Consider the following 143,111-nt stretch of genomic DNA (forward strand, 5'->3'; position numbering starts at 1 on the left):
TTTCCTGCACTGATATTCTACTTCAGAATATGTTTAAAGTTTAAAGTTATTCTTCTGAGCAATTTGATTTTAGGTTCTTGCCTTTGAAAAGTGGTCTAGAAATATTTCAATATTTCAATAAAAATACAAGCAGCTAGTAGAACTTTGTTAAATGCAGGCGCTATTTTGAAAGCACTAAGAGTAAGAATCATTACACCTTGTAAACTGACTCAATCCAATTTATGAATTAAAAGGCATTCTGTACTGGGTCATTTATCTCTTTCCTTTAGCACCCCTTGGGAAACATGAGTAGTTTATTGAGTTGCTTAATTACATAATTGAGTTGCTTAATTACAAGTTACATAGCTGTGTTCTCAGTAAAGGATGCTCAAATTATTTTGGAGCGCAGGTTGGCTTTGAAGCTATCCTATTACTCTTTGCTATTGGCAGGTATAATTCTGGGAGAAACTCTAGCTCATTACTTTGGCATTTGCCACTTTCGTAGGTCATCATTCATTCATTCATTCATTCATTCATTCATTCAATTTGTATACTGCTCCATCTCCAGGAAGTGGTGTGGTGAACAGTGAAGAAGGATCTTGCAGGTCTGTCCTACTGCCCTAGCTAATAGGGGTGGGTAGTGAAGTGGCCCAGTTTGCTGATTACATTAAACTTTATAGGATGGTTAAAACCAAGAGAGATTGTGAGGTGCCCCAGAAGGATCTCTCCAAACTGGGAGAACGGGCATCAAAGGGGCAAATGCATTTCAACGTAGGTAAGCGGAGCCGGCTGAGCCGGGGGTCAGACTAGATGGCCCAGGAGACCCTTCTGACTCGCTCTGTTTTCTATGTTTCTAATGCATTTTGGGACAAAAATTCCAACTTCAAGTATGTACTGATGGGATCTGAACTAGCAGTGACTGAGCAAGAAAGGGATTTCGGGGTAGTAGTGGGTAGCTGGATGAAAACATTGGCTCAGTGCTCAGCTGCTGTGAGGGAGGGAAACTCCATGTTAGGCATTGATTATCATATATAGTGACGTATAAGAGGACCCTTGAAACTGAAAATTGCAAAGCAAAAATCAGGGGGTTGTCTTACACATCCTGCGGAAAAAATTCCCTTACCATAGTTTGTCTTCTGTGTTGGGTCACAGGCCTTGCTTGTGGCCACACACCCCGACCGAAGGCTGGTGTCAGCTCTTGCTGCTACATACTGCAGTTTTCAGAGGAACTGGCACAAAAATAGTAATTTTAAGCATCTGCTGCCCAATTAATTGGGAACAGTTTTAGTTGAAAGCATTTTTTGATAGCTTACCGTATATACAAGATACCCTGTGAAAAATTGGGGGGTTAATATGCCTGACATATGATAAGCACCAGGAGACAACCCAAAATATTAACCTTATCTTATATTCAAGCCACCTTATACACAGGTATGTATGATAGGAATGGAAAACAGAACTGCCAAAATCTTCCTTTCCTAGTACAGATCTTTGACGTGACCACACTTGGAATATTGTGTTCTGTTCTGGCCACCTTATCTGAAAAAGGAGGTTATTGAGTTGGAAAAGGCAACAAAAATGATCAGGGTGCTGGAGCAGTTCCCCTGTGAGGAGGAGCTACAACAATGGGGAGTTTTAGAAAAAAACAAACACTTAGAAAAAGGGTGTTTAAGGGGAGAGTTGTTTAAAATTACGCAGGGTGCAAAGCAGAGAGGGAGGCATTTTACTCCCTCCCTGGGTCATCACTCAGACCTGGGGTCATTCCCTGAAGTAGATCGGTGGGAGGTTTAGGAAAGGTAAAAGGAAGGGCTTCTTCACACAGTGTATAGTTATAGAATTCATTGCTACAGGAAGTGGTGATGGCTGCCGATCTCGGTAGCTCTAAGATTGGATTCATGAGGTAGGAGCTATCATGGTTTGCCGCCGTGTGTACAGAGTGGAGGACAGATGGAACTTGAGTCTGATCCAGCATGACTTTTCTTATGTTCTTAAAAATATCCAAGAGTTGCAATCAAAACAGAGGAAGTTACGATTAAAGACAAATGTTTCCTACTGAGCTGTTTGCAGTTCAAAGTTGGACACAATCTGCAGGAAGGAAAATCATCTTCCACAAACAAGTCCCTTGTTCACAGCCAACCGTTTGCTCTGCAGCAGGCTTTTCTAGAGCTGTTGCAGGCCATTTAAATGGCATGTTAGATCCTAAAAGCATTCTCACAGCTTTTACATTGCCTTTGAGTGTTCAGAAGTAAGCCAACTACCCATCAGTAGAGTCTCGTGGTGACTTAAAGATGAACAAAGTGTGCCTTGCAAACTAGATGGTTTTTCTAGTCTAGAGCCTTCAGTCTAACTGAATTGGTTTTGCAGGCTGTTCATTATGAAGGAGTTTCTCACTGGCATTTGGTTGGTTTCTATGGCCTAAATAAATAAATTCTGGACTAGATGTACTGTGTTTCATTACAGAGTGCATTTTCTGTGCCTTGAGGCTTTTTCCTGTCTTACTTGGCCCTTCAACAACATCAAAATGCCATGGTGTGACAGAGAAAAGGGTTACCTTTAAAGTAATTTGGTCTGTATTTTAGGGGCACAATCCTATACATATTTCTTCAGAAGAAAACCAGTTGTGTTTAGCACTGTAGCCTGTTAGTATTCTTTACTAATAGAAGTTTGTGCAATGATTGTGCACAGGGAGTTGGTGAACCACCCAAACAGTAGCAGCTATTAAAATACATTTTTATTGGATACTTTGATTTCCACAGTACAGGCAAGTCATCTGATTTTATCTGATATATTCAGGACAGCCCAAGACACTGATGTTTGCTCTGGAAAGCCCATCTTCCCAACAAGTTCATGTTAGAGCCATGCTTAAAGAGATGAAACAGGAACAGATTTAAGAATGAAAAAAAATGATAACAGGCTAAGTTGACAGTCATCATTAGGCATGAGGTCAATAATAAGGTGGTTGAAAATGGCAACAATAACAAATCCATTTTGGTTTGTAATGGGACAGGAAATATATAGAAGTATTTTGAGTGTTTATTATGACCAAAACAAATTTAATTACATGACTATATACTGCAAACTATAAGCTGTTAGGGTAGAAGATGATCTTTAATTCTCAGATTCATATGGAACAGTGATCAGGAAGCCTCAAGGAATGTCTGTTGGTATTTTCAGTAATTCATCGACTTCTTCTTGCAAAGCTTCAGCCTTTTCAGCCAGGAGCATCTGTACCCATACACACACATTTTGAAATCAAATTACCAAGAAATTAGAAATATATATATTAATGGTAACGAGACAGTTGAGGGTTCCAAAAATGATTTTTCATCCTGCTCTAGCAAGAACATATACAGAGGCTAGTCTGATCTATCTAATCATATACACATCCGGCAGTTTCCATCCATTTGACACTTTCTAGTGAAGCAAGAAACAGAACCTAGCAAGGGGCAATGCAGATGAGAGGGGGAGGCTGGATTATATTTAGCTCTCACCTTTGCCTCCAGCTTTCTATTTTCTCCCATTCAGCCATGCAATCCTGTGCAAAACACGAAAGGCTGCACCTTAAGGATACACTTGCAATGGAAGTAAAATCTGCCATCCATTTCGCCCTTGTTACCAGGAGACTTGCAAAACAGTGCAAGAGGTCCCTGCATACCGATGGCACAAACGGACCCTGAAGGCCCAGGGACCCTTTCAGTATATAAGCCTGCCTCTCCACAGTGGTCAGTCATTACAAGGAGAGGCTTTTGCTAGATGCTTAATACCTCAGTTCATCACATTCTCCCCAAAGAGCAATTGTCAGCAACCCACTGCTCGGTGCCTCTTTGGCAGTCAGAAGGCAGCATCAAACGCAGGGCTCGTCTGCTGCAGGTAGTTATGCAAACTCTACGATCAGCACGGCCACATTTCAAAAGGTATGAGACTCTCAGTTGCTCTTGTTATCCCTCCAGCATTACTTAAGATGGTTCCTTTCTTTGGGGCGTTCCATAGCAGTTTTACTCACCTTTGCAGATGAAACAATCTGTTTGGCCTGACGTCTGGACAAATGCTCAATAGTCTTCACCAGCACTTCTGCATCTGCATTAGCCAAGTGTGCTAAAGTTTTGTATCCTGCATTGTATAATTGTTTAGCTCGAGCCTGTGAAAGAAAACACCCTTCAAGAAGACAGCTAAAGAAGAACAGTTGTGTGTCATCACCATGCTTCTATTAGACCTAGGGCCAAATCCAACCTGCTGCATTTTCCCAGATGACCGTGCCACCTTCCTCTGGCCACAGCTTCTGCTAACTGTTTGGTGATTTGCTGACTTTTGTGCAGCATTATTCTATTTTATCCAATGTTCAAAAGTTGAAGTGCCTCTACTAAAGTGTAGCTACTAGCAAGAAGAACTTTAAACTAAACTATGCAGGTATTTTGGCCCACCCCTTTTGCCATCTTCCTTGGGCCCTGCCCACCGCTGGAATACACTGATTTGAAGCTTCTCCTGATTGGAATTCAGTGCTTTGGTTGAAAGCCACTCTTGCTCTTTACTAACCTCTCCTAATTCTAAGCTACCTTTTCTGATAACTAAATCTTTCCTCATTATTTTCATGTTTTAGCTTGCTGTAGCATTCCAGTTCTTGGCAGAGAGATACGTCATCTTCACTGTCATAATTTTTTCAGCTCAACTTTCATTCACCTGATTAAGATTTGTTGGACGCATTGATCTGGTTCACCTGTATTTTCAACTCACAGACCGTCTAGCCTGGCCGTGAGCAAGGGTGTGTGCCCACTGTCTCGTGCGTGCTCATTGCCACCACTCTCTATCAGCATTAGCCAAAAAATCATGGGGTTATTTGATGTGAGGTCTACATCTAGAACTCTGGTTCGCTGAGGCACAGACAACACAGAATTTTAACCCAACAACAAACCATGGGACGACTTAATTTAACTGTAAACAACCCAGTGTTTGAAGTTTAGTTATTGCATTTATTAATGCAGAAATAGAGTACTTTCGTGCCGTTGATTAGTGTACATTCAAAAACATAAGTGGCAAGAACATGGTAGTCAGTGGATTCATTTTTTCACTCACAGCCACAACAACCTATGGTTTAAACAAGCAAAGGTGTGTCATTACATGGTAACCAGACCACTGTAATACAAAATGGGCATATTACTTCTAAAGTAACCTTCGGAAACAACTATTAGTCTAATATTCAGAACTCTTGTACATCTTTATTATGTTATTTCCATGAATTAATATTTATGGTTCACATTATAAGATTATAGACACACATGTAGTAATATATATAAAATATTATTTTATCAAATGATGACTATGCTTTTAACTTGTCTTTGCTGATCACTTTATGTGAATTTTAAAAACTACTGTTGCATAAAGTGGGTAAAGCAGACCTTTATAATTGTAGAACTGATGGAAGAAAAGTTCAGTTTTACAAATTTCACTGCAGAATCATCTCCAACTTGTCTGGTCCATTCCCATAAAAACTAAAACATCTTTAAAAATGGCACCATAAGGCTTTTCTTAACTGGCTTACTGTTTTGGCTGCTTGGCAACAAGTACTACAAAGTCCTACTGCAGCAGCATACACTCCATAATTCTATCACACTTTATTTAAGGCATTTTTCTAGCACCCTTCATAATATTTATTTGATAAGAGAAGTTATACAACTACAACTGGTGGAACACAAAATACTTTTAAAAGATTATTTAAAAAGAGAACAGGAAAAATTAGAAGGACCTCCTCAGTCCATCCTACTGCAAACCCACCATGGTTCTCCTTCAAAGTTCATATAGAAACAAGGATCCCTATATATTAATATGCAGAAAAGGAACATGATCTCAAACAGATAACTTGGCAAAGAAAGACTTTCTGGACCAATAAAAATGTGCAAGACCACAAAACAAGAAGTTCTAAATACTGCTGCAGGAATTGCATTTTTGAGTGCTGTGGTATGTGCCATGCCTTTGCCTGGCATTGGAACACTGCCAATTTTAGAAGCCATTCTAACTGGATTTTTGAAAAACCTAATCAGGTTTTCTTAACAAAGAACTCAGAATGCATTGAAATATTTGGAGATGGATTTTCACAATGAATTATTTTACTAACCTCTAAAACCCCTGACACCTCCATAAGAGGAACAAGCTCTGCCTTAACGCAATAGGTCAGTCTCTTGGTGAGTTCTGTCAAGAGAGCTTTATAAACCCAAAATTCATTCAGCTCCTGTAAAAATAAATTTAAAATGACATGTTAACAAAACTCTTCTTTGTTGATTCCATCTGGAAAATTGCCTAGCAAACCCTGCCATATTTCTAGATGATAAGATGTTTTGCATCAGCTGTTGCAATTCTTCACCTGCAGTTAATTCAGTGTTCAACAGTGGGAAGACATAGGGTGATAGTCCAAGATTACAAAACAGATGATCTACTTGGCCACCATCTGTAATGCAAAGATTAAATAGCAATAGAAGCAGCCAACAAGTTATCAGTTAATTAGCTGCTACTAGTTAACTGTCAAAACAGTTCTTTTAAAATGGGATTTAATTTGGGATATACAAATCTAAAACTTCTATGAGTCTGTTATTTTTCTGTTTCAGAATTTTGTATGGCCCAGTCTGCACACTGTAACAACCCTCATCGTTTCGAACTGGATTCTTCCTCCTTCCAGCAACCCAGGGTTCCAGATTCAGACATCACAGAAAAGCCCCACTACAGCAGCAGGAGTGGGTAGGTGTACAGGGCCAGGTGTACAGGGCCCGCCACGCATGATCACTTCTGCTTGTCTTCTCAACAACTCATGATTTGCTAATTGTGCTCTGTTACGATATCTAACCTAGGCCAATATGTGAGTGAAGTAAAAGCGAACATGGTGAATGTGGGCTACTTTTTATGCAGCATTGCTTTGTTCACAGTTTACAGATCAAAGAGGGAAACAACATGAGACAATATGGAAAATTTCATTTGTGATGTTTGTGTACCACTAATGAGGCCTTTGGCATCCATTACCTCGCAGAAATGCAGCACTGAGGAGGAGAATGAAGCAGCTGAATTGAGAAGGGTTTGAACAAATCCTTGCGATGTGTTAAATTTTTCTGCCACGTTCCACACATTGGTCTCTTTTAGCAAGGCATGAAGAATGAAGGACAAGTACAGTCTGCCCACAGCACTAGTCTCCACATCCTACAAGAATGTCAAACTTATTTAGAAACTAAAGGCATAATTTAAAGGAGAAAAGTATTTTGTATATTTCAAGTTCTCCTACTGATGGAATAGACAGCTATAGTCCTACACGTATAAATTCCCAGAGGAATCTAAGAGGATAACTTACAGGCAACATGTTAACACACATTTCCAGCAAAGATATCGGGCACTTCCTCCTCCCCTGCAGCCTTGATGAAGAATTCTAGAGAGCTGCACAGTAGTTTGTGGTATTTTGGTTAGCTTAATAAAAGTATGGTCCTAATATAGATTTTGGATTTGTTGCTTCCTATTTCCCACACAGCTACTTTTTGTTTTTTGTATGACCTCGGGAATACCCAAATTAGCAGAATTCTAAGTGGAGGAAGAAGATTCCATGTTACCTGAACAGCCTCTGTTCCCTTCAACTACTAAGCAAAGCTACCCAATTTGGTTTTTACTGACTTTTTAAAAATTAATACACCACATAGAATTATCTCCAACTTTTTAAAAATAGAAAGACTGCTTTGTTACTTTCTGTTTTGGTTTTTTTTTAAACCTACCAGAGAACCTGAATGTTTCATGTAAGGGTAGTCACAGAATTGGGTATAGCTGGGTTTTATATTTACAAAATTGGGGGAGGGGGTCAATTCTTGTAGGTTTCTACAAGAGCTGCAACTGGAAGTCTGCACACCGTCTGCAAAACAGGCATGTACAATATTTTTGGTCCAAGAGCTGCAGGTGGAATATGCTGGAAAGAGGACAAACACAAGCACATACAGAGATGCTATCATTCCCATTCTGAACATTTCCCCACCATGCATTCAAAGCACAGCTAAACTCTCTGCATGTCTACTCAGAAGCAGATATGGGAGTCAAACAGGGCCAAGTTATATTTATCATTTGTGGGGATATTTCAGTAGTCCTTATACTATTTTTTAAGCCATCAATAGAATTTCTAAGTTAAGCTACTATCACACACATGTTTTTTCCAATGCTATTTTTAGGCACCTCTTCTATTATATCTTCCTCTTACCTTTTTGATGGCTTGTCCAGATGCCTTTTTGGTAATAAAACTCTCTGGCACTCCGACAATGTTAGCTACCTGTTGTTCTACTGGACTTAGCTGACTGTACTGAAAAAAACAGAATTAGATCTATAGCTAAACACTCTCTCTCATTCTCTCTCTTCATATGAATATATGGAATGCAAACAGAAAAGAACAGGGCACAACCCATCTCTTATAGAAACATGATATGGGACTGGCAGTGGGCCTAATGATGCTAAGGCCCCCCCTCCCCCTCACACTGATGTGAGTTTATAGGTCCATGGTAACTTAGCCCAGGGAGTTGCTTGGAACATGAAGCTCATACAGGCACACAAAGCCTCTAATGCCATCCAGCACCCCCCCATCCCCTGCTTGGGTATAAGCTGTTTAAACAGTGCATGTGCTGAGGTTAGGGCTGTACAGAACTGTCTGAGGTTCTATATCTTTCAAACTTTTTGAAGGACACTTTTTTTCTGTTCCATTTCCAGATCAGTTTGTGAATTTTTTGGTAAAATGTCAGCACAAAAAATAATACACCCTTCATACTTTTTCTAACTCAATTCAGAGAAATGCCTAGGGATACTTTCCCTAATACAATAGGAAAAACTGCACAAGCAAATGCATAAATCGGTGTACAAATGTGCACATATATTTGCATATTTCACCTCCTGCTATGAAACTCAGAGGATGGAAAACACAAGAATATACTCCTTTTTTTGGTGGGGGGGGTGAGGAGGAATTACCTGTCTAAAATAGATCATCCAATTGGGGCTGCACTGAGGAATCATATCATACGGTGTTGTCAGGTAGAGCAAGTGAAGGCAGCTTTCCAGGATCAGCCCCTGAAGCCCTTTCTTCAGGTCGGCATACAGTGTGTTGCAATGTGCCAGATCGACAGACCCTAAGATGCATATAATGGTAAACATCAATGACTGCCCCAAACTTTCTTCTGATGGCGATCAGATATTAATTGATGTGACTTTTTAGTATGTCAGCATGATGGGAGACACCCAAATCTTCACCACTCAAACATTTATGTCCAGGTCATCGAAACACGGCTTCTCTTAGAAGTGCGCACTGCCAAGCGCCCTACTTTATATCCACAGGCCAGTGACAACTCAGCCCTTTATGATTCGGGGGAGTAACTTCTATCAAACTTGGGACTCTTTTTATCATTGGCTAGAGAAACGGGACTTCGCACAGATTTAAATATGTTTTTAAGTTATCATAACTGGAAAAAGAAGGGTGTGGGGGCTGACCCAGCGGGCCCGATGTTTTTGATGATGGATGTTGTTTTAAGGTTTTTTTAGGATTATAATTTCAAATAAAACTTATTCAAAAAAAATGATTCGAGGGAACAGAAACTGCAGACCATCTGGCCTTTTCTTATGTGAATAACATTCCACTGAGATTCACCATCATAATGGACTCGCTAAGTAAGCATTATCATTATGAGCGACTTACTTTAGTGCTTTGAATATGACTATGTTTTGAAGTACTCCAACAGCACCTTTGAGTGGCTACCCATGGTTCAAAACCACATTTTGTAGTGCACACATGTGCTGGTCAAAATATGGGCAGCCTTGTCTGGCCAATGAGCAGCAGGTATCAACCATGAACAATGATTCAGAGTGGCTTCAATAAAGGGTTTTTCACACTGTTTTCTTTTGACATCAAAGGAAAGCAAAGGCATGAGGCGCTTTGCTTCTGAAAGGGGGTGGTCAGATTTATATTCCTTTTGCAGTAAGATTCTTATGTTTTTCCTTTTTCCTGACTGTGCTCAGGATCTTGAGCATTTTGCACTTTTCTCCAAGACTCTGTTTGGGAAAGTACAAAAGTGCAACATGCCCCATTTTTGATAGCTAGCTGTCAAAACTCTGGGTATCTTTAAAAGGGCATGGGTGTTTCTTAACAGGGAAATATGGCTGTGCATATGCCTGTCAAAAACAGCCATAGCCCTCTCAAGACCTTGCTTTAAAAAGGACCCAGAATTTTGCCAGGGTAGCATGAATGCAAATGTCCCTTCTAAAAAAAAGGTGAAATCCTGCCAACCTCTCCTCTCTTAAAGAGGCAGAGTTTTAACAGCTTTCACACAAACACAAAGCAAAAATAAAGGTCTTGAAAGCAACCCAGTGTGGCTTACTGAAAGTGGCAGATTAGTGTGCGATGTGTGAATGTGCCTGTATACCCAATCCTGCTGCTGTGATCAGTAGGATTTCTCCCTGCTTTGTACTCCTGGAAAAGTCCTGGGAGAAGGGAGGCGACTTACTTTACAGAACACAAAATGCCTCTGCATTTGGAAATGCACAAGTGATAAAGAAAGGAGGGCCTTCTACTTTGCCTCAGTTGCACACAAATATATATTTTAGCAGAAAGATCTTTTACCTTTGTAAGCGGCTTGGCCCAATGGAGTGATCTCTAGCTTACAGTGAACATTTTGCTCAGTGTCTGAGCTTGCTCTCTCTTTTATGAGCCCGCTTTGTTTCACCCATTGTAACACTTCCATGGTTACATCCCGGAGGCTTTTTCCTTCAGGCAAAAGTTGTGGCTGGATGCTGAACAGGGTAGTACACATGAACTGATAAATCTCTTCAGAACTGGTTGCTATCTGGAACAGAATAAACAGGACAAATACTGCACTAAAACACTTTGGAGTGACATGTAATGTCATGAAACAATGAAGACTGGCTATCTGACCCCACATCTGAAACTTTCTTTCTATCAATTTCTTTCATGTGTTCTTCCACTAGCTGACTTTATTAATATTGCAGGATTACCTTTAATCCAACCAATGATAAAAGAAGGCTTCGGATACCCTTATTCCACTCAAGCAGGAGGTTACTGCAGCAGCTTTCTATGGGGCTGGACACCAGGTTTTGAACCTTAAAAAATATTTACGTGTATCAGTGAAACATCATAACTAAGGGAAAGAAAAGGTTGTGAAAGACAAATCAGTATCCAAGTTTCCCAAAAGAAGCTCTTGCCTGTGTTATTTCTCTTCACATTCTCCCTGATCTTACCTAAACATATCATCTATGCATCATTACCATATATTGCCTTAATGCAAGTCAGGAGTAGCTTTTCTGAGAAGGCCAAGGGCTTATGGAAGGACCTCCCCAAGAGTGTGATTTCTCCGGGCTTTGAGTGGTAGAAACTGTACACTTAAAACTGCTTTTCAGTTTTTCTCCTTTAGGATACCCTGGCCTGCTTTTTGCTGTAGAATTTGTTCAGGAAAAAATGTGTTGTTGCATCAATTCTATTTTTAAATGCTGTCTGTAAACTGTTTTGCATTCTTTTAGAAAAGCAAGGAATAAAAGTTGCAAATAAAAACAAGAGAACGCACAAAAGAGCTCCTCTTGGAGGATGTTTCCCAGTTCTGCTTCCCAATTCCTCTCCAAGTTTATTCAAACCTGAGTCTTTTTTTCAGGGTGACTTAAGACAATTTTAGTTAGGCATATTTTTTATTGAATAGAGTAGAATAAAATAATTTAGTAGAATACACCATTTAAAATGAATGCATAAGAAGTTTCCTCTTTTAAATATAAGGACATATAATCAGTATGCTATGGTTTCTTTATTACATTATTCCCAGTGGATGGTACCCCACCTTAAGCCCATGTAAATTGGACAGGACATCAACCACAAAAATAATATCCTGAATTTACAAAATATTTTATGTGGTAATGTGTTTTACCAATGAAACTCCACTGGTTTTCAAAGAGAGGAAACAGACCTTGGTGCCCTTACAATCAAAGAAAAAGGAGTCTTAAATATACTTACTAAAAGGAGAATCAAACTATTTCAGAGCAAGCTTGTTTAAAACATTTGAGCTCCTCCCTATACTACATAATCGCCTTATCCTGATGACTCAGAAGCCTCAAAATCGCCATTCTTTTCACTTATGTTACCAGTTGTCTGTCCTTCTCTTGCACTATAAGAATGCTTTCACCAGCTTCATCAATACCAGCACGACCAGCTCTGCCAATCATCTGCTTATACTGGTTCTTCTTCAAGAATTCTGTACCAACATATGGAGCTCTTAAAATAACCCTAAGGAAACAATGAAAATTTATTTTATTTAAATTATACCTGCACATATCAGAAAATTTGAAAACTATTTTCTTCCCAAGATGAAAAACAAATTGAAGATACCAGTAAGCCTTTCACATGCATGTCATGTAAAGAGTGTTTAACTTGACATGCTTGTGTCATGTATAAAGGATGCATTTTTTAAAATCTTTTAATTACTGGAATGTAGAAAATAAAATGCATCCAATGGTTAGGAACCAATGGTCTTTGAAGTTATTAAAGCGCTTTGTTGTTGTTAGTCGCGAAGTCATGTCCGATCCATTGCCACCCCATGGACAACACTCCTCCAAGCCTTCCTGTCCTCCACCATCCCCCGGAGTCCACTCAAGCTCATGCCGACTGCTTCAGTGACTCCATCCAGCCACCTCATTCTCTGCCGTCCCCTTCTTCTTTTGCCATCTATTGTTCCCAGCATTAGGCTCTTCTCCAGGGAGTCCTTCTTTCTCATTAGGTGGCCAAAGTATTTGAGTTTCATCTTCAGGATCTGGCCTTCTAAAGAGCAGTCAGGGTTGATCCCGTCTTAAGACTGACTGGTTTGATCTCCTTGTGGTCCAAGGGACTTGCACGAGTCTCCTCCAGCACCACAATTCAAAGGCCTCAATCCTTTGGCACTCAGCCTTCCTCAGCTTTCACAGCCATACATTGCAACTGGGAAAACCATAGCCTTGGCTATACGCACTTTTGTTGGCAGGGTGATGTCTGCTTTTTAGTATGCTGTTTAGATTTGCCATAGCTCTCCTCCCCAGGAGCAAGCATCTTTTAATTTCTTGGCTGCAGTCCCCATCTGCGGTGATCTTGGAGCCCAGGAAAATAAACTCTGTCACTACCTCCATTTTTTCCCAGAGGCCCGGATGCCATGATCTTAGTTTTCTTAATGTTGAGTTTCAAGCCAACTTTTGCGCTCTCCTCCTTCACCCGCATCAAGAGGCTCTTTAGTTCCTCTTCAATTTCTGCCATTATTATACCACTTAATATATCATAAATAATTTGTTAATGTGTAATGCTGAGCTATCCAAAGATTAATTCAAAACAATCTTTGACTTGAGTGCACCATTTATTTCAGAAATGACTTCATAAGCTGCCTAGTGTGGTGGCTGATAGCGTGGGAGCAGCGTTCCTGACAGCCCAATTCAGGTCTCCCACTGTTATCGTTGTTTGTCACAGGGCCAAGAGGTAAGTATGCTTCACCCGTGTCATTACATGGCAGGCAGGGAATGTGAAAGGAATGAGTGGACAGCAGGTGAGCAACAATGCTTCTTGCACTGCTTGAATGCAGGTGAGCAGAAATGCTTGAATGCTTCTTCCAAGGATACCAGCATCCTTAACCAATTCTGCATGGTTCTTTTTTCACTTCTATGTCATGGCTGCCAAATATACAGTAAAGGAAGAAGCATTAAGCATCTTGATATCTTTAGCACTGACCATATCTGAGCCAAGAAAGAGAATTTCTTCAGCCCAGGAGCAGAGAGGCTGAACTGAAACCTAATATTTACTCATGTGGAAAGCAGTTTCTTGGCCTTAATGCTTCAGACTCCTGGTGGGGACACACATGACTGAATGTACCACTATGCAAAAATAATTCCCTGCATAGAGAAAACTAACATGCTAGGGGAAAGTATGGTGCTCAAGCTCTATTTTTGTGCATTTAGGAATTTGTCTTAAGACCAGGAACATTCAACCATATGAAACCCAACCTGCAGTCTGAACTGTTGCTTGTGAGCTGGACCTAGTCTGCCTCTGGCGTTTTCAGAAATCTAGCTTGCTGTTGGACCCTTCCTATAGAGTCATATAACTGAGTAAGAGAAATGTTAGAATTCTACTTCATGATTAAAAATGATTTTTTCCTGACCAATATAGGCTTTAACAATACCCAGTTTAAGCTGTTTGAAAACTAACCTTCGAGCTGGCAAGTTTACTCCAGCAGCAAGAGTAGATGTGCAGGTTAGGAGACAGAGGACGCCAGAAGAATACGCTTCTTCTATTTGTTTTCTTTCATCACTGGTAAGACCACTATGGTGATAAGCAATTCCAAAGGGAATGGTTCGCTTCAGTATTGGACAAAGTCTTCCATTGGAGATATTTGTCAAGACTATAATGAGATCCATTTTTTCTTTCTCCTTGTGCTTTCTATAGTCTCTAGGAAAGAAAAGTACAATTAGACAGTGATTGTATATCAACTAGCTTAGACCTGTGTAAGAGAAGCTTGTTTCAGGCTTTTCACATCTCTAGGTGGTCTTGTTCATCTAAGATAAACAAGGAACAGTCAACTACACAATCAATGCACACGTAGATATAATGCTTCCCATGCTCTAGCTGTCGTTAAAGGACTGGGAATGGACTACTGCTACAGCACCACAAACCCTTCCCCACAAATCATTACTTCCTTGGGGACAAGTTTGCCCATCCTTAATTATGGTGTGATGGTTAATTTGTTCTGATAGTTCTACTACCAACTGGGATTAATTAGTGTTAATTTTTATGTATTTATTACATTTTATACAGAGCAATAAGCAAAGCTCTCTGGGCCATTTAACAAAATGATTAATTCTTAAAAATGCAACATAAAGCATAATATAAAAGCAATTTATATTAAAACCAGTTTAAAACCATCAGCAATAAAAAAATTGCAAGACCAGTTAAAATCTTATGCTGTCAAAAGCTTGGAAACAGAGGAAAGATCTTAATCTGTGACAAAAGGGATGGCTGGTGCCAGGCAGACCTCAATGAGAAGAGTTCCATAATTAAGTGCCATCACTGAAAAGACCTTCCCCCTTGTTGCTCTTCTCCAAACCTTCCTCAGAGAAGGTATCTGGAGGTTGGATTCAGATTATAACAACATATGGGTAGCTTCATACCAGGAAAGGGCCTCAATCTGTTATTTTGGTCCTGAGCCATGTCCACGCAGACATAAACACTGGATAAGAGTAGCAGAAGAAGAGTGAGGAAAGTCCATTATGTTGCTGCTGAGGCTAAAAGGAGGTGAGGTAATCAGCTTATGGCAGCCAAAAAGGACCTTCCCCTTATTAAGAGTTGTTCATGGCTAGCGGTCAAAATTACACCTCCTATAAAAAGGGGTTTTCTAACAGGGATTCACATGTTGTTTTCACTGGGAGATATGTAGGTTTGAACACATCTATCTCCCTGCAAAAAAAAAACATGGAGTCCTGTCAGACCACCACCACCACCGATTTTAAAAGGAACCAGAATTTGACAATCAGCTGTCAAAATTCCAGTACCTTAGGGGGTTACCTTATAGTAATCACATCAAGGATACATACCTCTTCAAATGCTTGCATATCATTTCTGCTACATTTTCACAGTTCTTTTTAGTAGGACAGAAAACAAGACAGGAATACTTTGGAATAACTTCTGCCACCAGAGCTATAAGGTGGTCAGGGTCCGTCTTCTGCAGATTGCTAGAATACTAAAATATAACACAACTTCGTTTCTACAGTGAATTAAGTTTCGTGCCTCCATTTGTCCAAATATTCATTGAAAGCTTCAAAATATTTAAATTGTTCTGATGAAGGCAATTTATAAGCCTGTTCATAGTTGTGCAAGGGGTTTAAGCCCAGTAGAGTACAATCCTAGAATACACATTTAACAGAAAAAGTCCAACTCCCAGCATTCTTCAGCCAGCCATGTACAGTAGCACCCCTTAGACAGCAGTCCAATAGTCCTCAGGCAAGTATCCCAGGAACTCTAGGATAACTCAGAAAATCTCTTCCGAGGTTGGAGACAACATTCAGACCTTTTCACAGAACAGTGCTGGATGTCTCTCCAAGGTCAGAACGTTAACCTTGCGGAGATGAGAAAAAAGTGGGCATTCTGGTGGGCAGGGAGAGGAGGCGGCAGACGAGGCTAGGATGCACTCTGTCTCGAGCCTCCTGCATCAAAGTTCCCTTGCTAGATGAGCCAAAAGGCTGAGAAAGTCTGTCCAGCAAAACATAGGAGACTGGTAGTCAGGGAGGTAAAGAACACTTCCACTGTTTCACTCTTGGCTTCAGGGCAGAAAAATTTCCAAATGTGTGGGCTTCAAAGCAGTGAAGGACCAGTCCATAGGGTTGTGCCCTTAAGTAGTAGTAGTAATAAGGAATAGAAAATGGACACATGATTCTTTGTCACATTAGCATCTCTGACCCAAGTGTAATAGAATCAGGGCCATATACCCTTTCCTCGTAAAACATGCACATCGAGCAAAGCAAATCATCCCAGAAAATAAGCTATTTTTTTTAAACCCAAATGTTAAAAGCTAAATATATACTGATTTATGCATGGTGTTTTAGAGCAGTGGTTTTCAAACTTTCCACAGCTGGGGACTGGTGAAAACAGGAAAACCACTTTGGGGACCACTGACGCAACAAAAAGCACCATACACATAATACAGTACTCTGTGTATTAGTTTCCAAGCACAATACCAAAAAAATGAAAATTCTCCAAAGCAACCAGATACCAAACAACAAGAAATGCCAACAAAAGAACAAAATACCAAAATCGGCACAGCCTGGCTCCCAGCTGGCTTCCACTGAGCTGTCTCTCCCCTCTCCACACACCCTGGCAGCACCAGCACACCCCCAGCAAACGCAATGTCAACCAAGGAAGAGGTGGGGGAGCACAGCCAGCCCCCGTGAGGGTCTATGGCAAGTGGGATACAGCCCCCACCCCCATGGACTGGCAGGAAATCTCCTGTGGATCAGCACCGGACTGCGGACTGGCAGTTGAAAACTACACTTTTAGAGCAAGTGTTTTCTGCCTGATCCATAGAAGATACTATTGGAAAATATTACTATACAGGCTATTACAGTGTGGAATTATGCAGAGGGTAAAAAGAATAAAGCTTTGCATAATTATCTGCCTTACCTTGAAGTTAAGACGACGTGAAAATGTAAAGCCATTTTCTGCTTTGCTATCAATCTCATAGATGCTGTCTTGCATTTTAACATATTCTTTCAATTCTACCTGGATTTTGAAAAAATATGTATAATACTCAGCTTATTTTCATTATTAGACGTATATCCCACATTTTTCCAATGAACTCAAAGTGGTATACATATATCTCCTTCTACTGCTGCTCTCAAACTTATCCCCACAACAACAACTCTATGAGGTAAGTTGGGCTGGGAGTCTGTGACCTACCCAAAGTCATTCAGCTGGGTCCACATCTCAGTAGAACCCAGACTGCCTTAGTCCCAGGACCACACTCTTAACCATTAAACATTACATACTGGCTCACAAGCTTATGACATGTATGGATACAAAGTCTGAACTGGAGAAAGGCAGGGAAGAATGAGAGAAGAGTAAGAGTATAATGATAAAATCAGTCACATTCAATAACTGTTTTTCTCTTAATTATATAAATAGTTCTTGTTTACTTCTTTAAAAATGGGAGCTAGATTGGGATATTTCTTAAATGATGGTGCTGTTTTTACATTTTTATACTCGTCTCCTTATACCTTGCTTTACTAAGAAAAAATTAATAAAGACTTCTCTCTTTACCTCAACGTTGAATAGAAGGTAACCTCAGTTTAGCATCTTTAGCTAGGTAATGCTAAACATCTGAAATATTAATAACAGGTGGTATCTTCATTTTCAAGTAATAAATATCTTCATTTTTTGCAAAAGAGATAATCACTGTATTACACCAGTGATTAGCCAAGAATCTCCAAGAGAAAAATGTGTTCTGATTCCCCATAGGGTCAGCTACTTCAACACACAACATTTACTTCTCATACTGTTCTGCTCATTGTCTCTAGTTAAATACATACTGGTCTGAAATTACTTGTGTAGTATTCTGCTTTCAGGAACTGCTGCAAGTCTTCAACGTTGCTTAAAGTTGCACTCATTCCAATGATTTGAGTAGTTTCTGTAAAAAACATAAGATAATGATAGATATTTAGCATGTCAAACTAAGAATGATGGTGAAACAGTAGAGTATCAAATATCAAACAAAAACTGTGAAGGAAAGTCATGGTATCTCATAATGTATATAAAACAATATAACTACTTTCTTCAGTAGATTAATACCAAGTGCATAGTATCAAGAGCATCAGCCATCTCCGAATCAGTCTCACACAATGTTTCACCAACTGTAGTGAATATTGCTTAGACTGAAGCAAGACAAAATATGGTCCTGAAAGACCTTACACTGAGGTAGAAAGAGTTCTATGCAGACACAGCTCCTAGCCCTACTAAATAAAAGGCATTGTACAGTTACTCTGCCTTTATTTCCTTAATGGATTTTTTTCTGGAAATAAAAAGAAGCAATGGGAAAACATAGAAAGAGTACCAAAGGCTACTTGCAGGATTCCAGTAAAATTCTATGAATGAGGCATGCACAAATCAAGGCTTGTCTGGAAGAACCCATTTTTTAAAATGCACATGACAAAAACCATTGTATATCCGAGGCTGCAATCCTATGTACACTTCTTATCGGGGATTAAGTTCTCTTCAAATCAGTGAGACTAACTTTCAAGTAAACAGAAGTAGGATTAAGTGAGAGCGAGAGCTCTAAAATAAACTCACCATTTCTGTTTCTCTCCCCCAACAGAGCCACCACAAAGCTATGTAAGCTCTCTTTGCCCACCGACAATCCTCTCTTCCTTTTCATTCCCAGCTCCTCCTGTCTAGCAAGGCAACTGTGCTCTTGCCTCCCATGCCCCCCACACCTAAGAGTACAGCTTGTAAAGAAGATGGGGAACAAAACAAATCTCAATGTGCACAAACATACTAGCTGATTAACTAGCTGGTCTGAGTATCAGAGCAGACCAAGGCAGGGGAGTCATGAAGCTTGCTGGATGATCTTAGGATAGTCACTGTCTCTCAGTCTATCAACAGGGTTATTGTGAGGATGAAGTGGAGATGGCTGTAAAAAACCTGCCTGACTTCTTTGGAAGAAAGGACGGATATATATGTAGTAAGTTTTTTTAATCCCCTTTATTTTCTAGCTATAATTCTAAATTACATACAGTTGTGAAGCCAGAGTATGGCCAATTTTCTTTTTACAAGACTTTACACAATCATTATACTATTAATAATATTTTAAAGACTTTAGAACTGCTGAACTTGCATTCGCCATTTTGTATGAGCACTAGACATTATGCAGAAATTACTTACTGCTTGCATAGAGAATCTTTGTGAGTGTCATTTCTAGAACAGCTCCACGACTTCCTTCTCCAAGCATGTGCAACTTTGAATTAGAAAAAAAGTGAGAAGAAATTAGGAGAGTGAGAAACATCAGAATGAATCTTCAAGAACTTCCCAGGGTCTCATCCATTATGAAATCACAGATAGGGGAGGTGTTGTTTTGGACTGATTTGACATTCAAAGGCAGCATCTAGAGATCTGAAGGCAGGCTGACAGGCCAACCACCAGACCTGTAGATGCGAAGAAGACCAGAATGCAGCACCACTGCTAAACTGGCTGCGCCATGTTCTCCTTACCAACTCTGTATCTCCCTCCACCTGATACCTTAACATGAATATATTTTTCTGAAAGCTATGGCACCTTAACTCATGCTGACATTAATTAGCACCCAACAAGAGTCTTACAGTACAGTGCAACTTTTGAAAGAAGCATGCATGAAAAAATGTAAAACATTTTAGAAAGGAAACACATGTTCTGCAACAAACCTCATCGACTACAACTAGACCCAGGTTGCTGATTCGTCCTGTTTCTATCAATGAATTCACCAGGCTGTGTCCTTTCTCAATAGTTGCAATGTAAAGGGATTTCTTCAGCCTTCTTTTGATTGGAGGAAATCTTCCTTTACTTCCTGCATATTCTTCAACAAGAAATCCTAGCTGCATTCCAAAATTTGACAAACCCCCAACCTATAATATAATAAATGAAAAGCAATATTTTTACAGGCCATGTTTAACTGCAATGATAATAAATAGTTTATAGCAAAAGACACTTCCTGTATATTAACTGGATTTCAGAGCTAAACTCAAAGAAACTCATGGATGTTTGTCAATCCAATATAGTACAAGGGCACTGAATTTTAAAACAACGTTCTTATAATGAACAGCTCAGTACTGTACTTGCTCACAAAATCTTAAGTTCCACAGAGTCCAATGGTATTTATTCCTTATTTAATCTTAACAAAACCGTGATGTGTTTACATTGGTAACCCATGGGAAAAAGGTTCCAATAAAATACAAGGATACTTATGGATATAAAACTGCATTGTCTTCATACCTTCTCCTGAACTATAGCCACATAAGGAAGGATCATTAAAACATCCATTTGCTTGCAGAGTAATTCTTGAAGAATTAAAATTTCAGCAACAAGTGTTTTTCCACCACTGGTTGGCAAGCAGTATATTAAATTCTTTCTTTGTTGCAGTGATTCTAATGTCAAGCAAGCATGCTGCCAGTCTGTCAAGTTAAAGAAAAGATATTACTTGCATACTTCCACTTCTCATGTATCCTTTACAGTACTTCAAGATCAAAATAAAGTTTCCTTTTAGAGTTCTACAAAGCTTGATAAGAAATGGAATGTGACACTTAAGGAAAACATACTTTAAAGCTATATAATTAAACTTTAAAGCTGTAACAATGAAAAGACAATTTGTACAATCTCTGCCTGACATTCCAGACATTATCTTAGTAAAACTGAATATCATGCAACATTTCCCATTTGTTCTTCATCCTACAAGAAAATTATTCATTTTTGTCTTGCATTTATCACAAATAAATATAACTCCACTTCAACAGTATGTACAAACACACAAAACAATTCGGTTTCACAGAGGTATGAAACACAAAAGCAGTAGTGAAGGAGAACCTGAGTGCAAAATTTAGCAATACAATAAAAATATGCTAGCATTACCATAAAGTTTCTCAATTCCTCTGAACTGTAGTAGCAGCTCCTTGACTTTAGTGGGTAAGCCATAAAAAGGACCAATATCCACAATTGAGGTTTGGCAGTTTTTCTCAGCGACACTAGCCTCTTCAGAGACAACAGCTTCTTTGAGCTGTTTACTTTTAGACATCAGTGGAGTTGAAGTTCTGGCATTTTCCGTCATTGCACTTTTGAGATGATCTTTGAGACTCTTTCTCCTACTTGGTTCAGACAATGCACCTGCAGCTTGTTTGCTATGGTCAATAGCATACTCTGTATCATGGCAATAAGGTAGATCAGATACCTTATCGGTACTCAGATTCATGCAAGAGGCTCTTTCTTTCACATTTTCTGCTTTGTTAGGACAAACTAAACATTCGTCTAATTTTTCAAGACATAAAAGTTGTGATGATGGCAAGTTTTCTAGACTATCCTCTTGAGGGCTCAGGCTGCTATTCTGCTGTCCTTTCTTAGTCCTTGAGGAATCACTTTCTCCTCCGTTGGAAGCTGAAAATGTCTGTATCTTATTCTTGGCATTCTGTAGCTGAACATCTAGGTTTTTAGATTCCAGACCATCATCAATGGACTGCATGCATTTTTGCTCTATATCATTTACTTCATCTAGCAACATGTTGCCAAGAATGCTATCGTAGTCCCCAAACATGTCATTTTCACTATCAATGTCCTGGAAAAGAAAAGAATCTACGTTACTTTTTTATACAGAACTTTCAAGAGTTCAAAGCAACTGAAAGTGCAATCTTATGTCTGTTTAGGCAGAAAAAGGGCCTACAACTTCCAGCATTCCTCAGCTAGCTATGCTGCAAATTGTATGTCTTTTTTTCTTTCTAAAGAGGCATAGGAATGTACACTAAAACGATTAAGGGAATGGAACAATTCCACCATGAATAAAGTTACATCGGCTAGGATTGCTTAGAAAAAAGATGAGTAAGGGGAGAGATGATAAAAATGTACAAAACGAAGCATGATATTGAAGAAGCACATAGAGTGGCATCTTCCTCCGTCTTTCCTAATACGAGAACCCAAAGGAGTTCATCCCATTAGGGGGACGTCCCAGCCAAGACAGATCAAAGGAAGGACTTCATCCAGCACACAGATACACTTCGCATTTCACAAGAGATCGTGATGACTACCAGTCTGGATGAATGCATGAGGGGACTGGACAAATTCCTGGAGACGGCTAACCAGGCCACTGGTCCTTGTGGTTACATGCTACTTCCAGCATCAAAGGCAGAATGCCTATATGCACCAGTTGCTGGGGAACATGGGTCAGAGGATGCTGTTGTACTCATGTCCTGCTTGTGGCATCCTGCGGGCATCTGGCTGGCCAATATGGGAGCAGAATGCTAGTCGAGATGGATTTCAGTCCGGCCAGCACGGCTTTTCTCACGTCCTAAGGGGCTGGGCGGAGCAGGCCGCCAGCCAGAGCTCCATGTCAGTACCTCAGCCACCGGTCCCTCCTGAACGCCCCCATCTCCGCCGGAGCTCAGTTTCTTGCGGGCGGGCGGCGACCGGGAGCAGGCCCGGTCGCGGCTCCTTTTGCCAAACGAACAGGACCGTCGTCGTGGCCGCCGCTCCCGCGTCCTCCGCACAGCGATCCCATCGCCTTCCATGAGGCAGCAGCATAGCCTGCGCCTGGCTCCCGTCAGGGCCTGCCAATTCTGCGCCGGCCGCAAAGGCAGCAGAGGAAGCTTCTTCTCAGGAAAAGCAGCGGAGGAGCCGGTCCCCCATCCCTATATAATGGAACCGCCCAGCTCTCGTCAAGGTAGCACTCTAGCCCGTGCGAGGACTGTACCAACTACAAGAAAAGAGGAAGCGAAAAGATTATAGTTAAATCCCGCCCCCTTCTCTGAACAGTCATCCTATAACGTGAGCATTGATGCATGACGTCATTTCCCGTTCTCGGACAAGGAGAAAAGCGGGAAAACGAAACAGAGAGAGCGAGAGCAAGAAAAACGAATAAAGCACGTGACCTCCCGATAAACTGATAGGTGGGGCCAGAAAGAGAACTTTGTGCGGTGATTGGATATTGGAGTTTGTTGACAGTACGAGCGGAATTTCCGCGCCTCCCTCCTTTAGTCGAGCACGGCGCCTGCGCTAAACTTTGTCACCGAACGGAAATATTGCGAGGGGGAATTGATTGGGTGTTACTCCGCCACTCTTCGGTAGCGGAAGTTCGAAAGGCGGAAAACATGGCCGGCATGGCTTGTCTGATAGCCCCTTCCAGGGGCTCGGGGAGGCTTTGCTATATCCTTTCCGGTGTAAGGAAGGCTGCTCGTACTTCTGGTACAGGTACAAGAAAAGAGATCCTACCCAGATCGGGGAGAGAACTGATCTTCATCCCTTTAACTTGGGCGGTCATCTTCTGTGGACTGCGAGAGGCATGCCTTGGAGATAAAAGTTCGAAAGCGCAGTAATATGAGAAGCTTCATTTTTTTGTTTAAGGAAATGCCTTTTTCTGTAGCTGCTAAAGTTAGGGAGCCTTTGCCTATTATCTGAAAAGTGGCAGCACTAGTTGAGATGGCTATGGATTTTCCGCATGACCTTTCGTAGAGCGGAAAACAGCAAATATATGCGCATACAGAAAGGGAAATGGGGTATTCAGAGCACTATTGTGGATTTTGTAGAAATTAAAGATAGTTCTTGTGTAGTCTTGATGTCGTGGTACCCACCAACCGAAGCCCACAGAAATTAGGAGTTTACAGTTGTTTCAGCTTTGTTTTCTTATCAATCCTGATTTGCATGTGCAGCCTGGCATTAGTGCACAGTACCAAATACAATGCTGTCAAATCCTCGGTGTTTAACAATGGCCATGCAGGTAGTAATAGATTACACAAACAGCATGAATGCAAATAAACCATGGAAAATCTAGCCAATAATGTGTACACCTGGATAATAGACAGCAATTGCTGAGACATTCCTGGGTATGTATTATCCTGTTAGAGCTCACTCCTCCCCTCCTCAACTTCTGGATAGCCCTGACCCCAGCACTGGCTCTGAAGTTGTTCTTGGGAGTTTGGAGTTGCAGTTGGTGTTGAAGGAGCTGGAGGGAAGGCATTCCAAAGCCGCTCCAAAGGCACCTTGCCATTGGAATGTGTTTCTACTCTGATTTTTCCTATAGCTGTCTAGCAGCCATAAGATTGTGTCCTAAAGAAATGAAATATTTAAGAGTAATTATACCAGTTGACCTGTTGAGTGATAAATTGAATTAGCAAACAGTGATCAAAAGTATGGGAAAAAATGGTACACATTGAACTTTAAATGATTGAGAAAGAAATTGTGATTAAAATTCAAAATTCACAAAAATTCAACAGCAAAATGAACGTATTTATTTCATATATTACCTCTGAGTGATCAAAAAGCTTAGTTGCTTAAGCTAATTTATGTGTACTTTTACATGATTTTGTGTGTATTTTCTTTTCAGCTACATCATGGACACGGGAATGTAGTTCACACACTGATCAGGTGTCCAGTAAGACAGATATGGTAAGAGATTTTGTGCTTGGTAACTTGTATGTTTGTACAAAGCTTATGAGTTTAAATGTAGGATTAAAACAAAATACCTGTGTTTGAATGGCACCTTATCCGGTCCTAAAACTGCATATGAGCGAAGAAGTGCAGTCCTACGGAGGTAAACATAAGCTGCCATAGTGCACTGGAACCCTGGAGCCAGAGGTAATGGAGAGCTAGTGAAAACCAAATGCTTACACAAGCAAAGGTGAGAAACTGGGAAAGCATAGCAGGACCAGAGGCAGAAGTGGTGTCAGAAACAGGCAAGAGTCTTCTCACTGTGCAGGCCTGGTCTGAGGTGCCCTATTTTAGCTTTGAGGATACTTGGGAAGATACATAACCACTGTGTAAAATATGGTGTATAGCTTATTAATACAATAATAGAATAGAGATGCAGAAGATCAATAAATAAGTAAAGAAAGCTTACACTCCCTTTATCTGGCTTATTGGTTCCCTGAATAGGCCAGGGCTGCTCATGTGGCTCTCCAAGGTACTTTTGTGGAACGGGCCTTTTTTGCTCATCAAAATAGCTGCTTCTGCGGCTCCTTCTGCTCTGTGTTGGATGACTGTAAGCCTCTGAATTGGTGGTTTATGGCTATTACCATAGGATTGTGCCCTAATTAAAACAAGAAGAGTACTTCCTGACAGCTAGGACCTCTAGGGTATGGAATGGGCTCCCATGGGCGGTGGTTGAAGCCCCATCGGTGAGGGTGTTCAAGGACAAGCTGGACATGTACATGGTAGGCATGCCATGCGTGGAGCTGGCTGGAGCCAGGGTCAGACTAGATGGTCCAGGAGGTCCCTTCTGACTCGCTCTGTTTCTCTGTTTCTGCTTTACTTTTATGACTGTTGTTGTTAGGGTGGACCAGCTCCTAATTGGAAGCCACAGTTGGTGGTTGCTTCATCTGCCAGGTGCTTACAACAATATCTTGTATACTTGTAGTACAGAGTCTGATCTGGCCCAGGTTTTGATGCTACATATTGCAAGCAGCTTGCCCTGTGCAGGATGGTGGTTTTGTGCTTGTATAAACAGCACATAAACAAGGCAGGATGAAAGGACTACCTCTAAGACTGTTTCTGTTTCAGCCTGTACCAATGGAAAATCCCTATAAGGAGCCTCCTAAAAGGTGTATCTTGTGTGGGATAACTGTTGACTACAAGAATATTCAGGTAAATTCCTTTATATTTTGTGTGCTGTTGAGTTATATTAAACAGAGTAAAACTACCCTTAAAGAGTCATCAGGGTAAATACCATGAAAGTTCATTTGTCTGCTCTCTTGCTAGTTACCATAAATAGGCACCTGCTCCATTCATATGTCTTCATTCATCTCCTAGGAATGCTGGAAAGAATACTAGTTTCATTCCCAGAAAAGATATATCAGAAATACACCTATGAGACACTTCCACAGACCAGCATTTTATAATGCAGCAGAAAGGCCAATTCACAGGATTGGAAATGTAAAGTGCGCATTGGACATGCACCAGATTCCCATGGCCTTTCATTTAAAATTGGATGGGTTCAGGATTGCAGGAATCCAGCATATTTTACATGCGCTTGAATATTGCCTGTGCACCACACAAGTTATGTTGATAGGGCCAGAGCCACTGTCATCTCTCAAGTACAAAGAGTTGCATCCATTTCCATATTTCACTATGTAAACTCTTTCAAGTGTAGGTGAAATGAAGACAGGTAGAAGCAGCAGTGCATTCTGAAAGCAAGGTGCTTCTCGGTGCTCCACTCCACATTGCAATGACCTGGGCTGCATGATGCAGCCTTCTAATGAGTGAATTTACCTGTGGGGGCTGTCACATTGTGCCAGGCACCTGAGGACACCAGTTTTGCATGGTGTCCATCTTGCACTGTTGTGTTGCAGGTGGTAGAAGCTGTTTGAGGGCTAGGCACCTCTCAGATAATATGATTATTTAATGGTTGCCTAATGCTCAGAACAGTTCAATACAAGGAAACTGAGTACCTGTGGGTGCCATAGAATAATGGCTTCTGTGAGCATCTGGCATGATGCAACAGCCCCATGGATAAATTAAGCCATGTAGGCTGTTGTAACATGTGAACAGCCTTATTGCTCTATTTCCCAACCATGAGCAGAAGTTTCTTGCAGGCTTATTTGCTGATTGTCCTTTTGCATGCAGTGTCCCTGCCCGTTGCAGAATAATGCCTGCCCAAGTCTTTTTTCTAACCATGATTAGCTCAGAGTACAGGTTGGGCATCCACTTCTAACGAGCCAATGTGGTGTAGTTGTTAGTGTTGGACTGGGACATAAGAGTTCTGAGCCTCTCAACTTAACCTCATAGGTATGTTGCTGTGAGGATAAAATGGAAAGAACCTTGCAAGCTGCAAGAGGAAGAAAGTAGGGTATACATTTAATGTAACATTAAATCATGGCTGCAAACAGTGGAGTGTATTTACTATAATATTCTACTTATTATATTTCTGTACTGCCCAATAGCCAAAGCTTTCTGGCTGGTTTTCAAAAATTTACAAAGATAGTCAAATATGCCACCATATGTAGAAAGCTGCAAAACAAGGATGGTGGAATTTGTATCCAAGTAGTGGTGAGTCAGCTCATGAGGGTACTCGCAATAGTTGACTCTAAAAAAGAAGTATCTGCAGTGGGCCTTTAATTCAGTACCTCCTACAACCAAATCTCCCCCACCCACTCAGCTCAAGCTGATTTATTAGATCTTATTTCTGTCTTATTTTCTCCCAGAAAATATCTGGATTTTAAACTCTTGTATTAGTTGGTAATACTATTTTGCTTTAAAGAATAAACACTTAAATCTGATTGATTGAACTGCAAGAGATGTTACAGACTTAGGACATGTAGAAGGTATCCAATGTATTTTGTTTAATAAAGATCTACGTACTTTTCTCCCACAGCTTTTGTCGCAGTTTATCTCACCATACACTGGTCGCATCTTTGGTATGCATATCACAGGTATGTAACAAAAAATAAACTTTCCACTCAATGCTAATTTTTCACCACTTTTAATTTAAAACTATTAAATTTGCTGGCGACTCATGAGGTGTGGCATTCTAAGCTATGTTGACTCAGAGGCACACCTTCAAACTGAAATGGAAATACAATTTTTATTTAGGGTATCCTTTTATGGCCTGTTGATGTCATCTGGGTCAGTGCAGGCAAATAGGATTCTTTGAAGTCCTTGCTCTGAGATCCTGAAGTCCTGCAGCTGGGACTCTGAAGGGCAAGCCCCTACCCTGCCACCCTTGCAGCTGGCACAGAACGAAGCATGCTGGCTGCCACCCTAGCAAGGTTACAACTGAGATTTGGAGGGGAGAAAAGGGTGTGCAGGGGAAAGAAAGGAAACAGGCCACAGGCTCAAGCAGTTTCTACTGGCATCCCAGCTCCCTCCCGCCCCATCCCAGCACTTTACTTAAATGGTCAGAAAGAGCCGTCTGCCCATTGCAATGTGTGGCATCCATGGCTGCTGTCTTTTCTTCCAGGCATAGGACGGATCCTTTTAAAGTATAATCCCTTACTTTTTAAAAACCCCCTTAGGGTCCACTGATACATATGTTTAACAGAAAAAGTCCTACATGCTGTGGAGAATGCTGAGAGTTGTCTTTTCTGTCTCATCATTTCACCCTTAGTTGCTTAATTTGGGTTCAAGTAGGCATTGAACATTTACTATTGCCAGAATACCTTTCAGAAGGACTGTTCGATTTCATAGGTTTATGTGAGAAGAAACAGAAGGAAATTGGAAAAGCTATTAAAAGAGCCCGATTTGCAGGTATGTACCTTTCAAAATACAAATATCAAGGATATTTTTAAGGCTTTATTTTTTTAACATTTTAATTGTTATGTTGCAGGATTCATGTCGGTTACATATAAGGACCCAACCTTCCTCAGTGACCCTAAAATATGTAATATAAAATATCCAGATCGTCTTGATTAAACTATGTTCATAAAGTTGTTTTTATAATTGGCCTGTGCTCATTACTAGTAGAACCTTAATAAAGAAGTCACTTGACACAACAATAAGCCTGCTGCTATTTCCTGTTGTCTAGCGTACAGAAATTGTTCAGGATACAAGCCCTGTTAAGGAGCATACATTATCACATGAATGACAAAATGCTGCACCAGGTGTTAGGAAAATGCTGCTGTTTCATATGTAGGATACATCACATGCTATTATACCTGGTTGTAGATCGTATCTTTATGGGAGTAAGGTTCACTTTGCATAGTGGGACTTACTCACAGAGTTAAGTTCAGGTTTAGCTGCAAATCTTGGATCCCGTTTACTACTTTAATAATAAACACTGGTGTGAACAACTGAACTATTAGAACACAATCTAAAGTGAAATTGTGATTGGAATCTTTATAATAAGTTTTGGTCTTTTTCCTTGTCAGCTGCCTCAGAACAGAATTTGGTCTTCAGTGTAACTCCTTCAGCTTTAGTACAGCAAGTTGCTTAAAAGACAAGACATCCTGTTGTGTTTTGAGTCCAATATTTATAGAAAACAAATATGCACAATATGTTTGGTGCTGCCTTCCTGTTAGTGATAAGCCAAGGATGGGGAATTTTTGATTTGCAGGCGTTTCCTTCACAGACCCGCTCTTCTTCTGGTAGAGAAGGGCAGCTTTGCTCTAGTGTGAGGAGTCCGTTTCTCAATGCAAAGAGAACTATGGAGCAACTGCTCTCTTTCTGCGGGACCATCTATGCCTCCATAGAATAAGAAAATAGACCCCTATGAGGTGGCAGGGGAGTTCATAAGGGAAGGGAATGTTTCATTGCCTCATCCCACTCTAGGGGTGGCTGAGAAAAAGATCCAGTCTCTGGGGTCAGAACAATTCCCCGCTGTTGGGATAAGCAATGCATAATTTACTGAGAAGGAGCTATCTGGACAAGTTTGTTTCCCCTGAATTTGTAGGCATAGCACTTGTTTAAACTTTTAATGGCTAAATTGCCACATTTTAAGGATTTGTTCAAATACCATGAATGAATGGGGAAGGATAATTATGTACGAAACAGCTGATGGGGAAGGATGGCAGAAAAAATCCTCATCTTGAAGGATTAGATAGCTGGAGATAATGCAGGTTCATCTGGCTCTTTTGTTATATCCTCATCTGCATCTGTGTTAGCATTTCTTTCTTGGTCGCTGTTATCTTGGTCTTCTTGAAATAGCTTTCTACGAAGATGGAATGAACGAAGCCTTTTGAATGGCTTTGGTCCGCTTGTACCCACAGTAGGTTTGCGCTTAATTACCTGCCTCGTTTCAGCTTCGGGAAAATTACTTTCTTTGAGCATTAAGGTCAGCTGATCCATTACTTTGATGTTATGGTCAATGTTGCAGCAGTACTTAGATACCTGTCTTCCTTTTAAAGTAACAATGCTTGTTTGCAGCCCAGAATTTGGAAAAAGGGTTTGCAAAGCTTGACAAAGGAAAATATTCTCTTTGGGTTCATCTTCATGGCTTTTATTCTTTCCTGAAATTGATAGAAAAAACTGAGAGAAAGCTTCAGGATATTTTCCTAAGATATGGCAACTGTTACAGACTAAAAACTTCAACTGTATAGAAAGTCAACTGCTTGTCCTAGAAAACTTTACTGTTTATTTCCTACTAAAATGATAAATCAAAAGCACTAGATAATTGAACAAGGTTTTTTTTTATAGAACACAGCTTTCTTATCTTCTCACTTACTTGACTTGGCAGGGGAAACTGGAGGCATGGATACCTCTGCATATTTACATGCTCTGTACTCACTGATGGTTCTGCCTTTTTTGTGGAAACAAGTGTAGAGTCACTGGAAAATAACCTTACCTGTCAAATAATCTAGAACTGAATTTATGCATTTTACAATATTAATTAGCCTTTTACAGAGTTTCTACATTGCAACATCTGTTCACTGAAACTTAAACTTGCCACCTCATTGTCCTTTTAATGCAAAAAGCACATTAAGGATACAGTCCTATGGTCTGTGCTCTCAACACATGGGAGGGAGGGGAGGGCTCTAAAATCCAGAACCCTGTTGGCAAGACACAGGCAGGGCAGGAGAAATGACACACAATTTTGTTCCCTGCTCCTCTTTAAAAGGAGCAATTTAGCTTGACAGACCTCCAAGCCCATCTAACTACTCAGCAGTGGTGGATGATTATGGAAATGGAGAAGCTACAGGATCCTGCAAATCTAGGCCTCTTCCCTCCCAGAACCCTGCCCCTTTCTGCCCTCCCCAAACAGCAGTTTCTCTGGTGCTTTCCATGTTAAAGGGGGCTGGGAATGGTCTTGGCTTTCCTGTCCTGTGTTTGTAGCAGAGTTTATGGCCTCAAGGGTGGGAATCCCCATATCTTATAGTCTCTGGGATGACTGCTACTATTTTAGGGTGCCAGAGGGCCTTTGGTTGCTTTCTTCCAGTGAGCTGGAAGTAAAATGAAGGTTATGTAACCTTACCTGCAGTTTGCATCTGCTCTCTTTTCCTTCTTACTGTTTGTTTTAGTTGATCTACTTCTGTCAGCAGATTCTCTACTGATCTTTCACTATCTACTACTTTACTGCACAAATTCTAGAAGAGAAGAAAATCTGTGAAATACTGGATCCTTGCCAGTACCTGCATTTTTTTATATAATAAGCTTTGCATTCATCATTTGAAAGCGCTTTTCAGATCAGCTACAGAACTGGTATACAATCATAAGCAAAAAGCTACATTACTAAGACTGGCTAACTGTCCTGTACTCCATATCTGACTATTGGATGAGCGGAACTTTATGGAAAAGCCTTTAGAAAAGCAAAATGTCTGGCCCTGTACTCCATAACGGACGACTGGATTTTCATTTGGATAAAAGAAAATGCAGAAACTGACTCTTATATTGTGAACCTTACACTTGGCATGTCCACCCAGTGCTCACAACAGCAGGAATACTGGAAATACACACGTTCCCTTTCTTCTCTTTTGGCCTAGGAATATTCCTGTATTGAGAGCACTTAGCCATTCACGGAGATCTCACAGTCCATACGAATCCCACAGTTGTCTTTCTGTCTTATTTATTGTATTTATATCCTGCCTTTTCTTCCTTTCAAGGAACTCAAGGCAGCTTGCATAATTTTCCTCCTCCTCTAAATTTTATCCTCACAACAGCAGCCCTGTGAGGTATGTTGGACTGAGAGTCTGTGACTGGCCCAGTCATCCATTGAGCTCCATAGCTGGGTGGGAACTAGAACTTGGATCTCCCAGGTTCCCAGTCCCGCACTCTTAACCACTACAGTGGCGAGCAGCCAAGGTGAACCATGCTCAAGTCACTGCGGGCTTAGGATTAGCCTGGGGCTCCTGCTGTGCCTGACAAACATTCAGGCACAATGGGGGACCTCCTTTCCCGCTCTTTCCACTGGTAGCCCAGGAGACACTACAGGAGCACAAAGAGGAGTGAAGCAGAGATGACAGCCACTCAAAAATGTCATGGTGTCTTAGTGTGTAACCATTGAGATGAGATGTGCTGATAAGGTGCATTTCATCATCTGCATGGATGTGCTTGACAGAAATTGGAAAATTTGCCTACAGATGATTTCAAGAGTGCCTATCCTGACATAAGTGATAATCGTACTTATTTCTGAAATGCATAATGTACCATGTGAATGGGGTCCTAGTTAATGGGGCTAGGTCTTTTCTAATTTATCACATCCAACTTCAGGATGCTTTCCCTAAACATTTCTTTATTCTGGGATTTGGCACAGTTATTTTGCATTGCTGGATAAACCTCCAAGACACAGGGTTTCTAAAAAATGTATAACTTACCTTCAGTTCCTCCTGCAAAGTAGCATACATTTCATTAATCTTATGAACCTCTTTTAGAGACCCATCTTCATTAAAAAATGCTGACCTTTTGATACAAAAAGAAACCTAGAATGTACTATTTGCATCTGACATTTTTAATAAAGTGGATTTTGAAATATCTACATTTCAGTATATTAAATAAGGACACTGTAATACAACCTTAACTGACACAAAACTATAAAAACAAATGGTAGACCTCAAGTGCTGAAACACTACACTGGATGAAGATGGCTCTCCTTAAAATATTAGGTAAGATTATTTCAAATCATGTTAGAAGCAAATGGCAGTGTAGTTACTAGAGCTTATAGCTGTTTAAAAGTGTGCAAGTGTATAAATTCCCTTGGAAAGATTACACAGCCTCTGTCTTTCTGTGCTAAAGCCTTTCTGTGTTCTGTACTTGTGCCTTCCAACTGTGAACTTGGAGTCCTACAATGAAGCTAAATTGAGAAATAAAAGGGAGTTACCAGCACATTCAGGAGAGCCCTGATGTTAAAAAAATATAAACACAAAACCAAGAAGCAGCAACACCTCACCCTGGGGTGGACAGGACCAGACCAGTGAGGACTGAGCCCTGGAATGCTGATTGTCAACAGGGGGAAAAATAAAATGAATAGCGGGGGGTAGATTGGCTTGCTTGAGTTCCTAATTGAAGAATAGAAAACTTGCAGTCCTTCAGATGTTTGGGCCTACAGCTCCCACCAACAGCCAGTTGGGATGGGTACTGCAAGCTGTAACCTTTAGAACTAATCTGAAGGACTAATGTTGCCATCCCTGCCCTGACAATCTGTAATATTCTGTAGGAAGGCATAGCTAGAATCCTAAGCAGCAGCAGTTGTTAACGGGTGGGGGTGCGTAACCACATGTTGTCAAGTCCTATTTGTGATTCTGGATGAACTATAAAGGGATGCTTCATTTCTACTAGTTGGGGAACATTTGAAGTCTGCACAAAGTGTTACTGGAGATGTCATACAAGAATGCTCTTTTCCTACCTGTGTTTTGCAATTGTTCTACGAAAGCCAGAAGAAATACAAGAGCCAGACACAGTTCGGTAACCTTGCTGTTCAGCCATTCCCAGATTGGCAACGATAAGTGGAACTTTCTGGAAAAGCCTTTAGAAAAGCAAAAAGATTAATATTATAACAAGTTCTATGAAATGCTTTTGTCAATGCATAAGATCAAGACCATTCCCTGATTAAGTTTTAATGCAACTAAGAAGCCATATGAGGGCCATCCTTGGGACTGCAGTGTTTCGCAGATCTCCCTCTCCACCCATGGAGAAGGGATACTGCCCTCAGGACCCTCTTTGCAGTAGTCATGGAAAACAATCCTCCTGCTCTGCAGCAGCAAATGCAAAAATTCCTAGACCACCAGAACAAAAGATGGGTGGGGAGAAGTCAGCTGACAGGTATCCTCACTTCTGCTTCCAGTTGGGACCATTGCGAATGATTATTAAATTGTAAGAGACAGAATGACCAAATTAGGGTTGGGGGGGAAATGTTACGCTGTCTGTTCTATTAGCACAGCCCCATCAAGGTTTCGATTTAGTATAACCCTGCCATGGGTTCTTTTTGCCCCACTGAACTGCCCTCCAGCTCTCTAAAGTTCAACACTGCTCATCCAGAAATAAGAGATCTTAAGCCTTTTAGATATATCTTATTTCTATAAGAAAATATGGCAGAAACCAGAAATGCAATGCTACATACATCACCTTATTAAAAACTCCCTTCAAATACCTCTGATACTAGCCATGTAACTATGGCTTGGCAACCTACAAACTAGCACCAACTTTTATAGTTCTAGACAGTGGTGCATAATTGTGTCCAGTCTCTGGTGTTAAGAATATAATGACAATCTAAAACATGGCAAAGAAGGTAGATCCATTCCAACAGTCTTGTTGGATCTCCAGATTTGAAGAGTCAGAGTTGCTTTCAAGGTTTATCAGTGCTTATTCTGTGCTAGCAGGAGAAGGCTCAGCATATATCTGATGTCCCACCAGTGCATTCACAGAAACCTCCTCCGTCCCCTGCCAGCCTCCATGTCTCTCACAATTTCATTTTAGAAAATCAAGTATACAAGGAGTCTAAGGAAATGAAAACGGTAAGTGGCTACAGCCAGTATTCGTCTTGAAACATGGTCACAAAGGTAAACAAGCAGGGTGGGGTTGGGGGACAACAACCAGAAGAGCTAGATGGGTGTTTAGCCTTTCTGTGCTGCCTTTTTCGGTCGGCTTGGATTTAGAGGTGGGGCCGTTAACTGGTTTGTTTTGGTGTAGTGTATGCTTTTGCCTGGTGTGTGTAGTTTGCCAGTTTGTAGGTGTGCAATGTTTTGTCAATATGTTTTTCTGAGCATCACCAGTCTGTCTGCTGTGAAATGAGAAGTTGTGGGAGGGGGGTTGTTTTTGCTTTATGGAACAAATATATGATTAAACAGACACCATCTCTGTTTTCTGTTCAGTGTCTTGGAGAAATTACTTCTCTTAGAGCCTCACCAGACCATCCTAAGTGAAATGGGCGTTCAATCAGATAACAGGTTACACAAGACTGGGTTTGTGTTTTGGACCCAAGGCTCCACATATACCTCACAGTTATGTCCTTTTCTTCATTTACTTTTGCTATATTCTCACTACTGTTCCTTCTGGGAAATGGGTATGTTGTGATTGGCCAAGCCCAACATGGTAAAATTTTTGTGAGAATACTGATAACACACTCAAATTTAAAAATGTGCTCACCAGTCTGAAAAGATTGAGACTCCCAATATTTATCATCTAGTAGCTTAAGCACCTGAGTTATGGCAACTTACATGATCTGGACTATGTTTTGAAGCAGGAAGGATGACATAGGGTCACAGCTGAGATCTGTGAAACCAGCTTACATGATGTGTCATTCATGCAAATATAGAGGCCAGAAAGCCTTCCATCATTTCAGAACATTATGTGCAAACCAACAATCCTAAGCAGGACTTCTAAAGGACCGTAATAAGCCTAATTATGGCCAGTTATAGCCTGAGATGGCAAAAGCACGAAAGTGAAACTTTAGCTGCACAAAGCCAATTTCCATTACAAAACTCCCCCTGACAGGAGTATATAACTTGGAAGGCAACACCACCTCTTGCACTTTCTCCTGAAAACCGGAAATTCTGTCCACAGCACTCACATTCTGTAATTATCACCCCGGGGGGGGGGGGTGCTATTTCATCACTGACAAAGGCAGATGATGATGTGATTGACAGAAAGGAAAAAATATTCATCCATCTGCATTTTGCCAGTTGCTTTACTTATATGCACATGCTTTGATGGAAGGGCAACCTATTTAATTATGAACTTCATGGCACAAGGATGCAGAATGTAGAACCCTTCAGATGTTACTGGACTGCAACTCAATCAGTCCCAGCCAGCACCATCAATGGTTAAGGATGATGGGGCCTGCAGTCCAGCAACATATAGAAGGGCACACATCCCCTATCCCTGCCTTATAGCCAGAATTGCTATTGCTATGGAAGTAAACAGATAAGTTCACTGGAGTTACTTACCCCTCTTGTGGTTTATACAAGGCATATTCAAGTTTGTAAGTGGATGAACTTGCAGAAGTGACACTGGAAGTTAGTAACAGAAAAACAAGGCCCTGATTCGACAAGTATGTCTGTAAATGCTTATGAAGGAGTCGCTCCCTGAATGTCATGGACTGGTCAGTGTTACGCCTGAGTTTGTACCAGCCTACCACAGTCTGGAAAAGAAACAGCAATCTGAAAATTAGATATAGCTTCCTGATTAGAAAAATTGGCTGCAAAGAAAAATAAATCACAAGGGCCTTAATTACTGATAGGTGCTCTTTCACCAGCATCTGGTATCTAACCCGGTCTTGCAAAAAAGGCCACAAAAGTTAGTAGCTCTTAAACATATTTGCTGCCCCGTGTGCCTATACATATTTTTGCCTCTCATTCAGTTTCAGAACTAGTTTACTGTGTGGGTTACAGTGTGGGGAACCGCTCAAGCAAAAATAAGTCTGAAGTGCTCTTGGGTTCAAACAACTAACTTCATAAGTTCTTTGGATGCTGGCTTTTAAACACTGCTCTGATTCCTAAATTTAGAACTATAGTTTTAATTTATGTGGGACAAAAATGCAGGGCAAGAAAGTAGGGTGGAGAGGGGAAAAGTAATGAAGTTATGATGCTTTTTAAACTGGACATGGATTGATTCAGACCATGTACTTTTCACTCTAAAATTTCAAGAGCTGTTAAATATGCTCCATTACATAATCAACATAAAAAAGCACTAGTAACTGGGGTAAACTTTCATTTATTTCAAATAAGCTTGTGCAAGAAGAGTTTCTGGGCCATTAATGTGAAAGGTTTTCATACACTGAGAAGGCAGTGACTGCAAATGCAGTCATTGCATTTATAGGCGGCCTATAAATACATGTAAATAAATAAAATTCCCAGGCATGTTAATTCAGGAGTAAGTTCCACAGCACTCAACTGAACTTCCTTGTATATTAGCATGTACTGACTACAGTTGAAGTCTGCAAAATTTACTGGAACTTTTAGGTAAACATGGCTAGACTTACTTATAGGATTAACATGAATCAGGCTAAGGGAACTGATATAGGTCTTTAAATAAAATTATTGCTTATTATATCCATACATTTCCTTGAATCAATTCCAGTGAAGAGGTTAATGCTCAACACAAAGTACCTTTTTACATCCTGATAATAGTTTCTTCAGCATTGGCTCATTCAATTCTCCAATTGAGTTGTAAAAGCTGGAAAAGATGAATAAGAGGGCAATACTGAGTCAAATTGCTTTTACCCAGCTAAATGGTCATTTTCTAGAGTATTACTGGAACGAACAGCAAATCAATCACAAAAGGACGGTGATGGTGATGATGATGCCTGAAAAATAATGTATAACCCCAATCTTTGAACCTGGGGGTGGGCAAGTAGAAGGAATCAAAGGAAAAAAACATGTACCCCATCCTACCCAGAAATGATCACCACTGTGTTTGAGTCAGTGGGTCTTCATCTATATGCAGCTCTGTAAGGGGTTAAGTGGCAACATTTTAGTTCAGTCAGGTGTGTGGTGTGGCAGGCCAGTTTGCATATGTTTCATGGAATTCAAAGCAAGCTATTTGCATCCCGCTTGCATCTCAAAGGGTTTTACTGCATCCACAAATATACCTCTTGCCATGCTGTATTAGACAGATGACAAAATAAGTTTTAAAGCTTACGTTTGAGATCCTCTTAAAATGTGCATGGAATCCACTGTGCAATCCTATACATGGTGACTCAGAAATAAGTACAGCTCAGTTCATTGGGGCTGTTTCTAAAGAGGTGGACATAGACCTGGGAATAACACAGAACTCAGTGGGGTTTAGTTCTGAACAGAAATGCATACAGCCATTCTTTTAAGGTTCCGTTTGTGACAAGACATATTCTGTTGTTGTAATGCAAGGCTTGGAGTGGCTCCAGTGCGCACAGCTCTCCATACGTTGCCATTCGTTTTAGCATTAAATATGTGAAGTAGCCCTGCTTGCATGTGTCACCCAAACAGTATAATCACAGTGAGTATTGCCAGTTTTAAAGAACTGATATCTTCCATAATCAATTATTTCATATTCTTATAAAGGCAGATGCAACAAAATCCAAGCTTATGTTTAAAAGTAGGTGTAATATTTACTAACCTGAAGGGATGGTAACATGGAATGTGTTTTTGTATATCTGAAACAAAAGAACATTCTATTTGTCTTGAAAGTTTGGTACAGACATCTGCTACTTCTTTCATTTAAAATATTTAAAATGGATATTTAAAAACCAAGGATTCACAGAAAACTTGTAAATTATTATACATCACAACTTCATTTACTATAATCATGTCAGAAATGTCTGTTGTTCTATTATTTAATTTTTTGCAAGGTTGGATTTAGTGTTCAGTCATAACTTTGCATGAAATGTTCTATTTTAACCCTAAAATCATGGACAAGCAAAATCTGATAATATTGAAGACCTCGAAATACACAGGTCTAGTTCTAGTTATACTCAGAACTATATATAATAAACCTTGCAGACCGACCAACTGACTGATCTACTTTTCTGGGAGACAGGGTAATATCAAAGATATGGACATTTTTTTCTTCTGTGGAAACCAGTGGTGGGCGACTTTCTCTCCTGTATTTGTTAGAATTGTAGTGAGATGAAGGTTAAAGATCATTATCAGCAGTGGGAAAACCAAGGTCTTTATCAGGACCACTGGGAGGAGGCTTTAACTACACTCCCCATTGCAGTCATCTTGATCAACACTGCCTGAGGAAAAATATAGCAATCAGTTCCCAGTCATCCAGCTGATTGCCCTTACATCACAGGGCCACAGCTGTACCTTCCCTGTCTGCTGATTTGAAGAGAAAGGAAAGCAGGGGACCATTGTGAGGATCTTTAACTGCTTTAAAAGGACAGACTCATGGAGGAGAAGGCTATCCTTGGCTGCTAGTCCTGAAGGTTATATGCTACCCAGTTGCACAGAACTTGGGCAGGATGATGCTATTGCACGCACAGACTGCTTGTGCAATCCTGTGAGCAGCTGTGAACTGAATGGTGGACAAGATGGCCCACTGGTCTGATCTAGCACATCTCCCCAGAAACGATATATTCATAAACCTTTTGAGAAGGCTCATTCCACTGACTTACCAATTGTATAAATAACTTCGACATCATCCATTTGAGAGTCAGTAATGCTGTTCTTAGCTTCACCCTTCACATCTCCAAGGAGGAAGCCTTCCTTTGTAAGCAGAGAAGGAAGACACATCAAAACAACATAGGTGCAGGGGGATGGCCAATGCAATTCAAATTTAAACCTACTTTCTGCAAAATGATGAGAAGACCCTTTAAAATGAACACAATTCTGTTATAGCAATATAAGTGCTAGCTTGCAGATAGGGGACTCTGCATTTTCTAAACAAAACAAATACATTGCTCTGTCCCTATCTTAACATGAGTGCACAGCAATTTGCTTTAAATGTTTTGGAATAGTACTGAGTAATAATGTTCTATGTCTGTCTTTTTATTGCAGCCCCCAGTGAAGAAAAGTATAATTTCTGAAATGCACTAGGCAATAATAAAAGGCTTTCCACAACTACCAGAGACTTTTAACTCTCTCCCATTGATTCTTGTTCCAGACACACAGGGTACAGCTGAGGATGAGATTTCATTATTAGTGGAATGTAATGAGAGGAAGAATTTGTTTTAAAAAGCACAATCTTCAATAAGGTAAAACAAAGGGATGATGACTGCTCGATCTATATCTTAAAAAAATAATTCAAAACCTTCAATAATTTCCAATCACCTAATAAAAATTGCCATCACAACCCCTACCTATTCAGATACATGAAAATTTCTCATTTGAATTTCCACATAGGAACATTTTTCACAGGTAATCCTCTGCTTATTTTCAGGAGTTTATTCTGCCTTACATGATTGTAAGGGCAGCACATGGCAGATTGTAATGATAAAGACATTCACACATGTACCAGCTGCCCTTGTTCCGTAGGCCAATAGTGTACTCATATTTCCACAGTGCAGTTCACAGAGCAGCTAGTTTTTCTGGCAGGAAACATGTGGTCCTCCCATGGCCACAGCAGCCATGACACCATGTTCTTTCGGGATAGTAATGGCTACAGCCTCCCAGAAGTCTTTGGACCCAAGTGTGATTCTTCTTCACTTCTCCAGTGACACATATGGTAGGACCAGTCTTAGGGGTTTCTAGGGCCAGAGAGGAGTGTTTGGCTTCCAACAGAGACATGGGGAATGTATTACTTTTCAACATCAACATCAGTATCAATAGCTGAGTTCCACATGAGTTCACAATACTGAATGAAACATTCAACATACATCAGTGCCAGCAAAAGACCTACAGCTGATAACCATTTAATAAGTCTGTCGAGATTGGATCAAAACAGGTGAAAACAGTCTGTATCCAGGCAATCTTCCTTAATTATACTTGAGACTGAATTCACACATACTCTGTGGCAAGACAGGAGCCAATTTGTTTAGGTGTGTTAAACTTTAGGAGATGGGCATAGGGATAGGTACAGTCTTGACATAACAAAAGGATCTGAATTGCAATGCTTTGCTTGCACATGGTGTTTAAAGATAGTGAAGCTTTATATGGTTAGATGTTGATGCCGCTGCTTTTTTTCTAAGGAGGGGGAAAAGGTGAAGTACTTAGAGGGCTTGCAAGATAAGCCTCCAAAGGAAAGTTGTGAACAAGCAGCAAAAAATCCAGTGTGTGTATTAAATGGCAGTACTGGGTGGGTAATAGTATAATTTGTTTCTAGTCTAAATATGCATAAAATTGCACTCTAAGTGTGAGTTTACACATACATGCATGCTAGGTCAGAAATTTCAAAATGGAGATTTTCTCCAAAGTGCAAGGAAACATATGTATCCTTCTAGTTCTGTATGCTAACTGAATGGTTTGCACAGTTTAATTGTGTTTATTCTGTTATAGGTTACTTTGGGATCCATCTGGAACAAGTGATGGGAACCATGTTCAGGGAGCTTTCAGATAGGGGACAGAGGTTCTTGTCACTACTGATCCATATATATATTGCAGCAATTATGTCTTTTCTTTCTTAATAACCCAATCTTCCCTCCCCCAAGGTGGGAAATAAGAAACGGGAGTTCAGGGGAGAATTACAAACTGAAGACCCGTATGTCCAGACCGCTATAGAATTCTATGAATGAGAAAGCAATTGCCCAATAAAAATCTTGTCAGTGAGCAAGGAATTGAGTAAGAAGGGCTCTTCAGTCTGTGCAGCATAGCTCCACAAGCTGAGGAGGGAAATTTGAAATAAACCTCCAATGCAGACAGATACAGTGGAGACGCAAGCCAGCAGCGGTGCAAAATCTTTGCTCAGGCAGGGAGTGCAAGATAATTTTAAGCATAGCTTTTAACATGAAATCGGAAAGTATAGTCTCTTTCACGCACATGCGCGCACAAAGTCACTTCCTACCACCACACAAGCTTGCACTTGCTTCTAGAGAAGTGATTCACACGCTAAACGTGTGTGCCCGTGCCTTCCTGCTATCAGTTTATCGCTGTATGCAATGGGACGCCCATATGTGCGCGCGCGCACATTCGAGGATAAGACGAAACTGAAATTAAGGCAGTAGGTGGCAGCCAGGACAGGAGATGTGCACCCTTTCTATTTACTATTGCTTAGGTCTTCCCGCAGGAGAGGAAAGGGGTCTCTGCACATGCTCAGGTGCTCCCTTTCCATGTCTCGACGGCTTATTGAAAACACGTCCGAGGGCTTCAGCAGGGGATGAAAGAACCCCCCGGAGAGAGGGAAAGAGACACGCATCCTCTTTTCAGGTCCAGCTCGGCACCTCCGCTGGACTTGTGAAACTGAAGCGGCGCTTCACGCCGCGGCAGTGCACGTGTGCACGGGCGCATCCGTGTCCACCCATCCACGCATCTCTGCGATTCCCCCCTCCAGAAGTAGCAGCGAAGCGACCGCCGCGGGGCTCCTGACGTACCGTGTCCGAGTCCGTGCTGAGGTGGTGGAAGGCGAGGGCGCCGAAGACGAAGCCCGGCAGGAGGGCCGTGGTGCTCTCCCCTTCCATGCCCCGCGCGGCGCCCAACTGTCGCGGGCCTGGCGGTCGGGCAGGCGAGGGAGCGAGGGCCGGCCGCGGCGCGATTCCCAGCGGGGAAGGAGCGGGGCGGTGCGGCCTTGAGGCCCGCCCTGGCGGAGGAGGCGGGGCCGGGGCCTCGCCGCGCTCGGAGGCAGCGCTGAGGTGCTTCCGCCGGCCGGCCGGCCTTGGGCACGGCGGGCGGGCGAGGCGGCGCTGGCGACCGGCCGCCCACGAGGCCCGGAGGCCGCGGCTGTGGGAGTCACTGGGCTTCTTCTGGGGAAGGGATCATAGCTATACCTTATTATTGTTGATGAGATGCATTGTGTTATATTGTACTATGTATTGATACTGGACATTGCATTATGTATTGTGCAATTGTACTAAGGTCTATTTTGATTCTGAATTGCTTACACTTAAATATTGTTTTGCTTAATTGTATTGCTCTAATGTATTATTGCATTTGTTTGGAATATGTTTTTGTTGTATTGTAAGCCACCCAGAGAGCCCTATGGGCTATGGGGCGGCTTACGAATGTAATAATAAATGAAAGGAAATGGAGGCCATCTGCCCCAGCACCCTGCAGCGCATGGGCGCTTGCCGAACCAAAGGGCCTGGGTGGTCTCCGCTGCATCGGGTCCCCCGGAGGAGCCAGCCTTTGGCCCCCATGTGCTTCACTTCCTCCTGCCCCCTCAGACCTTTCTCGTATCAGATGCGCTCTCTCCCATCCGCGCACCCCTTTTAACAAAGAAGGGAGGCCTCAGGGTTATGGGGCTACCCTCTAAGGATTGGCATCCCAAAACCTAGAGGCTACCTTCTCCCAGAACTAGCATAAACTACCTAAATTTCAAACTGAGGTTGACCTTTGTGTAGTTCCTGGGATTGCCGAGTCAGTATTTATTCCTCCTGTTGTCATGGTAAGCAAAGCACAACTGAGGAGAATTGCTGTTTCTTTTTCAGTTTATGTAGCAATTCCAGCTCCAAATTAGGAAGCGTACTTTTTAAAGCAATATTCTTACACTATTCTCTCTTACCTCATAAAGAGACACAGTCACAAAAGAAACATTCTGAGCAAACTAGTGAAACCAGTTTATCATTTGCATAATCTAAACTGAGCAACATTTTTTAGGATCTTTGATCTAATCTTTTTAGCAGCTACTGTAAATCTGCTTGATTAGTTACATAAGGATTCCTTTCAACAAAGGTGATAGAAATCTTTACCAGTTCACAGAAAAATATATAATGACAATAACCTGTATTTCTGGAATTATACATATATAAGGTCGTGGAAATACGGGAAAATCTATATACCTTCCCTTCACATGCATAAAGCATAGTCTGAGAGCCTAATTCTGTAAATGCCCTCCTTAGCTCTGAGTGAGTCAAGAAATTAAGAGAATAAGATCACACATCCTTAATTTGTGATGAATATAGCCCAGACGCTCAGGGATAGGTAGCAACAATTCTCACATCAAGAACACTCTCCGTCTTTCGTTCTATAAAACATTAATGCAATGTGAGCCAGTTGGAGGTTGATTTCAACTAATACTAATTAACTGATACCCTCCACTTCCCAGTAACTGAAATCCTGAAAACCAAACCCTTAAGACAGTTCATGACTTCTTAGAGCAATATGCTTGGAACGTCACACTGCTCGTTCTTGGTCTCTCTCTAATGGATTTCTTACCCTTGGATCTCTGCCATGCTTCCAGCTCCTCTTCAGAAAGGCTCTGTCTTCCCATGGTTTCAGGAATTGCACAACTCTTTCCTCTTCCCATATCTCTATTCTTCTCTGTTTTGCTCTGCAATCTCTTCAGTCGAGTTCTCCCCCTTTCTTTTCATTTGGATCAGAATCTACTCCCATGTCCTTTTGAAGTCCTTCTGCACAACTCAGGATCCGATCTCTAGCCTCCCATCCTAAAGTGCCTAATTTTTCTTCACACATTTTAGACCAGCCTTATCTAGCTCAGCATCCTTCAGGTGTATTGGACTACAGTTCCCATTATCCCTTGCCATCACAGGCACGCTGGCAGGGAATGATAGGAGTTGCAACTGAAAGCATCTGGTGGCCATCGCATTGGGGAATCAGATCAAATGTAAGATATACTTAACCTTAGAATTATTTAATAGGATTTAATAATATCCATTTAAACATAAAACTGATTAAAAAGCTAGGCAAAATAACTAAAAAAATCATATCATAGGATAAACCAATCATTTTTCTTAATAGTAGGTTTCCTTTTCATGAATTAGCATAAATTATAAATATATATAAAATGGAAGCAATAAATAAAATGTGTTATTCACAAAGGATGCAAGATACTAATTATATCTATAAAAAATCATGCTTTGGGCTGAGAGAGGCTTTGTTGAAACAGCATGTTTCTCACACAACAAACCATCTGTAAGTAGCTGAAATTGGAACTTTCCCATGTGGTGATTCACTGAATTGCAGGAGGCAGCCTTCGTAGAAGAACCTTCAAGATCCACGTTGCCCATCCAAGCTGAGCATTGGAACCTTCTGGGCAGAAAGGCGTTGGAAGAACTTCTTGCTTATCCTTGCTTGAGCCAACAAAGCTCTGGTATATCTTGGATTTCTGGGTTTGCTCTTGTTTTGGGTACTGGTTAGTCAATTCCTGGCTTGATCTTCAGTTCTGTTCTTGATTTGCCCTCCAAATGCTGACTCCCCTCTGGCTCTACTCTGGGTCCACTTGCTAGGGCCCTGATTGCTCTTTGGTCCTGTCTGTGGTTTCTGACTCTGTCCTTGGCCGAGTCCTGACACCATAATTGATTGGTTGGAAATGTGTCGTGTGCCCTTGGGCTCTCTTCCTGTTCCCTTTCCTCTTTGCCTCCTGCACCAGGCTTAACACAGAGCTTCCTGGTTAGTCAGTCTACACTTTGCTGTGACTTTCTGAGAAACTGTGGTTTGAACACTCTATAGAAAGCAGGATTGTAAACCAGGAACCAACTGTAGTTTGTTTAATCTGGTCTGCAGGGACCCCTCAAATCATAGCTTCCCATTTCGATGCCATGGCAAACTGTGTTCTAACTAGGATGTTTTTTGTTAGACCAGGTGCATAAGGAAAGGATAAAAAAACAAAAACATGTTTTGCTCATCTGGAATGTGATATCTAAACTGGCTTCAGAAGCAATGTTATTGTGAGATTAATTCAACTGCAGTTCACATCTACACAACTAAAAGCTTCCCAGTGGGCCATATTCCCTTTGGGAATTGATGCATGTGCAGAAAAACTCAAATTCTTCAAAATGACACTAAACATACAACTAAATCTATTCACACTCGACAAATGGAGCCTTCATCCTGCAACCTGGGGATAACTGACTTCCCCTGATCTTATATTCTGTACTGTAATTTACACATAAGTCCTATGAACTAGTCACAAAGTGCCTAGTTTTAAGAAAGTCCTCAAATTTTAGCCTCCTGTCTTTTATGTTTTTTCCCTGTAAGCCAAAACATGAATCTGCTAGCCATTTTCCTCTGTTGGCTGGCAAAGGTGTATATGTCACACAGCTCTCCTGAACTCCCCAAAGTAGCATACTGCCCTCAGGTGTGATGAAATTAATTTCCATTTAGAAGTTAAAATATAACTGTTAGTCCAGTTGGTTGCTGTGCTTGGAATTGAGGAGGGGGCATCTTGTCCTTCACCTCAGAGGAAAGTGTGTGCTGTAATTATTCTAGAAAATAAGATGAAGAAGTTCTTCATACTCTAAATGTGGTAGGAAACCCAAGGTTTAGCTTGCCCGTCTATAGACAGGTCAGTCAGTCATGGTACATATTTACTTTAAAAACAAATACATATCATTTTTTCTGCATAAAGTGTGTCAAGCAGTGTGTATTTTAAAAAATGAAAACACAGAATATTTAATATCACTGAGGAAAATATTTTCAACATCGCCAGCCCAATGATAAAACTCGCACAACCAACCATAGAGCATAGTATATTGCATATTTACAGGGAAAACAAGCAACCAGGAGCTCCTGCCATTCCCCATGGTTTAGGAAACAAAATGTGAAAAATCTGGTGGAATGAGAACATTTTAACAAGCTGTACCAATGGGGTGAAGTAAGGAAGGAAGGAGTGAATTTTGACTAGTGTGTATTGCTGGCTCTAAACCGGTGAGGCCTTCTCTCTATCCGTGCCAGTCCTTGGCATCATCTCCTGTGTGGCAAAAAGACCAGGTGGGCCGTGACCACACATTGATATTCCCTGTGGAGGGGGCAGGAGTGAAGCAGAGTCCTCTGAGAAATGTAGATGTATTACTGGACGGCATTTATTTATTAAGAGCCTCTTTATCCTACTCCTCAGCCAAAAAGTCTTCCAGAGTAGCTTGCAAATAGTAAGAAAAGGCAGTCACATCCCATAGGCCTACACTGCAAAACTATGTAACACATAAGGAAAAAAGAATAGGGAGGGAAAAGGGGAAGGTATTAAATGGAACCATCCTGCTTCCTTGTCTCATCTCTCTCGGTGCAGCCAACTGGAATGGCTGCCAGAGGTCAGTTAAGGCCGTCTAAATCTTTTTCCTCCCCTCGTGAGGAAGAGAGGCTGGGGGACTGCCAGGATTCCTTGGAGGATGGCCATGCCTTGCTCCTGCCTGCAATGCCATCTCCACGTCAGTTCCAAAGATGATCTTCCGTCTTCAGAGGCCAGCTGGTGTGGAAAGAATTACGCAGCTGCAAGAATGGAGTTCTACTATCAAAATCCTGCTGTGACCTCAGGAGTGTTTTTTCCAAAGTTACAGCTGGGCTTTGATGTAACCTACAGCTCTAAGTTTCTCACTGGAGCTGCCTACCTCACATATAAACCCCCCCCCCCATGCTGAAAACTCTAAACTGACTGCCGATGAGCTTCCAAGCCATGTTCAAGGTTGCTTTATAAGCTTTAAATGAGCCCAGGAGCAGATTATTTAAGGCATCACCTTCCGTACAGGTGACCCTGATCTTTACAGTCTGAAGGTGAAGCCAGAATAAGAATTGAATTCTGTTTGGTTTTTAATCTGAATTTGCACTGTCCACAACTCCAAACGCAAATGGGAGCATTTTCCAAAAACACACATGGCACAGAGCAGGGCAGGAGTGGGGACTGCTGTGCAGTGCAACTCTAGAGGTGGTCTAGTCAGTAAGTGGTTACCTTGCTAAGCAAGCAGCTGGCTGAGGCCACACCAGGGAAGAGTGTGGCCAAGCAGGGGAGAGGCAGGTGACCCCAGACCACATGGTGTGGCTTAGTGTCATGTGTGAATGCAGCATGTGAATTTTTTTAAAAGTAACTGACACTTAAGTTTCCTTCATGTTACATCTTATAATTCAGGGATGGAGGACTGAAGAGACAAAAAAGTCACAGAAGCTGCACAGTGGAGATACAGTAGGATAACAGTAGGGAAACCTCTGCACTCTGGTGGATTGCCAAGTTATCGAAATTGAACATTGCCCACTAGAAAGTTGGAGTGGATCCTGCAAAAAGAACTGGATTAGACAAGAATCCCTTGCTTTGAAGCCTGCTGCTTTCTGCCTGAATGAGTTGCTGCGACCTTTCACTTTTGAACAATCTTTTCCTCTCTGAGGTGTAAAGTTACACCAACAGGTGATGCAGGAGAGGCCTAGCAGCACAGCCAACCTCACTTGTCGCTTGCGAGGTGCCACTCGTGAGCGTTCATTCTGAGGACTGCGCCCCTGGACAGATGGTGCAGAGGATCCCATGAGCAACTTTTAGAATCAGACATCTTGGCTAGTCCAGCACATCTGTTTGGGATAGCAAAATGCCTTAGCACAGTGATGGCGAACCTTTTAGAGACCAAGTGCCCAAACTACAACCCAAAACCCACTTATTTATCGCAAAGTGCGAACACTACAAAAAAATCTGAAAGCTGAAGTTCAGTTTGGAAAAAATACCTCACAACCCATCCGAGAAAAAAAGAAAAAAAAGCCTTGGCAGCATCCTGACTAGCCATGCGAAAGCTCGGATGAATGGCGGCTAAAGAGTCGCAGCTCGTGACATCATTGCCTGGATCCGCTACTCCTTTCCGAGCATGCGCATGGCCCCTGTGTGTGCTGTTATCCAATGCTCGGCTGCTGGGCGATGCGGGGGTGACTTGTCTCGTGTGCCGACAGAGAGGGCTGTGTGTGCCCGCTGTGGCACGCCTGCCATAGCCAGTGTGGTGTAGTGGTTAAGAGCATGGGACTGGGACAGGCGATCTGGGTACTAGTCCCTGCTCAGCCATGGAGCCAACTGGGTGACTTTGGGCCAGGCACGGACTCTCAGCCCAACCTATCTCACAGGGTTGTTGTTGTGGGAATAAGATGGAGGAGGACAATGATGTAAGCTGCCTTGAGCCCTTTGTAGGAAAAAGGCAGGATATAAATCAATCAATCAATCAATCAATCAATCAATGTTCGCCACCACTGCCTTAGCTGCTGAAAAGGGAGAAATAAGCTTCTTACGTATATTGCTAGCTGATGGAATCTTATGGGTTGAGTCTGAGTCTGGCTTTCTTCTGATCAACTGTATCTCCTTGTCTCCTTTTTCATCATGTTTGTTTCCTGTAAACCCATTTTGAAGAGCCATTGAGGTGCGGTGGTGAGAATGTTGGACTGGAACTTGGGAAAATCAGGGCATAACCATGAAACTTACAGGGTAACTTAGGCCCAGTCTCTCTCTCTTCTCTTAACCTGCCTCACAGGGTGTTGTGTGGGTAAACTAGAAAGTAGGATTATGTAAGCTGCCTAGAGTGCCTTACAGAAAAGGGCGGGGGGGGGGCAGACTAGATGGCCCGGGGGACCCCTTCTGACTCGCTCTGTTTCTATGTTTCTATTATTACATATAACTATAATAAATAAATAAAATCATCCAGCCCATGGCTGAACTCAGGCAATGTTCAAAGGTTTTGACTGCTTCTTTGCTATTAGATGACAAAGAACAACAGAACTGGGTGTCATCAGCATGGCATGCTGTTAGCACTTTACTCCCAATGTTCTGAATGACCCCTATTAACAGTTTCTCGTAAATATTAAACACTACTGGGCACAAGATAAAGCCCTCTGAAACACCACAGGCCAAAGGCCATGGATTCGCGCAGTAATCTCCATGCATTGACCGTTTTATCTTTCAGAGTTTCTGTAAGGATTAAAACTAGAAAATGCAGGTGAAGTACTTTGAACTTTTCGAGAACACTGAACTATGGAGAGTGCTATTCTTATCAATGTGGTAATAATGTGCCTGATGCTCCAGCCATTAGGGGGAGCTGAAGGGCCATGGAACTCAACGATAAGAGAAGCCCTGTTGTGAGGGAATCACTTACAGAAAATACTCGGGAGCTCTCGTTGGTTGCCTAAAACAAAAAGCAGTTACAGCCTATGGAAATGTGAATGGAATGTTTGGAGCTTTTGTTTTTTTTAATAGTGACAATGCTTTCCCTTTAAGACTGAAAGACAATTAGTGTCAGGAACTTAATTCTGTGCAAAGGGCCAGATTTTAGTTTGCTCATTCTGCACAAATTGACTGTTTCCCACACGCAGTCTGTGGCATGGCTGTACTTCTTTGTCCATTTAGGACAAAGAAGTTAAGAGTAAGAGTTAAACTAAGAGTTAAACTAAACTAAACTAAACTAAAGAGTTAAACTAAAACTTAAGAGTTAAACTGTAAGAGTTAAACTAAAACTAGTGACTTCCTGATATGTTACCTTGAGAATGATGCACAAAATGAACAGGAATATAGACCACATCTTTGGAAATGCCAGATGACTTATTTCCATTGTGGGGAAAAAGAATAAAATAAGGATGTTTATAAAGGGGATCTTTGGGTACATTATATGTTTAAGTTCTACTAAACTAAACTTTGGGGTGCATTATATGTTTAGTTTTACTGTTGTTCATGTATATCAAAGAGAACATTAGAGAAAAACTGTTTAGAAGTTGCAAGTTATGTGGTATCTGTTGCTCAAGTTATGATATATCAAATACAAGAAACAACCCAAAACACTCATTTAGAAAAATGCAATTACTTGGTAATGGTAAATTCATGAATTATGTAAGACTTAGAGAAAGGCATTGAAAAAGAGATCTGCTCATAAATAAATGGCAACCTCACAGACAACTTTGCAAACAGAATAAATTATATCCAAGTTTGCAGCACTCTCATTGGGTGCTTTATACAGATGATTTCTAGTGCAACCAATCAGTAGACAATGCCCAGCAATTCAGTTTTTTCCTCTTTAGGACAGAATCCAATTAGGATGCCTGCAACTCTCCAAACATGGAAGATGTATGAGCATTCTCTGCAGGGTGGAAAGAGTGCTGAGGTGAAAGTTGCCTTTGTGCCCCCACTCCTGGAAACCTTAGATAGCAGATTTCAACCATCCAAATGTAGCACTTGGGTGAAGGAGGCCGAAGTGCTTCCAGGATGTTTGCATTATAGTGGTGACTGCCTCTTTCGCTGCCTAGCCCTGGAATACCCACCAACCTCCTGCTCCTGGGTTGTGAACTCCTAGGTTTGCAACCTTGGAGAAACAGCTGGGGTGGTTCTTTCCCTGCAGGCTACAGTAGACACTCCCTGCTTACAGTAGACACTCCAAAATAGCCCATGGTTTAGCAGCCATTGCTTGTGCTGGGATAAGAAGGAAGAGGACATAGAGGCAAAACAAAGGAGGGTTACAAGAAGATAGCTATCACTGTTCCCCTCACAATAAGATTCTGTGAACACGGTGGTGGTGAGGGGTTTGCACAACAATAACTATATTACAGAGAAGGTAACTTTGTATTTCTTTTTATCATAAATGGAATCTCCAAGCCAGAAAATATGTGCAAGGATAACTTTGGAAATCAAATAATACTTGAATTATTTAATATGGATTGTTTTTTGTGGTCCATTTTCTTTACACACACCCACCTGTGTCTGTGTGTGAGCACACATATTATACACATTGGCATATGTACCTGCAAGTCCATTTTAAAGATTTTGTGACTGTTAGTATGCTTATCACAGATATAGAAGTGTTTTCACCCCACATAAATCCTGATCTTATACATGCTGACTTAACATTTAGTCCTAATGTATTCAGTGAGGCCTCCTTTCAAGTAAACATTCAGACTTAGGATACAATCCGGTGTGAGTTTAGATAGAAAAGAGTCCCGCAGCTCCCAGTTTTCCTCAGCCATCAATGCTGGCTGTGGAATGCCTAGAACTGTCGTTATTAATTAATGAATATCCATTATTATTAGTAATAATATTAAATAGCCTTTTTGGGTTGAAATTTGCATAAGACTGCGCCTTTAGTCATTTTTAGAGCAGACCTACTGAAGGCCATGCAGCTTAAGTTAGTTGTGCCTAGCAAGTCCCGTTGATTTCAAAAATCTACTCCTAAGAGTCTGAATCTAATCCCTGTTCCACTACAAGTTCATTGCTGATGGTTAAATCAGAGGGGTAAGAAAATCCGCATTTCTTTCAAGGAAGTCCAAGGAAGTCGAAGTCCAAAAAAGTCAGCATTTTTGTTGTGTGCTAGTTTAATAGTCAGCAATTCTTTAATAAGGCAGTCGATGTGCAAACAATGTACTTTAGCATCTTTTATGACACCGCTTTATCAACAGCTGTGACATTTAAAGATAGACACATTTTGGATTACATGCATGATTAGGCTAGGGGCTTCCTCTTTTTATCTATACTGCCTTTTTACCTGGTAGAACTGTCCAGACCAGTTTATCATGAAATCTTGTGCATGCTTACTTAAGTCCTATTTTGTTAAGTGCAGCTTACTCCAAAGTTAATATACACAGAAGCATAAACAAATGAAAATTCGTTGGCAGATTTCTTTAAATCTTACATAAGAAAACTGTAATATTTTACTTTATTTTCCCCTTTTTACTGTAGTTAAGGTTTTTTTCCTTTAACACACAATACAAAAGGAATTAAAATGCACAGGCTTTGCACTTTAGCAATGTAAGAAATACTTGAAATCACTGTAACAAAATACAGTAAGAATCATTAACAAACTGTAATGGCTTGTTCTTTGCCAAATGTTCACTGCCTCGGGAAAGGCACTCATTAAACCAGAGCTGGGTTACAAGCTGGGCACAATGATCTTATTGGTTGAAGTATAGTGTGTGCCCTTAATCTTCTGGTTTAGCTACTAGATGATTTGGGACCCAGCTTACCTGATGGGCAGTATCCAAGTGGGGATGTTCTGTAGAATTATGGGATGGTCATGCCATGGCATGTGCTATTTGCCTGTCATCCGTACCCCTCCCCGCCCCATTCCCCTGTTACTTGGGAGTGCCTCTGGCAAGCCAGCCCCCAAGTTGGATTCAGTTCTGTGGACTTGCCCCCAGAGGCCCCTGCTCCTGTTAGGGAGGGGGCATGTGCCCTACTTCCCTTTTCTTTGGATCCAGCCCTATGCTGTTCACCTTGAAGTTGTGAAATTACTGCCTGGCAAATAACTTCACACAAACTTATATTGCTGTGGGAAAGGCAAACCACTCTGCAAAATAAGACAAATGGCCTTTCCAGATGTGCACAGCAGTAAAGGAGGACTGGAGCAAGATTGCCACAGCTCTGCATATGGGTTATGGAAAGCCAGCATAGCCTTTTTATTTACAGGCAAATACCTTTTTCTTCTTCCAAGCTTTTTAGTCTTTCAGGTGTGTGTGTGTGTATGTGTGTTTAATGTGCTATTGTGCTTTTACATCTGTACATGGGGCTGCTGGGTGAAGTTTGGTTTTTACTCTGGTTTTATTCTGCTCTTTTAAACCCTTACAGGATTTTATATTATGTTTTATTCTGTTGTGCATTTTATGGCTTTCAGTTTTGCAAACTGCCCAGAGAGTTTCAGCTCTTGGGAAGTACAGAACTGTAATAAAGAAAGAAAATTGTTCCTAGATGCTTGGGCAAGAGAGGCTTCAGCCTTCTACCCTTTTCTGTTTAGGGTTTCTTCTGGAGCAGGTATTTCATTTTGTAGCATGCCAGCCTTCCAGTGGGGAAAAACTTTTTTCCAGTTAAACTAGCTTAAAAGAACCAAAACCAGGAGGAACAGGGAGCCCAACAAGTGCCCAGAGAGGGCGGGTGGAAGACCCCACCAGTACAGGATCCATTCTTCATTAAACAGCTACTTCCTTAGTATTCTGCAATAAACTCAGATGTAATAAATCTTGATATAATAACTGACTGTGTTCATCTTGTACACAGTGATGTAGTGGGTTAGATGGTCTCCCGAGATGTGAAAGTTGCTGCAATATTTATCTCAACAACCTTTGCAACAACTAGGCACGTTGCCCAGATATCAGAAGGGACTCCTGAACTCTTGGCAGGGAAGGTAGTCACCCATCTGAGTTCTTTCTTTCGACTCCCCAAGGTTCATCATAACCTTCCAGCTAGGGAATAGATTTTGTGGAGCTCAGCAGCCTTCCTCAGTGAGCTTTGGGCGGGGAGAAAGGGGGGAAGTCAATTTAGCACAGCCTTGTGTGTACATGGACATGGCTGGCTTGTTTCTAATTGCTGTACATGGCCAAGGAAATATTTTCAGATAGCAGAAAAGGAACAATGGGCAAGAAAGGGATACAGCGCAAGACTGAAATGCTATTGTACGACATGATATAAATTTGCCACGGTTGCACAAGTTTGATTGCTATGGATTAATTGAAACTACTCACTTCAAAGTTGACTACTATGCCATTGCTGGATGTATCTTGCACCACTGCAAGAAACACCCTACCATAACATCCTTGATAAAGGTAAAGGTAAAGGTTTCCCCCTGACATTAAGTCCAGTCATGCCTGACTCTAGGGGGTGGTGCTCATCTCCGTTTCCTGGCCGAGGGAGCCAGCGTTTGTCCGCAGACGGTCTCCGTGGTCATGTGGCCGGCATGACTAAACACCGAAGTGCACGGAATGCTGTTATCTGCCCACCAAAGTGGTACCTTTTCATCTACTTGCATTTGCATGCTTTCGAACTGCAAGGTTGGCAGGAGCTGGGACAGAGCAACGGAAACTCACCCCGTTGTGCAGATTCAAACCGGGGACCTTTCGATCAACCAGCCCAGCAGCACAGCAGTTTAAACCACTGCGCCACCTGCATCCCAACATCCTTGATAGGTGCCTATTAAGTCCCTGTTTAAAAACTTCTAAAAAGGGAAACACACCTTCCAAGGCAGTCTCTCCCACATTTAAAACAGCCTGTTCCATCAGGAAGTTCTTTCTAATGATCAATGGAAATCTTTTTTCTTATAAGGTGACTTGAATGGTTAGGTTCTACCCTAGATCAACAGAAAGCAAATGTGCTCCATCATCTAAATGACAGCCCTTCAAACATTTGAAGATGACTATTGTATTATCACATCGCCAGGTTAAACAGAAGTAGGATTCAGCTCACACCCTTCATGGTAGACAGAATGCATTTGACACTTGAACAATCAGAAAGTCAACCCTTAAAGAAATAGTGCTCTGCAGAAAATCTCTTCCATATTTTCAATCATTCTCACTCTGTTTTGGAAAGAAATTGTTAGCAAAGTTCTCATGGGTTGGGTTCAGAGTTCTTGTGTTTACTTTGGCAATAAGATGGCTGCAGAAGTGTCCTGTCTTTCATTGTAGTATGACCATCTCTCCAGCAGCATGTTGTCTCCTCAGCTTCCTGGACTTCAGTTAAAGCAAAGAGGAAGATATCATGAGATACTTTTTCCCACAGAGCTTTTTCAGATCAGGAGCAGTGCTTCACTGTAGAGCAATAGGGAGATGTATTGCAGAAATAAAGAAAAACATACAGCATCCTCAGCTGCCTTGCAGCCGTTAGGCAAACTTACCAACACCACCAAAATGCATTCAGAATAATGCCTTGAGAATGAGAAGACTCCTTTAAGGGTGGAGAAAAGTTTCAGGAAATTGGAGGACTGATTTGGCACAGCAGTGGCTGCATCTCTTGCCTGCAGCAAGACACACCACCACCCACTCACACCTGCCACAGGGCTTTCAGGAAAGTAGCTGCTTTAGGGGCATCTGCATCAGGGACAAGGTGTATCCACAGGCATGCCCCATAAATTTAGCATTTGGAAGATCCTGACCCGTGACAACTGGAACAGAACCAACAAAACAAAACAAAACCCTTTTCCAAGAAATGGTCTGAGATCTCTTTAAAAACCTCTCTAGAGATAAAAGACCAATTGACAGAATTGTCTCCAAACTATCCTATTTGGGAGGAGGAGTGGGATGGCCACCTTCCCTTCCCTTCCCTTCCCCCCCATTCCACAGTGCCCCAGAATACTAGGTGTGGGGCACGGTGAAGGATGCTGCTGCTGCTTGTAACAACCACAATAATCCTCAAACCAAAAACCGGCATTTTAACTGTTAACATTATTGGTTTTATCTGGCCAGGGCGGCTTATTTTATACTGTACTGTTGTATTTTAATTTTATATTTATATTTTAATTTATATTATAATTATTTTAATTTATTGATGTGAGCTGCCCCGAGGCTTTGGCGAATGGGGCGGCATAAAAATGTTTTAATAAAAAAAAAACCCTTAAGAAAAAAGAATGAAGCTACACTACAGCCCTATGGTACAAACAGCCATAAGATGATGTTCAAGAAATTTCCCCCACTGAAGAGAAAGGTGTCAGTGTGTCCCCAGCCCAACAGTAATCACCCCACCACACTGGCTTTCTATTGCAAAAACAACCAAACTGCACTATTAGAGAATAGAATTAAGAAACTGCAATTTTTGAATGAAATCCAACAAGACACATAGTTACATATGTAGCTCATATCACTGTATCTAGCAGAACATAGTACCATTATTTAAAATAATTACAGCTATACTTCAACAAAAGCCCCCAGATATCCACATACTGATTCATTTGGAAATTATCCTGTGAGCTAGGCTAGTCTTTGAGTGACTTGCCCCAAGTCACCAGTGAGCTTCATGGCCAAGAGGGGACGAAGCCGGACCTCCAGAGTCCCCAGACCAGCCCTATAAATACCATAGCCCACTGGCTCTCACTTACATGGGAGCCAGTCGAGTTGAACAAATGGAAATTACTTCTCAATACACATGTAACTCAACCTTCTGTACTTAAATACCATTGCTAGTTCATCTTAAATTGGGCTTCTTTAAAGTCAAGCATATTAAGAAAACTCTTTTGTTTTCAAAATGCTTCCAGAAATGTACCTGAGGTGTTGAATCAGGAATGCCAGAAACTGAACCTGTGACTTTTTGGACGGCATGTGTTCCAGCACCCAGCTATGGCCCCTTTCCAGGGTGGCTGACTTCTTGCTGCTGGGAATGCTGTGCAGAATGTGCTTGCATGACTGTCATGCGCTCCTGTTTGAGATTGTTTGTGATGCCATCAGTGATGCAACGGCTCCTCCCTGGATTTGGTCTGCTTTCAAAAGGCACGCACAAAAACCACAGGGGTTTGTTTGTTTTCTTTCCCTTATCTGGAAGTTATAAAGCCCCACTGATACTGAATGAGTAAGGAGAAATTGGCTTTGTATAGACCTGCCTGGCAGCTGAGCTCACACAGGAAGCCCTTCTTCGGGTGTTCCAGACCTCCCAGGCTGCATCCGATTGGAGAAGCTCCCTGCTGTGGGAAAGTTACTGAACGACTTCTTTTAAGGAGTCAGGCAAAGCCTGTCCTGCTCAGGCAAGCTTTCCTTTTATCTTCTACAAGTGTGGATGTTATTGTGGTTGCATTCACAGAATCACAGTAGAGTTGCAAGGGGCCCGTAAGGGCATCAGGTCCAGCCTCCTGCTCAGGTTAAAGCATCTTGAACAGATGGCGGTCTTGGATGTCTGTCTCTTGAATGTCTCCAGTGTGGAATCTAATAAATAGATTATTCTGTATGTAATCTTACCTCCTTACTTGCACTGTAAGGCCCGCTGAACTCAGTGGGACTTACTTCTGAGTAGACATGACCATGACAATGTACGCCATGCTCAATCAGGCCAAAGGTCTATCTAGTGCAGCACTCCATACACACAGTGGCAAACCAGCTGCCCACGGGATTCCTCAGGCTGGGTGGGTGCAAGGCCTCCTGTCTGGGCTCCCCAGCAACTGGGGTATGCAAGTCAAGGAAGTAGCACACAGCCAGCAAGGCTAGTAGCCATTGGTAGCCTCTTCCCTCATGAATCTGTCCAGTCCCCTTTTCAAGCCATCCAAACTGGTGGCCATCACCACTTCCTGTGGCACTGAATTCCATAGTTTAACTACATGCTGTGTGAAAAGCTGCTTCCTTCATCCAAGTCTCCCACCAGTCAGCTTAATGGGATGGCCCTGGGTTCGACGGTTGTGCGAGAGGGAGGAGCATGTCTCCCCCTTTACATTCTCTACACTGTGCATTAAATACCTCTGTTATGTCTCCCCTTTCTCCTAAGCTGAACAGTCCCAGTTGTTGCTGCTTCTCATAGGGGAGCTGCTTCAGTCCCCTGATCATTTTTGTTGCTCTTCTCTGTACTTTTTCAAACTCAGTAATGTCCGTTTTCAGGTAAGGTGACCAGAACCGAACACAACATTCCAAGTGTGGTTGCACCAAAGTTTTTTTTTTTTTTTTTTAATGGGGAAGTACATTTTTGGCAGTTCTATTCCTAATTATGCCTAGTTTGGATTTTGCCTCCTTCCCAGAAGCTGAGCACTGGGCTGACATTTTCATGAAGCCCAAGATCAGCCCTAACCACTACCCCAAGTTCCTTTTCATGCTTAGTCACTGCTAGCTCAGATCCCATCAGCAGATACGTGAAAATGGAATCTTTTGCCTCTACATACATCACTCTACACTTGCTTATACGGACTGCCTTTGCCATTTCGATGTGCTTTCTCCCAGCTTGGAGGGATCCCTCTGGGACTCCTCACAACCCCTTTTGGTGTTAACTGCTCTAAAACACTTAGTGTCATTAGGAAACCTGTCCAGTGCTCCACCCACTTCCAGGCCATTTATAAGTTGAAAAGCATTGGTCCCATTAGAGAAATCTGTGGGACTCCACTGGCGACATTTCTCCATTGGAAAATTGCTGTTTATTCCAACTCTGTCTTCTGTTTATAAGAGGACCCCCCCCCCTTTATTCCATGTCTGCTTAGTTTGCTCAGGAGCCTTGAGTGAGGGACTTTGTCAAAAGCTTGAACTTGGAAGTTCAAGTAAGCAATGTCTACTAGATTGCCCCATCCATGTGCTTCCTGACACTCCCAAGGTTAGTGGGGCAAAGCATTCCCTTTTGGAAGCCATGCTGATTTTTTTCCCCTGCAGGGCTTGTCCCTCTGTGTGCTTACTTGATTCTGTCTCTAATAATGCTTTCAAATGGTTTACCCAGAACAGATGTTAAACTAACTGGCCTTTAATTTCTCAAATTCCTCCCAAACCCCATTTTAAAAATTGGTGTTACATTGGCCATTTTCCAATCCTCTGGCACAAGGGTTAAATTTAGAGTTAATGTATGTGGGTTGTACTCTTGGGCCACAAACCTAAACACATTTACTGTTACATTGGATACACTGGGTCTTACTTCTGAATAAACACACACCGAATTGCACTATTATTTTACAGTGTTTTTATTTTTACTCTGTGACAACTTATCAGACCTTGTTTTCAGCAGCTCTCTTTTGATATACTTACAACAGCTTTCTTAACATAGTATTTGCAAGGTAGGGGAGATTTATGTTCCTAATGATGTCTGATTCAGTTACCATAAATTTTGCTTTGCAGTAGGAGTACAGAACATACACTACATAAATATGATTTGTGATTCTTTGGTCTCATTTCATTTCGCAGAAACTGTGGACCTCTCACCTGGAGCCAAGCTGTAACAACATCCTACCAACTCTTCTACTGTTGTGTTGTTCATTCCCTGTCATTTGAAAGGACCCAGGAAAATGGGAGCAAAGGCAAGACAGTGGCCAAAGAGCCAGGCAGACAAATGTGACTGGGCACCAGAAACACAGACCCAGTTAGGGGTGTTGGAGAGAGTAGCACAGCAGAAGCCCTAACCTGCAAGGGTGGTGCCTTCAGCGGTAGTACAGGATGCGGCCCATTGCTAGCATCAACACATGCCCCTTAGAAAAAGTCTCATCTTGTCCTCCGTCGTAGGCAGTAGAATGTCTTGGGCCAGCCAGCTCTTCCAACCTGACGCCCCCCAGATGTCTTAGGACTACAATGCCCAGCTTGCAGCAGCCAGCGAGGCATGCCGGGAGCTGCAGTCCCAGCACATCTGGCGGACCGGGGGCGATGAAGACTGGGTCTAGACGCGTACAGCGGGAGATCACAATGCCGTCCTGAGCGAATAATGCAAGCGGCGAGCAGACGCGCTTCATCGGCGCGCCCAGAGGAGCCTTTGTAAGGGGACCCGCCCCCCCCGCGCCCGGCGGGGAGGAGAAGCCGCTGCGCGCCTGCGGGAAACCGCCGCCTCCGCCCGGGCGGGCCGGGAGCGAGCGAGCGAGCGGCCAGCCGGGCGGAGACAGGAGCTGCGGCAGCGCCCTCGCCTGCACAGGATGCGCCTGTGGGACACAAGGAGTTAACGGGGTGGAGCGGCAGGCGAAGAAAGGAGGGCAAGAAAGAGGCTGCGTCCGAGCGCGCCCAGCACACAGCGAGCCCGCGGCCGCAGCTGCCGGCGAGCGAGCGCGGAGGCGCTTTCCCCTGCCCCGGGAGGAGAGCCGGAGCCGCCGCCGCCGCCGCCGCCGCCAGCGCTGCCGAGACGCGTCGCGCGGCGCTCCGGCGCGCCGCTCCGGCCCCTGCGCCAGCATGGAAGAGCTGCTGGCCCTGGCGCTGCAGGTGCTGAGCCTCTGGTTCTCGATGGCGTTGCTGCTGATCGTGCTGCCGTCCGTCTTCGGCGTCTCCTTGGGTATCTCGGAGCTGTACCTCAAGGTGCTGATGAAGACGCTGGAGGTGAGCCGGGCATGTGCGCAGCGCGCACGGGGCAGCGCCGGGGGCGGGGGGGCAGCGCCGGGGGGGGGGCAGCGCCGCGCTCCCAGGGCCGGCGCAGAAAGGGCGTCTCTCCCGGCCCCGCCGCTCCCCGCCGCCCTCTGCCGCTCCCCGCGCCGGTGCCAAAGGTTTGGCTTGCGGGCGCGTCGTTGGTGCGGAGCCCTTTGCCGCCGTCAGCTGCTGACCTTCCTTGCATGATTCAGCGGCCTCTTACGCGGAGGAGGGCGTGCGCCGCCGCTCGCCCTCTCCCGCTCGGCGCTGGCGGTTTGGTTTCTGGAGGGAAGAGGAGGGGGCTCTGCGAAGGTTTGGGCGAGCGGACAATGGTGCTCCTCTAGCGAGCCGCCTTTCCCTCCCCCTGAGATCCGAGGGATTCAGTTCGGCCGGGGAGCGAGGCTGCGCAGCCCAGCCTTCTTTCTTTGTGGCAGCTGTCATTCATTTCCAAAAACCTGCTCTGGCACAGAGTGTAGAGTCTGGCAAAAATTCAGAAGGTGCCTGGTTTTTTCCGCTATCTTCCGCGGAACTGTTAGTTTGTTTAACATCGCTGCCCTGCAGAATCCTGTAATTACTGGATTATTAAAAATGCATCTCGCAGATGGTTTCCTTTGAAGGGGAAGCCTGAAGGGCCTTCATGCCAAAAAGGCCTACTTCTCTTAGGATGATGGCTGTAGGGTTAGGGACTGCTCAATGGTGGCCCCAAATTTAAAGGATCACCCCCTCGGAGGCCTTTGTTCTTATTAGATTTTTCTTTCGCTCTGCTTTTACTTAAGATGTTGCGCTGCACATTCATCCTTTAAATGTCTGAACAGTTATTTATTTAGCGCTTTTATAAACCTTCTCATAGCCACGTGGGTCTCTTGATGGTTTACATAATAAAAAAAAACCAACAGCATAAATCTGATAAATAACACAAACACAATTTAGACAGTCAAAAGAACAATATCGATATTAACATAACATCCTAGCAGGAACACCAAATAATAGCTATGAAGTTATGTTTCAGCATTATAGGAGTCTCTGTACTTGGTTTATCACATTTTGAGGCTCTGTTACAGTTGTGTAATTGTACTTAGATAAATTTATTTCTATGTTTCTAGTTAGGAATTTGAGCTGCTTTGGGAAGGCTTTGACCTGGAAAGTGGCATTAGAAATACTGGAAAGACATAATGAAACCCATATATTATTTATACAGGGCATCCCTGTCTTTAGAGCCTGTATCTCTCTTTTTGTGAAATTCTGTCTCTTGCTTTTCTAAGGATTGCATTCTCTCCACATCTGTGCCGTACTAGAGCCAGAATATTATTTAAGGGGAAATACTTGACAAATAATTTGTGCTTATAATTGGGGCTGAAGAACGAAGAAGCAGCTTCATCTAGCGCTGTATTAAAACAGAGCAGATTAAGTTTTAAGTGAACCCAAATTAAGAAATTATGTTTGGAGATACAGTGCTTTCTTGTGCTATTGCAAATGAAGGCTTGTGGAAACATCTGCAGATAACTGGAATATTATGTAGGTGAGTACATAGAATTCCACAGAGATGATTGTGTACATTTCCAGAGTAGGGATAGGAATGCTGTAAGTCCGCTGCCAACACTTTCCTGTTTGTCCAAGCCTTTGGGCCTTCCTTTGCCAGCCCTGGCAGAATATTAATTTCTTTTTGGAGGCTAATAACTTTTGTGAGCTTATTTATAAGGCTGTGCAATTTAGAATTGGTGGAGGGTAGTGCCTAAAATTGTTGAAAGACCAGAATTCAGTGGCTGAGTATTTTGCCTTGCAGTCAGAAGGCCCCAAGTTCAATTCCTTGCAATTCCAGTTAAAAAATAAGAGACAGACTTGATAGCAGGTGATGAAAACAATTTCCTGCTTGAGATCCAGGAGAACCTGCTGCCAGTCAGTATACATCAGGGTAGGCAACCTGGTGTGGGCAGCAGTGTATGTGCAGGTACCTCACTGCATGCTCATTGCTATGGGTACCCATGGCAGCCATTTTATAGTTGCTCCTAGAACAGGCTGTCAAATTTCCAAATGTGCTCATGGGTCCCAAAAAGTTGTTTACTCCTAGAACCATATAATCTTGGGCTAGTTGGACTAGATTTCTAACCTGTTATGAAGCTGATTCTTGTGCTTTTGTTCTGTGCTGCGAAGTCTCCAGTGAAAACTTCTCCCCTTTGCCATGCACTCACTCTGTGGGTTCTGGCAAGCTGTGCAGTCATGCAGAGTTCATGGTGCTTTGCCTTACAAGACCCTTGAAAGGATTGCACAGATGATGCATGCTGCTTTGGGTGCCATAAAAGTTTTGTTTATGCTGATAATGAGGAGCAGAGCCAAACCGAAAGGAGAGAACAGGATTACATTGAAATAGTTCAGGTAGCTGATAATGAAAGCCTTGCCAAAGAAAGAGTGCTAGCAATTACATGAGAAATCTAAACTCTTCCATTAGAGTGGCTTTCTTTTCCCCTGACAAAACACATGACAGTGTTTGGATTCAGTTGCTGGACTCATGTCAAGCCCACATAATCTATTGTCAGCATTTTCCAAGTCAGTTGCCATCCACCGCATGGAATATTGGTGGTCTCCTAAGACCTTGAAACCGGATATTCCAGCTCAGATTCATTCAAGGGCGATATCTATGCCCTCCTAAATCATCCTGCTTACATTTCAGTGTTGGGAGAGTAGATATGGTGTCTAGGTTTTTTTTAAAGTTGCAACTGGCTATCAGTGAATCTTACTTTTGAGTTGGCAAAAATAGGTGCACAAACTCTCAAAAGTAGACTCCAGTCTGATGCTGCTTTAAGAAAGGCGATGATCATAGTCATCTTCTGAATTCCAATTACTGCCTTATGGAATAGCAAAAATACTGGCAGCTAGTGTGGTATGGTGATTAGAATGTGGAGTGGTGACTTTGGAGATGTGGTCCCCATTCAGCCATGGAGCCAACTGGGTGACTTTGGGCCAGTCATTCACTCTCAGCCTAACCCGCCTCACAGGGTGGTTGTTGTAAGGATGAAACGGAGTGGAGGATGACCATGTAAGCCACCTTTGATTCCTTGCAAAAGGAAAACAGGTGGGGTATAAACACAGTGTAATAATACCTTTTCCCATCTGAAGGAGGATCTAATTACAGAGTGCAGGAAGAGGAATGTTTATTGTCTCATGACTGTAGAAAGCTGGTGAATTAGTTGCTTTAGGATCAGAGCCACAGTTCTCTTGCAGTAGGGTCCTAATGTAGCATGCGAGTGATTGCCCCTTACTTTTTTCTGGTTTAGACATTTAGGCAGCAATCCTATGCATGCTTACACTGGGGGAAACCTCATTTAATTCAGTGGGGCCTTCTTCTCAGTAGACTGCATCAGGTTGCACGTGCAGCTGCATTTGCTTCTGCTCTGTGCAGTTCGACTTGCAACCCCCCCTTGCAGGCATTTCCTTGGCATAACAAAACACATTTATCACACTGCATTTTGCAGGGAAGGTTCCCGGGGATTGTTCCACTGGTTTTATATTGTTCATCTGCCTGGATCACCTTCAAGGGGGGAAACTTGTGAAATGAAAAACAGGCTAGGACGTTGTCAGGCTCAAAGAGCTAGCCATGAAACCAGGCTTGTGAAAAAGTTTCAGAACTTTGTATTGCCTGGAGTTCCTCACCATCTGATAGCAATGGGCCCAGTGGCAGCTGAATTCTGTGATTCTAAGGCATACTTCTTGAGAAGGATGTTTCATTTTGTAGTGATGTATAAAACCCTAAACTTGGGACCAGGATATTTGGAAAAATGCCTTTTCCCTTTGTCAGCCTGCTTGGTCACTGCATTCATCAGCTTAGGCACTCTTGGTGGCTTCTTATGGGCCTGTACTCTGTTTGGAACTGACCTGGAGTAAAGTCTTTAGTGGGCTGGGTCCTTCTTTATGGAACTTCCTGCCTGTTTATATTAATTTACTGTGCTTCCTGCACACATTTGTATATAAGCAAGTCTTCCATGACTCATCAGCTGTGGTTTTATTGCCACAAATGGATTTTTAAGGTTTTAATTTTCTGTTGTTGTTACTTATTATTATTTCTCCCCTTTTATTGTTCACCACTTGGATATTTAATTGGATACAGAATGATATATAACTCTTGTAAATGGGTCAGTTAGTTGAGCTGTTCTTCAGGAATGTGAGACATAGGCTCAATTGTAAATAGGGGAACTATGGAAAACTTGCTGTCCTGCAGTTTAATCTTCCTTGCAGGGACTGACCGTGAGAAAATGAATAACCTACTGTAAATGCCCCTGAACTCTTTGGTGGAAGGAAGCAGATTTTGGCTGGATTCCTACCCTGAAAACAGCTGGAAGAAATCCACCTTGGAATGGGGCTGAGGCTTGGTATGTGTTTACAGAGGAAGCAGCAGAAGTGCCTTGCTGAATCAGTCAAATTGAGAAGAGCTTTTGCCAGCCTGGCACCATTCAGATCTGTTGGACTGCAGCTCCCAGAATCCTCAACCATTGCCTGTGGGAGTTTTGGGAGTAGTCATCCAAAACATCTGGAGGGCACCAGGTTGGAAAAGGCTGTTAAACATCCAAGAGGGATAGTGGAGGAAACTCTGTCTTACTCAGGTGCAGGCAAGGTGTGACTAGGGAAGGGAGCTGAAGCCAAGTGGGTGTCACAACATCTTAATTCCCTGTTGCCCTCCATAGTTACATGCTCCAGGAGTTCTTTACTCTTGCATGGCACCAGCTGTGAAACTGGGTGGTTATTGGCTGTTACACATGTATCTTGTCTTGCTTCCTCTTGCAGGCTGCCCAAGACAGCTCACGGTGTTTTCATCCTCTGCATGCTATTCTCAGTCTTAACTACAGCGCACTGGTGTTTATTGTTTGTCCTGACTTTTGCTATGAAGCGGCTCTCTGGGTGCATCCTTCAAACCTCTGCTCACATTTTCTACGCACTGCCCTGTGTTGGCCTTTTTGAAAAGACAGTCGAACTGTTCCACTGTTACGGTGCCCTTTGATGCTTTCATTTACCTATTCTCAGAGGGCGTCTTTTCTCTCTGTGTGCAATGCAGACTGGAGGGGAAGAAAATGGTAGCTAGTGATGTGGAATGAATGGCCAGAATTCCCTGCCAAGCTGTTGTGTGGAGGTAGTTAGTCATTTAAGAAAAGGTGTAACATTCCTCATTTTCCTGCCTCTTCCTTAAGTTACCTACTTGCATCACTTCCCCTGGAAATAAATAGCCAGCCTCTGTTTTCTTGCATGTACGGAATGACAAGGATAGGCAAAAAGTACAGAAAAAGGCAACTTAACCAAGCAATTGGCTGGGGAACATAATAAAAATGCACAAAATGATTTAAGGTGTAGAGAAAGGGGATAGTTTTCTCCCTCAATAATACTAGAATTTGGGATTTACTTATGAAGCTGTTGGGTGGGAGGCTTGGGACAGGTAAAAGGAAGAGCAAGTGTGAAGTCATGGTTAGATTCGATTGAGACTTGAGCAGTGTGGGCTTTAGTCTCTTGGCCATGAAGCTCGTTGGGTTACATTGGACTTCACCTCTCATAGGATTGTTTTGAGGATAGAATAGCTAAGAGGTGGTCTATGCAAAAGTTGCCTTGGGTTCTTTGTCAGAAGAAAAAGGCAGAATATCATGGTATTACTACTAATACTACTTCATACAGTGCATAGGTAAACTATGGAATTTGCTGTTACAGAATGGTGGGATCTGCCAATTTGGATGGCTTTAAAAGCGGGGGATTAGACAGATTCATGGAAGACAAAGCTGTCCATGGGTGCTAGCAAGATGGTTGTATGCTATTCCATACAAGAGGCGTTCTGCTTGTGTGTGCCGGTTGCTGGGGAATATGAGCAGTAGGGCACTATTACACGCATGCCCTGCTTGTGGACTTCCCCCAGGCAGCTAGTGGGTTACCCGTGAATGGAAGACAAGACCAAACAGACCATTGCTTTGCTCCAGCATGGCTTTTCCGGTCTCCTTGAATAGGTTGGTGCTCCCCAGATGCTTTGGAGTGCAGCTTCCATATAACCCCTTAACATTGGCCTTGTGGGTGGAGTTGAGGGAGTTGGCCAAAACATCTGGAGGTCACTGGGCTCCCTCGGTGGTTTCAGACATCTGGGACAAGGGGGTTTCCTCCTGAGTCCTCTTGTTGCTTTTGTAGTAAAGTTTGCGTTGCTGTGGTACAGTTGTTCTGAAGAGAGGAAAACTGGTAGTGCTTGTCTTCCCCTTCTTGGATGTGCATGAGCAGTAGCCGTTTGTATGAAATGCACATTGCTGCTTTTTCCCCGCAGGGGAAACCTGAGCAAACCTTTTGCCTTGTCATCATGAAAATCTAGCCCATGAGCTGCGGGCTGCCTGGTATTCTTCAGCAAAGCACACCGATGCTTAATTGCCAGCACAGCACAGAGCAAGACTGCCTTGCTCACAGGGGCGGCATCGAAGGTCACTTTATGTACTCAGCAGGATTCTGTGGTAAAGCCCTTGCAGGACTTTAGGATGTGACGGGAAAGTTCCACACTTTTCCTGTCTTAAAAACCGTGCTGCTCAAACCTCAAAGCTAGCATGTGAACAGCAATTAGCTTTCCTTTCTTTCTCCCAGGGCTCCTGTTCTACAGGCAGGGAACTTTGAGACATACATCCAAAGAAGGCTTGACGTGATCTCTCTGATTGTGTAAATCAGTTTGAACTTTCCAGTGCTGGTGGTTTACAGCACTGCTCTAATTGCATTGCTAAATGCTAGAATCTGTCGGGCTGTGATGCTGCTTTATGCGGCTAGAGGCAGTTTTATTTATTTAATTTTTTTGCCCTTCTTCGAGCTGTGAGCCAGTCATTGTTGATCTCGGAAGTGGGTGGTTTGGTTGCTCCGCATAGGCTGTTCTTTTCTTCTGCTGTGCATCTTGGCAACACTGAATTCCCTGTTCTGCTGCTATTATTTTGCCAAAACAATACCAAGGTATGGAATGCCTCTGAGTCATCTGGAAGCAAAACACATGGGCATTTCTATGTCCACATGGGTTCGCCATCATTTTGAAGGTCTTGCTGCAGGGAATGGGGGTGGGGGTGGGGAGAGAAGTTAGCTTGATTTGGCTTGTGCACTTTTCTTCTCCTTTTATTGTACTAGAACCTGACCTCATTCCATGGCAGATTCCAGAAGATAAAAGGAAGTACTTTGTAGCACATTGATAAATGATAGAATTCACTAAGGCAAGATATAGTAATGGCCAGCAGTTTGAATGACTCTCAGTGCAGATGGAAGAAATTTCTGGAGGAGGCTGTGAATACTAGACCTGACGGCAATGTACTATTTCTAGTATCGGGGCAGTGTGCCTTTGCTCACTAGTGGCTGGGTAGCTTGTGGGTTTTAAACAAAATCAGGATAAAAGCTTGCCAAAAAGTTTACATGCATTTCTTAAAACAGAACCTGCAACTCTATCAAACACAATAATAACTATTCTGTAAGTTTATCACTTACATTGAATTGAGGAAGGTCTTTTTTTGCTCGTTTCTGAGTTCAGTTGCGATATTACTATATTTTATAAATTAATATTATTTGATGCTGGGTACTGGGATGTTGTCATTGTTTACCACAAGTAGAGATGTGTGTATGCGTCTTTTTATCTTGTTTATTTTTAACATTTGCTAATCACCCAGATAGCCTGAGCCATTGGGTGGTATAAAAATGGAATGAATGAATCAATCAACAAATGATCTGCCCATTATTTACAGGTTATTCTTGTTTCTGGTATGCTTTGGGTGTTACTTATTCCGGTGTTTAAGTGATTTTGCTTTCTGTAAACCAGCATCGTTTACACATGCCCTCTTAGATAGAACAATATGTTTCTCTTAGCTATGAATCAACATGTTTTATTGGTTCTGCTAATGATCTAGTATGTACTCTTTCTTAGGAAATATGTGATGTATAAATGTGATGTAAATTTGTGGTTTTGGTGAAACACTTGATTTCAATCAGTTTGCTTAATTGTTGCATCAGACAAGAACTGTTGTCATTCATCCTCTTGTACATCAGGAATGTAGCCCTGTTTCCTATGCAGGATCTTTACCTCTTGTAAACATTCACACTTGATGACAAGCTATGGCCCACTGACTTCCAGGGCAGGTGAGATAATCATATTTTTCAGTCTCCTCCTCTGCCCCTGTAATCAGATGTTTAGACCGTTGGTCTTGGACTGGTAGATTGTGATTATTATTATTATTATTATTATTATAACATTTCTATGTCGCCCCTTGCCGAAACCTCGGGGCGGCTTACAACATGATAAAATACATTGAAATACAATAGTACATAATAAATTACCATTAAATATAAAAATACAAAAAAATACATTGATTTACAAATACAAAATTAAAATTATCAGTATAAAATAAAAATATAGGAGGAGAAAGAGGAGGAAGAAGAAGTTGCCCCGGCCAGATCATATGTTTTAACAATTGAAATGATGTTTAAATAAAAAGGTCTTTACCTGGCGCCGAAAAACCAGTAACGATGGCGCCAGGCGGACCTCTCTGGGGAGCACGTTCCATAGATTGGGCGCCACCGCAGAGAAAGCCCTCCTCCGGGTACTTACTCTCCTAATTTCTTTCATGGAGGGTTCCCGGAGAAGGGACTCTCCCGCAGATCTCAAAGGGCGGTCGGGCATATACGGACGTAAGCGCTCGTTCAGGTAGCCAGGACCCAAGCCGTTTAGGGCTTTGTAGGTCATAATCAACACCTTGAATTGGGCCCGGGCTTCAATGGGAAGCCAGTGAAGCTGATGGAGGACTGGAGTCATGTGAGCATAACGCCCCGTCCCCGTCAGCAACCTGGCAGCTCTATTTTGCACCAATTGAAGTGTTCGGACTGTCTTCAGGGGAAGCCCCACGTAAAGCGCGTTACAGAAGTCTAGGCGGGAAGTCACCAGCGCGTGTGTCACCGTCGCCAGGCAGTCGTACTCCAGGTAGGGGCGCAGCTGATTAATCAGCCGAAGCTGAAGGAAGGCGTTCCTCGCTACCGCTGCCACCTGAGATTCCAAAGAAAGCTCCGGGTCGAGGAGTACTCCTAAGCTGCGGACCTTATCCCTAAGAGGAAGTGTTGCACCATTCAGGACCAGGTCAAATCCACCCTCTCCGAAACCCGATCCGCCAACTAACAGGACCTCCGTCTTGTTTGGGTTGAGTTTCAGTTTATTGGCCCTCATCCATTCCCTTACCTCGGCCAAGCACCGGTTCAGCACAGCCACTGCCTCACCTGGATTAGTGGAGAATGAGAGGTAAAGCTGGGTATCATCAGCATATTGATGATTCCGCAGCCCACACCTCCTGATGACCTCTCCCAGCGGTTTCATATAGATGTTAAATAGCAGAGGGGATAGAATGGAGCCCTGTGGTACCCCATGGCATAGCTGCCATGATGTAGAGACATGGTCCCCCAGCACTACCTTCTGGAATCGACCGTCGAGATAGGAACAGAACCACTGCAAAGCAGTGCCTCCAACCCCCAATCCCGCAAGTCTATCCAGAAGGATACCATGGTCGATGGTATCGAAAGCCGCCGAGAGGTCCAGAAGAACCAACAGGGATGTACTCCCCCTGTCCTTCTCCCTGCACAGGTCGTCGTACAGGGCGACCAAGGCAGATTCAGTACTGTACCCGGGTCTGAAGCCGGACTGAAAAGGATCCAGATAATCAGTTTCATCCAAGAGTGCTTGGAGTTGTTCCGCCACCACTCGCTCCAACACCTTGCCCAGAAACGGGATGTTGGCCACAGGTCTATAGTTAGTGGCCATCTCTGGATCCAGTGACGCTTTCTTCAGGACCGGTCGTATTACCGCCTCCTTTAAAGGGGCAGGCACTCGACCCTCCCTCAGAGAAGCGTTAACCACTTCCAAGATCCAGGTCCCAATCCCGTGCTTGGAGTTATTTATTAACCAAGACGGGCAAGGATCCAATAGGCAAGTGGTGGGACGTACTCTTCCAAGCACCTTGTCCACATCATTGGGCCACAATAATTGGAATTCCTCCAGTAATTTTGGACCAGACGGTGGCATTGGCGACTCCTCAGAGACCTCTGATTCATTAGTGGAGTCCAGCTCGTGACGAATCTGAGCGATTTTCTCCCTGAAATGCCTGGCAAAGTCATCACAGCGGGCCTTTGAGGGTGGCATCAGATCTTCCTTAGGACCCAGGCGAACCAGGCCTTGCACCACTCGAAAAAGCTCCGCTGGACGGCATTGTGAGGAGGCAATGGAAGCGGAAAAAAACTTCTTTTTCGCCGCCTTCACCGCCACAGCATAGGCCCGATAGTGGGCTCTCAAGTGTGTTCGGTCAGATTCATCCCGTGATTTCCTCCACCTACGCTCTAGCCGTCTCCCAGCTCGCTTCATCGCCCGTAATTCAGGTGTATACCAAGGGGAAGAGCGGACTCTGCCCGGTGGGAGAGGACGCTTAGGAGCGATCGTGTCCACAGCCCTGGTCATCTCTCCGTTCCACAGTTCGACCAGAGCCTCGACAGGAGCACCAGTCTTGTCAGCCGGAAACTCCCCCAGGGCCCCCAGGAATCCATCTGGATCCATCCGGCTCCGGGGGCGATCCACACCCCCTTACACTCTGGATCTACAGGAGGCTGAAAGGTAATGCTGAAGGTTGCCAGAAATGTTTGTTGCCTGGTCACAGGCTATATACATGTTATGTGTCATTCCTCTTGGATGCAAGGATTGTACAAACTACTTTAAAGCAAGTATAACTCCAAATCATATTTCTGCTCCACACCTCTGCAGCCCATAGGGTCATAACTTTCTCTAAATCATTTGAAATATGAAGACTAAAATATGAGGGGGGACCCCCAGAAACACAGGAATTATCTTCTGGAGGGTGGGCCCCTGGTAGTACAGGCTTTTCCCACTAAGTGAGTATTCTAGGAACCCACCTGCATCAGTGTGCCCAGGTTGTGGTTGTGCATTCAGCTTCAAGTGAGGTTCTTTTGGAGACTCTTTCAATGCGTTTGCTATTTCATGATGGCTGATTTACACATACGATGTGCAGGAGTGAGATTCTGTTCAGCCGAGCGTTTGGCAGTTTCTGCCCAACAGTGGCATTGCCCTTGTGCCCCACCCTCCCTGTTCACCGGATCTTGCCCCTTGCAGCTTTCTTTTTGTTTCCTTGGATGAAAAAAGTCCTCAAAGGGAAACGTTTTGCTGATGTGGAAGAGGTGAAACAAAACATGGCAGAAGCATTAAAAGGCACCACAATTCATGGGTTCAAAAGCTGTTTTGAGCAGTGGAAAAACATCTTGATAGCTGTATTGCATCAAACAGAGAGTACTTTGAAGGTGACTGAAGTTTGAACATGTAAAAATAAATAGATGGATTTTTTAATAAATAAATTCCTGGGGTTTTTTGGGTCCCTGCTCCCCCTTGCCTCACTTGAAGGGCTGCTCTTGCTTTATGCACAGTGTAGTTTCTGATACAGAATGAAAGGAGCCACTTCTGAAGATGTATTTCTCTGATGCATGACAGCTGTCTCATTTGCGCAATTTGGGATGCTTGTAATCATTTCTTCACTGCTTGGGTGAGATCTGTTCATCTACTACGATTTTAGCTGTATCACTTGTGCCCAGTGATCGTCCTCTTGTCAATTGCACGCCCGACGGCTGTCATCTTAGAATCTGAGGACAGGCTCAACAAATTAGTCGGAAGGCTGCAAGTACCCTTGGAGAGATGGATAGGGAAATGGTGGGACATGAAGCAATCCTGGGAAAATAAATAGAGGTAAAAATGATAGCAACTTTGGAAATGCTGTGACACTCCAATTGTGGAATCTGCTCCCCAGAGAAGTGTGTGCTCACTCTTCATTCCTTTGGGTGCCAGGCAAAGACAGTTGGCGACATACAGGTCTGTGAGGGGATGTCACGTGGAGATGGGTAGAGACCTGTTCTCCCCTGCAGAGGAAGGCAGGACGCGCTCCAACGGAGCAAAGCTCAGGGAACCAAGGTTCAGTTTGGATGCCAGGAAGCACTTCCTGACAGTCAGGACCCTAAAGATATGGAATGGGCTTCCCCAGGAGGTGGTTGAGGCCCCATCGGTGAGGATGTTCAAAGATAGGCTGGACATGCACATGGTGGGCATGTCGTGGGCAGAGCTGGCTGGAGCCGGGGATCAGACTAGATGGCCCAGGAGACCCCTTCTGACTCGCTCTGTTTCTTTGTTTTTATTGACCCAATATTTTAACAGTTAGACTTTATTCTCATTTGTATCATATATGCAGTACCTCTGAATGAGATTTAGCTGTGATGGTGGTGGGATTATGGCATTATGCTTTCTTGCCTTATAGTATTTATTAATTGTATTGCTGTGTTTTTATTATATGTTCATTTTATACGTATTTTGTATTAATTATGGCATTTCTGATTTTGAAAACCACCTGGGGAGCCGTTTTGCTGAAGGGTGGTGAAGATATGTAGTAGTAATAATAAATAAAAGTTGTGCAGAAATGGCATTTTGTGAGTGGTTCCAACTTACTCATGTGGGCAGCTAATGTCCAATGTCATCCTGTCCATGTGGAAGCTTACTAATTTTTTCGTGGCGCCGATGTTGTACTGGTAATATGTTGAGTTGGGCATTTGGTTAAAAAAGTATGCAGTAAACATGTATGAAAATGGTTTTTGTGAACATGGTTTTGCATATCAAAACAGGAAAATGCACACCAGTGAGAGAGAGAGAGAGAGAGAGCGAGAGCGAGCGAGCGAGCATGCGTTGAATAATAGCTCAAGTTCATTGTGGTCTAGCAAAGCAATATAAGTATTGTTATTTATTATTATATCCCACATTCCTATTTCTGTTATGACTCTCAAGGCAGGTAATATTATAAAACACACCAATAAAACAGCATTAGAAGTGTTTAAAACAGCACAATAAGCAGCAGCATGGAATAATCAAAGTTAGAAATGGGACCCAATTACATCGCTTGATGTTGCTCACATGCCCCCTTAAAAGGTGAATTTGTGGGCTTCCTCTCTCCTTTCCAACCAGTGGGCCACACGGCGGATTGAAAGGGGAATCAAGAAGCAGCACGAGAAGGAACAGCAGCAAAAGAAGAAGGATGGACAGAACCCCCCCGTTTCAAATGGTAAGATTCTTAAACATTCACTGTATAACAAGAATGGCGATTTGTAGACATTTCTCTGGGGTGATGAATTAAAACACTGCTTGGCTATCCATGAAAAAGCCTCTCAGGAGATTAATTCTGAATGAAAGTTGAATTCCATAAACTCAGAGGCTTTGATGTGTTAAACTTCTGTAACACTTTTGTGCCTGGTCACCTGAAAGCAGTTATTTTTATTATTTATTTATTATTATTTTATTTATTTATTAAAACATTCTTATGCTGCCCCATTCGCCGAAGCCTCGGGGCGGCTTACAACAAATAAGTTAAATCATAACATTTTAAAATATATACATTAAAATAAATTACAAATACACAATATAAAATAAGCCGTCCTGGCTAGAAAAATTCAACAATATTAACATTTAAAATGCTGCTTGAATAAAAAGCAGTTATTTTTCTTGCCACAGGTGATCTGACAAGTTTCTTTACAAATGTGTGCAAATAAATTTGATCTGTTTTGGAGTGGAAAAAATGGTAACAATTCAGTATGTGAAAGTAGTTGATGGAAGTTGATAATGTGTTCTGTGCTGAACTTATGCCCCCAGTGGTAAACTATTTATGTATAAATAATAATTTACCCCCCTCCCCCAAGTTCCAAGTCTTTTAATTGGTGGATTTATTACTAAATTTTAATTAGTGTGGTGAGTTAAGATTGGACTCGCACAAATGTAATACTGGACCACGTTTTTGAGTGTGTGAATGATGAAACCACGATTTGTACCTGCTCACAAGCCAGGATCAGCGGTTTGTCAGTTCAGCAGAATGCAGCCTGGGGCTCTCCAGACATTTTGGACTTTAATTCCCATCGGTCTCAGCCAGCATGGTCCACAGTCAGGAAGCCTAGAAATTGGCAAGGCAGAGATTTTGACAAGGACTAGGCAGACCTAGATTCAGATTTCTGTGTAGTCAGGAAGCTTGCTAGTTAGTGTTGTGCCAGTCACACACAAGCTTAACCTACCTTGCAGGACTGTCGTGCAAATAAAGGGGAATAGGATGAGGAGAACAGTGTATACAGTCCTTAGCTCCTCGATGGAAGGTTGGGATAAAATTGTAATATTAGATTGGATAAAAGATAGATAAATATACTTTTTAATCTTGATAGCTTTCTACACACTTGTACTCATCCATGACGATAAGTAGTTGCTTCATATGACTTCCTTGTACCCAGATTTTGAAACTCTGGTTTCGCCTCACTGTGGCTGGCGCACAGAATAATTGGGCCTCATCGCGTGATCAAGCAGTAGGCCATGAGTGACTCGGGGAAAGGAATTGTGCTATTCTTGTTTCCCCAGTGGCCAGGGAGGTGTGGACGCTCGTCTCCCCCGCTGTGTGGTTTTTATGCGTTCCAAGTTCCCTTCTGCAGACTGCTCCAATTCTCTTTGTGAGCATGACCCTCGTGCCACCGCAGCGTCTCCTTCTGTAGCAGATTGTCACATAAAACGTCGGGTCCTGCTTGCATAATTCATCGCCTGTCGAGCCAGCCCTGAGGAACAGGATCTGGGGAAGCTCTTTTGTGCAACAGCTGTTGGCTTAAAGGATTGTATTGTTTGCTGAGCCCTCTTCCATGTCTTCCTTGGGGTCTTACGTTACAATGGGGAGCACTGGCAAGATCCACCTCTCCGTCCTGGCAGGGCTCCAGAGCCTTGAATAGCTCCATGGAAGGCAAAGTTTGATTGCTCTTGGTACAGGGAGATTGAGGTTCTGTAGTCTTGAGTGTCTTTATTTTTATCATCGTCATCATCACCAGCACCACCAGCACATTTACATCCCATCTTTTTCCTTTTTGCAAGGAATCCAAGGTGGCTTAAATTCTCCTCCTCTTCATTCTATCTTCAGAAAAGTCCCGTGCGGTTGGTTTGTTGGAAGGAGCAGGTTCGTTAGGATAGGAAAAGAAAAGCTCCCATGTTGAATTTCTGGTGTGGCAGATAGACTAATCAACAAGTGGTGGTACTTTTTGAAACAGCTATGTCAATAGTCCAGGCTGGGCAACTGACCAGTCATCTAGGAATACAATTCCTATTTGTGTGTCTTAGGCAAATGTCAACCCCCTGATTTAAATCTTGTAATAAAGTTATGCTGGGTGATGAATTTTTAACAAATATTTTCATCTGGGCTTCCATGGTGTGGAAAAAGCTGAAAGGTCAACAAGCGGCTCCATTTTTATGATCCTTGGAATTGAAAAGGAGTGTGTGGATACTAATTTCCAAGGGAAATGGTTGGGTCAGTAGGCCTTGCCTAAAAGGCTTAGGGGATGAGAAATGGGGAGCTCTGGTAGCTAAGACAAGGAAAATGGAAAGCAAAGAGAGACTGGGAAACCCACTCAAGCAGTGTGCCTTGACCTTGGACATATGTGGATGTGGGAAAGATCATGGACGTCCTCAAGGCATCAGGCAGTCTTTCTTCCAGCATCTCATATTTTCACTGGGTTTCTGAGGCCTGGTTCTCAGGTGATAAGCTGTGTATGATTGAATACTGCTGCACAGAGACAATAACGACCTTTCATACAGAGAACCAGAGGCCTGATGGAAGACTTCTAGCCTAGCTTCTTCCCTGACATGATGGATTTCTTTTTGGTATGGAGCAGCATTTTAAGCATGCTGCTTGGAGTCTGCAGAGCCCCGATACAGGCTTGGCTCTGCAACAAAAAATAGACCAGACTATTCTCTCTAGAACGTGGAATTCCATGGAAATTACTTCTGAGTAGGCCTTTATAGGGGTGCTGTGTCCAAAGGACACATGCAGCCTTTTTGCAGCTCTGAAGCAAATGAAAATGCCTCCCGCCCAACTCCTCCTCTGCCCTCAGAGCCTCTGCTCAAAAACCGGCTCTGTATATATGAGTGTGTGAAGAACAAGAGAAGGGGCTGGGAAACAGTGAGGTCAAGGGGTATTTGGGAGAGAAAGAACAGGAGAAGGGGCTAGGAAGGAAGACTGCCAGCAAAGCAGAAAGACCTGTTTGGATGGAAGAAGATTAGGGCACGGCTAGGGAGTTCCTTTCCCTAATGTCCGTCAAATTTCTGATCAGCAGTTCAGGAGCAGTAGAGATTACCTGGGTCCCAAATGTTTTTCCAATTTAAAACATTAGAAAGAAAAAATTAAAGGCGGTAGGGAGAGCTTTATGAGCACCATTGGAGTTTTCTATGGGTGCTGCGTTGTGGATCTCTCATCCATACAATTAGCTGTTTGAAAACTTGCACAGCAAATGTTTTACAGAAAGCTGCTCACGAAGAAAATGGCTCGGATTGGTTTGTTCCGGGACAACAGTGCAGAGGGGAAAGGCAGCCCACCTGCCCAGGAGTTTCCATCTAACATGACTTTGAAAGGCAATATTTCTTCCTGAGGGCATCATTCCCTTAGATCCCAGGGAGAGCAACTTGGGGCCCTCCCATCTGTTTTGGCTGCAACTCACATCAGTCCTACACAGTGAAGCCAAGGGATTATGGGAGTGGTAAGACACAACATCTGGAAGGCCACAAGTTGTCCATCCCTGTCCTAGACAGAACATTGGCAAACTCCTTTCTTAAATCACGAGTTTAAATTGTTCGTGAAAATGGTGCTGAGTATTCCAAGAACTTGCTTGGGAGAAAATGGACTGTTTGTAAACTTCCCTGGTTTGTTCAGAAGGGCAGTTGAGAAATGCAATAAACAAAAACACACAAACTGATGTGCTGAGCTGCATTTTAACCTTCTCATCCAGCTATAACCTCTCTCTCCTTCCCCTTCCCTTCTGCCTTTCTCTGAAGTTATCATACAGAGAGATCCAACCACAATGGAGAATGCAATCGCTGGCCTCCGCTCTGGGGACTTTGAACTCTCGGACATTTTTTATTTCTGCAAAAAGGGGTTCGAAGCGATTGTGGAAGATGAAGTCACTCAAAGGTTCACCTCGGAGGAGCTGGTCTCCTGGAATCTCCTCACGAGGACCAATGTTAATTTCCATTACATCAGTTTACGGCTGACTATCGTGTGGGTTATTGGAGTCCTGGTGCGGTATTGCTTACTGCTGCCTCTTCGGTAAGTTCAGTGTGGTGTGTGTGTCTTGCACGTGTGTATGTGCACACAGAGGGAGCTTATGCATGTTGGGTGGTGGTTCTGTCTTGTTCAGTATCGTGTGTCCTGAACGTAGCAGCTGTTTCAGGAAGACCAGGAGCGTGTGATGGCTTGCTGAGCTAGATGGCCTTTTGGTCTGGTCCAGCGGGCTTCTTCTCATGGGTTTGGTCTCATTGCCACATCCTCCTTCCAGCCCTGAGATGAGCAGCTTGTGGCCTTCCAGATGTTTGGCCTACACATTCACATGCTGGCAAAGATCTAAGGCAGAGAAGGGACTGCATATCATTCTAGATGTTGTTGGATTACAACTCCCATCAGCCCTGGATAGCATAGCCAATCCTGAGGGATGATGGAGTTGCAGTCTGACAGCATCTGCAGGTGGGGCGCACATTCCCTATCCCTGATCTAGGGGAAGTCAGCCCCCATAAATAGAAATGCCTATATACTGTGATCACAAAATGTACGTTTCTAAAGCTATGTCATGATTTGGTGTTTGCGCTTGGTTGCCTTTCCGACATGCTGCAGGAACGGTCATTGAAGGGACGGATCAACTTGGGGTGTAGGCTCCCTTTGCAACAAATCAGTGGCAAAATCCCCAGTCGAGGGACAGAACTAGGCCACCTTCAGGATACTGGGGTTTCCCAGTAAAGCAGCCATCACTGTGTGCCATTTTAAATTGTGATGTTCACAGGTGCCCAAGCTCACCCTAGAATCCTCTGCTCAGTTAACAGGCTAAGCTGCATGCCAGAAAATTATGCTGGAGATTTATACTCAATTTTGGCATTGGATTCTGCTCGAAGAGAGCAGTAAGCCCACTAAGTCTAAAGAAATAATACAGAACATATCTATTTAATGATGCTGTTGGGGTTCTTGTGACCTCTTTGGTGTGGCTTTTGTTGACTTCTGGGGCCTAGCACAGCTGCCTTCTGAAGTTGGGCATGAGCTGAATGGTGCCTTTGGAGTCTGGCATTCACACATATGACGTACCAGTTAGATTTATTACATAGGGACTTGGCCCAGTGGCACATGACGCCGCATGCTTGCTGAAACTAAGCAGGTCTGGGTCTGGTCAGTGCCTGGATGGGAGACCTTCTTAGGAAGCCTATGCATGCTATTTTCCATTCCATCATGCAAGAAAGGCAACATGTGGATGTGATACATAATGCATATTAATTTTCTAATAGAGGAGGGAGCAAACTTACTGGACATGCTCTTCTCTTGTAGACTTTAAGGTGCTCTTGAATTCATGTTCTCCATGATGGCTGCACCGTGTGAACAGAATGCTGGGCTAGATGGCCCTGGGTCTGATCCAACATGTCTTTTCTTATGCTCCTAGCAGGGTCTGCTCATCTCAGATGGGAATTCATTTAGCTTCTTCCTTTTATTTTTCAGTGCTGTCTTGGCGGCCATTGGAATTATTTCTATGATTGTGGGCACCACGCTGGTAGGGCAGCTGCCAAATGGGGTGTAAGTGAATCTCTTTGCATTCATAAAAAAAATCTTGAGCAAAATGAATTAAAAGTAGGATATGCTTGATTCCATCTTAGGCAGATATCTTGCATCTGTGATGGTATTGTTCCAGGTATGCAGACAGTGCTTCCTCATAGAACTGTAAGAACAGAGTGTTGATAGCGAATGCTGTCAGCTCGCCAAAAGATATTTTGTACAATCTGAGGTGTGGCAGGGAAAGCCATCTGTTGCCCAGGCCTGGACCCTGCCTGCCCTTGGTCTCTACTATGAAGGATTATTATGGCATACTTGAGTATGATGCATTGCCATGCATGAGAGATGGACATAGAATGAGAGGCAGAGATTTGAGGAGGAAGGGCGGTGACTTCCTTTTCCACAGTTGTAGAAAGCTTTCAGCTGTTGTTAAGCAGAGCTTCATTGTCTTTACATTTGATGGCCCTGCAGAACCAAAGAGATGCTCAGAATAATGTGAGCAATGCACAGCCTTGCATTGATTTAGATCGGGAAGCTTATTCCATTCATCAATATGTGGGCAGAAAATCGTTTGGATTAGAGATTGAGAAACTACAAGAGACTCTTGCTTATAAATAAACTTAAACTTGTTAGTCTGTTGGAGCACAAAACAATTGTCTGGCACTCCTCAAACTCAGAGCAGCTACTCTTCTAGAATAAGCCTCAATTAGTACAAGTTAGGCTTGAATATATGCAAAATAATTATGGTCTGTATTTTTGGAATTTCATTTCTTTCTTTCTGTACTGATGCAATCCTAAGATAACTTTCATACATTCTATGGGGAGGACTATAGTGAATGAATGAATGAATGAATGAATGAATGAATGAATGAAAAGAAAGACAGACAGACAGACAGACAGACAGACAGACAGAATAATGGAAAAGCATGTTGACTTGCTCTGGCCATTAAGAGGAGGGGGATCACTGTGTTACAATTGCCGCTGGCACTCGGCGATTGAGGGGAATGGGTATGGCCCATTTCCAAACTTCTCATTCCTGAATATCCCTGCCTTGCAGAACCAAAGACTGGCTGAGTGACCTTGTCCATCTGACATGCTCCCGGATTCTGGTCAGAGCGCTCTCCGGCAACATTTACTACCATAATAAGTGAGTGAAATCACTCTTCCAGTACCACAGCTAGATTGGCAGACGCAGCGTGGCACAGAGTGCTGGAGGTGGCAGCAAAGACTTCAGCCTAGCCGACACATCATGTAGAACTGATTGTACCACTGCAGACTAGATGCGAGGGATCACTGGTTCTAAACATGCTCTCCATAAAAGTCTCCTGCAAGCGGTGTGCTGAGCTTCTCCATTGCTCCCTCGTGTGCTCGGTGTTGCTTGTTACTGAAAAAGAGGGGTTGTGTTTAAGGTGGGCAGCAGTCGGAAATGATGTTCTCCGTCTGCAGGCTGAAGTGGTACAGTCTAGTCTGTCACCTCGGGATTCTTGCACCTCATTCTGCATGCCATGTGTACCAGATCTTAAGGACTACACCTCCACCCAGTAAGAAAACAAGGGAATTGCTGTGCATCTTATGGAACTGTCTACTAGGACATGTACCGGTCACAACCTATTGACTTATTTACTCCCATGTGACCTATGCTCTCCTGAGGAGCGTCTTCAGGTCCCGTTTCTTTTGGAGGTGAAGTGGGTGCTGACAAAGGCAAGGCCTTACTGGTGGTGGCCCCTCCTATTTGGAATAGTGGCCTAAACTGAAGTCACAAACGTCTGGTGATATAACTCCTGCCCATTCCTCATCTAAAGGAATGCTGCCTTCCACCTGTCAGATTGGTAAGATTTGGCTAGGTTGGTGGGCACATGGGCATTCCTTGGTGAACCTCCAGAGCATCTGGGTTATCTTCTGATTGGCCGTATTCCTCGTTCCCACAGAGCAAGTCTTGAAGACCTATCTCCCCACTGCTCCCCTTCTGTAAGTGCGCAGAAGTGATAGGATGTATTCATATAGTCCTTTCTGAAGTGTCTCTTCACATGCCACTTTGTGAGGTTATAGTTTAGAAAAGCTTCAATGTGTCTTACATGGATATGCTTTCTTAAGTGATATCTGTAGCATTCTTAAGGTTGTCTCCATTGTTTTCCCCTACTTTGTGGGACCTGAGGCTTGCTGGGGCTCTTCCTTTTAATACCTTTCATAGGCAAATGAAAAACTAGTCAGTCACAGGCTAATAATTATTCCTGAAACCAGACCAGTGTTTAACAGGCATCTTTTTATATTGTATGCTGCTTTTTGTATGCTGTTTTAATTGTGGTTGCTTTAGAAGTGTGTTTTTTAAAGCCTGTGTAATGTTCAAAGTGCTCCTTGTGCTAGAAAATTACAGCTTTGAAAAACACCAAATATTTTTCAAAAGGTATATATTTTTTTAAAAATGTACAGGTTATGCTTTTAGGGATGTGTTAGTGTGTTGAATACTAATGTGAACCTTGTTGGGAAGTCCAGAAATCATAGCATTACTATACCACAAAGCTGTGGGTAATTCATGTCCTCTTATTGCAGAGAGAACAAGCCCCAGAAGGGAGGTATTTGTGTTGCAAACCACACATCTCCAATCGATGTTATAATCTTGACGAATGATGGCTGTTATGCAATGGTACGTCAGAGCAGTGTGAATTTGTTGTAACTGCAGTAATCCAGAGTTGTGAAAACACTTTTAAAAAGCTGTCATGGGCTCTTTGTTGCTTCCTAGTTTCCTGTAACTATGAAGAAGTCACTCTCTGAATTGAGCTTTTTCTTGGTGGGAAATTTAAGGAAGAGAAGATGATGCTTAAGTAACATCAGCATCCACTAACAGTATGAAAACACACTAGACTGGGTGTTTCATTGAAGACGGGGTACAGTAGCTCATTCCACCTGAGGGCTTAATTCAGTTTTGGAGAAGCTACATTGTGCCCAAAGGTAAAATGATTGTGATCTTTAAAATCTGAATGCCAGTAACTAAGACTTAGGAGAGCCATTTCACAGATGCTAAGCATCGCCAACAAACAGTGAGTAACATATACTCATTTTCTGGCTACTTCCCTGCACTCCCCTGAGTAAAGGCAAGAAAACACTTTCTCTGGAAACTGTGATGAAACAGTCGAGAATGCCAGGATAAGACTGTGGAGAGAAGGAGCCACCCATCTCCAAAAGAGGGTGGAGCCCCAGGAAAACTTAGCCCCTGCTCACATGGAGAACTGCGTAACCTGGAAGTCAGTGAGCAGGATCTGGTGTTGGCAGATCTAGGATGAAATGGAGAAAACGGCCTTTCGCATCCACACAGCCCTTTGCGAACGCAGAGAAGAGCCAGCAGTTTCACGCTTAGCCAGGGCACATTTTGTCCATCAAGATTATGGCGGAAGATCCAGTCTTAGTGGCTCCAAATGCCCCTGATGTCGCCTGACACTGGGCAAAAATAATGGGATGTGCTCACCCAGGCTTCACGATTTTATCTTGGTGGCGTGTTTTATGCACAGGCCATTGATTCTGTTTTGTTCTATGGCTTTTTGTTAATTGTATGACTGCTACATCTGACGCAAAGACCGAGAAGGAAAGAAAGGAGAGAGAAAGCATACTGGGCATTGAACAGGTTCTCTGCCCCAAGAGTTTGTTGTTGTTGTTGTTGTTGTTAGTCGCGAAGTCATGTCCGACCCATCGCGACCCCATGGACAACATTCCTCCAGGCCTTCCTGTCCTTCACCATCCCCCGGAGTCCACTCAAGCTCACACCAACTGCTTCAGTGACTCCATCCAGCCACCTCATCCTCTGCCGTCCCCTTCTCCTCTTGCCATCTATTGTTCCCAGCATTAGGCTCTTCTCCAGGGAGTCCTTCTCACTTGGTGGTCAAAGTATTTGAGTTCCATCTTCAGAATCTGGCCTTCTAAAGAGCAGTCAGGGTTGATCTCCTCTAGGACTGACCAGTTTGATCGCCTTGCGGTCCAAGGGACTCGCAGGAGTCTCCTCCAGCACCACAATTCAAAGGCCTCAATCCTTCGGCGCTCAGCCTTCCTCATGGTCCAACTTTCACAGCCATACATTGCAACTGGGAAGAGTTTACAATCTAAAATTTGATATGGGAGAAATAGAGGAGGGGATAGAAAAGGGAGAGTAGGGTAAATATGTTGCGTTTAATGCTTCCTGGAGGCATTGTGTGTAGATTCTAAGGAATAGTATTTGAGGAGCTTCATTTTACCTTTGCATAGATTCCCTTGCAAAGCAAAGAATTGACAGTACTATTCTTGCTCTGTACCTCACATTTCGTGGTTGCCATTCTCTGCTGGTGTCCAGGACGGTTCCTCAAACTATTCCTAAAAGTTTGCACACCCCTTGTTTCATTATTTAGCTAAAGGGAACTATCTTGCGGGAAGCCAGGTCGATTTAATCAGGTTGGTTGTCGCTTGTGGGGCTTTCAGGTTGGCCAGGCTCATGGGGGCCTGATGGGCGTCATTCAAAGAGCCACCGTCAAGGCCTGTCCGCACGTCTGGTTTGAACGGTCCGAAATGAAAGATCGCCATCTAGTGACAAAAAGGTAGAATTCTTTTTCTTTTTGGCCCAGGGCTTGAAACTAATTGCATGTTCCAATGTTCTGCCATTGCATGTTCTAATGGTCAAATATTTGTGCCTTACAAATGCTCACTGGTTCTTGTGCTATCCTGGAAGTTACCCATGGATAGTCAGTTGCATTTAGACTGTACTTGGGCTCGTGATCCTCCGTGAGGTTCTTGGCTAAATTGAGGGTCAGGCCTATACTCTTTCTCCTTTCTAACCTGCAAGACCCAATAATTGCTCTTCTGTCTCTGGACACACTGTCATGCAACCCCCTCAGTCCCAAGATGCAAGTTTTTAGCATGTATAACTTGTATGGGAAGTTGGATGGGGCAGGCCTCCCACATTGTGCAACGGTTGGCAAGGGAGAATTTTTAATTCCCTGAATCAGATGCCATTTGAAAGCTGAATATGTGGCAGAGTCTCCCCTTTTCTTACACTGGGATTTAGAGCTACTGCTGTGCCTGGGCTTGTGAGACCTTTGTTCTGGAAATAGTTCACAGAGGCCTAATGTATGCACTGATGCCGGTGGAATATTTCCTTTAAGCTTAATTGCATGTGGTGTGGGGACCATTTCCTGTAGGAGGAAAAGAGGGAGATGTGGGAAGAAGGGAAGAGAGCGTGTGACGGTGAAAAATTGCAAATTAATTGCAATGGAATGGGAACTATTTATTTACTTCATTCCACTTCTGCTCTGAAATGATCCTGGGTAGGGTGCAAATTAAAGCATTTATTTAATTTGAGGCAATTATTATATGAAATTAATTGACTGACTTTGCCTTCTGTGAAATTTAAGTAAATGCCAGCAATTAGTTTTTAATTTCATATAAAGATGAATTGGCATATGCACTTTTTAGGCAGATTTGTGTCCTTTTGGCCTGGGCTTCAATCTCCATGAGACCACACATGAATATTCTTCAGGAGCTTCTATTCCACAAGTAGAAACTGTTCGCAAACCATTAATTAAATGGTTTTGGTTCTGCAATTCAAAGGCACAAATCTCTTTGGTTTAAAAAAAGACCTTGGTGATTTAAAACCTTACTGTATACATCATTATATGGTATTAAAACAAAGTTAAGCACAATACATTGTTCTAAATTAGTGCCAGCCTTCTCCAGCCTCATGCCCTCCAGATCCCTTGACCCACAATTCCTATCATTCTCAGCGCAAGTTTAGGAAGTAAGGTGGATCAGATCAAAAGCATACGATTGGTCTGCTCCCACCAGATACCAGTGAAAAAGCACAAAAGCAGGACATGGTTGTGCTGTCTGGGGCTGATGGGACTTTTACCTTGGAGCATCTGGAAGGCACCTAGTTGGTGAGGGCTGATATATACTATGTGTATCTGACTCTTAAATTCTGAATGTGACCTGGAGTGGATCCTTGAGTTCTGCTGAGGATCTTTCCTTCCTCTCTCGACTGAAGACCTTGCCTTGTGATGTACAGGATCTGTAAAAGTGCTCTGAAAATAAGTATCAAGAAGCACTGGGGAAGGACCTATGAAATACCACCTCGCAGGACTGAGATGAACTGAAGTATTTCTCCTTTTTAAATTTTAGATTGAGGGAACATGTTTCCAGTAAGGACAAGCTGCCCATCTTAATTTTTCCAGAAGGTAATCCCCCAACCCATAAACCCCTGTTTGTTTTGCTCATGTTGCTTTTAAGAGATCAAAAATGCTGGCCTTGGGCTTTGTCCTTTGCTGCCAGAACCCTTCTCAGGCTGAGTATTTCAACAGCCTAGTGGAATGTCACCAAGTGGTCTGGATCCTGTGCTTTTACAGGCAAAAGATGGTTGAAAATGATAGTCTCATTCACTCACTGAATCTTCCCTCAGTCCTCCATATATAGTAAGCACGTGGGGGGGACAGTAGGGCCGCGCTCGCCTGCCTCATCAGTCAGCCTGGCTCCCTCCCTTAAGCACAACAACTGAACGAGGAGGAATGAAGGGCTCTCACTAGGCAGGAAACCTGGCTGCCTGCAGGCCACTCTATGCCAGAGGTGGGCACCCTCATTCAATGCCAGAGAAGCTCTCAGAGGCCACATTCCAGCAGTGCTGGGGATGAAGGCAAAGGGGAGGGGGCCAACATACCCCCCACCAATCTAGCACATTTTGTCTTGAAGCTCTTCCTGCTGGTCAACACGACTTAGAAGAGGCATTTCAACCATTAGGGTGTGGGGGAAACCTGCCTGGACACTCAGAAACTCATTGGTGGTTGGGAAAAAGGAGTGTGACTATTTTGGAAGCCCCGGGAGGACTGGACTGGGGCCCCAGGTCAAGTTTCCCCAGCTCTGGCTCTGTGTTTATTTATTTATTTATTTATTTATTAAAACATTTTTATGCCGCCCCATTCGCCGAAGCCTCAGGGCGGCATACAACAAAAAATTAAAATAACATTTTAAAATATATACAACAAAATACAAATATATAATATAAAACATACACTATAAAACAAGCCACCCTGGCCAAATAAAATTCAATAATATTAACATTTAAAATACTGCTAGTTAAATACCTAGTTGTTTGTACAACTAGGACATGCACCTGCTCCCCTTTTAGATGTTCCCCCTGAAAGCATGAATGTTAAGGAAGTGGGGCTGCTGGGCGTTCAGCCAAGGGGACGTGAGGCAAGGCTCCCTTTCCCCTCCATGCCTTCGTGTGCGCACCCATGTGCACCTGTGCTGCAGAGGGGAGCCAAGGAATGAGTGACCGGAAGCGACAACATGGCTGTTCACAGCTAGGGACACGGGGGGCTGTTCTAAGACTGGGCTGACCCAGGTGCTCACGGGAGGCCATTGGTCTCCTGCCAAGGTAGAGGAAGGGAGGGGAACGTAGCATCTCAGGTGCGAGCGGGCTTTCCTTGAAGACAAGGTGGCCTCACCTGCCAAAAGGGACTGGCTGCTGCTTCAGCTGAATGGGAGGATAATCCTAGGAAAGTTTTCAGTTGTGCAGCCGGCTGCAGCCACTCGATTGCTGCATGGGGTGTGTGTGCGTGTGCGTGTGTGTGTGTGTTTCTTACTGACCACCCATGTGTTGTTCTCTCTCCCCCTCTTTGATTAGGTACTTGCATAAACAACACCTCAGTAATGATGTTTAAAAAGGGAAGCTTTGAAATAGGTGGCACCATCTATCCAGTTGCCATCAAGGTAAGAGTGTGGAAACATGTTGTCCCCGTGGGGCAGGCAGCACAGGAGCAGATGATGCGCTTGCAGGCGGTTAAGACATTCCTCCACTAGTTGCAGTGTCCGAATGTGCATGCTTGGAAATGGCCTCCACAAACCCTTCACGGCCTGGAGGCGACCCTACCTGGGAAGAGGACAGGTGTCCAGGAGCAGGGGGACCGCACCAGTGTCTCGTGCAGTCGGCAGCCTTTTCTGAGCCGGGTCTGTTCTGCCGTCATCTGGATTGCCAGCAAAATTAGCCTGTGCTCAGCCAAAGGGAAGCTAGAGTAGCACTCGGTCCAGCTGGAAGGCACCTGGTTGGCCGCTGTGGAAGCCAGATACCGAACTGGACAAGTCTGATCCATCAGGATGCTCTCCCGTTCTCATTTAAACTGCTGTAGGAGTTGTAGATGTTTAACTTTTTGCACACAGATTAGAAGGATGCCCCTAATTGTAGTATCCTGATTGGCAGGGCCTTTTCCTGTCGGGTTAAGGAATGACAGTGCCCCCCAATCTGTTGTTTTGCAGTATGACCCGCAGTTCGGAGATGCCTTCTGGAACAGCAGCAAGCATGGCATCGTGAGCTACCTCCTGCGAATCATGACCAGCTGGGCCATTGTCTGCCATGTGTGGTACATGCCACCAGTGACAAGAGAGGTACCTTCTGCCCCCATCATAGACATGGTTGACTGTGACACTCAGAAACATCTTTGCCTGGTGGAGCTGCTCTTATGTTTTGGTGGCGATGGAGCAGAAACCCTTCTCTGCTTCACGTCTACTCTCTCATAAAAGCCAACCTCCCTACTGGGTTCATGTGGGTTGCAGATAACTGGATTCTAACTGCGTGTTGGTTTGTTTGCAGAACGGAGAGGATGCTGTTCAATTTGCCAACAGAGTGAAGTCTGCCATCGCACGCCAAGGAGGGCTTACTGAATTGCCTTGGTGAGAACAAAAATGAGCTTCTGCCTTTGAGGCAGGAGCCTTGAATCATTTTCAGCCTGAGGAGTAAATTCAGTTTTGGAGGTGCTTTTGTGTGCCTGAATTCCTGTTGTGTTCGGGACCAAAGGCAAACATGGGTAGGGCAAGATGATCAGCTTAAAGCTTTTATTGCCAGGAGAAGACCATTATGCCAGGGCAAGTCAGAGGCGGAAGAAGGAGAAGACCAAACAGGAGTTGGTTGACCTCATAAAGGAAGTCACAACCTTGAGTTTACAAAGCTGAGCAGGGCTGTCACAGAAAGGGCATGTTGGAGGGCTTTCATTCACAGGGTCACCATAAGTCAGAGATGACTTGATGAACATAACAACAACAAACTAAGCCTTAGGAGAGGTATGTCATCTTTTTAGAATGGGAAACAAAACGCTCAGAAGTTGAGGAAACCACCAAACAATCAGGGGTGGAAGGAAAGTGGGTGAAGCTAGAGGCAGGGGACCTTGGAAAACCAGAGCAGGACTGCAGATGGACTGGATTGGGCCCCCTGTCCTGAAGTGCAGCATCCCTGCTTTAGGAGAGAAGGGCTTCGTATCAGGAAGGGCTGCAGTTGACACTCTAGCCAAAGCTAGCTTTGAACTTGTTGGAGGCCACCAAAGTCTGTTGTGAATGCTGGGGATTAAGACTCACCAAATCGCTGTGAACTGTGCAGAGAGCTTTGGCTGTTGGATGGTATAGAAATAATAGCCTGTTGACATCGTATATGTTTCTTGTTCTGCTCTATTCTTTCAGGGATGGAGGTTTGAAAAGAGACAAAGTGAAGGAAACTTTTAAGGAGGAAGAGCAGAAGAACTACAGCAAGATGATAATAGGGAATGGAGCATCTTCAGCTCGGCTAGCGGACACGAACTGATTGCTTGCAGCTGACATTTCTCCTGCCTGATCACTGTAGACAAGTGTGGATTCTCCCCGCCCCCCATTAGAATGATTGAATGAATAAATAAAACCACCAAGTGCGAGCAGTGGAGCACGTTGCTTTGTGCTTGTCCATTTGCTGCCCTCCACCGGTGGATTCCTGCTTTTGACGCCTGGAAAAGAGAATTGGCTATCGGAGCATCCCAGTGCTTAAAATGGGGTGAAGCTTTTGAACCTTAGCCCACAAGGGTAATGTACATAAAATATTGCTAATTTAAAGAATCAAGTTGTTTTATTGTACGAATTACGGTCGTGTCATTCACATCAGTAGGGAACGTTTGAACAAATGTTCCTGCGGGCAGGTTTCTCCAACCTGGTGCCTTCCAGGTGTATTAGATGGCAGCTCTCAGCAAGCCCCTGGGTGACCCTGGGAGCTCCTCGGAGCCAGTGTGGGGGAAGTGGTGTTCTCCCTGGGGGACCGCTGTGTGTTTGAATAGATGGTTGTACATTTCCAAGGTTGTTTCACTGGTGTTTCTTTGTTGGTGGTGTTCAGTAAATGTTTCAGGGAGGGACTCAATATCCGAGTTTATTATCAGGCTAAATAGATAAATGGGAAATGAGAACTGGGTGGTTTTTATCCTTGCCAGTTTGTAATGAAGAATTAGAACAGCCTGCAGACGTTTTCTTTTTTGGAGTTTGCTTCTTGTAGAAACCCACACCATCTTTGAAAAACAGTGTGGAACCGTATTCAGTAGAGGCTGGGGATCTGCCCACCCCCGCCCTCTGCACCGGAGAACGAGCCAGTACTGTAACAAGCTCCAACCTTGCAAACCAGTGCTGCCCCTTCAAAATACAAGACTGAAAGGAGGAAGGGGAAGGACACACACTGGAGGGAAATAAGTGTTCTGTGAAGGCACTGCTCTCATAGACTGTGTTGGCAACAGCTTATTTGTGTATCTGTCACTTAACTGTCTGAGATGTCATGTTGCCTTATTGTAAATTGAAATAAATTCTATATTTCTAACTACTGTCACCTTTTTCTTATTATTCCTTGTCCATCGCTGTGCCTACTTTGCAGTTTTGGTTATTTTTTTGGAAAAAAAACCTGGGTCGAGCTCATGCAAATCCTCTGGCCTCTATAATTGTGTACATAAAGAACCTTTGCCTAATTCTCGCATCTCCTTGAGGTTTTAGATGAGAATTTTTCTCAACCCTACCTGGAGATACTGGGGAAACTGTATTTCCTTCCTGCACTTTAGGAACATCCTACTGGTAACAAGTTTGGGCAAGGGCATTGCAGTCCTTCATTTTTTACTTGTCTAGGGGCTTCTGCAGTGCTTGCAAAATTAAGATAGGAAAAACCTGAGTGGGTTAGAAATGAAGGAAGGCATACTATGTATGTAAAACTGGTCCAGAAGATTCCAAAGATGCAAAGCACTGAGACCAGGAGTCCCAGACTATTGGGCATATTTGGAATGCTGGAGATCCCTTTCAAAATAGTTGCCGTGAAGTTGGGGGCATCTCCATAGAAGACCCATTTCATGGAAAGTGTTGACTACAAGTTAAGCATCTTGTCCAAGCACTGAAGCTAATCTCCTGAGCCTACAAACTAGTGAGGTGCAGAGAAAGACCACCTGACCCTGCGGAAGTGGTGCGATGGAATCCCCAGACGCCAAATCCCACGTTGAGTCCCAGAAAGCACAGCAACATGCCCATTTTGTGGAAACCAAACAAACAGGAGAAACATCTTCCTTGTGATACCTGCTCGAGTCCCAGGATCTTGCATACCAACCCACCTTACCTTTTTTCTGGGTGTCAGGGCATGCACAAAATTAAAGAGCTAGGCTGCAGCCCATCCGTGTGTTCATTAAAAAAAACCTTAGGTTCCCATGGAGTAATATGCACACCAACCATTGCTTTTTACTAGAAACAAAAATGTGTTTTTAAAAGAGAAGGTGGAGGATGCAGTGGATGCCATGAGTTAGTCCATGGGCGTTGTGTGGGAGACTGCAAATACAGGGAGCTGTTTCACCCAGGAACCTTAACAAAGTGGTCCAGGTGAGCCTGTTGGTCTTCAGTGAGGATAGATGTGTGAGTTTTGCTGGCACAGAACAACAGGTGAGGTGGTCACACTCCACCGGACCTCTCTGGTAACAATCTGATCCTACTGAGCACATGCATTCCAAAATAACCTATTCAAAACCAAAGGACGAGGCAAGGATGAATAAATACGGGATTTTGCCACAGGGTGGCAGTACTGCAAATTATTTCGATTCAAGAGGCTGCATATGCAGTTCTGAATCACTGATAAGCCGCTCAATTACAAAATGACAGAATTTTATGGGGAAATCCATTTTATTTCCTGCTTCTCCGACCCTTCATGCGTGTTGGAAATGATGAGGCGATGTGTAGTTAGGTTCCTGGTGCAGGATTCTTTTCCGCATGCTGAAGAATCCTGCATGTTGACGTTCCAAGGATTTCGGGGGTAGAGATTTAGGAGACAATCCTTTGTAAGTTTATATGGAAAAAAGTTCCACGATTCCGAGCATTCTCCGTCTAGCTGGAATTCTGTGCACACTTACCTGGAGGTAAGCATAACCGAACACACACAGATGCATAGAGTTGTACTGCACAGGGCTTCCATTTGGGCCTGTACCATAAATCAATCTGATTTCACTTTGTATTGCATTTTTAAAATTTTGACTCCTATCGTATAACTCACTTCAAAAGCTAGTATATGCAACAACCACCTTTTGTTCAATGTCACATCCTTTTTTCTTTTTAAAAAATATTCCTTTCCTTGAAATATTTCTTTTAAAAGTTCATAATCTGCTTTTGAACCCTACACTTTCTCAGAGTGGATAATAAACATATATTTTATAACAACAAAATATCAGTCAAAGCAAATGAAAACTGAGCAAACAAGGAACAAAATGCTGGTACACCAAAGCATCCTTCTAAATGTGCTGAGATTATAGACCTGAAGAATCTGTTGGCAACAAACCTCAGAGAAGAAGAAAGGCCAAGAAAGTCTTGTTGGCTGTAGAACGCCAAGTAATCTATACCAGCAAAGGACGATATTGTCTGTCTGTGGGTTAGGAGAATAGGGCCCTGACAGTGAAACCGGACATCTGAAATTTGGCATGCATGCTAAGGGGTGCCTAGGGGTATGCTTTTTAAAAATCTGTCCATTGATTTTAAGTAATTTAAAAGTGTCCATGTGGCTGAAGTGGAATCTTGAGTCACTAGGGGCAGAATTGCTTAAAGGGCCAATGCAGCTGGGGACCCTAACCCAGCACTCAGTGCCCACAAGGTGCTCCCAAATTGGTATCCCTTTGCACCCAAATTTTTAGAATGCTTTCTCCTGTGTGAGAGGCATGTAACTTATATGTAGGCTTCAAGAAAAGGAGGCTGAATGTTCAAGCCCTTTTCAAATTGATATCTCTGTGCTACCTGCTCATTTTCCAGAAGCATGATTAAAATGCCATCCTGTGGCTGCCAGGTGCTGCCTGGAAGGCCATAGGATCATTCAGCGCCCCAGCTTGGAAGGAGCACCGAGGACACAGCTGGGGTTCCGTACTAGAAGTGGCCTCCCCCTGCCCTCATCATTGGCAAGGCTCTTTCTGAGCCAGCTGCAGCTCTGGGGCTGTGCATCCATCCGGGGCGCAGGCCGTCTGATAATGGGCAAAGACACCAGGACCACCAGGCAAGGTGGTATAAGACCTGAGGCCAATCCCCAGTCCAAGCCACAAGGCCAAGTTACAACACCAAGCAGACCAAGGTCAAAAACAGGAGTCCATCACAATGCAGTCCAGTAAATGAGAGCATGGTCAACATGAGCCAGAGGTGAGGAACCAGGAACACAGCATGAGAAGGAGCGGGGATCTTGGAGAAGGCTCAGGCAAGGCCCACTGGAGTTGCTGTTGCTGCAGCAGCAGCTTCTGGGGGGGAAGAGCCAGTCTGAAAATAGCTCTTCCCCAGGGCTCCCAGGTGGGGCTCATGAAGGCCTAGGCTGCAGCAGCAGAAGAGTCTGGAACCAATCCTGCAACTGCCAGGGCTGTTATTCTGGTGCTTGGCCAGCAGGAGGAGCCCTGCAGCAGCCCAGATCGAGACAGCGGCAAGCGCCACTTTAGCGGCTGCAGGGAGGGGATGCTCAGCCCCACCTTCTCATACACGAGGGCACAAACCGTCATTTCCAAGAAGGAAACTAGCAGTGCTATAAGAAAAGTAACTTGCCCAGTGCAGCTCAGAGGTCATAGAATCCTAGAATAGTAGAGCTGGAAGGGGCCATGAAGGCCATCGGGTCCACCGCCCTGCTGCTGCAGGACACCAAGTTACACCGTCCCACTCAGATGGCTGTCCAGGTTCTTTCCGAATGTCTCTGGTGTGGGAGAGCCCACCTTGAATGTCTCCAGGTGGGGGGTCTGAGCTCCAAAACACAAAGCCACGCTTTGGAAAGCAAATCAATTTCACAGTGGAGGGAAGCACTTGGCCCCTCCCAATCAAAAGAAAATATTTATTTATTTGGAATTATTTGGAAAAATATGAGGGGCAGCTTGTCTGGTGAGTCCCAAGAGAGGTTCCCACCAACACTGGGTCCCACATTGAAAACCCCAGCCATACTGCTGGAAGCCAAGGGAAACCAGTAGAAACACAGAAAACAGAAACATAGAAAACAGCGCGAGTCAGAAGGGGCCTCCTGGGCCATCTAGTCTGACCTCCGACACCAGCCGGCTCCGCTCACGACATGTCCACCATGTGGACGTCCAGCCTATCCTTGAACACCTGCACCGATGGGGCCTCCACCACCTCCCGGGGAAGCCCATTCCACGCCCTTGGGGTCCTGACTGTCAGGAAGGGCTTCCTGGCATCCAAATGGAACCTTGGCTGAGGAACAGGGTCCTGTGGCTGTGGGACAGCCCTCCCCCTCATGGGAATACAATGGAAAGACATCCCTCCTGGGGGGCTATGGGGGCACACCATGGCAGCAGCCACACGTAGGGGTAAGAGCAGGTGTGGCTCCACTCAGAAGGGCAGGCACGAGATGCCCCGCTCTGGTGGCGGAAGGAGCTTTGCTTTCAGGCTTAGGAACTTAAAAAACCCTGCTGGATCTGACCCAGGGTCCATCCTGTCCAGCAATCTGTTCACGCAGTGGCCAACCAGCTGCCCACAAGCAGGATAGGGAGGGCTCTCTCCTGCCCACGTTCACCAGGCTCCACTGCTTCAGACTGAGAAGTGTTCCAATCTGTGTGAAGCGGCTGCGTCCATTTGCCAGGACTTGCTGAAGGGTGGTGCTTTGGATGACCAAAGCCCAAGAAGGAACATGTTTTCCTTTCTCTCCCCTCTTCCCTGTCCAGCAGATCCAGATGACTCTTTAGGAGCAGAGCCTTCAGAGGTTACAGTACAGTATGAATCCTAATGCCATTCTCCTTAAGAGAAGCATCTGCCCACATAAGGAGCCAAATTCAAGCTGAAATTTGCTCTCTTTCCCCATTTTCAGAAAAGCCTCTTGCTCCACCCTCAAGGTGACTCCTGCTGCTTGTGGGGTAGAAAGTGGGATTGCCGGACACTCTGTAATCGCTCCACTTTCACCTGTCATCTCCTGACCGTGTCAAGGAATGCCTTCTTCATCACATCCTTCTGAAATGTCTCCTTCCCTTTCCAAGGTCCTGATCCTTACACTCTGCCTGAGAACTTCACTAGGGACCCTGAAACGGCCAAGTCAAGGAGATGGCACTGCAGTGTGGCATCCAGGATCGATGAGCAGGGGTGTCATGCCTGTGCAGCCCTGCCCAGTGTGGAGGTGCAGGTGAGCATCAGGAGGTGAGGGTCTGCAGAGAAAGGCCTCTCACGAGTGTCCCAAATTCCATGCCTCTGGGTAAGTCCATCGAAACAACTTAGGCCTAGCACGTCTCATCTCCAACCAGGGCAGGGCTTTCATGAAGCCAAGGGGACCCAACTGCCCATTCAAGACCGGGAAACCCCAAAATACTTTGCATTACACCATGGGGTGACACTATGTTGCTGGGGAAATTAATCCCTCCCCTGTCCCCAGCTCCTGTGGGGATAAGCACAGAGGGAACAAGGAAGTCTCAGCAGGATGGCAGTGTCCCTGCTAATCAAAAATGGCTGATGACGCCTTCCTGCGAGCCCCGGCTCTGCTATTGCACTGGGCATCCAGGCTGGTCTAACAATGGGGCCAGGACTGGCAGGCTGTTTCTTCTGCTGGACCCATTGTGACATATAGTAGTGTCATCCTATACATGTGTACCTAAAACAAGTCCTGTTGTATTGAATGGGACTTATTCCCAGGTAAGTTATGCATAGGCTGGTATGCCAGAGGCCCAACTGCAAGGATGTGGTGCTGTTCTCATGTAGCTCCCCTTCATTTCAGGGGGGCTTTCATAGCAGGATGCCTAGCAGGGTTGTGCCCATAATATGAGTCTTTAATTTAAAAAGGGGGGTGGTGGTGGGATGGGGAAAAGACTTATGACCTCAAGAACAGAATACAGACTCCAAATGATACTTGCCTTCCCTGTCTTATTAGATTTTCTCTACCGTTTTTATTATTTGCTGGATAAAATCCATACAAATGAAATTGAGACATGCTCAGTAAATAATAATGAAAAGGTAAATTTACTTTATGAAGAAGCTGGTGCATGTAAGACCTCATTTCGCATGATGCTAACTTCACTGCTCACCAAACTAATTCAGACAGGCAGGCGGTCTGTTGCCTTCCCTCGCCTCCCCACTCGCTCTCACCCGCAGCTCGTCTCTGCCTTCTCCACTCTGTCATTGTGTGTGTGACCTCTTCTAACATGGGTTCTTAAGACAAATTGGTTTAAAAAGGAAAGACGACAACCAGCCAGACATGGTCAACAAGACACAGAAATAGTTTAATTCACCACATGTTTCCCTTTGGAGGAGGATTATTCACTTCTGCAATTCCTTCCAATTTCATTGGTGCCACTAGAAAAAAATGCAGGGAGAAGCCATAAAGCAAGCAAAGTGTGTGCGTGTGCGCGTGCACACACACACACACGGATGGGTGGGCGTAGGGAAGTTTTCCCCCATAAATTAAATTTCTGGTATATGTGTGTGTGCGCGGACAGGAGAAGCAATGCAGCTGCAGGTTGGGAAGAAGGTTGCTTGCCAGGGAGGGTGGCTGCCACACCCGCTTGCAATGCTTTTCTGCACCTGGGGAAGGCACGAGCACCTGGGGGTCTACAAGCATTCGTGGACTTTCCCACGACGTGGCTCAGTTTGCAGGACCAGGCCCAGCACCAGAGGAAGTCTTCAGAGCTGGAGGGACGGATTCCGAAAGTCCTCCTCTGAACCCCAGCTGAGATGCCAAGGCCGGTGGACTCAGAGATAAGCCAGGGGGCAGCTGGGGCTTGGGAGGAAACCAGGTTCAGGCGCTGTGGGAAAGCAAAGGGAGGAAGAGGGTGGTTCAGTATCACTAACTGAAGGGTTGAGCATCACCTACAGAGGGCAGCCCACCTGAGATGTGCCAGGTGCCCTAACGTCTGGCCTGAGGGCAGGACCATCTGCCTGAGCAGCACATGCTGGTGACTGGAGTTTGGACGGGAGGGGGGCTGTTTTGTTTGGCATCAACACTTCTTTAATGGCTAGTATTCTATCTGCGTTTGCTTCTTTTATTGACTTCTGTGATGCACTTCATTTTAAGCCAGACTGATTGGCTTTTGCATAAATAAAGCCTTGCATTAGTAAGCCATTGTCTGGGTCTGCTTGGAAGAAAGGAGAGTACAAGTTCATCAGGTGACATAAAAATACTCTTTCTCAATCAATCAATCAATCAATCAATCACTGAATAAAAGCAGATATTCTTCTTGAAGCATTTCTGGACCCCAGAAATTGTCTGGGAACAAAAAGCTGATTGGGCTGGCCAGACACGCCTTTGCACATGTACAGCTGCACTGCTAATTTCCACCTCTGATGGCGTCCCTCCACAGTGCTCTGGGTGCCACCGATGAGCCCCCCGCCACTTTCAGAGGCAGCTGACCACGGGGGCTGTGGAGGAAAGTGGCCTTGGACAGGCACTTTCTCCCCCAAATCCAACCAATCTGAGATGGCAGGCCAAAGGCTGCATTTAGGGTTATGCAGAGGTGCTGAGCCTTACTAGTGGGTGCAGCACCTGGCCGGAAAGGGCTCGCAAGCCCATGGAGGGCTGTAGTCTCAGCATACAGTGCCTAGAGGCTGTTTATCATGGGGCTGCCACCCAAATGACCTTGGAAGCAGCTCCTGTGCCACACAGTGGTGTTCCAGGTGAGTCCTGGCAACAGATAAGCTGAGGACCACTGCTGTATTCGCAAGGCGCCAAGCCTCTTTCAGCCTGAATTCGATTCTGGGGAAAGTCTTGGCGACTGAGTTCCAGGGCAAAAATACTGAGGCTAACACAGCAGTATATTACCCTCCAGAAGGGCTGCGTTTTGCCCATGGTTGTGAGGCCGTGGATCCCTGCTCTTATGGGCTTTGTTTTCATCTCTGGACACTCAGCTCTCCCTTGGAAAATCACACATAGGACATGAATGCAACACCAGTGTTGTTCACCCACTGCGATCGGCATGTGATACTCTAAGTTATATTGCTGGATAATCCAGTATTCTGCTTTTAGCAGTGGCCAATCAAGGTGCCTTTGGGAAACTGAGAGAGGGGGGCAGGAAAGAAACGGCCCTCCTGTGACAAAAGGGTGTCTGTCTGTGAACCGGTGAATTTATCAGCAGGATAGAACTTCTGATGTACTGAGCTGGTGACGGTGCGAATGTGTCTATAAAAGTATTAGGGATCCATTATGTGATATACTTTTAAGAGCCTCTTCCCACCTCCTTCGCATCTCATACTTGCAAGTCTTTTCAAGGCACTTCTTCTTTTGGCTTTTTTTTTTTTTTAATCTTACTGTCGTTATATTAATGGCTCCACTTTGACAAGTTCACCATGACCCAGGAAATGAAAGCAGAGGAAAATTGGAGTAAGAGAGGATGGGGCACACCTAAAAGGAATTTTATGTTCCTCTGGTGGTAATTAAAGCGCTATGATATTTTTTTAAATGTAAAAATCATGCTGAGTGTTGGAAAGCCCATATCCCCTGCAGATATACGATACGCAATCATGAAATTTCAAGGCAGTGCTCTGAATGCTTTTGCACCCCAACTGACTTTTGCCCTGCCTCTCTGTCTTTCCACCCACACTCCTTGCTTTTATACGTGTTTGATTGGAGTGATGCATTTGGTGCTAAACTCTGTGCTATAAATGTTACCTGCAAGGGAGCAAGAGGAAGGGGAGTCTACCTGTCAGGCTTGTTCACACGGAAGTTCTCATCTTTGCACCACCAAACTTCCTCCCACTCAAGCCTGTATAGCACTCACAAACCGTATTTATTTATTTGGGATATTTCTAACCCGTCCAATCACTATGCGTCTCCCCCTGCCGCATTTCTTGAACATGTGCATGTTGCTCCCCATGGAGAACAGTGGTTTAGGGTGGGTTTTCAAATGCATGCATTCTTTGCTTGTACATTTGAAAGGCAGGGTGTGTGTGTGTGTGTGTGTGTGTGTGTATTTGTGCACCCCCACAAATTCCAGAGGGTGTGTACATTGCATTCCATGTTCATTTCCGGGAGGTGCATGCTGGGCATTCAACTGCGCGTCCAAGGGGTTTTGCAGAGAGGAGACAGGCTCTCCTTCTGCCCCGTTTCCCCGGCAGGCCGGCGTTGTGCTGCTCGCAACAGCTAGGGGCCAGCATCACTACGTGCATTTCGCCCTCCCACTTGCCTTTTTAATCGGGTTCTTCTTGCTGCAAGGCCTGGCAAAGGGGCGTGGACCGGCGGCGAAGGCCTGATTTGTATTGCACTTTATTTGCATACTCTAATGAGATGGACTATAATTGGCCTTCATCGATTTTGTTTTTATTGAGCTAAAATAGAGTCAGTGCATCTTCAGCCAGGGGAGCCCATTGATTTGTGGTAGGATTCAGGGCTAGTCCGTTGAAAAATTAATTAATTATGCTCTTATTTAGCGATCAGCACTGGCCAAGCTGATATCTTTTCCATCTGGGGATGTTTTGCCATGAGGTGAGTTTGAGAATGTTTGCTTTGAAGCATTGCTACGGAAAAGGAAGAAGCACAGTGCTTATCCACTGCTGCTTCCCCAAACCAGTGCCCCCTGCCCATGATGGACTAAAGCTCCCATCATCCTTAGCTAGCAGGGTCATGGGTGGGGTATGGAAAGATGCAGTATAAAACAACTGGAGAGCATCAGGTTGAAGTTTGATTTACCAAGATTTAGCATCTTTCTTGATTTGCTAAAGATACCATAATTTCTTGATCCAAATTGTAGAAGCCTGTATACTTTTTCCTAAAATGTAGGTCTCTATCCTTAACCCTTTACTCCCTGCCTCCCAGTATGGGTAGCTTCCACAATGTGAAAAAGCAGTAATATAATAAGGACACATGAACCAAACTCCTCAAAAGTGAAGCAATGGAAGCTGCACAAGGCAAGGAAAGAGATAAAAATTCCCACAGAGAGTGGGTGAGAAAATAACCATGTCTTTATTTGTCACTGAAATGACAAACAAGGTGCATGCTGGTTGAAGTACTCTGGGGAGAGGATTCTATAAATGGGGCTTCACTGCAGGAAATCGTCACAGTCTTTGCTTGAAACCTGCGGTGTCTGCATTGCTGGAGGCACCCAATCCAAAGGGGAGCCTCCGTGATCATATGGAGAAAGGGACTTCTTCAGGTGGATGTACTGTGGACCTGAAAAGCCACTAAAGGTGTGTGATTCTGCTCATGAACCACCAGATTTTGCCAGGTTGCACTCGAAATCTATCATTGTCCACTTTGGCTTCATGGCAGGGACACGGTTCAGTGCTAGGTTAAGATGGACGTCCTTCCATTCCTGGGCTCACGGGTGCTGGTAGTTTGTTTGCAACTGTTTTAGGTTTGTGTGTATTAAAGTTTTTGCATTATATTTCATCTTGCTGTGAATCACCAGAGAACGTTTGAGCATTGGGAAATGTAGGCATGTGATCCATGAATGAAATTAAATGAGTGAATAAGTTGAATGAACTAACGATGGCCAGTTTGCTGCCCAGTTCAGTCCTGGTGCTGCCCATGCCTGATTGCATTCTTTCTTTCAAGAGAGAACATTCCTCCAGCATCTTCCTTTGAATCGTCCCTGCCTTATCTCCATCATTCTAGGCTTCCCTTCCTGAATCCATTGAGGGCCGGTTTTGTTTTAGCCCAGCCCAGCCCAGAAGTTGCTAACCCCTAAAATGGGATTGAGGAACATCTTTCTACCCAAGGACCAAATTCAGGTTCAAAGATGCTCTTGAGGGATGCATTCCAGGGAAGGCAGAGTCAAAGGCAAAGGGATGGAGCCAAAGGTATTGTATGGTTTTCATTCTGTACATCACCTTGAGAGGGGTTTGTCCTTACAGACAGCTGTAAGTAATTTTAAATAATTAAAGAAACAAAAAGGTTGGGGTGAAAACAGCAAGCAATAAATTAACCAAAGACGTAAGCATATGGTAACTAAGAGCTCTTGCTGTTTAGGAGAAGCTTTGGGAGAGCCATTTCAGTCTTTTAGAAGGGGGGAAAATGTGCAACAGCTTGGGAAAGAGAGCAGGCCCATAGTCAGCCGAAATGTCCCTGAGGGTGCAAAGACAGCACGGGGCAGCTCATTTGGTTTGCAGTCTGTTTAAAGACGAGCTTGTCCAGTTTAGTTCTTTGTAAAATAAATCTGAGGGGCAGAAAAGACTGAAGGGTGCAGGCTCTGAAGAGGATGGGCCAGGGGAAGTGTTGTAGGATTCTGGGGACTGCGTGGACCCTTCCTACACAAAAATATACCTGCAGTGCAGGTGGGAAGCAAGAGGGTACACAAGCTCGGACAACTGTAACATTTTGTTCATTGGGTTTTCTTTTGAAAGGGTTCATAAACTACAGCTGCCCAATCTGGAACACCGAGATCAATTTATTTTTCCAGGTTTCCATTGTGATGGATGTTGCTACTCCAGGATGGATGGATGTTTACGTGACTCAAGCTCACAAGTTCTTTTCACTCAAATCCACTCCTGGTTTCCCACCAAGCATTCTCTTTCAGTGACTTAATTTAGAGGAAAAAGCTTTCCATTTGTGAGAAAACTGGGCGTCAGAAACATTTGCCGATCTACTCCAAATCACCTAGAGGTCTTTCAGCAGCCCCAATGTACATCCAGCCCACCCTGGCTCCAAACTAGCTTTTCGTGACTGCGTAGGCCTACCACCATTCCCCTTCCCATTTCTTCCCCTGCTGAAAGTGCCTTGCTTCCTTCAGAACCTCTCTACTTCCATTCCTCTCCTCTAACTTTGGATGTGGACCTTATTGTGCAGACCTGGGCCAAGACCTTTGGCTGTGCCAGGTGTGGGATAACAACATATCTCTGCCTCCTTTCCATTGCAATGGTAATTGGCTTTCACTGCCATCATTGAGATCAGAGCGTGCCTTTACTCTGCCCAGTGATCGGACTGGCCCTTGCGATTGTGCTGGGTGTTTTCGCTCCTGCCGTCAGTCTGAGTGGTCCACACCCCACATGTGTAGAATGCTCTGCCAATTGGGGCACATCAGACCTCTTCCCTAAAGCCTCATTTATTTTCCTCTGTTTCCTCCAAAAAGGATTTTATTGGCTCATTGTGTGATATGGTTTTAGCTGTAATTACTTGTTGCATTTTAGTGTTTCTACTGGGCTGGTTTTTTATGTTAGCAATTTTTGCTGGGCTTTATGCATTATAAATTAAGTCAAATAAATGTTTTGTTTCAGTATCACCATTTAAGAGTTTTGAAATGCACTGTATATTTAAAATGATGAAACCACCTTGGGAAGGGTTTTATTTTAAAAAGGCAGCCTACAAGTATTGGAAAAGGAAGGGAGGGAGGAAGGGAAGGAGGGAAGGAAAGGAAAAAGAAATGGAAGGATGAAGGAAAGCGATGCAAAGCAAATTAAAGCTATGCAGTGTGATGGTATCAAGGACCACAATAAGTCATGCTACACATTCTGGAGGGAAATATGGCAAATTGATATGCTGCTATTTTTTCACGTAGCAGCAGCCCTTGGTTTCTTATAGCAATTAGTCCTACAGTGAGTTAACCAACATGGAGAGTGGTTGGGCCCAGTGTTTTGTTTTAAGGGCGGCACTGCCTGATCTGAGAAGTGTCCCCAGGATGTGTGGCAATGTCACCAGATGCTTGTGACATCCTGGACATTGTGAGGGGCGTTCTCCAAATCTGTTCCGAAACTCTCCCCTCCTGGTCCTGCAGGAGCTTACTAATTGGTACGGCTGTTGAGGGACACCTTGGGGGTTATAAGGCTTCGTGGACAGGCCACTCCGGCAATGCCTGCTCTTCATAATGTGTGATTAATAGAACTTGCACTTTACACTTAACGTTAATTGATAGCCCTGCTTCTGGCTATTCTCTAATAGCAGGTAACAACTTCAGGGCATTAGGAGAGCATCCCTGCTCTGCCCGAGAAAGACAAGGAGAAACGTAGGACGAGCAGAGCTGCAAAGTGTCACCGGCAAGATTGCACAGCTAAAGCTTGTCAGGGGCATTATAGAAGAGATCCGAAAGGCCGAACTGGGGGAGACAGAGGGACGGGAACTTACAGAGCCCCGATAATGGAAAGAATGAGAACAATCTCAGCTGAAGTGTTTTGGGAGACTTTGACCGATAATCGACTTGATGCACAAAACCTTAGAAGGGGTGATTTTTTTCTCTTCCCCCCGTACAAGTGGCATCATGTTTGACTTTGGAGAGAATTAAGGCAGAGAGAAACCGGGCACTTCTCCAACTGCCTGCTGTGAAAGCAGAGTCACATGGTCAGAAATGGGTGGTGGTGAGGAACAGGGAGGCAACGGATCCACAGGGAAACGTCTCAGGTTGGGTCACACGGCATCAGGCAGGAAAGGTCACCAGCCACACTGCAGGGAAGTGCTTCAGAGCGCTCCAAACACAGAGACAAGGTGCCCTTGGGAAGTCTAACTTTGAAGTTTCAGGAGGAAGCAACCCTATGGCCCCTAGACAGTGTCCAGAGGGCTACAGGATAATTTGGATTCTCAGGCCTGAGGGTGGAGACAGAATCCCAACCCTGGAGCTGGGACTTGGAGGTCGAAACCCCGACCCTTTGCACCTGACACAGAAAGAGTGGTGCTAGTTGCCTCTTTGGGGTTGGCAGCACAACTTTGCAGAGTGTTTGTTTTTGTTTTGTGGGAGGGGAGGAAACTAGAGCAGCGAGGAGAGGATAAGAACTATCCGGAGGCTTCTCCACCTGCTTCCTTCCCTCTCAGAAATGCTTTCATCAGATGGGCGAAAAACCTACCTTAGAAAATGCAGGGTGAGAGAATGGGAAATGAAGGTCCAATTCCTGCTCCTCGGCCTCCTTCAACCTCCCAGTGTTTTGTGATCTGTTCTTCCTTAGAGCATAACAAGGGCCAAGCCCAGGCCCACCTATTCCAGCGTCCCGTTCACACAGTGGCCAATCAGTTGCCCATGGCACCCACAACCAGGAGATGCGCACAGCTGCATTCTCTGGCCCATGTTCCCCAGTGTTGGGAATGAAAGAGGCCGTTGTTCTTGGGACGTGTTTCAGGGCCAGGGAGACACAGACTCTTCAGATGGGGAGGATGAGCCCTGGGAATGGGGCATCGGGATACTGAGATGACAGAGGCATAAGGGCTTATCTCAAGGCCGTCCTCTCCAGGTGTTTGGCTGCACCCTGCGATTGCCAGAGCCTGCAGTTGCTGGGAGGGACATGAACCTCAGGAGCCAGACAAGCCTGGTCCTATCCATGACCCCACGGCGGGGCATTGGAAGCAAAGGGCTAGCCAGCAAGGGGGGCAGCATACAGCCTCAAGGGTTGCCCACCTCCAGAAGGGTCCTCCCTTCAGAGGTGTGGGGTGTGGGTTCTTGGAAATAATTTCTAGTTTGGGTTAGTGCTCAGAGACTCTTCGCTGGTGATGGTTTTCTGGATGTGCACTGGAGAGCAAAGAGCTTTTGCCAAGAATGGTCTTTCGATTGCAAGAAAGAAGGGGGGAACCTAGCTCCTAACACCCAGCCACTGGTGTACATGGGCATGCTGTCTTTGTTAAATACTTGCTGTTTGGAATCAAAGTGCATCTTTTTGTAATTTGCATACAGTGCTGGATGGATAGTGCATTTTTCAAGCAAACGGGTAGCACATCTGTTAACACAAGGAAGAATTGATATCCAGATAGTTTCAGAAGCATTTCTCCATGTTCAGCCTGCGCCAAAACATTCCCAAAATTGATCAGCAGTCAGGTGCCATGGCTAGTCTACCTGTGCTTCAGACTGGTCCATCACAGGCGTGGTTTCTGTCCATGGCTGGAAATGAAGGAGCTTCTATTGTCTTTCAGTTTCCTGTTTTAAACATCTCTACTGTTTTTCTTTTGTATCAGCTTTCTAGATTAGCAGATAAAAATCCTTCTATTTAATTGAAATTTGAGAAATTAAGAGGCAACTAAGGTGAAGAATTTTTTTAACAGGCACTTTATATTTCTCAGCGAAGCAGTCTCTTGTCGCAGCCTTCAGCAATTGCGATGGTCTAGCCTGATACAGAAGGTATTACCTCTGCCACTGAGATGATGTGGAAAAATCCATGGAGTTGATTTTCTTATTTGCTTCTGCTTCAATTAACTGTCCTTAAATATATATCTTGTCTCATAAAATGATGAACACTTTCCAATATATTGAAACTGCTGTTCTATATACAAGGACAATACGCTCGAGTGGCTGATCCATCACCATCATTATCAACCAGAACAATAATAGGAAAGGAGGGTGAGAAATGGAAAGGTAGTTTGAAGGGAAACAAGATCATTTGTAGATTCTATCTAGGTCTGATTTTATTAAAATTTGCAGCAAACTTTTATAAAGCCCAATATCTGCTTCATTAAGGGAACATTACCTTACAATTATGATTAATTAGATTAAACTTATGAAAGTGTGTTATTTGTTTAAATCAAAAGGGGCGGGAAAAGGGGATGATGGATGATGAAAGAGTGTGATAAATGAAGAAAGCTGCTGAAGTAAATTGAATGTGTATTCATCCGTTTTTACTTCATAACTAATGATAAATTGAGCATGTCACATTTAACAATACACGTCCGGGCCTAAACACAATCTGAGGGTTCTCTCCTCTAATGTCTTCTGTCAGGTAACTGAATTCAAGAGATGCAATATTTTTGTTTACCGGAACCTTATCGAAGTTCATTATCATTCCATTTCTGTAACTAAAAAATCACAAAGAGCAAATCAGGAAGGCGTTAATGGGAACAGATGTGCGGGGAAAGTAAGCAACCGGGATGAAAGTCTGATATCAAAGTTTTAGTTTATTACTGAAAATAAAACGAAGAGAAAAGAAGAAAGGATGCAAGCGGAATTTTGGGGTAAGTCTTGTTCCACTAGTGCAAGCAGACGGAGCATCTTTCCAGCATTCCAAGAGGAAAATGGGGGCAGAGTTTGTGGGGCTAAGCAGGGCTGAGCACCCCAGTGCCAGGGCTTCATGGGCCGCTGCAGTCTGTGGTCAGATGTTGCACAGCTAGAGAGCAAGAGCCAACAATGCGTGCCTTCTGCAACTCGAAAGCAAGCGCTGACAATACATGGCTCCAGGTGGCAAGTGACACTCCATGTTGTATGAAGTACAGGCCACATGGGTCCATTTCACAGATGAGGATCACTAAGGCATGGGAATAACGGACTAGGCCCAGATGAATCAGAGACTCCATACAATAGGAATAACCTGTGCAGTTCAATCCAACAAAAGTTTAGGCAGGAAAAGGCCCAGTGACTCTGGCATTCTGATAGCTGTGTGGACTGGAGAATGCTGGGAAAGGCTGGAAATTTTCCTTGCTCTGTGATCAATTCAAAGGAAGACTGTGGCCAATAAATTAGAAGACTAAGACCTAGAAGGGCAGTAATGAAGAAACTAGAAAATATCGTCACAGGTAAAGATGTTTCCCTGGAGAGCAAGGCCAAGATACTTCACACTATTGGATTCCTGATCACTGTGTAGGGGTGTGAAAGATGGGCAGTGTCGGAAGCTCACAGGAAATGGCAGAAAATGGGTGTTTTTGAAACATGGTGCTGAAGGAGAGCTTTGTGAATACCCTGGACCATGGAAACATGAGCAAGTGGGTCCTAGATTAGATCATGCCTGAATTTTCTGTAGAAGTAAAAATGACAAAACTGAAGCTGTCATATTTTGGGCACTTCTTGAGAAGGCAAGGCCCCCTGGAGAAGACAATCATGCTAGGGAAAACTGAGGTGGAAGAAGAAAAGGAAGACCAAATAGATGCAAGTCGATTCCATAACGGAAGCCACAGCCCCGAGTCTATAAGAGCTAAAGACAGGACATTCTGGCAACAGAAAACATGCATAGGGTTGCACCATTAAAGAATAATATGGTGTACAAATCTGAGTATATGAAAGATGAATTCCACTCAGTCAGGACTCTTACTATGAAAGCAGAGCCCACATTTCTCTTCCCTCCCATAAAAATCTACACATCTCTCATTCCAGCCCCCAAAATGATGCTTTTTGCTTGATATTAAAGAAAGTGCTTCCTTTACCCAAATCCCTCCTGTTCTTTACCTACCGAGCCTTTTAACCCTCAGCAGCCAGTGCTGGGGTTGGAAAAAGCAGAGAGAGCTCATCAAATGCAAAGCATATAGTTTTCATTTAGCAGTGAAGTTTTTAGTAGGGAAGCCAACTGGGCTGGAGTGAAGATTGGGATGTGAGTTTAAAATAATAATTTTGACAGGTTCTATGTCTGTCCCATATCACCAATCTAGAAGTTATACCTGTGGCAATAGAAAACTTCTATTTCTTTTGGCATTACTGGAACTAGCTTGGTCTCCAGAGTACAGGTCAGATATAAAATCTTGCTGCATGCTCCCTTCTTTAAAACAGAGGATGAAAAATATCCAGATGTTGTTGGAATCAACTCCCATCATCCAGCATACAATGAATTTTACTGAATTTTCCATGCCTGTTTTAGCCCTTCAGGTAATCTATGCCCAGTGGCAAGTATAATGCAACAGGTGAGCTGCAGGGGGAAGGAAAATGGGAGAAAGAAGCAAACATTTCCTGAAAGCTGAGACTTGTGGAGGGTAGGGATTGTCCAGGGACCCTGAAAAACCCGCTAGTTTCTGCTGAGTTGCAGGGACGGACAAAAACAACAACAATCCCTATTATGATAGACTGGCAAAATGTTACACTGAGTCCTAGCAAAATGGTTGACTCACAATTATCACTGAGATCAATTTCATACAGGTGAGGAAGAAACAATTTGAGTGCCCTTCCCTTGCACACTTCCCAGAATACATCGGGATTCTGTCCCAGAGATACAGGGGCACCTCATCCTTGGCAGAAGTCAACGTGTAGGAAGTGTTCCATAGAACTAGAAAGTGTGGACACCTTTGTTCTTCTAGGTTACCCTGGGTTTCCATGTTAGAAATTAGGGTTAGTTTGGTAGGTGGACAGTCATCCGTTAACCATGGCGATCAGATAACATACATTCACTTTACAGCCAGTGTACTATCTTACAATATTTATAGCCTGGGCTTCTTCTGTCATTGAAACTCCATCGCAACAGGGGTGTGCATATGTGTGTCCAGTTTCAGTGCCCTTCCAGTTTAAAAAAGTCAATTAAAACAATTCATGAGAAAAGCTCCCATGAGCAGTCACTGAAATAAAGCAAATGCTTCTGCATCCGAGCTCTAAGAATTGTTGATAAAAACAAGCAGAAAAAGTTCAACCAAATTCATGGCTCTATCATTGATTAACTTCTGAAAGGTAGAGAGAACCTTGTATCCACCAGTATGACTGAGTTGTCAGGCCAATTCTGTCCAGCCCATTCAGATGATGAGCTAAAAGCATTACTTCCTCCCCTGGAATCCTTAAGGGCTTATTAGTTGAAAGGATGTGAATTGACTTAGAATGTTCAATTCATATAGTTGAATCCTCATTAACATTATTACAGGAAGCTCTAATCATTACAGAGCCACTAATATAAAACATTTCTGCAAGCTTGACTTTAACGATCATGACGCACTTACATTTCTCTTTATTAATCCTAAACAGTGTGTCTCCCTGGTGCCTCTTTATCCTCCGTGTGGAAACATTTGTTTTGGAGAAAGATGGCCATGATGGCCTATAAGTCTTAGTGTTTGACTCCTCACTGCTGGAACATGCTGAGAAAGCCAAAGTGGGCTTAAAAATAATCATGCAAGAGCTATGATCTCAGATGTACTAGAAGTTGTTAACTTCGAAGCAAAAGCAGTACCAGAGGATCACTTTGTAGTTTGGCCACTGGAGATCAGCATGGCTTTAGGGGTGACCCAAAGGATACTCCAATTTTGCCTGCGTAGTGCCTCATTCATGGAACTTCCACATGTCTTCCTTTTCGTAGCCCTCCTATATTTTCCCATCGCTTTCCCATCTTTTTTTGCTTACGAGGGAAAAAATATCACAGATGGGATGACAGGATGAGGCGGTTGGATTCCATCTGGAAGCACCCACACATCTGGATGAGTTTTTACTTTCACAAGGAGGAACGGACTGACTGACTTTCCTACCACCTAACTTTGGATATCCTGCACGAGCAATTCTGTGTTTGTGTCAGGACCCAAATAGAGACGGATTCTTGGACAGTAAGAGACGTGCAACAGGCTGCCCTACCAATAGACAAAGAGAGCTGGCCTACCATTAGTGATGTTAGATGTCAGAAGGAGAAGCGTCTTACCCTCACCTGGTGGTTGTCGTTGTTGGGTTTTTTTTGGACCCATATCCAACATGGATAGGATCAGGCTGTGTGAATAATCCTTCAAGGGTAAATGCAGCAGAACCTTTAGGACCTGCTGAAAACGTTTGGTTGCCTGAAGTGACAGAAATCTGTTTGCACAGTGGAGCCTTCCCTCTCCTTGCTGCCTGTTGCTCTCCCTGCATGAAAAAGGTCTGCTCTGCCTTTGTTTCTTCTAGAACATATTTGGGGTGGCAGGACATCACTGATGGATGCCTTCAAATACAAACCTTTGGTCTGTTTTCAGGGCTGGGAAGGAGAGCTTTTAATAAGTGCAGTTCAAATTAGGAAAGAAATAGATGGCTGGAATTCCAGATGCATTGAACTCTTAATTCTGCATGATTGTTTTAAATGGCAAAGCGCAAATTACCCAAAGCTTAGCACTCTCCGTGTCTTTCCCAGGCCTATAAAGTCAACAGTTATGGTGCTAAACTTTAATCAATCCCATAAAATGTTACTCAGAAAGTGACCCTGGTGTTATGGCTGAAGTACATCTCCTACATTAAAAAGCACTTTTGTTTCAGCCTAGCCAATATTACTGAAAGAGAGAGGGAGACAAAGAGAGTTGCTAATCAGTGGTGCCTGAGATGAAAACGACGGAGAGAAGATACTCAGGAAGGCAGGAGAAAAAGAAACGGAACAAATACAGAGAAAAAATCTATTTGACTAGAATGCATTCAAAGCAGCCTTTTCCGGTCTGGTACTCTCCAGATCATTTGTACTACAAAGCCCAGCATTCCTGATCATTGATTGTTTTATTTAGGGGATAATAGGAGATGAAGCTCAAATTGTCTGAAGGGCACCAGATTGGAAAAGGCTGTTATAAACATTTTAGATAGGCTGGTCATATGCCACTTTTCAAGGGGGGGTGGTGAGGTGTTGGCCACAGAATTTATATTTTGGGGAATATCAAGTGTTCATTTCTTTTAAAAGAAAGTTCCTAGTCCTTAGGGATACAGAAAGGTTTTGGGGGAATAAAATGAATGGACAAGGACTGCTGAAATTTCAGAAACCCAAACAGTGTCTGAATAGATTTCCAGGGAATAGTAGAATGGGCTTGAGGACTCAGAAGGTTTTTTGCCCTATCCTGTGTAGGCAACAGCAGAAGGCAGAAGGAAACAGACAAAAATCTGGCATAAATTCAAGCCACTGAATCTAGCTTTTCTTAGTGCTAATTCCTTCAGCTTCTCACCTTCCCCTCCATCACAGATTGTTTTGTGTTGTCCTACCTCTGGTGCAATCTTCCCCCACCTTGAAAGGATGAGATGTTTTTCCTAAGGTTCACTTAGTAGCAGTAAGAGCATTTCCACATGAGGCTGTAAATCCATTGTGCCTCCTTTCACTTTCATTGCAGAATTGAGATATGAGCCCTACATGAAAATCATCTCCTTTGCTGCTTTTCAGCTAGATAACCTCTAGGTGGCACTGTGGTACAGCAGCACAATTACACAAGTGGAAGAAGTGTTTTCTTTCACTGTTATCAATAATATCACATTTTCCACACTCTAAACAACTATGAGTATAGAATGAGAAGGACATGATACATGTCTCATGTAGAAAAGCTCACGGCTCTGTCTGTTTTACTTTCAGTCCCACATCTGCCTTATACAATATGGCCCATTTCTAGTTGTCCTGAAAAGCAAAAGAAATGTTTTGTTTCAGTTTTGCTCTTTATAGGGCATCCTTGGGATTTACTGGTAAGAGAAGATCACCAATGGAGATGTTCTTACACAGTCTAATGTATCAGGAAGCCTGGACCTTCTCAACAGAGAAGGGACGGCACTGCCTTGAACATGCGATGCAAGAGGCAGGCATTGCAGGGCAGCTGTTATGTGGAGGCATGCAATCATGGGCCATCCCCAGGCCACCCATGTTCCACCATGTGGAGTTTGGCAAATGCAGTTTGAGAGGCTTTGACATCAATGGATGTCAACATCTCAGGATCCGTAGGCTCTGGACTGGCACTTAACACTACCATGAAAAACCAGCTTTGGATTGCACAGAACATCCCTTGTGATCTCCTTACTAAAGATTATAGATATGACATTAACTCTGAGTCCTGATTATCCAGGATTGGCTTTTAGAAAATAATCACAGGTAAATGTGGAGAGACATTCACAAAAGAAAAAAGGAGGAGGAAGAGAAGGTGGTTGAGGAGGGGGAGGAGGAGGAGGAGGAGGATGACAACAGTGAAGAGGATCACAATGGACATGATGATGACAAAGATAAAGTGGCAATAACACAATAGCAGGTTGCTTGAGAAAAGTCACTAACTTGTTCATCTTCCCTGTGATGCATGCAGCTCCCTAGTGTTGCTTTCCTCTTTGCCTCCCATTTGCATCCATATGATAAAAATAGCTGTTTGTGCAACACAAATATTTCTTCCCCTTGTTCTTGTTCTTGTCCTTCGCCATCATCGCCATTGCCATATTGCATTTATATCCCACCTAAGGTTCCTCACAAAGGAAAGGAGTCTTCCTTCTCCCCCATTGTGTCCTCACAACAATCCTGTGAGGGAATCTCGGCTAGTCTGTGACTGGTCCAAAGCCACCTGGTGAGCTCCGTGGCTGACGGCAAGGAGCCGGACCTCCCGAGTCCCAGTCCCACCATCCCTTACTAGAATAGCAACTCACACTGCTTTTCATTTATACAAAAAGCACCGGTTCTTGAAAACAGCTCTTTGCCCGAGTGATTAATCAGCTTAAAGCAAGGAGCTGGGGGTGGGTGGGGTGTGCAAATCATTCTCCCAGAATGCCGCAGCCATCCCGTTCTAAACATGCCTAGAACTGTGGCCTTGGATTTCCATCTTGCACCTCTTCCTGCTGTGCTAGGTCTCCTGTTTAAAATACTACACTTATCTCACTGCTCAGAGCAAAAGGGCTCTGTCTCCCCTCTCCTTCCCTTGCTCCCTCGAGCTAAAGAATTGCATTGCCTTTGTGAAATAGCAGCCCCTCTTTAGCTGCTGCATTTGATTCAACAATTTTTGATTAAGCATTCAGGGGTTATGAATAAATAAGAAGCAACAGCAAAGTAATTGGGATGCCTACCTACCTGGTAGCACATTCAATCCACAACTTCCCTACACTGCATAACCATTCCACCCCCCACCCCCCACCCCCAACATCCTCCCCAATATTGCTAACTTTTTTTTAAAGCAATGTCACTGCAGACTTCACAACTTAGCATTAAAATGAATACTTTTTAATTTCTCCAGATGAGATGAGGCCCTGAGCTCTGGGACAATGCTGATGGATGATGTTTTAATGCAGCCGAAATGTTATTCTTACTGAACCAGGGAAAACTATAAATTTTGCTTCATTGCCACTGATGGCTCTATGCATAAAACTCTGGTGTCACCCGTTGCCCATGAATAATCACCTCGACGCAGCAGATGTTACTTTGCGGGGAGAGCCATTCTGATGCCGAAGAATTGTGGAAAGATTAATTGTCTACAGCTGTTTCATGGCCCACGGCAATCTTGATACATTTATGATAAGTTTAAGAGCTCGCTAGAGACAGTTGCTATTCCCCGTGGTGGAGGAAAAGGTTGCGGGAGGCGAATCGCCAAGGTGGAGGTGGCAGCCGAGACAGGGAGGTAGCAACAGTTCCATTTTGGCACCTTGATTCTTTGGACCTGTCCGCCCTGCAACGAGAGCTTTGCAGAGGAGACACGGTCGGCTGCGGGGAAAGTTTGTAGGTAATGCTTGCATAACGAGAATGATCTACACAGTGGGCCCTGCAAAGGAGAATTATTCAAATTTGTGCAAATGAATCGCTTCCAGTTTTCCTCCCTCTGCCAAGTGAAAATTGAATATGACCCTCTCTGACCTCTCTCTATTAAGTGCTGGAAATTGCAGTAAATGCATGGTTCTGAGTGCCCTAATGAGACAAGGCTCCAGTGATGCCTCGTTAATAAGGAAGGGATGACCTTCCTGTCCAGCCCTTCACTCGATATTGAAAAGGAATGGCGGTGGTGGGGAACGGCGAGATGACCTGCTGTAAATTTCGAACAATACCTTTGATTTAGTTTGTATGGACTCCGAAGAAGACACTCCTCAACCTTCCCCCCAGTTGCGCTTCTGCTGTTCCTGCTGGATGGGGCTCCTTGGTCCACTCATGAGCACTCAGAATCATACCGTTGGAGTGGGCCTGGAAGGCCGCTGGGTCCAACCCCCTGCTCAAGGAAGGACTGAAGCCTCCCATCCAAATGTTAACCAGACCTGACCCTGCTTAGCTTCAAAGATTAGCCAGGATCAGGAGCTGGTGACTGGGAAACAGGAGGCATAGCAAGCGTCCCACCGAGGGGGATGATGTATTTGCATGATGCCCCAGGCTGAGCCAGGAACCGCATTTGCAGAGCTCCTGGGTAGGAGGAGCACGGCTGCCTTGGGAAAACAGTCCAGTGTTGTTTAATGAGAAAGAAATACTGGGCAGCACCTGGATGAGCCGTGGGGAGGAGGGGTCATGCAAATTAGCTTATGTAAAATTTATGAATTTAGGAATATTCTATTCTGTTCTTCTATTTGTGGGGATGGATGCCCATTCTCCGTTTGGGCAATGTGTTAATGGCCACTTGAAGCATAAACCGAGAGTTGGCACCCTTCTCCTCCAAAGTCACAGGTGCAGAATTTCAGGATCAGGTCCCTGATCCTGTCTGCCTTCGGTGCTCATGCAGCCCTCCGGGGTCCCCAGAGGCCACTTCCTTTCCCCGACCCTCACTGTTTTGTAGTTTCCATGCTTCCCAGCATTCCACACCCCGTCCACCTTCAATTCCAAAAGCCAAAATGCTTCTCCTAAGGTCAGTTGAGAATCGGGGTTCCTCTTCCCAGCGTTCAAAACCCACAAACCACTTTCCTTGCAAAGCATTTTTATTGACCCCGAAGCACAAAAGAGCTTGAATGGATCTCTGAGCATGCACAGAGGGGTTTGTTGAACCAAATCTAGTACTCACCTCCAGGATCTCTCCTTACGAGCATGCCTGGGCCCCATCCCTTTGAGAGGAACTTTCTGAAAATGAGCACAGCTACCTGGTCTGTGTCTGAGAAACTCCCCTGCCCTGGGTCCCCTCCTGCCAGCTGTACATCTTGGTTATTCCAGAAGCTGCCTGCTCTCTTGGGGAGTCTGGCCTCGAGATAAGCATCTGCGTGAGATCCGGTCCTTGGCCCAGTGAGGAGGCATTGGGAGAAAACAAGCTGCCCGGCTGGAACGGCTTCACTGTTCACTCCGTCTTGCTCTCCAGCAGAGAGGGCCACCCTGGGGGATGCATGTGTGGAGCCAAAGGCTTTTCAGGAAGGAGGGTACAGAGGGGATGTTTCCAGCTTCGATTCAGTGCTTCACATGAACAGAGGCTTCTCTTTTCTGCCTTGGTGGAGGGCTAGAGCTCAAATTGGTCTGTCATCTGTGGCATCTGAGTGAAAGAACTATATTTCAAAGTACTGATTTGAGTTTTAGAACCAGAAGGAAGGATCAGAAGGTTCTTGCCACATCCCTCTGTGAACCAAAGGTCCACGGGACTTGAGCACACAGCTCACCCAAAGCGAACTGGTAGTTTTCCATTTATTTTTGAATCTTTTAAATTATCTAAATATTTTTATTTTAAACTCCACCTTTTAGCCTAGATAATTATTAGGCAGACGTTAAAATAAAAATGCACACACACACACACACAAATACATATTACACACCAATGTATGTATATATAGTGTGAGTGCGTGCGTGCGTGTGTGTGTGTGAGAGAGAGAGAGAGAGGCAAAAACAGAAATGAGAAACACGAGACACTTCATAACAGAAAGTGGGAGATAAAAACTCTAAATGCCCCGTGAAGCAAAAAAAGGTTCTTATAACCTACAAAGAGGGCAGGCAAGAAGGTTCCCAAAGAAGTGGTTCCACTACAGGGAAGCCACAACCAACAAGGCCATGTCCTACATCCCAGTCAGACGGGCCTCTGAAGGGTTAGGGTAGGCTACAGAGCAAGATCTCTGATGGCAAACTGAGAGGCTGGATTCAGGCAATCCAAAAAGCCATGGTGTTTTGTTGTGTGTTTGTGTGTGTGTGTTCTACCTCTGTTGGTCTGAACCCAGTTGTAGTATTTCACCATAAATTTGGTCTTTGGAAACCATGACAAGAAACAACAGTTTGTTCTATGGTTTTTCCATACCAACATTTATTTATTTATTTATTTATTTAGACAGCTTTTATGCCCCCCCTTCGCATAAGCCTCGGGGCGGCTTACAATCATTAAAATCCCGCATATAAATACATAGAATACATAAAACACATAAAATAGTGGAAACAGCCTGGTCAGTTTAAAATCAATAAATAAATCTTAACAATTAAAATAGCATTTAAATAAAAAGGTCTTGGCCTGGTGCCAAAAAACAAATAACGACGGCGCCAGGCGAACCTCTCTGGGGAGCGCATTCCATAGGTGGGGTGCCACCACAGAGAAGGCCTTCCTCCGGGTACTCACCCTCCTTGTATCTTTTACAGAGGGTTCCTGGAGGAGAGCCTCTGCTGCCGATCTCAAGGGGCGGGCGGGCATATATGGACGCATGGCCTGTTGTGCTGCCCAAACCCAGGAGCATGGTTTCCATGGTCCAGCTGTGCAGCTACCATAGATTGCCCTGGAACGAGTGGTGACTCCAGGTACCTCTGCAGCCATCCAGCCTCTGCTATCTTCTTCTCTTCTCTTCTCTTCTCTTCTCTTCTCTTCTCTTCTCTTCTCTGCCTAGTAACAGAAGTTAGACCAATGAAGAAGCAGCAGGTGATCTAGGCAGAGAGTGATGCAGCTTGAGATTGAATTTCAGGTGCGGTGGAAGAACTGAGCAGGGATGATGGAAACCATGATAAGGTAGAAACCACCTGATCACCTGGCAGATGGATCATGGTAGAAAACTACAAACCACGGTAACCATGCAGCATTGCTTATTGTGTTGTGTGAACCCAGGCAATATGATTGAGTTGTACTAGGAAAGTCTCCAAACAGGTCCAGATCTGTTGTCTTTCCCCACTGCCAATTGTTTTCGCCAGTCTCAAATTCCTTTGGTTGTTGGGATGATTTATAAGATGGGAACATGAATCACACACACACACAGAGGGAGAGACGATTATTCTTTCCAGACCCCCAAAACAGAGAAAGAAAAGATTTGGGACAAACTAGTGAGCTCAAAAGGGAAGGGTCTCCACTCTCTCTGAGTTCAATTCAGTTTACCAAAAGATATGGAAAAAGCACAGGATTGTAGCCTAAGTGTGTAGTCCTATCATTTGCACCCTCGGTGACTGGAAACCAGAAACTGGGAGCTGCCTGATTATCCAGTGCAGGGCTGGTGCTGTGGGGGAGCTGATTGCCCCTTCTTGTCCCATTTATTTATTTATTCCCATTTGTTTGCCACCACAATGACTCATAGCTGACCTCCCGGAGCAGCTTACGATGATTAAAACAACATAGCATTCTAAATCAATAATACTAAAAACAATCCCGAAACATCAATAATACAAAACATAACCAAGCAAATTAAGATCATTGCATATAAACTTCAAAAAAGCTACTTTCAATAAATGATGTAAACAAAAATAAAACCATAAACTGGGGTCAAGTTAAAATCAACATGATTATTAATGTCAGCTGTCAAAATAATCGGAGAAGAGGGATGTCTTGGCTCGGCACTGAAAGGACAACAGCGATGCTGCCAGGCACACCTCTCTGGGAAACCTATCCAGCCACCAGGAAGTCCCTTCTTCTAGCCGCCATCCCCCTCACTTCCCTGGGGACGGCCCTTAAGAAGGACCCCCTCACGTTATCTTAATGGATGGGTAGGAACATATGGGAGACGCTTCTCGCCCTGAAGATTCCACAAGTCCGGCATTTCTGCCTGCCTAGTGGAGGCGCTTTGCAGCCTGAGGGAGAGAGACTGGAGGTGGCTTAGCAAGCTGTATGCCGGCTTCCAGCCCTGCCTTGCCACCAGAGCAGTTCCTTTCCTTTCTCCCACTCGAAGATTGCTTTTCAGAGGGCAGCTGGCTTGGTTCTTTCCATGGTTCTTCAAGTGCTGGTGCTGGGGGCAACCCCCATCTCCCATTTGCACCCCTTCCATTTGGAAGGATGGGGTCTTTTCTGGCTGGTCAGCTCAGGCTAACAGCTGGGATGTGGCGGGGGGGGGGAGTAGCCCCATTCAAAGCAGGTGCACCTGCCCAGGAGCCATGAGCAATGCATGAACATCACCTTGCGTGTGCAGTTCTGAAAACGCGGCCAGAGCTCTTGGTCCCAGCACCGGCAAGCGCAGGTGGCAGCACAGAAAGCTGTTTTCAAAGGATAGGCGGTGCATACGCATCCTGTTGCTAAGGGCAGTGAGGCGCACGCCCAGCCCTGCAGGTGCGACTGCCATCCTGTATATCGAACAACGGGCCCAACAAAGCTCTCATCCATCTGGTACGAGCTGCTTCTCCTAACACAGAGATGGCCATGCTTTAAAGCCACAAATGCCGGGTGTTAGCTAATTCCCCTCCATTGCTATAATTAACTTTGCCTTTTGACAACTCCTTTTCAAGGCATATATTAATTAAATACAGAATAATAAATGTGGACTGCTCTATCACTGGGATATAAATCAGTTTGAGGTGCTCAAATTACGATTCCATAGACCCGGGGACAGAGCGTGTATGATTAGTACGAACATCAAATGCCTGTGATTGATTTGAAATGTAGCTGTCCTTCCACATTTATTATTACTTTCCATCACGCCTAGAGAAAGTATGGCATTTTTCAGAAAGACAAGGCCATTCTTTTGCCATCTTTTATAATTTAAACTATTGTAATCATTTCAACAGAATGCACAATACCTTGTTTGTCTGCTAGGAAGAACGCAGAAAATTGCAACCGTATTAGGTTCTCGAGATCAAAGAAGACTTGACTTGCTTATATGCCCGATGTGTCAACCTATCTATCATCTCCATTGTAATACATGCAAACTGTCAGAAACAAAATGCAAATATAAAAATAAAGATACAAATGTAAAAATACAACTACAATAATAAAATTTCAATGCATTTAAACGCAACTCAGCCCATACAATAACATTCCCAGAGCCACAGCAGTAAATCAATCAGTAAAACAGCAAAATAGCAGCATGACCAATGAAACACAAAATTAGAAGCTGCTGAAAATAGTGTGAAAGAAGAGCTGTGCTGGATCAGATCAGTTCAGTGAGACAGGACTCCAGAAATTAATCCCTTTCATAGGATAACCCATCTGCTCAGAACTGATCAGCTCTTTTGAGATGTATGCTTTGAGTCATTAAGAAAGTGAGTCTCATGGGTCCAAACATGTTCTCTTTTGGACATCTCAGCAATGAACCCTGCAGCATCCTTAACTTGCTGGACCCATGGACCACAGCTCTCATCCGCCCCAGAAAACATGGTCAATGACTATGCTGGCTGAGGTTCATGACAGTTTTAGTCCCACAGAGCTGGCCCATGCCAGACTGGAGCGCACTGTTCCACAAACAAGATTCTTTTGAAGAACGCCATATGTAACTGGCTAAGTTTGATGGACTATCTTGGTTTTATCTGGAATTCTTGGTGTCTGTGACTGTTGCTTTCCCTTATTATTTTCTCTCACCTTTTCTTCAAGTAAACTGTCTTTCTCTGATGTTTGTCTGCCTTGTTTTAGAAATGGAATTTCCCACACCCAAGAATGCACAGATAAGAATATAAGAACATAAGAAGAGCCAAGATGGATTGGGCCACTGGTCCATCTTATCTAGGTTCCTGTTCATACAGCCCATGGGAAGCTCACAGGCAGGCACAAGTATGAATACAACAGTACCTGCCTGCCCAAGTTTCCCAGCAACTGGGGCACAACCAGTTTAAAACCACTGGTTTTAAATGGTTTGAATTTGGTTTTGAATTTTGTATGGCAACTTTTTTAACGATGTTGTATAATGTTATACCTTAGACAGGTGTAGGTGTTATGTCGTAGACTGCATTTTTTAATGGATTGTTGTAAACCGCCCCAATAGGCACACTGCCTCTGATCCTGCCTCTGATCCTATGGGTTCAGCACATAACCACCAGGAGTAGTAGCCCTGGATAGCCTTCTCCAGGAATTGGTCCAATCTTCTTTTGAAGCTGTCCAGATTAGCGGTTATGACTACCTCATGTGGAATGAATTCCACAGTTTAGTGATGCGCTGTGTGAAGAAATCCTTCCTTTCATCCATCCTGCATTTTCCTCCAAAAATGTCTCCATTTTTCTCCCCATCTCGAGCAATTCTGTACAGCTCACGTCTATCACATCTCCCCCCACTCGCCTTTTTACTAAGCTAAACAGCCTCAGCTGTTCTAGCCTTTCCTCCTAAAAGTATGGCTCCAACCTCTTGATCACATTAGCAGCTCATTTCTGTTCTACTCACCTCCATAATATCCTTTTTAGATGTGGCAACCAGAAGTGTACATGATGTTCAACATGCACTCACACCATCAATTTATATAAGGGAAGTATGATCTTGGCAGTTTTATCTCCAGTGCCTTTTCTTACTGTGCCTGACACAGTGTTTGCTTTTTTCCTAGCAGCCATGCACTGGGTTGCCCCAGATGTTCCTATGATATTCACAAGGTCTTGTGAAGTTGTTTTTGGGCCCAAAAGTCCAAAGCCTCTTCTTGCTTAGTCATGTTTTTCTGCCCTGAGTCTGGGTTGAAGGGAGGGGCTCTTGAACACATGGCTTAGTATCTCCTGATGCAGCTGGACCAGAGAGGACCAGTCTGGGTCAGGCTTCATTCTTGGTCCTAACACTGAGCTCTCTTAATTCCTTCAATGCTTCAGAGTAATGCTTCATTGAGGTCACATGGGAAAAGACTGGTTCTTGCTTTCACTATCTGATTTGAGGATTGTTTTTGCTCAGATACATATCAAACTTCTAAATTAGGGTGCTTATAGAAAGGGGAACATAACTGGGAGCCGGAAAGGGGAGATGTCCTGGGAAGCTTGAATGGCTACATTGCTATCACATTAATCAGTGGCTCTCTGCCCTGGGAATTCAGTTAAGGGTGTTCTTGATGGACCACATTGAAGTTGGTCTTCTGCTTGGCATCCCTTTTGGTCTGGCTTCTTTTTGGAGGTGGCTCAATCATTTGGCAAGGAAATGCAGATGCATGTGGCCCTAATCTGGCTGTAGCTGAAGACAGTGAAACACAGGTTCATTTTCGCTAGTGCTAGGATGAGCATTGCAATGAAGATGGAAACGGAGATCCACATGAACTTGGGGGCTGGTAACTGTAAACCTCTCTTCTTGGGCTGAGCTATATTACTACTGTTATTATCATTATTAATTGATTGGTGCATGGCAAGGTGCATCGTCCAGGCCCTCACCAAATACATCTGAGGCCCCAATTTCACCCCAATTTCCCAGTCCCACTCTTTCCCCTCAGTCTCCCAATAGAATTGCAAAATTATAGAATAGTAGACTTGGAAGGGGCCAAGATGGCCATCAGGACCAAGTCCCTGCTAAGTGCTGGACTCCAAGTTAAACTTTCCCTTGCAGGCTGGCTGTCCAGTTGCATCTTGAATGCCTCCAGTGTGGGAGAGCTCACAACCTTCTTAGGTAATTGGTTCCATTGGCATACTGCTCTAATAATTCTTCATTTGGTAGTTTCCTGGCTTGTGTGCATTTTTCCTATTCTTTGAGGTAGCATTTACTAGAAACTTTGGTATTTCTGACCCCTCCCCTTTCACCACTGGCCAACCAGTACTGGACTGCAGCTTCGATGAGCATCGCTGAAATGGAATTTGATCCTTGAGCTTCTTGAACCCCTGATGTTCTGCATCTTAGGCTTCCCCCACCAACGCTTTATCATTGTAGCATCCCAGTTTATATGAATTATGCTCTCTGTATACCAGTTCATCTGAGACATACAGTATGGCTGAGTTATCAGTGAAGGAACTGCCAAAGAAGTTGATGCTAGTCACTTCAGCATACAAAAATAAACAATGCTCATTGGCCCTTATTGATGTAGCTCATGAGCAGAACAATGTTTTGGTCCAAGATGACAGAGGCATGACCTCACGGACAACCACATGAATGGTTTGTGGCTCAGAGATTGGAAGAGTGATTCAAGTAAGTCCTTCAGTATAGGGAAAAACAAGCAGAAACTATTCCTTCCATTCCGCATGGAATCACAGTGAGGTAAGTCAAATCGAGAAACATTAACTAGCCCAAGTATATCCAGGGACATTCGTGTTTGACTGGGGATTAGAACCCTGGTCCTACACCAGTTTTCTAGCCAGTACACCAGACTGGCTGTCAATGAAGGAGGTTGGATCCAGCAATCTCTGGGGAATCCCATGCAGCCTTTAAAATTCAGTAAAACTACAATTGCAGAGAAAATATTGGAACAAGATTTTCTACTGAATATCCAAGGAGCTTGGAATGGCAACCTTTCAACTCTCTGCAATCAGTTGAGTGGATGTTACCCAAACTAGCAGATTTTTAATAGCTAGATATAGTCTATGAGTTACAGCAGAATGTGTTGTAGTATATCCTTAAAAATCTTTGCATCCTGCTGCAATATTTTCCCACTGCCTCACACTGAACTTTGGACATCATTCGGCAGCCTTGTGGTTTGGAGAGAAGGGCCGAAGAACAGCTAGAATATTAAAAATCCAGTTATATGTTTCCCTGGGGGACTGGCTGCTAATATTATACATTGCAGCAACATTGCCTGAATGGTTTATTAATGGATGCCAAACAGAGTGAACACGACATATAATGATAATAACAATAAATGTTATTTATGTGGCAACTATCTGTCACTGTGCTCCAGGGCCTCACAAAAAATCACTTTCAAAGGTTATTTTACTGTTGTCATAACTGCTTGTGCCTGGCACATTTGTGTTATAGCACAGGGATCTAGAAATATCCAGGCAAAGAGTATTCATATTGGTTAAGTGTGCTGCAAACAGGGCTACATCCAGGTTCTGGCAGGCGCTTGGGCAAGACGCACTTCATGGGCCCCTTCTTGTAGCAGGTCCACCTTCTCACCAACATTCTTGTCCACTGCTAAGGCTCTTCCTCCTCCCCTGATGTGGAGGTGATGTGGCATGTGCGATGCATGGAAATGCACATGGTGGTGACAGCAAAACACAGGTTAAAGGTTGCTCGACATTAAGGGGAAAGACTTCAATGAGGACAAATCACACTAGTGCTGTTGTGTTGTTGTTTAACAACACTTTTAAATAGAAATGCAATACAATGGAGAAGACTCCTGAGAGTCCCTTGGACTGCAAAGAGATCAAATCAGTCAATCCTAAAGGAAATCAGCCCTGGCTGCTCTTTAGAAGGTCAGGCACTAAAGCTGAAGCTCAAATACTTTGGCCACCTAATGAGAAGGAAGGACTCCCTGGAGAAGATCCTAATGCTGGGAACAATTGACAGCAAAAGGAGAAGGGGATGGCAGAGGAAGAGGTGGCTAGATAGCGTCACTGGAGAGGTGGGTGTGGGCTTGGGTGTACTCTGGGGGATGGTGGAGGACAGGAAAACCCGAAGGAATGTTGTCCATGGGGTCACAGAGTCGGGCATGACTTTGTGACTGAACAACAACAACAACACTTCCCACTGTTTTGTGGAGACTGGAATCAGGTGACCCAGGTAGTCCCTTGGGTTGGCCTGCTGTTCAGGTGCTGATAATTGACAGACAAGAGATCTCATTTTTAACATCTGGAATTGGCTGGGACAGCCTTTCAGTTCTTCAATAGAGCATTATCTTCTGTAAGGAAGACACAATCCTGTAAGAGATATGAGGACGACTTCTAGGGAGAGGGTCTTTTCAGTGGTAGTCCCCCATGGAAATGGTAATCATTATTTCCTACAGTGCAACTAATAAATCTGGAATAAAAGAATAAGTTCAGAGGTTGTTCGCTTGGTGCTCCTGCCAAGTGAGATGCAGCAGCTGGTGGTAGGGGGAAGAGTCTTTTCAGTGGTGGCACCCAAAAGTTGAAAGCCCTCCCAAGATAGAATTGACTGCCACTACTTTGGTGCAGTTTTAGAGCCAAGTCAAGGATCACAGTCCACAAGGGAAGTGTTGGGGGATTATGGGCATTGTAGCCTAACAGCAGTTCATGATCCAAACCTTGGAAACACTTGTGTGAATGGTATTGAGCTTGACTTAGTAGAAAGCAGCTTCTTATGTTTCTATTGCTGAAGTGTGAAAATTAAGGGTGTGAAATAGACCTTCTCTTCTAAGAACATTGCAATTCTACTCAAAATGGAATTATACTGAGGGGAAACCATGCCATAATGTTCAGGATTGTTTTGATGGCTGTCTTAATTTAGTTAAAAGAGCTCAGTCATGGGAGCTCGCTCTTTAAGGCTTCCCTGTGTAAAAACCAATGTGACCTTTTGGTGTTAATAAATAGAAAACGGAAACTAGCCGAGCTTAAAATTACACTTTGAAAAAATATTCATCCCCTGGGCATTAAGCCATGCCTAAATATTTTTGGATGATGATGTTATTGAATTTAAAAGAAGAGAGAGTGTTAGCAAGTGAGCACTAATGCATGCATTAATCAGACAAGTGGAAGGCGGGCTAGGAATAAATCTCCTCCACAACTGATTGTCTGGGCCAGCTTTTGCCAGCCCGGCTCCCTGCAAATGCTTTGGACTTCAGGGCATGTCAGCCCAAGCCATTGTGGCCACTAGCTAGCAATACTGGGCAGTGTCCAAAGCATCTTTCTCCTGGGTTCATTTTTGTCATTTTATTTGAAATATTATTTCTGAATGATTTTTATGTTATTGATTATCATATATTGTTGATTGCTGCCTTGCTTGCTGTATATTTTAACACTGTGAACCACACAGGGAGCTTCTTTGGCCGATGGATGGTATGGAAACAAACACAAATAAATAAATAGTCGAGCAAGCAAGCACACTTCTGGAGGCTGCCACTTTGGAGAATTTTCAGACCCCAGATCTTCCAGAGGAGACCCCAGAGCAGAGGGGGATTGGGACTCCTCAGCAACCTCCATTCTGAGAGAAGATACGGGGAGAACTTTGCTGATGCCCCACCTGAGGTCACAAAGAATCTTCAGCTCCACTTTGAGCACTGCTGTGGTTCCAAACGCATCATCCTGTGGGCCACCTGAGCACCAGTGGCAATGGAGCAGATGGGATGCTTAGTCGTTGTCACTGTGCCCACCTGGCTGCGAGGAGCCCCCTTTACCCAGGATTCCCTTGGATGCAAGGGCTTATTCACAAGGAGGAAGAACAAGCTGCAACTGGCGAATCAGGGAGAGCTGATGCTTTGGCCCTCAGTCTTTCCCTAGATCTTTCCCTAGTGGGTTAAACGTAGGACTGGCCACAAAAACGGGATGGCTTGGCACCTGGTAAAGACAAACACTGTTAGGGGCCCACTAACAAGACCTCCCTGTTGTTGCTCTTTCTCTTTAATTGCTATTCCCACCCTGAAGCTCATTGTGAGTTGTATCTATAGAAGATCACTGGGTTATTTTTTTCTTTCGGTAGCGCAAAGGCACACATCAATTGTGCAAAATGCACATTTTTCCTCCTATTGATGAAAGTAAGTTTGTGCACATTTCTGAAACAAATATCCTCTTTCATGTGTGCTTTTCTACACATCTTTGAAGTCATTTTGTGTGCTTCAGCTTGCATTGAAAGCTTGGAAATACATGGATTTACATGTGGATTGAACTGGGTAAAATGAACTGGTCCAAAAGGAACTGAAATATGTTTCTCAAATTTCCCTAGGCCTCTGACAGCTTTCTAGGAAGGCAGGCAGGCAGTAAATAGTCCCCGCTTCCTTCTTCATTCTCTTAATAACCTGTAATATTTTGTTTTTGTCACGCAGACTCTGGTGGACAGTCTCAACCACAAGGCATTGCAAGCGTAGTGTAAACTGACCAAGAGTCCAAGCACACACATTATTCAGGGGGTGAGGAGCTGTGGGAAGGAGAGAAAGCTGCAGAAAGCCTCTTGGGGCAAAGCAAGAGGGCTTTAGTTAAGACGGCCCCTCTTCCAAGTGCAATTTATAGTCTATTGACTTGTGGCGGTGTCTTTTCCGATGCGAGGGAATTGTCACACATTGCAAATGAGAAGCTGTCTTGACATCAGAATCTTGCAGGAGTGCCAGAGAGAAATGATGGCGGCGCTCGGTCTGTTAAGGTTAAATGAAGTTGCATTGGTGCCGGGAGACAGAGCCCTCATTTCCTTGTTTCCCTCCCAACCTGTCTTTGCCTGTCTCTGTGTTACAATTACTATGATTAGGGCGAGAAACAATGGCTTGAGTGACACCTCCTAGATTGACAGGGCTGCTGGTTTTCCCTCTTCCCCACTGATCAAACAGCAGGAGTCATTACTGGGCCACAGTGCTATTTTGATGAAGTAGATGTGGACCTACCAGTCAAATGTGTGAATGACGAGCCGGACCTTGCCCGTGGGCACATGCCTGTGGAGGGAAGCAGTTCAACGCCATACGCTGTTGCAAGACGCCCAACCCCTTTCCAAGGCGGCGTTATAAGAAGGGATGAGCTGACACTGAGAAACACCGCTCGTTTGAGCGCTACGAATCTCTTGTCGGTTTGATGAATGGAAGTGGATGCAGTGCTTTTTTCCTTTTCTCAGACTCATGTCTCTCGTGTGTGTTACAAAATAGCACTGTGGAAATTTGTGCAAATTGAAAGCTCCAGTGTAATTAGTACAAACTGTGCTAATCCAATTTGCGCAATCATGAGACGTGCAAATTTCCTTAGCGCTTCATTTTTTAACTGTGCGAATCATGTCCCATCTTAGGGATGGATGTCATGCGCAGGCGCGCCTTGTACCAAAGCCAGGCAGCATTGGTGCAGGACTTACAAACAGCGTTTGGGGGAGGGGGTTGAATGATTAAAAATCCAATGGATTTTCACCACCCTATTGGATTCCTCACACTGCTCCAGCTATTCGGTGGAAGATCCTGACATTGGCTTATTATTATTGCATTAAAATATTTCTGTGCTGCTTTTCTAAAGGGTAAAAAGGAGCTTAGGAATATAAATTAAAACAAAGAATGTCACATTGACATTACTCAACCACCATCAGAACAACAAGAGTGGAACAACCATAGAAAACAATGCAGTATGGATGACAGCTGAGCAAGGGATATTTGGGCCTTACAGCTCAGTTGTAAAGCGACCAACATGTTGCTTTCCTCATCTCTTCAAGAGGATTCACCTGCCTCTCCCACCTGCCCATAGGAGACCTGCTGCAGAATTCTGCACCAGTTGCAGCTTCCAAACACCTTCCAGGCAGTCTCACGTAGAATAGTTTTCAGTATCTGAGGCTGGAAGTTTCAGAAACATGGATCAGTGCAGTAAGATCTTTCTTATTAACCAAAGATAGATGAAGGCACCCCTAGTATCACATCTGACCTCCTTCTTAAGAAGTAGCCCAGGTCCAGAAATAATCTAGGCACTGCTAGTGACCCAGAGAGCTTCAGCTATTGGGCATCGTAGAAATGAACTTGATCAGATAAGGTCATCCAGGTTTAAAATTGTAAACCACCCAGAGAGCCCAAATGGGCTATGGAGTGGTATAAAATTGTAACAAGCAAGCAAGCAAGCAAGCAAGCAAGCAAGCAAGCAAGCAAGCAAGCAAACAAGATCTCTCCCCAGACTACCAATACTCTCTACCAGTGCCACATCCATAGTGTCTGCATGCAGTTTTTTACACCCAGTGTTGCTTATCGGCTTGTGTCCAAACAGTGGTTTAGGACAAATCGAGAACACTTCTCAGATGCCTCTTTAAATGCACATAGAGTTGAATTTATAGGATCACAACAAGCTGCCATAAATGCAGTCAGTTCACCTTGCTTAATATTGTCAACACTGGCTGGTAGCAGCCCCCCCAGCAAGTAGGAGCTTTTCCTATCTTGCTGGGAAGCACTGGGGATTGAACCATGGGCCTTCTGTGTGCCACTGAGATAAGGTCCTTCTCCTGGGATGTGCTCTCCACGAAGAGCTCCGTTCATAGAAGGCACCTCGACTTGGCTCTCTGGCTGTCCCTGCAGCACAGCTTGCTCCATTCTGTAGAGCTCCTGTGCGGATGTGATGCTCAGATGCCGAGGCACGGCCTGGGCGGTCCTCTTATACCATTCTAGTCATCCATGCCGAAATCTGGACCCAACAGCTGAGTGTCGCCTGCATCTTGAAGACGTCTCACCCAAAAGCGATGGATGGGGCTTCTCAGTGACTTCATCTAGATATGAAATAATTTGATGAGAACACACTTTGTGTAACCCTACACAACAGTCCTCTACCCTATGCACTTATCTTGTTCACCATTTGGATCTGAGCAATGGGGGAGAAGGTGGACAGCTTTCTCTGAAGTGCTTGCCAGATTTCTCAGGTGTTTAATTTTAATTATTTTAATTTTATAGTGGCCACTTATGCATCTCTCCCACAAAAAAGGAGTAGCCAGCACGTTGCATATTTTGTATGTTTATGTACAGAAGCAAAATTAGAAATTTTTATTATAATTTAAGGTTCAGCTATGATCCTAGGTACTGTATGTCTAGAAAGGAAAAAAATTCTACAGCTCCCTGGTCCGCTAGCGGAGGAATACTAGGAGCTGTAGCACCTTTTTCTGTATAGCCTCGAACCTATTAATAGAAATGCAGCCAATCTCACCATGGTGTGGAAGGATGTGACCACATGACCCGTTTGCCTGTCAGTTTGCTCCGCTGTCACAGTGGAAACTGTTGATGGGAAAGAGATCTCAGGTATCTTAAAATCAGAAATGGACAGGTAAGGTCCTCCAGACCCTTTCAAACTGGGGATGATCTAGAAAAGAGGGCTCATGGCAAAATAAATAAATAAAAGAAAACTGTTAAAGACAGTTGAGTTTCTAAGGCTAGAAAATCCAAATGGCATCCTACCTATTCTTGATGGTGATATTAATCTCCTCCTCCTCCTCCTCATCCTCATCATCCTCGATATCTCCCATGCTTGCAGCTATGCCCAGACTTGCTGGCTGAGATGGGCTGTTCATGCTGCCAGCATTAAGACCGGCTCTCGAGGGCAACTCCAGGTTGGAGGAAGAGCTGTTCCGTGGCGGTCGGTCCCCTTCTTTGACCACAGTGGCTGCTACTGTGTTTATCCGGTGGCCAACAGGCTGCAGACTTTCAAGCCATGCTCAGCTGTCCATTCTGGCAGCCTAACATTTAATCTTCCCCAGCTTCCCTGGGACATGCTGTGCTGGTGTCATCATGAAAAAGATAAAGAGCAGCTCATTCCAGTGATCCAGCACTAGCCCGGAATGCTGGATAGAGTCTTCCTCTTTTTAAACTGGAGCAGAGAGGGCCACCAGAGCCGCCGGGTTTGGCTCCCAGCTGTGCGCTGCTGGGTATTTGACCTCTACTTGTCATCTTAAGCAAGCTGCAAAAACAGGCAGTTTGTGAACTTGTGCCCCTGGGACTGATATCACAAGTTCTAGGGAATTTGCAGAAACAGGCTTCAAATCCCTGCCCGAGGCAGAAAGGTGTCTATGCTATACTGAAAAATCAATGGTGCTATAGGCAGCCCTTGTACATGATGTTCGGCAGAAAAATATGCTAACGTCCGGTCATTTCATTGGAAAACCCATATATCATGACTTCCAGGACACCTGCCAGAGCATAGTGCTTCTGACCCCAGAGAGACAGCAGCCCTAGTTTATTATAACCCTACCCCTAAAGAGACATCTCCCCATTTTAAAGCTGTTTTCTTTTGAGCTGAGCATGTATTTACTTATTTATTGAAATTTGTGGCTGACAGTCTTCTGAAATTTACTTATTTATAACTCTCCATTATAATGAATTAAAAATGCAGACACAGTAAAATCGGAGACGCTGAGCTTTGTAGCTGCAAAGGACACTGTGCAAAGTTAGCAGATATAAATCGCATCGTATTGTACGGTTCATGATATCTAAATCTTGCCAGCAGTGCCAGCTGTATCATTGCGAAAGATGTAAGCTGAAGAATTAAAGGAAGCACTCCTGCTGAACGGCCTCCTTCCGTTTTCATCCTCCACCGGCAGCCTTTGCAGCAGGCCAAGCGGAGGCCAAGGAGTGTGAAAGCAGGACCAGTCCATGGGTCCTCGAACTAAGGCCCGTTCGTGCCCATTTAACTCACCCGCCCCAGAGGTTTTGCACTCGCTGTGCGAGGAGGTCGTTTTGGACTCGCTCAGAGAAAACGATCCCCTTGTGATCAAGCCGGCGCCTCACCCCACGCACCCCCCTCGTCCCCACCTCGCGTGCACACGCCCCCCGCCCCCTCACCAGCCCATGCCCTCCCTGCCAGCACTGCCTTGGCAGCCTGCACCGACCGCTGGCAACTGGCCCCCTGTTGAAAAAGTTTGAGGACCCCTGGTCTAGTCCGTTTGGTGGGAGTGAGGTTCCCCCCTTCTAACTTTCAGAGCAACAGACCATTCCTTGGCAAAAGCTCTTTTTCCCCAAAGTCCACCCAGTAAGCCCAATCATCATGGAATGAGTCTCTGAGCATGCAGAGTGGTTCATTGAACCCATCTAGCAACTACTTCCGAGAGCCCTCTTTTTGAGTTTCCCTGCCTTCCTGGGAGGGTCCTTTTGGAGGCAGACAAGCCTCTTATCTGTATACCGTCCCTCCAGCAGGCTAGCCCTTCTCTTCCGAGGCTGCAGCAGGGGAGCAAGAGGCAGGTCAGCTCCTGTTCATGCCCCCTCCTGGCAGTTGCAGAACAAGGCTATGCTCAGAGCCCCCCACATCTCTCACCTCGATGTCTGGAGGCCCGGTTCCCCAAGGCCCATCCTCCTCAACTGAAGAGTCTGAATTGTCCTGACCTTGAAATGTCCTCCAAGCACATCTGCCTCTTTCATTCCCAACACCTGCAAAAAGACTTCCCCCCACTCCTCTTCCTTCCTCATTCCTCTTTCTTGTGTGTTGTGTCTGTTTAGATCGTATTTCTCTGGCCAGACACTGTCCTGTTTGATTGATGACATATAAGCCACGGTGGGCGCCTTGTTGGTGAGAAATGGCATAACAATGCTTCAGACTGGTTACTGAGCCTGCTTCTTCCTGCTGTATCAGTCACTTATTTACACACACGCATGCACACTACACACTAGGGTTGGCACAAACCCCGCCGGAATCCATCCCTCCGGAATCTGAGCATTTCCTCTCGTGCTGGGACTGGCCCTGCAATGCGAGCCGAGCCAGAGGAAGTCTGCAAGCGCTTGTGGGCCCCAGTGGACACTCTTCCTCTCAGCAGCCGCCGCAGGAGGCAGAGAAGCGGTGCTGCGAGCGGGTCTGCCAGGCACCCTTCCCAGTGGCCAAGCTGCGGAAGGCGCCGTGCTTGGGGGAAAGGGGCGCTGCTAGCACGGCGTGTGGGGCCTGATTCCTGGTGGCCACTCTGTGAACTCCAGGCATGGCCGCCAGGAACTTGGACTCTGGGCTGCCACAAAGTGGACTGGAATCTAGGGAGGCAAGCCCAGGGGATGTGATGGATTCCCACCCTCGGACCATTTCCTTGCCCATCCCTAGGCAGACGTGTCCTTCCAGGAGCCCCTGGCCTTTGCCCTTGCACACCTGCGTACATCTTCCATTTGCAGTGTTTCAGGCAGCGGTAGGAGTCAACGCAGGCTGCCTGGGAGCTGAACAGAGCCTCTTCATTTTCCATGTAGCCCCCAGGCTCACTGGCAATATTTTGGAAGTACAAGGAGCAGTCCAGTGAACGAGATGGACAATGGATGCAGTGCCACCTTGTCCTCAGCCGAGATGTGTTCCCCTCCATCTGGGCGACTGAGCCAAGCATCACTGCTCAGCATTTTCTCTTCCCTTGCAGTCCCTTTCCTTATGTCTCTGTCCTTTTAGATTGTGAGCCTGAAGGCAGGGGCTGTATTTTGGCTGCGATAAGCCACTCAGGGTGTTTTTTAATTGAAGAGAAAGATAAAAATGCTTCAGACAAACAAACAAGCAAACAAATAAATGAGGATTGCCCTGCAAGGGAGCAATGACTAACATATCCCACAGATTCCAATGACCAGCTCTTTTTCATTGAAAATCTCCAGGAGCATCAAAGGTCACAAAGCATTTCTTGATATCCAGCCCAGTCTGTTAAAGCCCTAACTGGGAAATGTAAGCACCTCCTATTGAGTTCTTCAATATTCCTCCCTCACTAGAGGAAGAGCAAACTCTCTGTCGCCACTGGGTACCTTAATTTTCCAAAGATAATGTACCCTGTATCAATGGGCTATATATCTTGTGATCCATATTGATTCCAACCATGCGATACCATCCCCTGCAAACATAAAATTGGCTTAATGGCATCTTAACCTCCTTCCTTCTTCCCATGATACTTAAGCATGCACAGAACATGGCACTCCTCCTGTCGCAGTTGGAAAAGCAGGTCTAGACAGCTGGCGATAAAAGACAAGGGCTTCTTCTTGCCCCATCAATACTGCGAGAGTGCTGGCTAATGGAATGCTGTGACTTTCTGTTCTCATTGATAAATGTTGGTGAAGTGAGTCCTGATGAGTGGGAAATATCTCAGGGCTACCATTATTGTTGCTAATTACTGTACAGAACTTATTCTCCAGTCAACAGATTTGTCTTGGGTAGCAGCCTATCGTGCATTACAACTCTCTTATGAAGAACCTGTAGGAATTCTTCTTTCCTTGACTCTCAATGGAAGGAAAAAGGTAGGGTCCTGCCTTTTAGAAGTCCAACATTTCCCATTTCCTAAAGATATCACCAGGAAAGAGAGCACTCATTAGCATAAAATGTCCATAGGGCAGGTGAGATGCGTGAGTGCAAATTGAGAAATAATTATTGTACATTACATAGAACTCCATCTCAGTTTGGGAAGCTGTTCAGGTGAGCTGGGTACCTGCAGGTTCAATTTGCAGTTCAGGTATTAATTGTTGAGGGAAACAGTTGTTATGTTTCCTAAGGTGGAATCCTAAGCATGTTCAGACCGAAAAATAAAAAATTAAAAAGTTTTTATTTTACAATTGCCTCCATGTCCCAGCCAGCTGCTAGAACTGAACAGGGCAACCCTTCAAGCAGAGGGCACTTTCAAATAGAGGGCTTCCCAGTGTCAGAGGATAAATAGTCACTCTGGGTCACATGAATTAGTGCTTAAGCACCCAGTACCACTGGTTCTTTCATTTCCACTAACGATCAAAGGCGGATTTTGAATGCCTTACATGGGTTCCAGCGCACACATGGGCTTCCTTTGCATGGTTCATTTTAAAGGAAACAATGAAGGAGCACAGGCACAGGGGCACTGCAAGACAAACTCAAAGGTAAAGAAAGATCAATTTGACTGGCAGGTCCTCTTAACAAAGCTCCGATGAACCCTGGAGATCCTGAGACTCTCACTTAGCTCCAGGAATCGTAGCCCAACAGGCATACCAGCAAATATGTCTACAGTTGCATGTAGTACCATATTGTGTTGAATAAAAATATGTCACGGGACCCTTTTGGAAAAGGCATTCCCCTCTTTGCAGAGGAAAAGGGGAGTGCCTTTAAGATGTTGCCAGGCACCTGCATCTGTTACAAGTATTGAATTGAACCGCCCTCTGTCTTTGTGTTTGCATAATCTGCTGCCTGGCAAAGAACTTAGCCGATTAACAGGTTTTAAAATGGACTAATGAATTAACAGACCAATTCTTTGGGAGCAGGGGACAGAGACTCCATCGTGGGAGAGCTGCAGGGTGGAAATTGGAACCCGCCTTCTCTTTAATCTTTCTGTTGACCATGGCTGACCTCCCATGGGATGGGGGGACTTTTGATCCAGTGACTTCCCTGATCTACCTTGACAAACCCCATGGCAGCGGTGCTGTGGAGCCAGGACACATTTCTGGGGACAGGGGTGCTGCCGTCCTCTTTCCCCTGTCCTCAGAGTTCCTTGTTCCCTCTGAGTTTACCTGGCTGCAACCCTCACAGTAGCTGAATGGATTTTCCAAGCAACCCTCTATTGCTCCCTGTTGTAATGAGAAGGATTTGGGGGTGGACTGGTCTCTCCATTAAGACCCATTTGCTTTACAAAAGGACCACCACAATTGTCTGGAATTCTGGACCATCCTTGGAGGTCTGGCTATGTGGACTGCCATGAAAAGCAGGTGCCCTTCCAAATATCCCCCCACATCATAGCTCCCAAAGGCTTCCGAATTACTCCCCAAACTCTACAGCCCTGGCATAAACCATAAACCATGTTCTGCTTTAAATATTTAAAATGTCCACACTGTATTGCAACATTTAGTCCAGTTAATACCTGTTTCCAAGAGCAGAGAAGATGGAAATCCAAGAATTCAGTAACCAAATAAGTAATCACTCCAGCAAGTGCCAGGATATATAAAAAAGAGATTGTGTTAAATTAATTGACCACATACACACACAAAAAAGTGTCAAAGGTTAAAGAATAGCTCTTTAAAAAGTGAGGTGCCTTCAAATTATATTTCAGAATTTTATGCTCATTGTAAAATGTGACCATGTCTTATAATTGCGCCAACAACAATTCATTAATTTGACATCAGGGACTCTTGAAGGATTGGATTAGCTGTAAAATCATTATGAGGCTTGCTGGCACCCCCAGGAATCTGTACAAAGCATCTCTGTTTCCAGCCTTGGAGATCCAGGATGGAGTTGTGTCCTGTCCAGTCCAGCTTCTAGGAAAGAAGTGGTTGGGCACCTGCGGGAAGATCATACCCAGCAGTGACTCACTGACAAAAGCTTCCTGGATCCCTCAGATCATAGTATCATAAAACTGCAGAGCTGGAAGGGGCCAGAGGGCCATCGGGTCCACCCCTCTGCTCAATGCAGGACTCCCAGTTAAAGCATCCCTCTCTGATGGCTGTCCAGTTGCATCCTGAATGCCTCCAATGTGGGAGAGCCCACCATGTCCCTAAGTAATTGTTTCCAATGTTGTGCTGCTCTAACAGTCAGGAATTCTTCCTGATGATCAGCTGGAATCTGGCTTCCTGTAACTTGAGCCCATAGTTCTATGTCCTGCTCTCTGAGGTGCTCAAAAGAGATTCTGGCCCCCTTTCTGGGACAGCCTTTCAAGATCTCATAGAGTGCTATCATATCTCCCATCAGTCTTTTCCTCTCAAGGCTGAATGTGCTCAGTTCTTCCAATATCTTCTCATAGGACTTTGTTTGCACTCCCCAGATCATCCATGTTGCCCTCTTCTGAGCCTTTTCCAGACTTGAGGTTGCCTAGACTTAGTCCTTGTGCTCTCCATAGCAACCTGCTTCTCCTCTTGCCTCTGGTGGTGAGATGGAGAAGGAGAAGATGCTCCTGCCCATTTGCTCCCTGGCTCTCTGTCTGTTGAGCAAGCAAGTGGTAGCCATGATGAAACAGTCGGTGAGGACCAAGAGCAACGGGTGGGAAAGGAGATGAGAAGGTAGGCTCATAGAGAGAGGACTGTGGCCTGGTCCCATGGCCCTCAAAACCCAGGAGCCTACGTTGTGCTCTGGGCTAGTCTTCTGTTTCAAGAAGTGTCAGAGGACAGTCCTCTGTTTGAAAAACTGCCCAATTCAAGCTCAGTTGGAAGATAAAGATCTGTAAGAAGGGAAATTAGAGGCTCTGAATTCCACATCAGTATTGGACAACCTGGATGTCAGACTGTACATAAACACAGTTCATGTGGTCACAGTCTTTCCCTCTATAGTGAGATGTATTGTACTTCTAGTTAAATTGTAAGGATGTTTAAAATACATTTATAGATATAAATTACCCCATGCAAATGTTATGCAAATCTGTCTCCTTTGCACCTCTTTTTGTTACATTCCCAGGCTCTTGGCATCACACTTGCTCCAAGACCTGCATCCATGGGCGATCTGCTTAGTTGTCCATTTTTTTTGCACAGATTCCAATTCCAAAGCTTTGCAGAGGCCAGGAGTCATTTCCCAATTTTCATTTGAACATTATTGAGAAGTTTTCCTTCCAGCTCCTTCACTCTACCTCTGGGCAGCCTTTTAATGTTTTTTTTCCCATTAAATTAAGCAGTACAAATAAAAACACAATTAAATTACACTAAGGCATACAAAAAAGAGTGCACCCACCACTGGGAACATTAGGTACATGTTAAATCATTTACCCTTTCAGAAAGCCTCTTCCAAAATTGCAATAAATCTTGCAAAAGTTCAAACCATTTCCCTTTTATTAATGCACTCTGAATAAGTGGTCCCTCAATACCATCAAAAAAATTCTTATTTGTTAATTTCTTATTTTATTTCTTATTAACCCCTTTTCACTTCAATGTCACATATTAACTTATCATTAATAGCCATATTCCCAACTTCTTTGTACCAATCATTTGATGCATTTTACTTTTCAATTGTTTGCTATAATTAAGTTCACAGCTGTTAGTAAGTTGTTATTAACTCTTTAATATTCCATCTTCACTGTTCCGTATCAAATATTGACAATAATGCTATTCCAGGATTTACTTCAATATTTAAACTCAATACTTTCCTACTTTCTTTAAAAACTTATTTCCAAAATTTTGTAATATATTCACATTCCTGTCATATATGGAAATAGGTGCCCACTCCCCTTTGGGGGAACCTTACTCCAACTCTTAGGAAAAGAAGAGCTGGAGATCCTTAATAGCTCAGAGTTGGCAGTTGTTGGTACAAAATCTTTGTTTTAAATATGGAAGGGGAAAATCAGTTATGTGCCCCCCTCATCTGATGTGGTACAGTCAGATTTTGGTACAGTCATCTGATGTGGGGCATTACTTCCACTACCTTTTGTGTGGAATGGACAAAGTCAGGCCTCACCTGCTTTGAACAGCACCAGCCATTACTTTGGATTCAGTAAAAATAAACAGTGAAAGTAGGGCTATTCTCCCTAAAAGAGGGCAATGGAGGAGAGGAGATGAGGAAGAGGAGGAGGAGGAAGAGGAGGTGGAGAAACCAGAACAGATTTTGGTGCCAAAAGAGAGAGGAAGCTGCTATTTCTCTGCAGGTGTTTGATCCGACTGACGGCCCTTGTCTGAACTTACTAGTCATTTGCCATTTCATTAGCTGCCAGGTTTTCAATTTCTGCCTCTTGGAAGTTACACCGCTTTGAACAAGTCCCCACAGTAATTGAATTTGCCACAGAAATAGAACACTGGGAAATTTCATTTTCTTCCCCGCACGAAGGCAAACTGAGCAGGCAAGGAGGACCAATATTCCTGCTGGACTGCTTTCTCTGCTCTTCTTTCCCTCAGACGCACCCCCTCCGGTGTTTTCTAATGACCCCTCCACCATACACACATATCAAAATCACAGAAATAGAAGCGGGGAGCAGGGAGGGGCTGGAAGGCCTTCCAAAGAACCGCTGAGTGCATCAGACTTTGCCGTGTTGCAATTTCCTTCTAAATGCCTTCCACAAATAATGGTTTTCAAAATGAGCATTAACAGGCTTGATTACACGAAATTGTCCTTTTAATTTACACCAGTATTCTATTGATCACACAAGTGCAGATTAAAGTGTTCAATGAAGCCCATGATGAGGTATTAAGCAGCTAAGGGTCCTCCAGGGGCCGCCAGGGACGGCCAGGAATATGCTAGAAGTGTACAGTTATTTCCCCATAATGAAGTGGCACTATGCGAAGGCATGAATTGCTGGCAGGAAGAATAGATCGGAGATGATGAGCTCTTCAAAGTCATTTCTCGCTCACTCATTCAGCCTCATGCCCAGCTCCTCTTGCGATTCTTCTGCATTACTTGTCATGAAATGCCAGGATTTACTTAGCCAGCTGATGCAATTTTTATGACCTTATTGCTTTTTCACCATGGTAATAGTTTTGAATCAATTTATCAATCCAGCAGTGCCATCAGACATATTGCCCTGAAGATCAAGTCCGGGTCATTCCATCAATTCACTGTGGTTTACGAAGATAGAGAAGAAGGGGGAAGAAGCCAGGCCGTGGGGGCTATCAACTTCAGAGGGTTTAGTAAACATGCCTCGCCCCACTTTAACTGCTTCACTTCTGACTTTGGATCTTCCTGCTCATCAAGAGCAACAACACATCCATGATTAGGCAATCTTCCAGAGGAAGTGTTGGAGACCAAATAGCAGAAAACAAAGGCAACGCACCCAAATATACCTCTTACTTCTGTTTCTTTTGCACTGATCTCGGCAGTTTTATTTTCCATTTCTTTTTGCATAATTAAAGAAACCCTCGCTTGCTCAAATCTATGGTGTTAATGCTCTGGTCATTGCACCTAAAAAGGGTGTTATAGAAATGGAACAAGGGCAGAAAAGGGTGACTAAAATGATCGAGGAACTAGAGCAACTCCTCTATGGGGAAAGGTTACAGCATCTGGGATTGTCTGGGTTAGAAAAAAGGTGAGTAAGGGAGGCATGATAAAGTTGTGCCAAATTATGCATGGCGTGGAAAAGTGGATAGAGGCATTTCCTTCCCACCCTGAGGATTAAAACCCAGTGGGATCATCCCATGAAGCTGAATGGTGGGAGACAGGACAGGTCAAAGGCAACCCTTTCCACACAGGGCATAGTTAAACTATGGAACTCACTTCCCTACAATGTCATGATGGCCACCAATTTGGATGGCCTTAAAGAAGAATTGGAACAATTCCTGGAGGAGAAGGCTATCCATGGCTACTAGCCATGAATACCCAATGCTACCACTGAGCAGAGGTAGTATCCCTGTGCATGCCAGTTGCTGGGGAACATGGGTGGAAAGGTGCTGTCGCCCTCACATCCCGTTTACGGGCTTCTCTTGCACAGCTGCTGGCCACAGTGTGAGCAGAATGTTGGACTAGATGGATTTTGGCCGGATTCAGCATGGTTCTTCTGATCTTCTTGTGCTGCTCAACATTCCCATCACTGAATGTGGCCCTGAGAGCTTCTCTGACATGGTATTCAACACTCAGTCTGAAAGAGTGCAGCATCCTTAGCTCATACTTGTTTGAGAGGAGCTCTTCCCTTGTAGACACAAGTCTTGTCTGTTCTCGCTTGCCTGATCCTTCTAAAGGTAGATTCCAGGAGTGAACCTTGGGCCTCCTACATGGAAAGAATGTGCTTTACCACTGACCCAGGGGCTTCTGTGTAGTGACTCACCTGATGTTTGATAACTGACAACAAAATGGGAATTTATTGAGCCAGGGCATGCGTTTGGCTTGATATACCACTGGTGTATGATTTTTGGTTGCCATTTTGCTAAGCTAAAACAGTTCTTTCCAAGTGTTTGCAATCAGAGAATTAGGAGCAATTAAACAACCAACCCTCCAACTGCCATCCAAACCCAAACACAATCTAAGAACAATTCTAAACCATGACAGCTAAAAGGAAATCAACATAAAATACATCAAAATCAAACCTCAGGCTACCCTCCAATCAGAAATATTCTGATTCAAGAGCAACAATTAAACCAATCCTCACTTAAAAGATTGATTGAAATTAAAAGTTTTGAGAGTCTGCCTCAAAGGAAACAAAGAGAAGGCTAAACACATTCTTTTTTGGAAGGGAATTCCATAAATGGCGGGCCCCCACTGAAAAGGCCCTGTCTTCTGTCCCCACCAACTTAATCATACCTACTGGTTGGATGGTGAGCAGGGCCTTTGTGGCTGATCTCAAGGCCTGGGCAAGCTTGTGTGCGTATGATTGGACCATCAAAGCATAGGGATTTAATGGTCAAAGCCAGCACTTGGATTTGGGCTCAGAAAAAAACAGGCAGCCAGGGCATCTAACATCCTATTGGATGCCATGTTCTGAAGGCCTAGCTCCTAGAGGCATTTGGACTGCAACAGCAGTGGGTGGTAGGTGTTTGGCTCCAACTCCGCAGTGCTAGCCAAAGAGTCATGTGTGCCTAGCTTGCTGGGGCACCCGTAATGCAAGAGTGTGGCCACCTTGTTGACCTGGAATGGTCCGTGCTGGCCACTAGAGCACCTGATGCAAAGTGGCCCTCTGAATACGGTGGTACAGGCCCAGCTTGCCACTTTCCTTCTCGCTGCAGCACTATGTTTAGAAAATCTTCCACATCCACACCCATGCCTTTCATGTGGCTTTCGAAAGGAAAGGAGCCATGGGTTCCCAAGAGGTGGTCGTCTCACCTATGAGGTGGCCAGGGGCAAGAACAGTTTCAGTCCCCAGCAGCAGGCAAGGAAGGTGAACGAGGCAGGGGCAGCACTGGGTTTGCTCTATGGCAGTAAGACAGGAAAATATAACTCTGAAAGAATTCCCGCCTCCAGAACAGGCTCCTCCCAAATCCCTAGTCCAGCTCAAGATGAACGCTTGACTGATAATGAGGCTATTGAAAATTTCCCGATAAATAGTTATTAATCTCTAATTATGAGATAAAAGATGGGAATCACTAGGAATGCAGGAGAAATTGGGTTGGTTCATATTTTAATGCAAGCCTAACTAACCTTGCACTTTCGAACCAAGATGTGACCTGACACTTAGGTTTCTTTCAGAGTGGTATTTCTCTGAAGTTTGAAATGGAGTTGCTTGGTAAAAAAATGGCAGGCAAAAGCTGCCAGCAATAGTTAATAGTTTAACTGGTCTTTGTGCAGGTAATGCTTGATAGTTACCCTTGTCAGGGGAATGAACAAACCAAAACATTTACATGAGTGACAGTATCATTCAAAGATACATTGTTCTAGGAAATCACTTGCCTAAAATGTGCATCTTTGCCAAAATTGCATTAAAAAACCAAACCACACCAATTGCAAACATGAAAAATGTGATTTTAAGAAATTCTTAATGTTCATGATGTATTGAATGTATTAGACACATTTCCACAGTTCAGGATGAACCAAATCTAAGACTGAAAAATTGAGAAACTGAATGGAACTGAAATTGACAGATGGCTCTGTTCTGAGGACGAGCTACCATATTCTAAGCCATGGTGGCTCACCAGTACTCCAGTGCTCTACCATTCCAGTGTTGACTGGTGTGGCCTCGAAGCCACATCAGGAGGAAAACCGAGCGGCTGCTCCACAAATAAGGAACTACCAAACTCTTTGGCCCAGTTTGACCACTCTTTGTGCTGATGCACATCCAGAGGGAGTGGAGCATCCCGAAAAAGGTAAGGTGCAGTAGTAGGGTGGCCATGTGCCAAGTCCTCTGTTTGCTGGACTATAACATAAAGGTTGGATAGTCTGCTATCTCACTGGTCAAATCCAGATGATTTGACCTACAACTGCCACAAACCCCAGCCGGCATAGCCATTGTGAGACATGATGGAAGCTGTAGTCCAAAATATACATAAACTTTGGATGGTCACAAGTGGCCCAATCTTCCTGTATTTGAAGAGCTGCCAGCCCAAGTCTGGCTTGAAGTTAAAGAACCATAAGAAGGGAGCACTGGACCTTGAACTTGTCCTTCAATAATTTGTACCTGGACACTAGACTGAAGAGGCACATTGGCTACTTGGTCTCCTCCACTATGTTGAGTTCTATTTCTCTTTTAATTGTATTCATTAATTTAAATTGGCACCAGCAGATGAACACAGTTCATGCAAACCTGCATCCTCTTTAGCCTTCATTGTTAGTGATGCATTTTCTGTTTCTTGGGGATGCTTAAAGTCCCCTTCAGCTGTTCATGCAATTGCAGCTGATCTAGGGGCCACGGTCCCGGGGCAGAGGTGTGGCCTTTGTTTCAGATGACTTGGGTTGGACCCAGAGATGCCCTCCTGGAAGCAGAAAGCCTCTTCCATGAGTAGAAAGGCTTTAATCAACCAGGCACGAGAAAGAGAACAGAACTTGGTTAGCACAAGGCTATCTGAATTGCATAGCCTTGCACTACACTTCGGGATCCACATCCTCACACTTGGTTCATGTTTGGCAAAGTCTTCCACTGACTTTTTGTGGCAGATTGTGGAACGAGACTTTCTTTTGTGGGATGAGTTGTGGGTTATTTCCTGCCCCCTTCTCCACCCCCACAGGATCTTCTCTGTTCATCAGTAGCAGCCCTGCCTAAGCACAAGAAGCACAACAGCTGTTCACATTTGCAAAGGGTATTAAAATTTATATTTTTAATAAAAAGGGTCCCATAAAAATGATACAAACAGTGACAACCAGGGCAACACATAATAATTTAGGTTATGAAAGATTAATCAATGAGACATTTTTTAAAGCAAGTTGTGTTTCAGCAAGAGGGGGGGAAACTACTCTGATGGCTTTAATTAATACTACTGAACATTAATAGAATAAGGTCATGCTGGCAAAAAACTGTTGAATAAAGCAAAAATGCATGAAAGATATACTTGCTGGTGTTGCTCATGATGAAGAAGGGTTATCTCATGGTCAGTCCAGCACCATTATTTCTAAGTTAGAGGTAGAGGCACAGAAAATATACAATGGCCTGGAACCAATGATCCCCCTCCTCCCAGAAGGTGCTTCCTCCAATGATGGAGGTGAGGTGCCTCCTCGTGGGGAAGAGAACATCTGGGAGTAGCTCAGTGGCTGTTCCTCCTAGTCCTCCTCAACTGGGGAAAAGATGGCTTGCTGAGGCCCCTCTCCCTCATGAAGCCCTGCCTCTCAGGACAGATGCGGGGAGAGGAGACCTGGATCCATGGGGAAATGTTACCTCAGTACACCTGGAGCTCCTTGAAGAGGTGGTTTGCAAGGTCCTTCTTTGCATCTTGCCTTTTGTGATGGGCTGCTCCATTGGGAGCTGTGATCAGCTGTTTCCTGATCAGCTGAGCACCACTTGGGGAGATCCTTCTGGAATGGGAATGAGGCTACACCAGGGTGTAGCAGTGTTCACAGCAACATCTGGTCCTGGCGACTCAGCTGTGCTGCTGCATGTTAGCGGGTAGCTGCTGAGCAGTGGATTGACCCTCTTGTATCTTCTGGTTCCCAAGAAGCTCTGGGCAGCACTGTGGTGCAAATGCATGCATGCCTCTCCTGGGACCAGCAGCCTTGTGGGACTGAGGGCTCCCTATTTGATCCCTAGCAGCTCCTTCCCTTGAGACGGAGAAGGGAGTTCTTGGACGAGGGGTCGCTGGGTGAGCAATGCAATCCTTCCGGCAGCAAGAGCCCACTGGTCAGGGAATGAGAGCCTCGCGGGCATTCTGCCCTTAGCATTTCAATCTTTTCGGACTTAATGAAATGACATTGCATCTCAGACGTCTTTTGCCAAAGATACCTAATGATGATTTGTGTGTGTTCTATGTCTGCGTTCTAATTCATAAAAGCCAAGCAATTTTGTATTGATGAGTTCTCTAAAGTACAATCTGCTCTGAGTGATGCCGACACTAAACACTTTCTGATGTGCTCCTGGATTCCAGGCCCCCTCCACTCAAGCAGTGGTAGGCGTTCATTTTTCTTCCTGAGACGTATGGAGCTATGGATGATACCCTATCTTCCAAGAGTCTTCTAAATTGATATCTAGTAATTTCCAAGGCAATTCAAATGCCTAATGAAAAGTCACTTCAGGCCACCAGGAAAAAAATAAATACATTGTTATTGATCATGCAATAAGGTATTAGGCTAATTTAATAAGCCTCTCTTGGAGATCTACTTAATTCACCAATATTGTCATTTCTGTGCAGTGGAAAAGGTTGCTGGTTAAATTGGTGTTCTGGAAGCTGAGTGAAGTGCTTTGTAATTACAGGAGTTCAATACTGCTGCCTAGACTTTGTATTGTTTTCCCTTATCCTGACTGTTCCCACACCCTGTATGGTGAGTACTTGGATCCTGAATGCTGGCTGAATACAGATTCATTAATCCTGATACGACCCCTTTCTTCTGCACTGCCTCCTTAGTCAGGAGAGTAAAGTTGGATGGGCCATTCAGTCACAGCTGCCATATTTCCCACAGACTTTCAGACAAATGTTTAGGCAGGTAGGAAGCAACCTTGTATGTCACTTCCTTTTCAGAGGCAGCACCTCACTTGCATAATCACCTGCCCAGAGAGGCGTGCCTGGCATTTCCATTTTTTTTCAGTGCTAAATAGTCCCCCTCACCACACCCCTTTAATTTTAGCCTTTTAATTCTCCAGTAGTTTTACTTATCTTGCATGGTTTACCCCTTATACACCTGAAGTCCTAGTTCCCTTCCACTCAGCAGTGGTGAGACCTCATCTGGGGTGCTGTGTCCAGTTCTGGGTGCCACAGTCGAAGAAAGGAGCAGACGAACCGGAAAGGGCTCGGAGGAGGGCAACAAGGATGATCCAGGGCCTGGGGAAAAAAGCCCTGTGAGGAGAGATTGAGAAAACTGGGTGAGTTTAGCCTTGAGAAGTTAAGACTAAGGGAAGACATGATAGCACTGGGAAAGTACTTGAACGGCTGTCACAAAAAGGAAGGCCAGGCTCTCCTTTTGACCACCCCAGAGTGCAGGACACAGAATAATGGGGTCAAGTTACAGGCAGCCAGGTTCCAGACAGATATCAGGAAAAATGTCTAACTGTTAGAGAAGTGCAACAATGGAATCAATTACCCCAGGAGGCATTAGGGGTAACCGGTTTACATTCAAGACATGTGAGAGGATGCTTTGATTTGGAATCCTTCACTGAGCAGGGGGCTGGACCCAATGGTCCTCTGGCCCAACTCTACTATCCCATGATTCTTTGCTGTTTTTAACTATGTATGCTAATCATGTGTCTGGGTGGTTCTATGATCAAGGTTTGAATTCTGTCCTGTTTTAAATCTCTGAATGTATTATTTAAGCTGCTCAGAACCTTCGTTGTTATGGGATGGCATACATGTAAATGGCACAACTAAGAGTGATTCTAGGGCTTCCAGAGAGCATCCAGAGGATTCTCTGGTTGGAGGTTGAAGGCACTTACGTCCACCACGGATGCAATCAGTAGGATTGGACCCTAAATTAATTATACTACATTAGACTGCTTGTCCTAGTGCAGCTGCAGCCTTCTGCAGTTTTGGGCTATCCTTGCTGTTCGCTGTCCTTTTAACTGGAGATGCCACTGATAGATTCTGGGGTCTTCTCCCACTGAGTTATGTCCCCTCCTAATTTGGTACATGTCCTCAACTCATGGAGTCCGATAATTTTCCTTGGATGGACAGCAGATGGGCAGGGAGAAATCTTCACCATGTTTCAGAAGAGGTATGATTAATCTTCACACAT

The 143,111-nt window shown here is 44.1% G+C and overlaps 4 protein-coding genes across 9 annotated transcripts; 2 read left to right on the plus strand and 2 right to left on the minus strand.

Moving 5' to 3' along the window:
* Positions 1-2,693: 2,693 nt before the first annotated feature.
* On the minus strand, positions 2,694-22,948 carry HELQ (helicase, POLQ like). Of its 3 annotated transcripts, XM_044428940.1 has the most exons (18): positions 22,594-22,947; positions 21,122-21,818; positions 20,489-20,667; positions 19,921-20,121; positions 19,406-19,478; positions 18,058-18,155; positions 17,153-17,251; positions 15,571-15,716; positions 14,189-14,428; positions 12,112-12,253; positions 10,981-11,085; positions 10,589-10,811; positions 8,947-9,104; positions 8,192-8,290; positions 6,985-7,158; positions 6,089-6,202; positions 3,983-4,117; positions 2,694-3,204 (listed from the first exon to the last, which is right to left on the minus strand). In XM_044428940.1, exons 1-18 carry the CDS (start codon positions 22,762-22,764, stop codon positions 3,127-3,129), a joined length of 3,132 nt encoding a protein of 1,043 aa, XP_044284875.1. In that variant the 5' UTR covers positions 22,765-22,947; the 3' UTR covers positions 2,694-3,126. The 3 variants fall into 3 exon arrangements, 2 of the variants coding, with proteins under 2 accessions (XP_044284875.1, XP_044284876.1); XR_006414599.1 differs by lacking the exons at positions 2,694-3,204; positions 3,983-4,117; positions 6,089-6,202 and having other exon boundaries at positions 7,021-7,158; positions 8,192-8,285; positions 22,594-22,948; XM_044428941.1 differs by lacking the exons at positions 19,406-19,478; positions 19,921-20,121; positions 20,489-20,667; positions 21,122-21,818; positions 22,594-22,947 and having other exon boundaries at positions 18,072-18,155.
* A 333-nt stretch (positions 22,949-23,281) lies between these two features.
* On the plus strand, positions 23,282-28,674 carry MRPS18C (mitochondrial ribosomal protein S18C). 3 transcript variants are annotated; one of them, XM_044428924.1, is made up of 6 exons: positions 23,292-23,551; positions 24,576-24,637; positions 25,748-25,831; positions 27,558-27,615; positions 28,370-28,429; positions 28,509-28,674. In XM_044428924.1, exons 1-6 carry the CDS (start codon positions 23,344-23,346, stop codon positions 28,592-28,594), a joined length of 558 nt encoding a protein of 185 aa, XP_044284859.1. In that variant the 5' UTR covers positions 23,292-23,343; the 3' UTR covers positions 28,595-28,674. The 3 variants fall into 3 exon arrangements, with proteins under 3 accessions (XP_044284861.1, XP_044284859.1, XP_044284860.1); XM_044428925.1 differs by having other exon boundaries at positions 23,298-23,443; XM_044428926.1 differs by lacking the exon at positions 28,509-28,674 and having other exon boundaries at positions 23,282-23,551; positions 28,290-28,410.
* Positions 28,675-29,135: 461 nt separating this feature from the next.
* ABRAXAS1 (abraxas 1, BRCA1 A complex subunit) lies at positions 29,136-42,126 on the minus strand. Of its 2 annotated transcripts, none has more exons than XM_044428921.1 (9): positions 41,991-42,126; positions 39,141-39,231; positions 38,141-38,177; positions 37,156-37,222; positions 35,995-36,188; positions 33,456-33,575; positions 32,428-32,512; positions 31,089-31,200; positions 29,136-30,126 (listed from the first exon to the last, which is right to left on the minus strand). In XM_044428921.1, exons 1-9 carry the CDS (start codon positions 42,075-42,077, stop codon positions 29,714-29,716), a joined length of 1,206 nt encoding a protein of 401 aa, XP_044284856.1. In that variant the 5' UTR covers positions 42,078-42,126; the 3' UTR covers positions 29,136-29,713. The 2 variants fall into 2 exon arrangements, with proteins under 2 accessions (XP_044284856.1, XP_044284857.1); XM_044428922.1 differs by having other exon boundaries at positions 39,141-39,227; positions 41,991-42,116.
* A 17,533-nt stretch (positions 42,127-59,659) lies between these two features.
* GPAT3 (glycerol-3-phosphate acyltransferase 3) lies at positions 59,660-89,229 on the plus strand. The gene is made up of 12 exons (XM_044428609.1): positions 59,660-59,949; positions 72,989-73,085; positions 76,865-77,135; positions 78,564-78,638; positions 79,672-79,761; positions 81,165-81,258; positions 83,058-83,173; positions 84,750-84,805; positions 86,251-86,336; positions 86,880-87,008; positions 87,214-87,293; positions 88,074-89,229. Exons 1-12 carry the CDS (start codon positions 59,806-59,808, stop codon positions 88,192-88,194), a joined length of 1,359 nt encoding a protein of 452 aa, XP_044284544.1. The 5' UTR covers positions 59,660-59,805; the 3' UTR covers positions 88,195-89,229.
* The last annotated feature ends 53,882 nt before the right edge of the window (positions 89,230-143,111 follow it).

This window comes from Varanus komodoensis, unplaced genomic scaffold (genome assembly GCF_004798865.1).
Source record: "Varanus komodoensis strain SLA01 unplaced genomic scaffold, ASM479886v1 scaffold2, whole genome shotgun sequence".
NCBI lineage: Eukaryota > Metazoa > Chordata > Lepidosauria > Squamata > Varanidae > Varanus > Varanus komodoensis.

Bases quoted from the DNA above. Each gene is read 5' to 3' on its own strand.
- HELQ (XM_044428940.1), bottom strand. From the start codon at position 22,764: ATGGAAGGCGATGGGATCGCTGTGCGGAGGACGCGGGAGCGGCGGCCA. The intron at 7,159-8,191 runs GTAAGAGGAAGA...ACATTCTTGTAG, and splicing joins CTGGACAAGCCATCAAAAAG to GATGTGGAGACTAGTGCTGT. The intron at 3,205-3,982 runs GTGAGTAAAACT...GTATGGGTACAG, and splicing joins AGATTGTTTCATCTGCAAAG to ATGCTCCTGGCTGAAAAGGC.
- MRPS18C (XM_044428924.1), top strand. From the start codon at position 23,344: ATGGCCGGCATGGCTTGTCTGATAGCCCCTTCCAGGGGCTCGGGGAGG. The intron at 23,552-24,575 runs GTTCGAAAGCGC...TTTTCTTTTCAG, and splicing joins GGCATGCCTTGGAGATAAAA to CTACATCATGGACACGGGAA. The intron at 24,638-25,747 runs GTAAGAGATTTT...TTTCTGTTTCAG, and splicing joins TGTCCAGTAAGACAGATATG to CCTGTACCAATGGAAAATCC.
- ABRAXAS1 (XM_044428921.1), bottom strand. From the start codon at position 42,077: ATGGAAGGGGAGAGCACCACGGCCCTCCTGCCGGGCTTCGTCTTCGGC. The intron at 36,189-37,155 runs GTACTTTGTGTT...TTTCTTTTCCAG, and splicing joins TATTATCAGGATGTAAAAAG to ACTGTGGTAGGCTGGTACAA. The intron at 32,513-33,455 runs GTAGGAAAAGAG...TTGTATCAAAAG, and splicing joins AGAACAATTGCAAAACACAG to GTCAGCATTTTTTAATGAAG.
- GPAT3 (XM_044428609.1), top strand. From the start codon at position 59,806: ATGGAAGAGCTGCTGGCCCTGGCGCTGCAGGTGCTGAGCCTCTGGTTC. The intron at 79,762-81,164 runs GTGAGTGAAATC...CTCTTATTGCAG, and splicing joins AACATTTACTACCATAATAA to AGAGAACAAGCCCCAGAAGG. The intron at 81,259-83,057 runs GTACGTCAGAGC...TGGGGCTTTCAG, and splicing joins ATGATGGCTGTTATGCAATG to GTTGGCCAGGCTCATGGGGG.